We start from the raw sequence: 144,179 nt of genomic DNA, 5'->3' as shown, positions 1-144,179 counted from the left end.
CATTGTTAAAAAGGGAGAACATTGATTCAGAAGGCAGGTACATTTGAATAAATACTAATTTACAGCCTGGGGAACTGTCATGGTGATGTTTTCACATCTCCAAGCTGAGTGTACCTTCAAGTTGTATCTAGAGGAGATATCAAAAAAAACATACTCTAGATGCATATCTGAGGCATTTGATTATATATATAATTATATGGATTATATGGATGGTAAAAATTATATGAATTCTGGGCAGTGAAATCATACACAAAAAAAAGCAATACCGCATGGCTATTGCTGACCTCATCCCCTGTGTTTTGTTTATTTGTTTGTTTGTTGTTGTTTTTGTTTTTGATTGTTTCTGTCCATCATCCCAAGGAGTCAAGGATCTCAAAAAATTAACAAGGTATTTTTCTGAGTTACTGCTGCCAATGTATTTTACACTACTGAGAATGCTCCAGATGAGGACAAGAGTTCCAGCAAGCCAAAGAACTTATATCTCAAGACACCCCTGTCAAGACTCCTGTATGTTGCTGAAAAGTGCTGATACGAAAGAAGCAGTATAAATACAGAACAAGTTGCGAGGTAATATGATTTGTCATCTGCATGTTTTTTTTGTTTGTCTTTGTGTGTGTGTGTTTGTTGTTGTTGTTTTCTTTCTGAAGGCCTAGTTTTATCAAAACTGCATACTACCCAGAAAATGAAGGAAGCAATACTTCACTACAAACAACTTTCTCTCAAGCAAGTGCAAGTGTAAAGTCAAAGAGAGGAGCTGGAAGACATTGTGGAAAGAATAAGTAAAATTATGTCTGTTATCCAGTGCCTTTTGGTTGCATATGTCACAAAATCTTAAAAAATATATAGAAAATAAACAAACAAAAATCAGAAACGTTATCATACTTTTTAAATAGCATAGAAGATGACTTCATCTGTGATCACTTTCAGAATTCTTGATGATATAACTTGATGACACCAAGTTAGGTGCGTGTGTCGATCTGCTTGAGGGTAGGAAAGCTCTGCAGGAGGATCTGGATAGGCTGCACTGATGGGCTGAGGCCAACTGTATGAAGATCAACAAGGCCAAGTGCCGGGTCCTGCACCTGGGGCGCAATAACCCCAAGCAGAGCTACAGGCTGGGAGATGAGTGGTTGGAGAGCTGCCAGACAGAGAAGGACCTGGGAGTGATGGTTGATAGTCAGCTGAATATGAGCCAGCAGTGTGCTCAGGTGGCCAAGAAGGCCAACGGCATCCTGGCTTGTATCAGAAACAGTGTGACCAGCAGGGCTAGGGAGGTGATCGTCCCCCTGTACTCGGCTCTGGTGAGGCCGCACCTCGAGTACTGTGTTCAGTTTTGGGCCCCTCGCTACAAGAAGGACATCGAGGTGCTTGAGCGGGTGCAGAGAAGGGTGACGAAGCTGGTGAGGGGCCTGGAGAACAAGTCCTACGAGGAGTGGCTGTGGGAGCTGGGCTTCTACAGCCTGGAGAAGAGGAGGCTCAGGGGCGACCTTATCGCTCTCTACAAGGGAGGCTGTAGTGAGGTGGGGGTTGGTCTGTTCTCCCATGTGCCTGGTGACAGAACAAGGGGGAATGGGCTTAAGTTGAGCCAGGGGAGTTTTAGGTTAGATGTTAGGAAGAACTTCTTTACTGAAAGGGTTGTTAGGCATTGGAACAGGCTGCCCAGGGAAGTGGTGGAGTCACCATCCCTGGAAGTTTTCAAAAGACATTTAGATGTAGAGCTTAGGGATATGGTTTAGTGGGGACTGTTAGTGTTAGGTCAGAGGTTGGACTCGATGATCTTGATGTCTCTTCCATCCTAGAAATTCTGTGATTCTGTGATTCAACTAACTTTGTAAAGACTTAACTCCATAAAGATTCTGAGGACTGAACTGACAGGCACTATTGAGAAAAATAAGTCTTCTAAGAATATACAACGTCACAATTTTTTATAGGTTGGGTCTTTTTGTTTTGTTTTGTTCTTTTTTTGTCAAATGGTGACAGATAAGAAAAGACTTTTGTTACCAAAACATCTTACAGCATGAAGCTGATATTCAATTTTAAATTAGCATTTAAATTAGCATAACTATGGTGTGTGTGTGGGTGTAACCTTGATAAATATATTTAAAGTATCTTCTAAACAAAGCAGTGATAGTAGAATTCAATTCTGCAAAATAAAGTGATAAAAGACTGGCTATATTTCTATTTAATATCAGTAATATTAACAATAATACTAATAAGACTCTGAATACATATAACTTTAGGGAGGTATAAAATAAATCTGCAATTTCCACATTTTATGTTTTCAACATCCTGGAATATACTGGAGGTCAAATAGATTTCCACCTTAGAGAAGAACTGGGTCAGTTTTAGAGTACTGGGGTTGTATACAGCTAATTTATTTATTTTTTCCTGAAGTATTGTGCACATGAGGTGAAAAGTGTAAACATCTTAAAAAGATACAGTAAAGTTCACAAATATAATACTAAAAATGAATCTTAAATATTTAGTGCATTCTAACCAAAATTTTTAGAACTTTTAGGATCTGAGTGGCTGGAGGAATAATAATATCAAAAAAGAATGGTTAGTTGTGAAATTTAGAAAAAGCGCATGTGCTTGTTTTTATCTTGCTATGAGGGGGGGGAAGGTATAAAACTGTAATTTTCTGGAATAATCGGAAAACACATTGCAAGAATAATACTTAGCTGTGGATGCTACCCTCTGTAATTGAAGCTATTCCTGATATACAAGGAAAGATTTAGGGTCTGGCAGACAGGAAAGTAAAAGTACAATTTTTCATTATTAGAAGTGTTATATATTTAATCTTCCTTCCCCAAAAATAGCTATAAAAGGAAACTGAAAAATGTTAGATGAAACCATTTTACTTCTCTAGGGAGCAAGATGTGCACCGACAGAGATAGAACATTTTATACCAAGCAGCAAACAAGGATAGCATTACACTTTCCTCGTTTTGAAAAGCTTAGATGGGACTATTGTGGCTAGCACTGACTTACACAACATATTCTCAACACTTCCTGTCCTTTCAGTTCTCCTTTCTGGTGTAGAGCAGAGAGATGTTTGCTTTCTTGATCAAAGGTGGCTGAAAGTTTCTCAAAAACTGTGCTGTTGCTTTGAAATTCTGGATATTATTTTGTACAAGAGAGTGTGTGCTTGAAGGGGGGGGGGGGGGGGGGGTTGAGGGAAGGGAAGAGGGAGGACATTGTTTTTTGATTCTTTTGTATACTTGTTGCCTGTGAGCTATATAATAACCTGAATATAAACTAAATTACCTTCCATGCTTATGTAGAAATGATGGCTTAATGAATAGGGAAGCTGGATCAGAACTTTTCCTCCCATGCTACTGGAAGAGTTACCTTTCTGATTTCTAGAAACATCATTATAATTCTAGTAGTATCTGTTGTTAAAGTTGCTAGGAGCTGTCATCAGTTGTGCTGTCTGTGAATAAAACTGGCTTCAGTTGTCTGACTTAATTGGGAATGAATTTAACAACATTGCTAATTAAAGTTGAATTTCAAATCAAAGAATAAAAATTAAAACCATGTTATTTTGCCAATAATTTTAATTTTAAATAGCTAATTTTGGAGCACTATCCCCTCTTCAGTGCAACTGTGAACATAGTGTTAGAAGAATATGCGGGGGGTACTTTGTGTTTTTGTCCAGCAATGGATAAGGTGGACTTTTTTTTTTTTTTTTTTTTTTAATGGAATTGCAATCCTTTAAACTGCCTTATAACTTCTGAGTATGTACAGCTTTTGAGAAAGTGTTTGAATTTTGATAAGGGAATCAAAGGAAGTGAGAAAACAGAAAATGCCACCCATTGTTATTTTCAGTGAATATTGACATGAATATTACCATGAACCTTCTTTTTCTTATTCACCACAACTTGTACTGATTCTGCTATTTTTAACATTAGGTACATTTGCTTATTTATATATTTAACCATGATGTTTTCTTAAAATGACTATTTCTTTCCATTATCTGCAAACTAATCTGAATTTTTCAACTGTCTCTACCCGTCTTGTCTGAAAAGCTTTGGCTGAAGTGCGTCCAATTACGTATTAGAGCTACTCTATGCTCTATTAATGTCCTAGAGCTAAAAACATCAGAAGAACTGATGTTTTCCCTATAATTTTAGCTTAGGTTACTAATACAAACAGAGATTTTTATGTAGTTGAAAAAAATATCTTGGTCTATGAACTGCAACATCTAAGTCTTATTGGAATTCTGCTCTGAAACAATATATTATTCAGAAACTAGTTGTGATGAATGATTTTTAAAATACATGGATGACCAAAAGAGAATGCCGGTGGTTGATTATATACTGTAGACACAAATGTAACAGCTATTGTAAACCCCTAAGTGTTCTGATATAAAATAGAAATATCAGACATCCTGTGAATCTTATTATTTTACTTTCAATTACCTACATCACATAATAGACTTAGAAAGCTGGCAAATAGATTTTTTTTTTTGAATGGAAATGTTTTCTAATAATATTTCCTCAATGCCCTTTACACACAACCATTATTCATCTCTGTGAATTGCTCTTTTGGGAGATAAAAGAAATTTCACTGTGTACACCATTATTTCATCTCAATGCTTTAAATAGATTTTGTTTTTCTTGTTCCTTTTCAAATGTTGCTTAAACATATGCAGAAGAACTATTTGATCACTGTATTTCTTAGATATATATGCAAGTTCAATTCTCAGGAGCATTTCCTATCTAGAGTAATAGAAGAAGCTACCGACAAAATTTCCTATCTTAAAAAAAAAAAAAAAAAAGTGCTGTCTGTAAAATCCTTTCATTATGTGTCTCATGTCTTTGGTTTTAATTGAAAAGTCACTAAAAAGAAGCCCTGTTTGTACTGGAAGAGACCTAACACTACTTGTCAAAGCACTTCTCCAGCTAGTGACTTTAAATAATGAGTTAATGCTGTGCTTTTACAGTGCTCTAGCTTCATTGTATGAGGAGAGAAAAATAAATATATATATATATACTTCTATTCAGTACATAAGAGTAAATCAAAACATCATTTTAAAATGGATATATAAATACTAACATACTGGAAAAATTCCCTACTTTGCCTAACATCAGCTCTCTGTTATTAATATGAGAGATTTATCAGTTAGTAAAGTATCACACTATAAAGTTTATCATTTGAATTTATGAACTGTGAATCCTAAAGGTATAAAATTTAGGAAAAGAAGAAAAAATATCTGCAGTACAAAAACAAACAAACAAACAAACAAAAAAGCTTTATATATTACTTCCTTAAGTAATGAATTCTCCTTCATCAAGACTTCTTGATCTTTAAAGAGAGAATGAGAACACCTCAGTTTTAAAATGCGGTAAGCTTTGCTGGAAAGTATATTTACACCTAGTAGAAAAATCTGTTTAATAGCAGAAAATTGGCAAGGCAAATTAACTACTTTTACACTACTGTTCTTAAGAGAAAGATTACGTTGAATTTTACACAACATTTTCAAAAGTCACAGAGTCAGAGTCAACTCTTCACAAGAGCATGCATGTATCTTTAGAGATTTTTCTGATTCAGTGCAATGCTCTGCCACCTTTGCTCCCTCTCACCCCTGTCTGATAGAACCTGTGCTGTCTCTGGAACAGCAGTCGCCATACACTTTTAAAGCATTTTAGTTATTTTCTTATTTTATTTTATTTTATTTTATTTTATTTTATTTTATTTTATTTTATTTTATTTTATTTTATTTTATTTTATTTTATTTTATTTTATTTTATTTTATTTTATTTTATTTTATTATTTTATTTTATTTTATTCCATTTCATTCCATTTCATTCCATTTCATTCCATTTCATTATTTTATTTTATTTTCCCAGAAGGAGTCACAATATCTACAGCTTGTATCAAGCCTGAAACTTTTCTGCCTGCATAATTTCCTTTATACTAATGTTTTCCTCTTTGTGCGATACCAAATAATTTAGACTTGCTTTAGAGGAAGAGCTCTGTGTAATTCCGTGTTAAATAATAGTATTGAGATGGTAATGGTTTAATTTTTGTTTTCAGGTAGGAATCATACTTTTGGAAACAATAAAATGCACACACATGACAACTATACCATCTTACTTACCCAGTGAAAAACACATTTAAAAAAAAAAAAAAATGTTGTTATGAATTAATGTTTGGGCTGACATAAATATTTCATGATCTCATTTTGTTAGTTAGATCAGATTTCTATGTGTGATTGCTGTTTTCAAATCATGCTTTTATTTATTTATTTATTTATTTATTTATCATGCTTTTATAATAGTAATGGAGCACTTTCTAGATATAATGTCTCATTTCCTGAAGGCAGGTTTTATGTAATGTTACTAGAAGAATGGAAAAGGTGACATGGATTTACAGTTTAAATCCATGTGTCATTTGTCCCAATCCAAGAACAAATGCTTTCTAATTAAAAAAAAAAAAAAAAAAAAAAAAAAAAAAAAAAAAAAACTTTACTGGTTCTTGGTCACAATCTTCATTGTGCTGACAGCTTTTCTTGGAAGTGTAAGAAGAAAAAAGTTCATGAGGTTGATATTGTCCTTAGAAACTTAGTCACATATGGCCCATTCATTAATGTGTATCTTTCACTTAAACACTGCTGCATGGATCCGTAGATGTCAATGAAGATGTTCTGAATGACTGTGTTGGGTCTTCAGCACAAAACGTTTCTAGAGATAATAAGTGTGACAGTCAAGCAGACATAAGTATCGGTTATTAAACTGGGAGAGGAAAAAGAAAAGGAAAAAAAAAACAAAACAGATCCTCACCATAAAGCTTATTATACAAATTCTTTGGCCTCTAGATGACACTGTGTACCTAATACTGCAATAAGTCTCTAACCTAGAAAGCCCAGTCCACCTCCTACTTCCCTTCTCTTAAAGAAGTTGCTGTTGCACAAAATAGTTACATATATATGTATGTATATATATACACACACACAAAGGGACAAATGGGTAGGAATGAAAGGTAAAAGCTAAGAGTATTTGATCATTGATTTTAGAATGCATGTTTACAGCTTTCTCAGCAAACTTGGGATTGCAGCAGTTCATGATTTGGTTGATATTTCCTCACTATGTCTGGGATTGTGCTTGGAGAGAAGACTCTCTAGTATTTCTCTATTTGAATGCATATTTATAACTTGGCTTTAAAAGATTACTTTGAGAGAGAAGCTGGCATTCAGGAGCATATGTATGTATGCAGGAGTGTATGTATAAATATTCAAAACTCATTGAAAACAGATGAGTTTGGGGAGATTTTGCTTTTGGTTTCATTTTTTTTTTTTTTTTTCCTAATCTACTGATTAGGAAATAGTTTTAAAAAAATCTCAAAGAGATTTATATATATATATATATATATATATATATTTGTGTGTGTGTGTGATTTTTGTGTTTCTATTTCACAGTTATTCAGTAATTGTTGTTTCCCTACTAAATTAAAGAGGTAGGCCTATGCAGTAATAGGAATGCTACTTTGTATTTTATTTGTTTATATCTGACAGAGATGGATTGCAGAGGGCAGCATTTGGGACTTTCATTAAAATATGGTATAAATAGGATAAATGCCTACACCTGCACATTTCAATGATATCACAAACAGTAAGGCAAGTACTCTTGTCCTTTGTGTTAATCCCCATTGGAACTTGCTGTAAAGAACAAAACACCAAAAAATGAAAGAGTGCTATCACCAAAGGTGAAAAAAAAATCATGGATTAATATGTAGTATGGGTTTGACTCATGTAGGGTAAATTTACAATATCTCTCTTCTGTGATAGTGACTTTAAGTTTTCAAAAAAAAAAAAAAAAAAAAAAGAAATCTTAAGCACTCATTAAGTCTAAGTTACATCAGCTGCAGTCTTATCAGGATAAGTAACAAGTTTCATATTTCTCCTTTTTAAACTAGATGGAATAATAGACATGTTTCTGGACTTATGATACTAGGAAAATCATACAATTGCAGCCTCTTAATCATGTATCCTGAAGTTGTGTGATAGCAAAATTTATAACTGATTTATACTTTTGTGTGTGAGGGAGAATATAATCTAGTAGATACCACTTTGTTGGCGTTTGGGAATGTGAAGCTAAGCACCTTGTTAGATCTCATTTGGGGTTCTACGGATTTGCATGAGAAGGCTTTATAATACCTGGCTTGGATATAGGCTCAAATGTAAGACTGTCTCAGCCTTCATAATGACCTCTGAATCAGAAATAATTTGGTGACTGATAAGCCAGATAACAACTCTAGTCTTAAAATGACCAAACCTCTGATTTTTTTTTTTTTTCCTTTTCTTTTCTTTTTTAATCTTTAATGTTGAGTAAAGGGAGATAATTAAATGGGTTGTAGACAGGTAGGATGAAGTACAAAAACCTATTGGGGAAAAAATGGTTAACAGATAAGGAAAGATCTGGAAGATCTTGAAAGTTTAAACACATTCAAATCATCAGATCTGGATGACGTAGATTTTATGACAGTAAGGGAAACAGATAATGAGTGTGCAAACTACTGTGAAGCATATTCAACAAGTCACAGAGGAACAGAGTATCTTAAGGAGTGAAATAGAGATCAAAAATGGAAATAATGGGATATTCAAATAAAGAATGAGACTGAGATATATGACCAATATTTTTCTCTTAATTCTTTTAACAGATAAAGGAAAAAATATGAAAAAATAAAATTAAAAATCAGCGATCAACTCTAGAGCAAATGTTTCACAAAACCTAAATTAACCTTAATAATATATAATTAATATAATGCAGTTTCATTGCTTATTTAGCTTTTTGGATGAGAGTAACAAATTTTTTATAAAGGGGGAAACACAAGCTCCTTTGAGCTTGTACTGAGAAAAATTCTGCACCTGCAAAAGACAACTCCAATGTGTTCATTATCATGATTCTGTCCATGGACGTGGTGTTTTCCACAGGTATGCTGCTGCACAATGTGGAGAGGCTGCAACTATGAGGATGCATTGTTACACACATGGGTGACAGAGAAAAGTATTTGTAGGTGGGGAAAGAGTCTTTTTTTCCTTTTCAGTAAAATGTTAATGTGTTTTAGAGCATTTTTTTTTCAGCCTACTATTTTTTCAGAATTATTCACAAGTTTGTAAAAGGATGAATTTTTATGTTGAGCTTGTTAAAATTCTTTTATTGGCTGTCAGCAGAAAAATATTACCACTGTGAGGAAAAGCTATGGCCTTTTCAAGTTCCTATTCTCACAAACTGTAAGTTGTGTTCTACATAAAGGCATAGAGGCAGTGTCATTTTATACAAAGATGGGGGAAATTGATAGCTTTTTCTTATATTGTATAATGTGAAGCCAAATGTGTTGTAAAACTGTTCTGATAACCAGCCATTAAAATTGAAAAATATTAAGAATGAGAATAAGTTTAAGAGTTGTGTACCTTATTTCTTCAAGGTTTCAATTTCTTGTACCTTATTTCTTCTTTCTTGGCCATGTGTAAACAAAAACACACACACACACAAGTAAAAAACTATGTAGGGTAGGTAACGCCACAAGATAGTTCTTGACTTTCAGCTTTTGTATGATATGGATTTCCTCTAAGCATGTGTAAGTCATAAAATGAAACAGCTTTCTCACTAAATTTAGTATAAAAAGAGTGTGGAGAGTGATTAAGACCTCTAATTTTAGGTTCTGGCTAGTTTGGCTGTTTTTTTAGATTTTTAGGTTTTGGCTAGTTTTAGTGAGGGAGGCTTGTTTTAAACTTTGCAAATGGGTACTACCACTGACAAAATGTTATTTTTTATTTTTTAATTATTTTTTGGAACAAGAGAAATTAATTTTGTCTTTAAGAAAAAAAAATGCTAAAACTTTTCTTTAAATAAATAAATAAATAAATAAATATTATTAAACAAATTAGTGTTATCTCCAGAGCTTGACATAAACAGTTTCTGGTAAGATATCTGAATACTGTTCAGAAAATATTCAACAAATACAGTTGAAAATATTCAGCTAAGAATATTTTACACAAACTATAGTTACCTACATTGTCAATATGTCACGTCCCCCTCTTCTTATTTTGAATTATTTCTTATTATTTGAAAATATTATTATTTTGAAATTGTTTTTGAATTTGTTTAATTTTGTGATATTATCAGTAATCACAAATCTAAACTTCATTCAAACCACATTGTTTTATGAAAATTCTTTTCACAGATGATAATGCTTTCTTTCTCTTTTCATATTCCAAAACAAGAAAAAAAAAAATCCATGCTAATTATTTCCTAACAAAATACTGAATTTGTAATGAGGTGATTCTGCTGTTAAGAAAAATGTGACATATAGCTGTAATATCATACCTCTTTACAAAATGTGTTATTCATATATACTAAATATGTTTGTCTTCTTTTGCAATTCTTTTTTATTTTATTTTATTTTTTGGTCTGATCTTCCCTATTTTTTCTGAATATCTGGTTGGGCAACTTTAGCATATCTTCAATGTATGATTTGTATCTTCTTGGTCTTTATTCTCCATTCTTTTTAATAAGAACAATCGTTACAAGTAGAATATAATTTATAAACAGAGTGAATTTCAGCAAATGATCCACGTTTAGTCTTTGCTAATCTTTGTATTCCTTGTGGAGATGTATATGTACTAATAGATATGGCAGATAGCTGTAGTAAGTTGTCATCTCTGTAAAGGTGAACTATACATCTACTCAGATGAATCATTCATTTTGCAAGGAAATATGAAGTAAGAATGTTGTGAGTTGAGATTCACAGGTTTTACTCCCTGTTTGCTGGGAACTGTTTTTTAATAGTAAAATATTTCTCTATCTCCATCTCTTATTCATTGCTCAGTGGTGAGAACAGTGTCCACACCAAATTCACATCAACTGCACATTACAGTTTCCCTATATATTGTTATATAATAACAATATTTATAACATATATATAACAATAATATAAAAAATAAATACATATAAAATATATAATAATGATAAAAGTATACATATATATCAATATTTATAATATATTGTTATATAATAACAATATTTACAATTATTAGTCATAGTATATTAATGTACAGTGTTTACATTATCTTGTCTATGACAACCTGTCTCCTCACAGTCTTCACTCGTGTCATTGTCTCTCAGAATCCTATTTCTATTATTTTCCCATTGTCAGGATACAAAACACCTCTTTTCTTAGTTCTGATCTCACTGCAAGAGATTAAGTATGTGGGGAAATCAACTGTTAGGACTATATGCCTAATGCATATAGTAGCTACCCCTCCAAGGGAGACTGTGATGGATAATATTTATTTTTCTATAAATGTTCACTACTATGTTATGTAACTTTAAGAGAAGAGAGACCACATTGCACTGAAATGCCTGGAGGGAAGGAGATTGCACAGTGTCGCCTGCCTCTTAGGGGGCTCTGTGCTCCCCATGTGGAATCTGGCCCCTGTTTCTACCTCTGTGCAGTGATTCCCCTCGTCTCTTTTTCTCATTGCTTTTCTTGTTACACCTTCTGGTTTTGGAAGCTTTTTACCCTGCAACATTCTTGGCTGCTCCACAGAAAATGAGCCACTTTTCCAGGTTTTTTTTTTTTTTTTTTTTTTTTTTTTTTTTTTTAGGAAATCACAGACTTTACTGAAATAAAGCTTAGAAACAAGTGCCCAGGTGCAAAGACATAATGGCCTCAGAGAGAACTAATTCTAAACCTACTTCACTTGCACAAGCTCTCTCTGACCTGTTGCCTTGAATTTTCTCTTTTTAAAACCTAACCTGTCAGTCTTACTGTCTTCTAGCAAAACCTGAATTCTACTAGAATTTTGTCATTGAGGAAATCATTGTAAAAAGTAGAACTAGGTAGGCTTACTTTGTACCTGTGACTGACTTAGGGCCTCATTACACTGTGCATTGGAAATATTTTCAGTGTTTGGTAGCTTGAATAGGCTTTTTGTAGGATCGTGTATCTCTTTGGGAGAACATGTGTCCATGTTAAAATTAAACTTCCTTTCAAAACTATGAAGTGCCCACACTTAGCAAACTAGTCTGAGAGCTGTACAAGTTAAATGTGTTTGCATTTGGACCATCTTTTGCAATGCACTATAGTGTGACCCAGTGAAACTGGAGACTGAGGGACTGTTTTGACAATGATGTCTCTTCTTTTCTTCTCCCTTCTATATAGTTCTATATAGTTCTTCTCTGTGGAATGGAAATCAAGGCCTTGAGATAGGAATAAAAATCAGCACTTTGCTGGATTTCATACCATAAAGCATATCAAGTGTTGTAGATCAGATAATTCTTAATGTAATATATACACACACATTAGGGATATGGTTTAGTGGGGACTGTTAGTGTTAGGTCAGAGGTTGGACTCGACAATCTTGAAGTCTCTTCCAACCTAGAAATTCTGTGATTCTGTGATTAATTTTAGAGGAATAAGTACTGACTGGTCATAAGAAAATAATACAAATTGATACTAATGTCTTCATATTGCTTCTTCAAATCCAGATGTACTGAGGCATTACTGTGAGACTGCAGGTCAAGTTCTGGACAATCAAAGTCAGTTGAAGAACTTTCCACTGATGCTACCAGGGGCAATATTTCTATCAGTATGTTTAATTTATCTAGAATAAATTACTTGGCAATTTAGTCATGGTAATATGTATATATTAATAATTTAAATAATCATCCCTAACCAGAATGATTTCTTGCTAATGGAAGATTTTCTAATATGGTGCAGCTTTGAAAGCTGCATAGGCATGGCCTTAATAGGCTGTTACTACATTATATGGAGAACCAATTCACTTTAAATAAAACCACTGCATATTATAGTACAAATTCACCTATTATAAATCACCTAAATTTATATTAGGTAATTGAGGTACAGATATGTATCTGCATATGTCTGAGAATTTAGGACTAGGTTTATCTTTCCTCTCTCTTCCTACTTCCACTCCAGTTTTATAGAATTTTTTTACAGAAATTAAAATATTGAATGTTACAAAGCAGCCAAACAGTAATGAGTTAAATGATGAAGAAATGTGTGATCTCTGTAGCAGAATGAATAGAAGATGCAAACTTTTTCTGTGTATAATTAATCTAGTACAGAAACAAAAACTTTTTATACATAAAATCCTAGGTTTAGTTGTGATCTGTGACTTCCAACACAGTCTACATTTTGCTTTTGTGTTATACCTTTTTATATTCTGCAAGTTCAGCTAATAAAGTCTATAAAATTTCAATTGGAAATCCTCCCAAAAAATACAGAGCTACAATGTATAGGTTCATTATAATTGTTTTGGGTTTCCTGGCTTTTACTTACAGAAGGAATGTAAAAGAAATGGTCTTGATGTGCTTGTTATTGATGCCCTCTCTTCTGGGACTTCTGGTTACTTAGAGTTATTGAAGATACTGAAAAGATGCAGGAACCTTGGTATCAGCTACCAAGCTTATTAGACTTTAGCTAGCCACTGCATACAACAACAGTTGTTCTCATCCAAGGGGAAATTAAAGCAGTTTCCTGGGACACCACAGGACAGACTCTGGGGATCTAAGCACTATTCTCACCCATTTGTCTGGTGTGACATCTTTGTGAAAAGTTGACCTGAGTATCTCCTGAATGTGTGTATGGGGTGGTTTTGATTATTATTATTTTCTCCGGTATGACTAAGTGGAATGAAAACCTCTGCAGGGCAGGAAAAATATTTTTCCCTATATTTATATAGCCCTTAGCACACAGAGGGCTTACACAACAGTGGTATTGATAGATGTACATACTTGCTATTACTCTAACAAGTAAAGCAAGTTATATGAATGCCAAAACTAATGAAGTCTGATTACTGCTTAGTCTGAGCATCATATGGCTGAACTTTCTGATATTCTTTGAAGGGTAAGCTCTGAGATGTTATTGCTCTTGAAACATTCATGTCACTTTTTTTCCATGGTGTCCCAGAAAGATGGTCTTTTCTTTCAATGGTGGAACTGTTAACGGGTTTTCTTGCCTTGTTTTGTAAAACCTAAAGGAACTTCATATCTTTGTGACTTCAGCTGCTTGTATGATAGGAATTAAATTTTCTAACAATCTCCAAAGTGGTAAGACAGACAGCAACATTCAAGTGTGTGCATACACGTGTGCAGAGAGGGTTTGAGAAGTGACCGTTGATGAAGTAAACCAGATTTATAAATAAGCAAACACTGGTATATCCCTTGTTCAAAATTCAGAACCTGAGACAACATAGTTTTGAATTTTTTGTATCTCAGAAATGTTGATTTCACATTCACCACCATTCTTCTAAGGAACTACCAAAGAATTTCTGGGTAAAATATCTGTGGTAAATCAGAATTACTGTTTCATGTTTTCTGCATATTGAAACTGTATTATCGCCTACCGTTTCTTCAACAGGGATTCTAGGATATAGACTCAGCTGTTTTTTTTGTTTTTGTTTTTGTTTGTTTGTTTTTTTTTAGGAGAGAAACTGTCACTTTGAAGTGCTATGACTTTTCCACATCAAAAAGGCTTAAAAGCAATATATTTAGACTAGTTCATGGTTGCTATCTTACAGTACTTTTTAGACGTAAAATCAGACCACAGACTTCACTAGCAGACCATTGTAACTGTGCCTCTCAGGGCATGGAGAAAATTGCTGTTCATCTGATCAGTCTGAGTCTAGATGACAGGTAGTTCCCACCTTTTAATGAAATCTTTCTTCATCAATGGCATCTGCTGAAGATGTGATTAGAGACACTGTATAAAGAAAGGAAGGATGAACAAATGGATAAAAAAGAGGGGGAAAAGGCAAAACAAACAAACAAACAAAACCCTCTTCCTAGCCAGTTTTCCTTCATCTGAAGACCAAGAGAAAAACATTTTGAAAGTACAGTTCCTAAGAGCACAAACAACACATTTATTTGCTTTGTGACATTTAGATAAAAGGGTGGACTTCTTCAATTTATTTATTTATTTATTTATTTTTCAGAAAAATATCTCAATAAGGTTATAAGGTCACAGAAGAAATAGTTAAAAAGGTAAAATTCTCAGTGAATTTTAAATGTAAGTAATTGAAAATCCTTTGTAGGATGCTGTGATCTTCATATTAGGATTATAGGCATATCAAAGGGAAACAAGGCAGGAGCACTGTGTTGGAAGAATCCAGTCAAGAAAATGTCTGGAGACCACATGTAGGAGACACAAATATTATGTTTCTGGAAAAGGTGCCACCCTACCTGCAGGATCTTGTTCTGACAAAGCTCTGAGAGATATGTCTGTTGCTACCAATGACTCTAGATGCAATAAAGATAATAAATAAAACCCAAGTCATATTCTGGCTTCCCATCCCAAGAAGCTCAAAACCAATCAACCAAACAAACAATAAAGCTAAATAGAGGTCTGAGGAGAGAGAAAAATAAATCCCAGGTAACAATGTGCTTACAAGAATATTTAGAAAGAATATTAGCTTCTCCTCTGATAAAATGGGTAAAGATGAGATAATTGTACAAGGTCAAGATTCACTGTGCTTTATGGTATTACCATGTGTTCTGCAATGTGTAGAAAGAATGACAACCTGCTGAAATTTGAAAGGCACACCCTTCTTTAGTCTGTAAACAGCTTGCATTCATTCACACATTAATGCACACAGAAAGGCAAGAACTGGGAGACAATCTATGGAAAGGGAAGACAAAACAAAACAAAAAAAACTTCGATTCACAATTTAGTCCAGACGTTACTTACTGCACAAAAACTGTTTTATATTGTATGAAAAGAGTTTTCTATCACTCACATAACCTATTTCTTTCTTTTTTTTTTTTTTCAAAATAGATCATTTTAGTTTTCACATATATAATTTATCTTTCTTTATTTTGCAAATTTGAAGATTAGTCACTTCCCTTGACCTTAACTGTGTTGAAAAAGAAAATATGTTATAGTCCCTGAGATTTCATGTTAGGTTGTGAAGACAACACAAGAGGCAAACAAGAGACAGCCTGAAGTTTAGTGATGACAAATCAGGTTTGCAATGCTGTCTTGAGAAGTAAGATGGTTTTATGAAACATGCAAGTGATTGAAGGCTGTACGTAAAAATACAGTGTTTCACTGCTTTTATGTAAACTTGCAGACATTTCTCTGTACATAAAATGTGAAACATTGAGGTAGTTTGAATATATATTTCTGTTTATCCAAGTCTGGGAGAAAACAGTTGAGAATTACTTGAATAACTCATTTGAGAAAGGGTTAATTACAGTAATGAGAAGTGCTTTTTTTTTTTTTTTCCACTTCATTGGCAGTACAGAAACTTCAGAGGTTGAAATTACTTCAGATGAACAGAAGCACTTTTTGAATGATATAAAAATGTTTTTCCTATCTTTTGCATGCTGAAGATGCACATAAATTTATTCTTAAAACATTCTGAAACAATAGACTGAATGTTCATTTTGAGAAATGTTATAATGAAACTTTTCCCTTCTTTCCCCTTCCCCCCAAAAACTTGAAGAGTAAGAGACTGAATGTCAGAAGTAGTGACTATATTCGTCACAGATCAATCCAGACAAGTTTCTGTCAAACCTTACCTTACCTTATCTTTTGGTGTAATTTGGTTCAAATTTCTTGAACTTTTTTTTTTTTTTTTTTTTTTTTTTATTCCCCATTTTATTGCTAGTGCTCTGGCAGACATTGAAAGAGGAATCCTTCATTGGATTAAAAGCACAATTAAATGATGAACTGAAGGCATACAAAGAAGTTCTTAGGAACATAAAGGAAAATCTGAGTTGCACTGTGATGTTGTGTATGCACAGTAGTATTAGTCCAGGAAAAGCAAATGAGACAAATTCTCTGTCACTGCTCTCTGTGCTCTAGTGGACAAATTAAGAAGGGATCAGAGACTTTCCATGTATATAGGTCATGAGAAGAGACATGATCTGGAAGCATTTTTCAGAGTACTAATTAAGAAATATCAACTGTTAAAATCTATGTAGTATATGTAAGTTGAAATCAAAATGCATGGGACTAGCTCTGTGTCTGAACAAATTGTATTGAAGCATATCTCTTCAGTAACCCTCCTGTGTACAGGACTTCCTCCAGCTTTGTGAGATAACATAGTGTTAGACAGTAATTGGTCTTGGGAAAAATTAGACTGAAAGAGAAGCAAAGAGTGAGGTAAATTTTCTAGGGAGTAGTGGGTGAAGAGAAGATAACATTGGAGATGTTACTAGGTTTGATTACAGTACAACTGTTCTGGTTAAGGTAGTGGGGCTGGAGAGAGGTTTACTGTGGTTATGAGCAGGATTAGGGTCACAGGAGTCCTGGTGTTAAAACAATGTGGAAAATAAAAGAAATTATGTTTTGGTATTTGGCAAGAATTAACATCAAAAACAGTCTTTAATGTAATGTGCTAAGAGTATCTTCTACAGCCAAGTTTGCTAGAATACATGAAAGAGTTAAACACTCATTTGTCTTGTTGTGCTATCATGTCTCTGTCATGGAAAGAATGGAGGCTTCTGCAATGCTAATTTAAGAAAATAATTCTTGGTCTTGAAAAATTAATGAATCAAGGAAAATTAAGTTTCCAGAAATAGGTTCTGTTTTGGGCACAGTATGCAACATGAACATGATCATGGTGTGCTTTAGGGGACCTTATCACAGAAATGTACTTGACATCTTGGCATGTCAGAACACCACAGAGAAAATTATGTCATTAATAGCTCAGATTACAATGACTTGCTGTTACAGACAATGATAGAGGAGGAATAGAGACTATAACATAGCTGCATAGTGAAAAGAAACAAGTCAACTATCTTTTAAAAGCAGAAGTTAGATGGTAGGTGACGAATATTGCTGTAGGTGCTAAACAATGTTGCTAATGTATTTTTATAGTCTTGTGCCAGATCACAGAATCACAGAATCACAGAATTGTCCAGGTTGGAAGAGACCTCAAGATTATTGAGTCCAACCTCTGACCTAACACTAACAAGTCCTCCACTAAACCGTATCACTAAGTTCAACATCTAAATGTCTTTTAGAGACCTCCAGGGATGGTGACTCAACCACTTCCCTGGGCAGCCCATTCCAATGCCTCACAACCCTCTCAGTAAAGAAGTTCTTCCTAATATCCAACCAAAAACACCCCTGGCACAACTTTAGCCCATTCCCCCTCATCCTGTCACCAGAACATGGGAGAACAGACCAACAACCACCTCTCTACAGCCTCCTTTAATGTACTTATAAAGAGCGATAAGGTCATCCCTGAGCCTCCTCTTCTCCAGGCTGAACAAACCCAGCTCCCTCAGCCGCTCCTCATAAGACTTGTTCTCCAATGGAGAACATAGATGGAGTTGTTCTAGTATTAACGTGAGATGTGTTGATGTTTGAACTAGATTTCTGTGATCTATATCATTTTGATGTCATACAGATGACATAAATTTTTTACTACATATATATTTTTACTACATACATATTTTTAACTCACAGAATATACAGTATTGTTTGTTTGACCCATTTGGTAGTGTAGAAGATTAAAATTGAAAAGGGAAAGTTCAGTAGAGTGAATAGAGCTGGGCTTCTATTCTAGATGATAAGCCAGTACTAATCAGGCTAATCTAAGATTTTCAAGACTTGGTTTAGTTTCCTGACACACCAGTTACGCGTATAAACAAACATGTTCCCTACATAAAAAAAAATGCTATGGGTGATGTACCATACAGAAATAAACAGTGCAACCAGGGTGCTTAGAACAGCTAATGAACCCTGTCAGAGTGCGGTACTAATGAAGTTTATCTGACCTATTGTAATAAGCTAGCTGCTGTGCTTTATTTGTAAATTCCCTCTCCATTCAGCCCACCCTTTCCAACTAGCTAGTCCATGGAGAGTGAAGTACAAGTGGTGATTTCTCTTTCTGTCTCTTCTCAGTTGGTGACCTTACCTTTCTCAAACTATCTGTCTTTTCCTCTCTCCTCAAAACCCTTTGTCATGTTGGCCTCTGTGTGACTCATTAACCTGTGCTGTGCATACCTACTCTTTACTCATCTCATTACTCTGCCTCTTCATTTATGTATGCTGTTGTGTTAGGAAAAAAACAAACAAACAAAAACACCACCAGCACCACCAACAAAAACATATTTTGTATCATATTTTCTGCTTAGTCCTGCATTGTTTCCTAAAGAGAATATCTACTCCACTGAGAGTCATTTATCTGCTGTGGTGATCATTGGGGCAGGCACAAGATAGGTATATTTAGGAAGGACTCAGTTGGTATGAGTTGAGCTCTTCAGATATATACAGACAGATCTTGATGCATCTTGTGAGTGATCTTTATTCTCAGACTCCCATTGCCAAGACCCTTCTTGGTACGCTCAGAAAAAAAGGCAGTACTACAAACACCATATGCCAGTGGATTTTATATGCTTAGAGAAGAATTTTCTCAATTTCACTATTAAATACATAAAATTAAATTAAAATTAATAAAATAAATTACTCCAAATTCCTGCTTTTAGGTTGGACATCTTTGATCCATCCTTGTCTGACTGTGAAAATAAGTGTTATATCACAAGGGTGCTAAGTAAACAAATTATTTTGTTGTAATACACAGTTCTTTGCATTATCTTGGGAAGGTAAACCTATTTGAAAAGTATGTGTTGTTTTTTGTTTGTTTGTTTTTTTTTGTTTTCTAAATTTGTAACTTCTCTGTTGCTCAAATCTAGTTTATTTTGTTATATGTACCCTCTATTTCAGATTTTAAAAGAAAGAAAAATCAGTATATTGTTTTTTACTAACAGGTGCTATACAGGTGGCTGCTGCACCTACAGTTAATGCTTTTCTATGTAAGGAAGTTAGACTCTCTGAAACATTGAAGTACTGTTTGACCTCAAAATGTCTTTGAATTAGCTTAGTCTTTTTTCAAAGACATTTTCTCATAAGACATTTTTTCTTGAAATTTTTTTCTTATTTATCATAAGAAAAAAATCTCTCCACCTGTTATGTTTTTCTCTCACTCCTAGAGCAAATTAAAGATATTATGAAGTTTTCTGGCAAGATATCTTTCCTGTTTCATGTCTGAGCACATTTTCTCTTCCTTCCTATATTTCTTATTGTACTGGGTCTGGCTGGAATGTTAACTTTCCCGGCAGCAGCCCATTCAGTGCCGTACTCTGTACTTGTAGCTGGAACAGCAGTGTTATCACACCAGTGTTGTGTCTACTGCTGAGCAGCAGTGGCACAGCATTGGGCCTTTCTCTAACCCTCCTAGGGGGTGGGCAAAAAAGTGAGGAGAGAAACATCACTAGGGCAGCTGACCTAAACCAATCAAAGGGATATTCCATACCATGTGGTGTCACACTCAGCAATAAAAGGTGGAAACAGGAAGAAGAGGGGAGGGGTGGGCTCTTGTTGAGAAGACGTCGGTCCTCCTCTCGAACACCGGCTGCGTGTGTTGAGGCCTTGCTTCAAGGACGTGGTCAATCATCGCTCATTTGTGGGAAGTAGAGAATAATTTCTTTCCTCTGCACTTCCATATAGCTTTCATTTATTTTGTTTGTTTGTTTTCCTCCCTTTTTCCCCTTTCCCTTTTATTTCCCCTTAGTTAAATTGTTTAGTTCATGGTAGTCTTTATTTAATTATTATAATTATTTCCCTTTAATTAAATTATCCTTATCTCAACCCGTGAGTTGTTCTTTGCTTTACTTCTCCCCCTCCTTATCTAAAGGAGGGGGAGTGAGAGAGCGGTTGTGGGGTTTAGCTGCCCAGCACGGTAAAACCACCACAGTCCTTTTTGGCGCCCAACGTGGGGCTCGAAGGGTTGAGATAACAATAGAATTGATTAAACGCATACAACTAACACACTTGCTTGCTAGTAACCATGTTCCTTGCCCTGTTAATAATAATGGCTTTGTTCATATGTCATGCCGTGTCATATTCTCCTTTCTCCTATATATCCGATCCGACAAAGTGCTACAATCTGTGTTCACTTTTTTTAATTCGTTGTGCTGCCAAGCACTGACCTTGGTTTTACTCTGGAATTCAGGCTCTGCGCTGTTATCATTTGGGTCCCATGGAAACTACCTTTCAGAGAATATTCAGAACTACACTGCCTTGCTTTTCTCATCGGGACACCAGTTTATTAATAATATCAGGAATGGTACCTTTCCCTTCTTTCACAGTGGGCTAATTACAACAGTTTGGGAGTATTTTGAAGATCCATCTGTAACCCATGTATTGCTATTTCTAATTCTGAATAACAGGTTTCATTTTCTCTCTAAGATTAGTCGATTGTTTAGAAAACTTATTTGGGAATCTGTCCCGAAACAGTCTCGTGGTGAGTGGCACGGTGTGTGGGATGATGTTAGCAGATACCTGTCACGAGTGTCTCCTCCAATAGTTTTGAACTTCACCCCTGAGCAAGTGCTAAATCCTAAAAACTTGGTAGAATGTTTGAGAGTTGTATGTCCTGATCCTGATAATGCCGGAGAACAACAGCTTGCAGCATTGTGCTGGGTCCTGGTTTATTCCTATCAAACACTGTTTAACATCATCCAGCAACCTGAAGAGAGGGAGGAAGTCTCTGAATCTGATGACCAAGTAACACATGCTGTGGCTGACCCAGAGAACCAACCAACTATTGTATCAGTCGCCCCCATAGTCAAGTCAAAACAATGGAAACGGAGGTCAGCCCGTTTAGTAAGGGAAGAAAATAATCCAAATTCTCCTGAAAGCTGGTTTTGCCATTAAAAAAAGCAAGGTCAAGGGGCCTACACAGGAAATCCAGTTCCTGGGGGTAAAATGGCAGGATGGACGTCGCCATATTCCAATGGATGTGATCAATAAAATAACAGCAATGTCTCCGCCAACTAGCAAAAAGGAAACGCAAGCTTTCCTAGGCCTCGTGGGATTCTGGAGAATGCATGTGCCAGGCTGTAGTCAGCTTGTGAGTCCTCTATATCGAGTGACTCGAAAGAGAAACTATTTTGAGTGGGGCCCTGAGCAACAACAGGCATTTGAACAAATCAAACAAGAAATAGCTCGTGCAGTAGCCCTTGGGCCTGTCCGTACTGGACCAGCTGTGCAAAATATACTGTACACTGCAGCTGGGGAGCATGGGCTCACCTGGAGCCTTTGGCAGAAAACCCCAGAAGAAACTCGAGGTCGACCTCTGGGCTTCTGGAGTCGGGGCTATCGAGGATCAGAAGCCAATTACACCCCAACTGAAAAGGAAATACTCACAGCATATGAGGGTGTTCGAGCTGCTTCAGAAGTTGTGGGTACAGAGGCACAGCTCCTCTTGGCACTGCGGCTACCTGTGTTACATTGGATGTTCAAAGAGAAAATTCCCACTACACACCATGCAACTGATGCTACATGGAGTAAGTGGATAGCGTTAATTACACAGCGGGCTCGAATGGGAAAACCCAATCGCCCAGGAATCCTGGAAGAGATTATGGACTGGCCGGAAGGCAGAGATTTCGGAGTGCCAACAGAAGAGGTAACCCGTGCTGAAGAGGCACCACCATACAATGAGTTGCCAGAAGACAGAAAGCAGTATGCGTTGTTTACTGACGGATCCTGCCGTGTGATAGGGAGCCATCGGAAATGGAAAGCTGCTGTGTGGAATCCCATACGACGAGTTGTGGAAGCCATGGAAGGGGAAGGTGAGTCGAGTCAGTATGCAGAAGTAAAAGCCATACAACTAGCCCTAGATATCGCCGAAAGAGAAAATTGGCCAGTATTGTATCTTTATACTGACTCATGGATGGTGGCAAATGCTCTGTGGGGGTGGCTGCAGCAATGGAAAGAGAGCAACTGGCAGCGCAGAGGTAAGCCTATCTGGGCTGCTACCCTGTGGCAAGATATTGCTGCCCGGGTAGAAAACCTGGATGTTAAAGTACGTCATGTAGATGCCCACATGCCCAAGAGTCGCACTACTGAAGAACATCAGAACAACAAAGAAGTGGATCGAGCTTCGAAAATTGAAGTGGCTCAGGTGGACCTAGACTGGGAACGTAAGGGTGAGCTGTTTGTAGCTCGATGGGCCCATGAAACATCAGGACATCTGGGGAGAGATGCCACTTACAGATGGGCTCGTGATCGAGGGGTGGACTTGACCATTGAGGCCATCACACAGGTTACCCATGAGTGTGAGACCTGTGCTGCAATCAAGAAAGCCATGAAGGTAAAATCTCCCTGGAACAGGGGGAGATGGTTAGGGTTTCAATACGGTGAGGCCTGGCAAATCGACTATATCGGACCACTCCCAAAAACTCGCCAAGGCAAACGGTACATACTCACCATGGTAGAAGCAACTACTGGGTGGCTGGAAACATACCCTGTAAACCATGCCACAGCCCGAAACACTATCTTGGGCCTGGAAAGACAAGTATTGTGGCGTCATGGTACACCAGAGAGAATTGAGTCTGACAATGGGAGTCATTTCCGAAACAATCTTGTTACCTCCTGGGCAAAGAGGCATGGTATTGAGTGGGTGTACCACATCCCTTACCACCCACAAGCCTCTGGGAAGGTTGAGAGGTACAATGGACTGTTAAAGACTATGTTACGAGCATTAGGTGCTGGGACGTGGAAACAATGGGACACAAATCTACCAGAAGCCACTTGGCTAGTTAACAATAGGGGGTCTGACAGCCGTGCTGGTCCTGCCGAAACAAAACCCCTACACACTGTGAAAGGAGCTAAGGTTCCCGTAGTGCATATAGGAAGGTGGATGGGGAAGGCAGTGTGGGTTGCTCCTGCCTCGGGAAAAGGCAAACCCACTCATGGGATTGTCTTCGCCCAAGGACCAGGGTATACCTGGTGGGTCATGCAAAAGAATGGGGATATCAAGTGTGTGCCTCAAGGAGATTTGACATTGAGAGAAAACTAATCTATAATCTAAGTTATATGTTGTAGGAAGATGCTGTAGGATCAACGACAGGTCAACTTTGCAAGGAGCCGGGCAGTGCAACAAGGACTTGAGCTAAGCTGATGCTGGTGTCCAGACATCCAACTCCGCCTGCCTTGAGTGGCCACTTTGGCAGATGAAGACCTAATCATCAACAGTTCTTATGAACATTTTCCAAGAAAGACCTATGGAATGAAAAGATACATCTGCCTATTAATCCTGTCCTGTTAAATCCTTGTCCTGTTAAAGGACAAGGGATAATGATGAGAATGCTTGTATGCTAAAGTATGGGGATCTGAGTGTGACACAAATGTTATGGAATAAGGGGTGGAGGTTGTACTGGGTCTGGCTGGAATGTTAACTTTCCCGGCAGCAGCCCATTCAGTGCCGTACTCTGTACTTGTAGCTGGAACAGCAGTGTTATCACACCAGTGTTGTGTCTACTGCTGAGCAGCAGTGGCACAGCATTGGGCCTTTCTCTAACCCTCCTAGGGGGTGGGCAAAAAGTGAGGAGAGAAACATCACTAGGGCAGCTGACCTAAACCAATCAAAGGGATATTCCATACCATGTGGTGTCACACTCAGCAATAAAAGGTGGAAACAGGAAGAAGAGGGGAGGGGTGGGCTCTCGTTGAGAAGACGTCGGTCCTCCTCTCGAACACCGGCTGCGTGCGTTGAGGCCTTGCTTCAAGGACGTGGTCAATCATCGCTCATTTGTGGGAAGTAGAGAATAATTTCTTTCCTCTGCACTTCCATATCGCTTTCATTTATTTTGTTTGTTTGTTTTCCTCCCTTTTTCCCCTTTCCCTTTTATTTCCCCTTAGTTAAATTGTTTAGTTCATGGTAGTCTTTTATTTAATTATTATAATTATTTCCCTTTAATTAAATTATCCTTATCTCAACCCGTGAGTTGTTCTTTGCTTTACTTCTCCCCCTCCTTATCTAAAGGAGGGGGAGTGAGAGAGCGGTTGTGGGGTTTAGCTGCCCAGCACAGTAAAACCACCACACTTATATCTTCTTGTTTACTTCCGCAGATCTCACATTCAACTATTTTATCAGTTATATAGTGTCCTGGTTTCAGTTAGAACAGAGTTAATTTTCTTCCTAGTAGCTGGTAGAATGCTATGTTTTGGCTTAGGATGAGAAGAGTGCTGATAACACCCCGATGTTTTCATTGTTGCAGAGCAGTGCTTATACTAAGCCAAGGACGTCTCAGCTTCTTGCTCTGTCCTGCCAACAGGCAGGCTGGGGGTGCAGTAAGAGCTGGGAGGGGACAGACCCAGGACAGGTGACCCAAACTAGCCAAAGGGGTATTCCATACCATCTGACGTCATGCTGAACAATATATAGGGGTGGCTAGCCGGGGGAGGGGGCTGGACTGCTCGGGGTTAGGCTGGGCATCGGTCAGCGGGTGGTGAGCAATTGCATTGTGCATCACTTATTTGTACATATTATTAGTAGTAGTACTATTATCATCACTGTATTATTATCATCATTATCATTATCATTATTATTATTATTATTATTATTATTATTATTATTATTATTATTATTTTCCTGTCTTATTAAACTGTCTTTATCTCAACTCACGGGCTTCACTTTCCATTTCTCTCCCCCGTCCCAGAGAGGGAGGGGGAGGGTGAGCGAACGGCTGCGTGGTGTTTAGCTGCCGGCCGGGTTAAACCACGACATATAGACATTACACTTACCTTTTAAGAAATGTCCCAGGGTAGCATTCATTTTTTTCCTTGTGATCTTCTTTTTCCTGTACATGTAGAAATGGGATCTAGCCAATATTTTAAAGCCACAGAGGGGCTGCCAGGAGCTAAGTATGGAATTTAACTCCCTTAAGTTCATTATTATTTAGCTATGGAATTTTGCTCAGGACCATCTATCTACTCAAGAGATATTTTTTTTTTCCCTGCACAGTGTCAGTAGAACGGTCAGTACAATTGCACTGTTGTGAAGCTTCCTAAAGGGAAAACAAAGCCTATAAAAGGATATCCTGTTTATCTTTTACATTTTATACTTAATTTTCTCTTAAAGCTTTCTGCTATTTTTTTTGCTTGTTTGTTTATATTTTATATCAAATGTAGTTTTTAAATTTCATATTAAATTTCATTCTGGAAATTTTGTTTTGTTTGTTTTTTTAGGACAGGTATCCTGGTATAGCTACACAGCATAGTCATCTCATGCTACATTATAAATCCTTGAGCTGATGCTGAGCAATTAAGTAAACTCTCTTTGGAGCATCACAACACTCAGATGAGATGCTTGCTCAGTCATAAATTTCTATACAGACTGTACGGTCACATTAATTTGAGGGCTGCACTTTTGAGGTGCAGGGTTAATTACGTGCAGTGTATACTTGCTGTGATTCGTGCATGTAATTCTTCACATTTAGCTCCACAGAAGTTACTGGAGTTACTTCAAGTAATGCTTCTCTGTGCACTACACACCAACTGAGGAGTTTTTGGTTAATTCAGGAGATTTTTTATTTTTTATTTTTTGCATATTAAAAAAGCTAATAAATATAATTTGTGCTTAGTTGTTTCATTATTATATTGCACCAAAGACATGTCTAATTTATTCTGCACTTCCAATACTGGATCTTTTTCATTAGAGGTATCACCACAGAATACGCGCAGTAGACCTGAGGGCCTTTGAGAATTAGAATAAGAGAAATGATTCCTGTTGATGTTATGAATCTGGATATTACGTGTTAAAGATTTGCTACTCTTAGAGATGCCAGTTTATTACATTTCTTCAATCATTCTTAACCAAGTACTCCTGTTTGCTTGATAGTGATAAGAAACAATACTTAATTCATTGGAATCTGCAATTGGACCTCAAGTTGCACATAGGTCTTATTTTAGTCTTTGTAAAAGAGAATCACACAAAATTTGCTATATTGTATATCTGTTTGCATTAATTTTGTTTCAATTGAAAGAATTAATAACCAGAATATGTCATAAGCTGAGAGTACCATGTAGCATGACTGAATCTTTCCAAAGCAAATTGTCTTATTTCATATTTCTCATCTGAAAGATCTTAAAACATATTAACACTGATTTCTAGGCTTGGTCCAGGGTCGCAGCTTGGAGATCTTTGTGTTGCTATGTTAGTGCACATAGGTGAGAATCAGAAACTTACTGTATGTAGGAAGTCCAGACAGTCTTCAAGTAGCATATATGTAGTTATGCATAGTGCAGACATTGTAGTAGCTAGCATTAAAGTATGTTGTGGTATATATCAGGCTATTGCAGTTACATAAGAACTGATTGATTTTTTCTTAGCTAGTTAGCAGTGACCACCTATCCTATCTTTGTAAACACTTTTAGACTGTTTTACTATTAAGTTGATGGCATAAAACTTAATAATGAGTTTCAAACCTCTTCAAATAGAGAGTTTGTCTAACCTTTTTAACCTAAACTAAATTTAAATAACTAGGAGTGTGCATGCAGTCAGTTACGGTACCTCAGCAGGGTGGTAGTAATTCACAGCCAAGAAAAGGCTAACTTCTTAATTAATTGCTTAGACATAACTGACCTGTGAACATAATCCATTTCAGTGAAGCTGATAGAATGCATAGATTCTAATTCAGCATATATTTGTTTTATAGTACTAAAACTATATATGTGGAGCCTTTTTTTTTTTTTTTTGTGTTATTGATTTACATGCTACCTACCAATGATTAAATATAACTATAAAAAACAAACAAAACCAAAACAAACAAACAACAAAAAAGCATTTGTCACAAATTATTTAAGGTATAGTAATTCAATAATGTAAGGGTAGTACTTCAAAGACTCTTTAAGCTGTAGGCCAAATGCAGACTCCTTAATTTTCTTGGACTCGAATAAAAGTAAAAATTGTGCACAGTCATCATACAGTAATTTCTCAGAGGGTGACTATGAGAAAAATGGTATGGTGTATAATACTCTAGTTTATAGTATATGTAAGAAGGATTAGGAGAAAAGTGGAGAAAGACAGAATAACCTGGGAATGAAAATTATGGGAAAGGTTTTTTATACTAATGTAAATTTTTCCAGTGATTATTCAAAGTTGTCAAGATTTATTTATTTATTTATTTATTTTTAGGATTTCACCTATTAAATGTTTTGTTACTTATTTTACTGATATCATGAATAGTTTTAATACAATGCTAAGTCTGAACTTTCCCTAGCTGGAATAAATAAATAAACAGATAAATAAACAATAAAAGCAATTTAGCTATGTTTCAGGCTTTTAGATGATGGTTTAGACAGATGTCTGTAGCAGCAGCATGAAATTACATTAGTCAAAGTAAATGATACTAGCAAAAGCAGATTTTCTTTTATTGCCCAATTAATCTTAATTTCTTTTATTTCTCTCTCTTTTTTTTTTTTTTCCCACACTTCAAGAGGATTGAAGGGAGGTGGGGTGTTAGTTGTTTGAGAGTAGTTGAGAGTAGTCTAAATTAAGAGAGGAGAACATAATTTTTGCTTATGTACCAATAACATGATAAGATTAATAATGATCATACCCATGAAAATTACTGCATGAGAGAGTTGCTTTCTTTCTCATCTCAGACGGTGGGACTTCAACTTGCATGTTCCAGAGTATTAGAAATGTTGTTTTGCTGAGAAAGGTAACTTTGGGATGAAAAACTAAAATATTTGGAAGTTATACAATAGCTTATGTGGAGCTGTCAGCTTCTCTACTTATCCCTATCTTTCTCTCTCTATATAAGGAAAGATATAAGGATATGGATTTTTTTTTTTTTTTTTAAGGATATGGATAAGGACTTCTTATCCTCTGTATCCAGGCTGTTGATGAGTGGTGTCCCTCAGGGCTCTGTCCTGGATATGTATTGTTTAATATCTTTATCAACAACGTAGACAATAAGATAGAGTGCACCCTCAGCAAGGTTGCAGATGATACTGAAGTGAGTGGTGCAGTGGTGCAGCAAAAAGAAGGGATGCCATTCAGAGGGACCTGGACAAGCTTGAGAAGTGGGCCCATGTGAACCTAATGAGGTTCAACAAGTCCAAGTACAAGGTGCTACACATGGGTTGGGGCAATATCACACAGGAGTACAGACTGGGAGAAGAACTCACCGAGAACAACCCTGCAGAGAAGAACTTGGGGATTCTGGTGGACGAAAAGTTTGACATGAGCCACCAGTGTGCATTTGCAGCTGAGAAGGCCAACTGCATCCTGGGCTGCATCAAAAGGAGTGGCCAGCAGGTCAAGGGGGGTGATTATCCCCCTCTCCTCTGTCCTTGGGAGTACTTAGTACTTATCCCCCTCTCCTCTGCACTTGGAGTACTACATCCAGGTCTGGGGCCCTCAGCACAGGAAGGATGTTGACCTGTTAGAACGAGACCAGAGGAGGTCCACAAAGTTGATCAGAGTGCTGAAGCACCTCTCCTACAAAGAAAGACTAAGGGAGCTGGGGCTGTTCAGCCTGAAAAAGAGAAGGCTCTGGGGTGACCTTATTGCAACTTTTCAGTACTTAAGGGGAACTTACAAAATAGATGGAGAGCAATTTTTTGTTCAATGAGATAATGACAGATTGAGGAGCAATGGCTTTAAAGTAAAAGCAGGGAGATTTAGGGAGATTTAGATTAGAAGTTTGGAGGAAATTCTTCACTCAGAGGGTGGTGAGGCACTGGAACAGGTTGCCCAGAGAAGTTGTGAGTACCCCATCCCTGGAGGTGCTTAGGACCAGGCTGGATGAGGCCGTGGGCAATCTGATCTAGTGGGTGGCATCCTTGTCCATGGTAGGGGAGTTAGAACTAGATGAAATTTAAGGTACCTTCCAACCAAAGCCATTCTATGACAGTCACTGATCAATACAAAATTATATCATGGGGTTGCCAGTATAGGAAATATCTTCTGACCCTCCTAATGCCAGGCTATTACCACAATATAGAGAAGCAATGATTTCAAATAATGGATTTTTTTTTTTTTTTGTAAGGTAGATTGAATTTCTACTATTTTTTCTCATTGCTTATCTACTACAGGCATAAGATTCCATTTTTATCTAGAAGTCTCTCTCATACATCTGTGTGCACCCACACGCTCACATGCACACAGATCTGAGAATACTTTAAAATTATTAGCACTACCATCAAGCTACAAGACTTTAAATTGCAACCTGCTATCCTTTTCATGCCAAAGACGGCACTTAAGATAAAAGAGCTATCTATTGATTTTCCTCTTTCAACTTCTGAAATGAACTGCCAGTCTCTTGGATAGGTGTCCTGTTTGCAGGGCTGTTCTGTGAAGTGAACAGCAGTGCACCAAAACTCAGTATGCAGTGCAATAGTCTCACTTTTAGTGATGGTGAAATCTCTAATACAGGATGCTTAACATCTGACCTGAGAATATTCAGATAAACTCACGGAAGTTTTTCACAAAACTCCTCTCCAAAAGGAAAGAAGAAAACAAATAAAAAATAAACAAACAAGCAACAACAACAAAAACTCTTTCCACCTCCATTTCCCCTCCAAGAAAAGCACAAGACTGAAAGGAATTAAATCAGCTAATATGTATCAATGAAATCAGTTTCCTCAGGTGCAATATATTTAAAGTAAATTAAACTTTTCTGCAGTTTTGGGTTTGATAAAATCTTAGAATATAAATAATTTTTGAGATTCATAACTGAGTTCCACATTTATGGATGGCTTAATATTTAGTCTGGGAAAAATACAGAAACAAAAATCTGTGGTTTAGTTTGTCATAACAGAAGCAGTTGAAATTCTACTATTATGCTGGTAACAGAATATAGGTAAGTTATGGAGTTACTACAGATTTTTGACTTTGTAATTAAATGGCAAATTTAGTTGTCATATAATTGGGAAAGTAGTGAGACTACATAGACTGAATGAAGTATAGATGACAGATCCTAGTGAAACCACTCTACTTTGGGTTTTGTAATCCAGCACAGTTCTGGCAGAGTCACAGTGTTCCTGCTCTGCTCTTTACAGCTGCAAAATCTAAAACCAATCCCCAATTCAGAAATCACTTTAAATTGTTTCCCCTTTATACCTCCTCAACATGCAGTCACCAAAAATGTGAAGTATAAGAGTTCTGACTGATCTTTTATCTTATAAAAAGTCTGTAAGTGGTGTGGTAATTTATTATATAAAATATATGTGGTTTTAATACAAATTATTTTATGCAGTCATTATTGCAACATATGTAAATTGTTTAGAAAATCTGTGATCTAAATAGGCTATTTAAATGATAAATAACCTGTTTTTACCACTTCATCCTCAACTTACTGAAAAAGTAAGATTCCTGTGAATTAGATATCCTAATTGGATTAAATCTCCTTTTCCTCAGACTGAAGAGTCTCATCACAGAGACTCAGCTCAATTCTATTAATTGTAATTGACTTTTTTTTCCCCCCTTCTTTTCCCTAGATTATACATGTATATGTATGGGAACCATAGATCTCACCTTTTCATAGACTGTGAGAGAAGGTCTTGACTGAAATGGATGGGACATGTCATCATTCTCCTTCACACTCAGGGGAAAAGACTCTCAAGGGTCTGAGTCAATGAAAGAAACATCTTAGAGTCGGACAATTGGAACTGATGTGATTTACATATGTGAATGAAAATGTTAATCTTTGGAAATTTTTCAGTAAGGTATTTGAGAATGTATAATTTAGCTAAGTATCTAGCCACTATATCTGGAAACAATTAGTTACATGTTGATGCAAAATACACTACATATTAATAAACTGACAAGGGAAAGATAAAGACTTAAGTAAAGTAGGTGGAAAGAAGCTAAATAATATATTAGAAGTAGCTGAGGGCTATCTGAGGAGCAGGGAAATTTAAATGCATGTTTTTAAGAGAATGTTTGAATAAGTAATAGGAATAAATGGTTACTGCTTGTTAGAGTAAGTTCAGGAAATATGTATGCAGAACTATAGGAGCACTTTTAGAGGTCTGGGGGAGGTCCAGTCATAGACATTTGAGGCTGATAATCACATTTTGTTGAAGATGAGTACAGTGTGGTACAAAGTGGGAATGTCTAGCAAAAAGACAAGGTATTAGTAAAAGAATTAAAAATGGCTGTAGGAGTTGCCAGGAGAAAAGTATGTGTACTTGGCCAAGTACCATGGCTACGTAGAGAACTGGGAATAACAAGTTCAATTTTTAGGATACAGGCGCACAATAAGAACTAGTGGAAGGACCTAATCAGTTTACTGTGAAGAGAAATCTGTGCCGATATTAAGCATTTCTCAACTTCTATCCCAACTACATTCATGTACAACTGCTCCACCTAGATGCTTTTTGTCTGTCAAAAGCAAAAGGGGAATAGTGAGATCTGAGCTCTCTAGCATTTTGAGAATGTCACCAGTGAAAATGTAGGCCAGTAACATATCAATTATTTTGTGCTGGACATCGTAAAGGTAGATCAGCATTTATATGTGAATGTCACAGACTCACGGAATGATTGAGGTTGGAAGCATCCCCTAGAGATCATTTAGTCCAACTTCCTTGCTGAAGCAGGGTTATCTAGAGCACATTACCTAGGATTGTGTCCAGACAGCTTTTTAAGATCTCTGGGAAAGGAGGCTTCACAACCTCCCTGGGCAATCTGTGCCAGTGCTCAGTCACCCTCACAGTAAATAAGTTTTTCTTCACCTTCAGACAGAACTTCCTGTGTTGCATTGCCACTTGTCCTATTGCTGAGCAACACTCAGAAGAGTCTGGCTCCATCCTCTTGACACTCTCTCTTCATATACTTCTTGATCAGATCTGATATATTGATCAAATCCCACGGAAGTCTTTTCTTCTCCAGCTCCCTAGCTCCCTCAGACTTTCTTCATAAGATGCTTCAGTCTTTTAATCATCTTAATCACAGAGCTATTTTCTAGCAGGTCAGCCACCAGCCGGGGCTAGTGCATTGGGTTATACCTCCCCAGGTGCAAGGCCCTGCAATTGTCTTTGTTGAATTTCAAGGTGTTATTTTCTGTCCACCTCTCCAACCTGTCAAGATCCTTCTGAATGGCAGCACAGCATTCTGGGGTATCAGTTACTCCTCCCAGTTTTGTATCATCAGCAAACTTGCTGATAATCCTTTCATCCAAATCACTGATAAATAAGTTAAATATCATCTTCCCAGGGACAGAGGTGAGGCTGACTGGTCTGTAGCTCCCTGGGTCCTCCTTCTTTTCCTTTTTGAAGACTAGGGTGATATTTGCTTTCTTCCAGTCCTCAGGCACCTCTCCCAGTTTCAAAAATGTTTGAGAGTGGACTAGCAATGATGTTTCAGCACTCATGGGTGTAACCCATCAGGGTCCATGAACTTGTGGATGTTAAATTTGCCTAAATGATCTCTAACCTGATCCTCCTCAACCAATGGAAAGTCTTTGTTTCTCCAGACTTTCTCTCTGGTCTCCTGGGTCAGGGATTCCTGAGGGCTGGTCTTGGGAGTGAAGACTAAAGCAAAGAAGGCGTTCAATATTTCTGCCTTGTCTGCATCCTCTGTCATCAGGGTATGTGTCCCATCCAGTATCAGTCCCACATTTTTCCTAGTTTTCCTTTAGTTATTGATGCATTTGGAACAACAGGTTAAGGGATCATAAGCACAAGTAGTGTTTTCCTCTATTCCTCCAGATGCAGGGAATGATAAGGGAAGAAACAGGAAGAGACAGAAGATCAATACCTGGCTCCAAGCCCAGTGTCACTGCTAGAAATTTGTGGTTTTTTTTGGATCATGAATCATTTTACTTGACACCAGGCCTGCTGGCAACAGACAGGATTCACCTCTCAAAGGCAGTAAAGGATCTTTGCTCAGGAGTTAGCAAGGCTCATTGGAAGGGCTTTAAACTAGATTTGAAGGGGGAAAGTGATAAAACAAGGCTTGATAGAGATTTAGCTTGGAGGCAGTATTACAATGTTTGTGGGAGAGTGTACTAGCAAGGACCCTCAGTCTGCCATCCTAGTAGAGGAAGGGGATGGAGACCATGCAACAGCAAATGCATGAGGGATATTGATGGATTAGAAAAAACAGGAGTTCATGAGAATGGTCACATAGGAATTAAGGCTTCTACCCCAAAAAGGTGATAGGATTGCTAACCCAGCTGGGTACATCAATACATGCAACATGGGTAACTAACAAGCAGAGATGGATGCCTTTGCCTTTGTGCAACAGGAAAACTATAACATAGTTGGCATCACAGAAACATGGTGGGATGGCTCACAGAGCTGGAGTTTTGCAATGGATGGCTATAAACTCCTCGTAAGGAATAGGCTAGGAAGGAGAGGCAGTGGGGTAGCCCTGTATGTTAGGGAGTATTTTGATTGTCTAGAGATTAATAATGGTGTCAACAGGGATGAGTGTATATGGGTAAGAATCAGGAGAATCAGGGGAAAGGCCAATGGCAGATGTCATGGTGGCAGTATATTATAGACTGCTCAGCCAGGATGAAGAGAAAGACAAAATATTCTATAAGCAGTTGGGAGAACTCTCACAATCACTAGCTCTTGTTCTCATGGGAGACTTTGACTTAGCAGATGTCTGCTGAATATACAACACAGCAGAGAGCAAACAGTCTAGGAGGTTTCTTGAGTGTGTGGAAGATAGCTTCCTGACACAGCTATTGAATGAGCCAGCTAGAGAAAGCATTCCACTGGACCTTTCGCATGTGAACAGGGAAGGACTTGTGGGACTGAAGGACCTGTTCAGCTGAACTGCTGAACAACCCCTATTTAATCTGTTTTTACTTTCCAGAGCTACAACACTACTGAGTTCATTAAAGATTTCCTAAGGAAAAAAATGCTAATGAGAAAAACTCTACTAGGAAAAATAAAGAAGCAAACTAAACCAAACAAACACCAATGAACACCACCAACACCACCACGAACAAAAATATGATCACTATTTTCTTTCTTATACACCTAAGAATAGATTCATTTTTGTAAGTGACTCTTGATTTCAAATATGAAATGCCTGCCCATTCTGGATTCCATATGTCATATCAGCATCTTTTAAACTCCCCAAAACTCTATACATCTGTACATCTTTTTCATCTTTTTTTTTTTTTTTCTTGTATGTGTGTAGTGTGCGTTTTGTTTGAGTCACCCAAAATTCCAGAATGAACAGGTTACTTATACTACAGAGGGATTTTGTCTGAGGGTTTTGTTTTGTTTTTATTTTGCTTGAGACCAAGCAACACCATCTTTTGTTCAATTTTTAATGAAATGAGCAGAAGTCCCAAACCTACTTAAGAATTGTCTTTTTCTTTTCTGTTTATCCCCAAGGTTTTCTCTGGCAACCTTGGCTTGGGGTAACACTTGGAGGTTTCTTGTTTATGTTGGAAGCTCTTTTTCAACTCTACTTTGCAGTTTTCCATAAGCATGCACACACACAATAACAACAAATCAGGACTCCAGAATTCCAGTTCTTGGACAATTTCTATGACCACATCATAAAAGTAGTTCTTGAATGGTGCTGGCATGTGCCTTGTATTTTTTAGGATGACTGTATCTATCTGTCTATAAGTTAAGAAGTTACCCCATTTTCTCTCTGCATGAAAAACAAACAAACAAACAAACAAACAAAAAAACACATTTAGCTCCGCTTTTTATTTTTTTATTTTTTTTAACATAAATATCATCCAGAGTTTTGAAAACTTGGGCACAACTCCATTTTGCTCTTTGTTTAGTAATATTTCTACCAGATATCAGCTTTGTTTTGTCATGCAGGAAACTGTGGTGCAAAAAGGAAGATTGTTTTGGCATTGTTATGACCTCTAGGTGTATTTATTAAACTTGTTAGTCATCTGGTTTTTGTATAGATGACCTAAGTTACAACCCTTTTTTATAACAGTTGAAATAAAACATAAAAATATGAGACAGTTGGAAAAGAGAGACCCTTAAAACTGCCTGACTGCCATGCAACAGCTATTCAGTGTCACCAGTAATATTGCTAAGGATTGTAAAATATCATTCCCAGAATGAAAAGCTGACCATTGTGCTCCTTAAGATCAACATGCACAACTATGACATATGTTCAGCAGCTGGAGGACAAGATTTTGATACATATTTGTTGAAAGAAATAAAGATCTAGAGATGTTTCCTTTCATTATATTAATGAACATGGAGATCTGAAACAGTTTGCAGAGAAATATCAAATTTCTACATCTTATAGTTGTTTTAATTGTAGATTTTTTTTCAGAATGAAATTATGTCATTAAAAGTTAACATTCAAACTGTAATACTTTCCAGTGCAATAATACATACAATTAAAATATAGTCTTTTATTACTTCAGAGAGTTCAGCAGGACCAAAAATAATTTTGTTTGATGCTATCAAGTGTTTAATGAAATAAAATAACAATTACATTAAAAAATAATATTAATAAAAACACTAAGCCTCAGAGTCTTCTGGGAAATATCATGAGTCAAGAAAGTGAAACATTGGCTTTGGACACAGAAAGTGTTCATATGAAATAAAGATCGATTTGGTGTCTGGAATCATTTGACCCAAAATCTTTTTTTTGAAGTGCATTAATATCTGTTTCCCTCTTATTCATAGTGAACACAGGCTAGTCAGTACCTCTTCAGTTTTTGTAAAGTGTCTCTGGATTCTACCAGTTTGTTACTGCAGGGCACTTCCGTACAACCCTATGTGGTGGTTTTACTCAGGTGGGCATCCAAGTTCCAGCACGGCTGCTCTCTCACTCCCCCTCCTCAATGAGGAACAGGGAGAAAATACAATGAAAAGGGCTCAAGGGTTGAAATAAGAACAGGGAGATCACTCAGTGATTATCGTGATGGGCAAACAGACTCAGGATAGGGAGACAGTAAGATTTATTACCTATTACTAGAAAGCTAGAGAAGTGAGAAACAAAGTAAAGAAACCAAAAATGCCTTCCCCCATCCACCCTCTTTCACCTCCTCCCCCTGAGCAGCACAGGGGAATGGGGAAATGGCGGTTGTGGTCAGTTTATAGTGCTTCGTCTCCACTGCTTCTTCTCGGTCACTCTCGTCCCCTGTGCTGTGGGGTCCTTCCCATGGGATGCAGTCCTTGCTGAACTGGTCCAGCGTGGGCTTCCCACAGGCACCAGCTCTTCAAGAACTGCTCCAGATATGGGTCCGTACCACGAGGTCCATCCCTCAGGAGCAAATTGAACCAACCTGGATCCCCGACAGGCAGAAGCTCCTGCCAGGTCACCTGCTCCTTGAGTGGGCTCCTCTGCACAGGCTACAGGTCCAGTCTGGAATCTGCTCTGGCAGGGGTCTTCCACAGGCCGCAGCCTCTGTTGGTGCAGGTCCACCTGCTCCACCATGGTCTTCTCCATGGACTGCAGAGTGGAACCCTGCTCTACCATGGTGCTCCATGGACTGCAGGGAGACAGCCTGTTTCCCCATGGTCCTCACAACAGACTGCAGGGGACTTCTGCTCAGGCACCTGGAGCACCTCTCCCCCTCCTTCTTCACTGACCTTGGTGCCTGCAACGCTCTTTCTCACTCCTCTCTCTCTCCCAGCTGCTGTGTGTGTAACAGCATTTTTTTTCCCCTGTTTCACATATGCTCTCACAGAGGTGCAAACAACATCTCTTATTGGCTTGGCTCTAGTCAGCAGCGGGGCCCTTTACCTAACGTGGGGCAGCTTCTAGATTCTTCTCACAGAAGCTACCCTTATGGCCCCCTGCTGCCAAAACCTTGTCACATGAGCCCACTACACATGGGGAAAAAATAAAATAAAATAAAATGGCTGATCAAGTAGTTTTAAATGGGTTCTCGGTGATATGAAGTCCAGTGGCTGATCACAACCTGTGGCCTCATGGGTCACTATGGGGCCACTACTGGTTTATGTCTTGTAGCCTGTGAAGAAGTGGGCTTAGGGGCATGGAAGCAATCTCCTTATCTAATTGACAAACATCAGAGAAGGAATCAGGCTCTGCACAAAGGTACACAAAATGAAAGACAGCAGACACAGTTTTGCACCTTGGGAAAAGCCAACTGAATGTTAGGAAACAAAATTTGAAGTGAAGGTGGATTAACAGTTGAACAGCTTGCACAGAGAGGTCCTGGAGTGAGAAACTTGTTCTGAAAAGTCCTGGTTTTGAACTGGGTTTTCTACTGGAAGGCCTGCAGAGGCCTCTTCCGAAGTAAACTGTTCTGTGATTCTCCACCTATGTAAAGGGAAGTTATGGTGTGGGAATATCCTTAGGTTCTTGCATAGAAAATCTCCATAAAAAGCAGATTCAGCTCTCTGTTTTGCTTTTTCTTCTTACATTTTTATTCTGGTCTCTGATATGCTCAGTGAAACCCTGGCAGTATTTATAATTTCTGTGTTACTATGAAAATGTTTAGCTCTCTGAAAAAATACTTCAAAAAGTCTCTTTCTTTTCCTTTCTTTCTTTCTTTCTTTCTTTCTTTCTTTCTTTCTTTCTTTCTTTCTTTCTTTCTTTCTTTCTTTCTTTCTTTCTTTCTTTCTTTCTTTCTTTCTTTCTTTCTTTCTTTCTTTCTTTCTTTCTTTCTTTCTTTCTTTCTTTCTTTTTCTTCCTTCCTTCCTTCCTTCCTTCCTTCCTTCCTTCCTTCCTTCCTTCCTTCCTTCCTTCCTTCCTTCCTTCCTTCCTTCCTTCCTTCCTTCCTTCCTTCCTTCCTTCCTTCCTTCCTTCCTTCCTTCCTTCCTTCTTTTTTCTTTCATTCCTCTTTTCCTTCATTCTTTCCTTCTTCCCTTCTTTCCTTCCTTCTTTCTTTCATTCTTTCCTAAAGATGCACTCCTCTCTGATCCCTAAAAATGTATGCATCCCTCACATTTTCTTTGTCTACTGAACAGTAACTGAAGCTTTCCGCTTGTACTCTTTTTGTCCTTCTAATATCCCCTGGTTTTATAGCTGGTTTTCAAAGCTGTCTCCTTCAGTCCTGTAAGAATTGACACCCTTAAATGACCGAGATGTAAAGTCAAATTTTCATTTCATTGTCTTTTCAGCATTTTGTCTTTATCATAGGTTAATTCAGAGACATATTGTTTTGTATTTTACACAGCTTAATTCCACAAATTAATGAATTAACGTTATTGAAAACAGAATTTTAAAAACTCCTACAATTTGCTTTAATGTACAGTGTTATTATGACAGCAAACACAAAACAAGTGTGCTTTGACTAACTTTGGATTTCAGAAGACAAGGTAGAAAATGAAGACTTAATATTTTCCAGTAAAATTAATTTTTAATTTACACTTTTAAACACTGACTATATACTGACTATAGGTTGTTTTAGTTGTCATCTATCAGAAGTGGTCAAGAACAGGTGAGACAATTAGAACAGTTCCACTGAATTTTTCTGATATTAATTCTGGTATACAGTCTTTGTTTGTTTGTTTGTTTGTTTGTTAATTCTTACATGTAATTTCTTCCTGCTTAAACTCAGAAATCTGGTAATTCATTTGGTTAAAGTAGAACACAAAATGAGAACAATTTCACCATCACAAATGTGAAACTTAAGTTAAATGTGAAAATTTAGTTTCTGCTGAGTTCTCAAGATGCCAGGTTTCTAGTCTGAATAGAATATATCATAAATCTGTACAAGCTTAATTTCACTAAGTTATTTTAAGAACTTAAAATTTTGTAGTGCTAAAACGGATAAAGGCTTGCAATGGGTCCATGACTCATTGGCAGAGAAAAACATAAGAGGGTTAAACAATGTACATGCCATTATGTTAACAAGTGTTGGGCATAAAGATAAGCTGATAAGCTTTAATATGTTTTATTGAATTTGCATTTAATTCACTGTGTTGTGGAAACTCCTTAATTTCCAAAGAAGTGTTCGTTATAAAGCTGGGGTGTGCATCCTGTAGGAGACTAGAAGAAAGATGGCAGGGGAAAGACGGCCTTCTCGGCTCTCATTGTTTACCAGTCCTTCATAAGTGACTAACAATTTGAAAGAGCCTCAGTAATTTTAGGAGGATGGTTGAGTAGTATTAATAGAATCTCTGCACATACTATCCCACATTAGTGCCCAAGCTTACCAATCACTTTAAGAAAAACATGTCCTTGTATTATTTCCTACAGTTTATGGCTAGAGAAATGGTAAGGACCTTCACTGCATGCAATCAAATTACAGTTTTGAGGCTATCCAAATTGCCCATCCAGTGATAGTGCAGAATATCTGTGGGCTCTTGCAAAGCTGATTTTCAGACAAGGTAAGAGACTGGAAGTGCATTGCTGCATGGCACTTGCCAGGTGAGCAGAGTACCTCTTCCATTGTACCTTTACTTGCACTTCCCCAGATGGACAGCCTGCATATTCACAGGTGCTGAGACTTGCAATGTAAGGATAAAGACATGCCTTCCTGCAATGAATACCAGGTCTTGACTCTAGTTTCAGATTTGTATCAGTTTAACTGAGATCCCATATGAAATATTGTTGGAATCGATATAATATTCAAAGAATTTCTAGCAACCTCCCACCCAAGATTTCCTGACAGGATAAATACAACACCATTCCATGTAGTTTGTACTTTGCGCTCATTTGGATAAAATAGCGGTTACAACATCCTCCTTTTTAAGACTATATTTGACCCTCACACTCACCAGACCACAGTTGCCACAGATGAATAAAAAAATGTGTGTGTGGGGGGGGAGGGGAAGAAATGAAAAAGGAAAAAGTTCACTTATAAGTACAAACTAGTTTCTGTAAAAAGATAATTTCAAACTAGGGAGACTGATTTTTGCCTCATTATTACTCCAATACCACTCTGGGTTAGATTTTTTTGAGTTCTGAAGAGCTATTATTGATTCACATACCAGCATATATGAAGAAAAGCTGGGCCCAGAGACTGTTCTTTGCCTATGTGAGATAATGTTTGAGCGCTTCCACCAACTAATAATACGTGCTCACAAAAGGGCTCAGGCTGCTGGGATAATAGATAATTACAGCCACCATTGTCCAAGTAGTGAAATATCCAAATCTCCTGTAGGAAACTGTGAATGCGTTGGGACCCATGGGTACAGAGTTAACTGCCTGGCTTCAATAAATACAAAAAAGAAAACTTCTTAAAAGTTTAGTATGTCATTAGTGTGAGATCTTTTGAAAGATTTTTTTTTTTCCTTCTACATTCTCCAAAGCACTCTTATTTAAGAGTCAGGGGACCACTGTCCCAGTGTGTGGGTACAGCTTAGAATGCAAAGGCTCCCTTAGTTTGACAATGAAAATGAAAAATAGAATTTCTGATGATATTTCAACCATGGTACTTTTTTTTTTTTTTTTTTTTTTTTTTTTTTTTTTTTTGGGAGGGGGGACAATGTGTAAAGGTGAAAATATTATTTCAGCTTTTCCTTTTTTACTTTTTAAATAGCCATGAAAAGTATAATGATGGCTTCTACTTTCAAGGTGAATCACATGCAATCTTTTTGTTTTGTATTATAGCTCAGATAGATCTTTTCATTATTTTAGTCTTCCTCAGGGTTCCCGAATTGATGCTTAATGTCATCAAAAGAAAAGCAGAAAAGAGGGACAAAAATGCAAAAAAAGGGGAAGCTTGGTTTCAGTTAGTCTGAGTAGTCAAAAGGGAAAAGTTGGCTGTAACTCTGGTGGCAAGGAAAATGGGATAGCAAAATATATCTATATAACTCTAGCTAATATCAGTCTTCAAAACCTGGCTTTCCTGTGAAATGATCTAGTTTCTGTGTTTCAGCTAGATGAAAAATTTGAGATTAGAGGGGAAAAACTAGTTCAAGCCGATTGTTTGGTTGAAATATTTTTATTTTTATTTTTATTTTTTATTTTTTATTGGAAGTACGTTGGTTACCTGGGCAGTATTTAGATTTGCTGTTAAGAATACAAATAAAATATCTGGGTATTAAAACTAAATGATGTAGAGGTTTTGATGCTACTATTAGAAAAAGGGTCAAAGATAGAAGGATTAATACTTCAACATCGTTCAGCTAAGAGTAGAACACTCTTAGAAGATATAAATGATGCTCTTTTTCTTAAAATACTTCTCTCTAGCTGGAACATGGGAAACACATCTCTGTCTCTGTTGCCTTTGTTAAGTGGGATTGAATCTGAATTTTTCAGAGCTAAGGGATTCAGCCAGTGACATCTTCAGATTTTCTCTGTGGCAATGGAAATGATCAGGGCATATGGACTTGGTGCTTAAGCTACTTTGCCTGTATCTACACACCTGAGTTACATGCTTAATTTGAAGGAGATGAAGGTGGAGCAGAAAGTTTCTGACTTGACAACTCTTAACTGAGATCACACTGTGTCCACTTCCAACTTGCTTATAAATCTCTTTTGAAGGAGTTAATCTAAATAGTTAAGATTCATCTGAACTCCTTTGAAAGCAATTTTTCAACATTTTAAAATAAATTTTGAAGGAATATATATATACACACACATATATATATATATACACTTTACCAGGAAAAAAAATGTTATTTCTTTTCAAAAGGTTTATTCAAAGTTACTCTACAGTGGCTACAGTGGCTACCAATCATTTTTATTAAGGATAAAGGAAAATTGTTGAGAGTAACATTTTCTACGTCAGATATCAAGAGCTCAATAATTGAGCTCAATACAGAGATGAAGATGCTTTTTTTTTATTTTTTTTTTCAGAAATGTACTTTACAATATCAATTTTTCTTCTCTCACAAAAATATAAAACAGAATTATATGCTGAAAACTATTCACCTAAAGTTAATTTCAAGAGCATGACATTTCTACAGTTTCTCTCTCTTTCTTTTTTTTTTTTTTTTTCTATTATGTTATTAATTTTTTATTACTATGTAGCACTAGTAACAGTGTAATAGATTATTTCCGCAACAGGCATCCTGCAATGACTACCTGGGTGAAACTGTGTGACAACACAAAATTGTCTCTGAAACAGATGCCTCTGCTAAATGCTTGGTAGTGAAGAAGCAGCATGCATCTCTGAGTGGGAGCTGCTTATGCAGAGACTGCAATAATTTTTTCGGCCTGAAGCTATTAACTGTATAAGCAGATGCAAATCCTATCTTCTCTATGACTTCCTATAACTACCTTATGTAAGAAAACAGTAGTTTCATACTGTCTTACCAGAGTTGTTTTGTGATGTGATCTCACAGACCAAGCTTAAAATTACCTTTCAAGTTTGCTCCAAGAACAATAATTGAGGTAATAGTTGAAAAAAACAAAAACAAAAACAAAGCAAAACAAACTTGTTTTTAAAGACAATTAGGAGATACTTGGACTGTGATTGGACTGTGAAAAGTGAATAGCATAAAGAATAGCATCAGTATGAATATCAGTAAATTTGATACAGCAAATGTATTTCTAAAGATATCAGAAGGTACAATAACAAAGAGATTATTGTGGGAATACATAAAGAATAAAGCAGTAAATAGAGAGAGAAAAAAAATAACTGCTTTTATATAGGATTACATACTTAATCTGATCATTAAGGTTAGGGTTCAGAGAATGACTAAGCCCAGAGTTGCACGGACACTGGAACAGTAAAATGAATGTCAAGGGAAGCACAGGACTGCCATATTTGTCACTTCTTTGGAACTGTGTTTTCTCCTTTGGACCGGTAATAGTGATGAGTTCTTCAGGCTCACCCCTACCCCATCTACATGGAGTTTTTGTCTTCTTTTTTTTTTTTTTTTTTTTTTTTCTTATCACTCTTACGACTTTTAGACATCTCACACTTTTATTCTGATAAGTATGTCCTCAAAGAAAAGAGATTCTTCTTGCCTGAACTAGGTTCCTAGTGGTTTTGTAGAAACCTATTTTATACAAAAAAAAATTGTATTGAATATACCAGGCCTGGTCTCTCTGGTCAGGCCTATATGTGATGGGACATGAACTACATGTAAGTGAAGTTGAACCAGAAGATGTACTCGGAACACTTAATGTTCTCTGTTCTCCAGTTGCTATTGGGAACCTCAGGGACAGCTTCTTCAAAGTAAGAAAAAAAGTGGAAAAAGAAAAAAAAACGTAATAAAACAAACAAACATGAAATGTGAGTACTGTAGTCATTGGTACCTCAACACAAAACATCAAAACATCACCAAATGGTTTTTTATTTGTTTGATGAAACAGAGAGTATCAAGATATATTCTGTTTTCACTTTGACTCCTTTGTCCTCCTCTTCATTTTTGCTGTACACAATAAACACACACCCTCCTGCAATCTTCATATGGATTTCAGTGTTGGTGGTATTTTTTTTCACTCAGTCTTGCCTGCTCTGGAAACCCTGACACATTAAAAGCCTGGTACTAGAAATCCTTACTCTGCAAACATGGTCACCAGTGTCCAGCAGGTTCCCAAGCTGAGGCCTGCATGTAGAGGTCACCTGGCCTGCTTCATACCCACCCCCCTCCCCCCACCCAGTCTCCCTGGCACAGTGCTACAGTACTGAAGGGGCCTTTTAAACTGGTGACACAGGCAGCCAGCTCAAAGCTATGCAGTGTTTTAGAGCTCTTCTGCATCAAGACCAGATACCAAAAATGGCAAAAATATGTATTATTTATTTATTTAAGTAGCATCCATTTCCATTTCAAATAAGGTGAAAAGGTAAGAACAATGATTTTTGTTTGTTTTTTCCTCTTTGTTGGAGAGGGGGGGAATGTGAGGTGGGATTTTGAAGATGAACCTGAGGATAAGAAGGAGGGTGTATCCCAATGTTGTCTTGTTTTTCCTGGGAGTTAAAAGTTTACCTTAACGGGCAGTAAGTTAAATTAACTGAAGTTGTGGCACTGATGTTCAGATTGACTTGGAAGCTCTAGTAACCTTGATTGGGGTGCCAAGGGTTTGTGGCCATGGTGTGGTCATAGGGTAGGAGGAGTGCATGTGCCAACAGTGCATCAACAAACAGTTATGAACAGTCCCAGGGGATGAAAAAGGCTCTGGCTGGGTGGGAAGAGGGTTGTGAACAGGTGGGCTTCCAAACTTCCTACCCCAAGAGCCCAGCTCGGGGGCTGCAGTTGGTGCTTCTGTCTTACTGTACCATCCTGTGAGGCTCCAGAGGGCTTGGGGTCACTCATCAGGTCTGAGGCAAGTCAAGAGCTTCTCTCTAGGCAATGGGCTGCTGAGGGGTATGCTCACCCATGCTCAGTTCTGGCTGGGTCCCCAGGTCCATGTGTAATCCCAGGCACCACCATCCAGAGGTGCAGAAAGGAGTCTTCAGAAAACCGGAGAGAAAACATCAGGCAGTTATATATGTGATTTTGAATCACTGTCAGGGTGAACACAGCTGTGAAACGCAGCCTCTCACTGATACCACACAACATAGCACATTAAAGTTCATAAAAGCAAAACAAACAAACAAAAAAGAAAACAACACATTGTCTTATCTTCAAAATCCTTACCTCATGGACAAGTAAAAATATAAGTCTAGCTTTTCTAGTAGTAAATTTTATTTACAATGGTACAGTGGTTGGGAATTTTCCAGCAAGACTATATATTTAAAGAAAAGAGAAAAAATAAAAAACAAAACCCACACAAACCCCTATAGTAATGCTGCCACTCAGAAAACAAAAAGCTCCACCTGTTTGGGTACTGTAGGTTGCCCAGGAGCAGAAGCAGATGTGAAATTTCATATGTTTCACTGTATGCTCCTGGGGCATGCCTTATGGAGTGCTGACCAAGTTAACCAGGTGTATGTCTTTCCTTACTCCTAACAGGAACAGATCAATAAATTCATGTATGTATCTAAGGATAGAGGACAAGAGCTTATTCAGTGTGCAGAGCTCTCCTATCCCTGCCATATGATGCCTGTTATAAGAGGAATAGCTTTGGGTTCACCATACAGAGATTTTTATACTTGCACATTAAAATATATGGGAATGTGTTAATGTGTTTTTCCTAACCCTTATTTACTTTACTAACAAAAGCATTACTAATGCTAGTAAGTTGTTAAGAATAATTTATTTTCCAAGAAATGAGAGGGATGGGGAAACTGAGATAAAACTTCATGTTTTGACTTTTATTTAGTCAACAATCATGTTTACCTCTTGTTTCTTCTTTTTAGTATTGTGAGATGACTGTTGTAAAACAGGAATGACACAAAGATCACAGAATCACAGAATCACAGAATTTCTAGGTTGGAAGAGACCTCAAGATCATCGAGTCCAACCTCTGACCTAACGCTAGCAGTCCCCACTAAACCATATCCCTAAGCTCTACATCTAAACGTCTTTTGAAGACTTCCAGGGATGGTGACTCCACCACTTCCCTGGGCAGCCCGTTCCAATGCCTAACAACCCTTTCAGTAAAGAAGTTCTTCCTAACATCTAACCTAAAACTCCCCTGGCACAACTTAAGCCCATTCCCCCTCATCCTGTCACCAGGCACGTGGGAGAACAGACCAACCCCCACCTTGCTACAGCCTCCCTTGAGGTACCTATAGAGAGCGATAAGGTCACCCCTGAGCCTCCTCTTCTCCAGGCTGAACAAGCCCAGATCCCTCAGCCGCTCCTCGTAGGACTTGTTCTCCAGGCCCCTCACCAGCTTCGTCGCCCTTCTCTGCACCCGCTCAAGCACCTCCATGTCCTTCTTGTAGCAAGGGGCCCAAAACTGAACACAGTACTCGAGGTGCGGCCTCACCAGAGCCGAGTACAGGGGGACGATCACCTCCCTAGCCCTGCTGGTCACACTGTTTCTGATACAAGCCAGGATGCCGTTGGCCTTCTTGGCCACCTGAGCACACTGCTGGCTCATATTCAGCCGACTATCCACCATCACTCCCAGGTCCTTCTCTGCCTGGCAGCTCTCCAACCATTCCTCTCCCAGCCTGTAGCTCTGCTTGGGGTTATTGCGCCCCAGGTGCAGGACCCGGCACTTGGCCTTGTTGAACTTCATGCAGTTGACCTCAGCCCATCGGTGCAGCCTATCCAGATCCTCCTGCAGAGCTTTCCTACCCTCAAGCAGATTGACACACGCACATAGCTTGGTGTCATCTGCGAACTTACTGAGGGTGCACTCAATACCCTCGTCCAGATCATCAGTGAAGATATTAAAGAGGACCGGCCCCAGCACCGAGCCCTGGGGGACACCACTAGTGACTGGCCTCCAACTGGACTTGACTCCATTCACCATGACTCTTTGGGCCCGGCTATCCAGCCAGTTTCTAACCCAACGAAGCGTGTGCCAGTCCAAGCCAAGAGCAGCCAGTTTCTTGAGGAGAATGCTGTGGGAGACGGTATGAGGATGTATGTGGGTAATGCAGATGTCTTCACTGGACTTCCCTCTCTGATAGTTGCTTATCTGTTTGGAGGTTCTGCTGAGCTTCTCATCCCTTCCTTCCCTCTTCCCCTTCCCCTTCCCCTTTCCCCTCCCTCTCCCCGCCCCCCCCCCCCCCCCCCCATTTACCCCCATTTATGTCTGAAAAATATTGTGTTTTCTCGTTACTTGTGGTATTACTTGTGGTATGTCTGCCTTCTCCTTGGGAAAGCTAGGTCTCTGAATCTCTTTTCTTTCTACTATGGGTTTCTCCAACTGGCTTTGTTAGCCTAACAATATAAAGTCAGATGTAGTAAGAAGTTTCATTAGCCACATTCTGTTCTTAAGAGTTGCAGAAGCTCTGGAGAAAAATCTTAGTATAGCGGTTACATTGTATAAATACCTGTACAGGGCCTGGCTGGGATGAAGCTCACTTTTTTTCATAACAGCCCACATGGTAATCTGTCTTGGACTTGTGAAAAAAACAGTGTTGGTAACACACTATTGTTTTGGTTATTGCTGAACTGTGCTTGCACAGTACTGAGGCCTTCTATCTCTCATTCTGCCTCACTCAATGAGTAGGCTGTGGAGCAGCAAGAAGCTGGGACACAAATTCTCCAAAGGGGTATTCACTTTGCAAAGCATGTCATGCTCTGAAGGAGAGGAAAAAAAAAAAAAAAAAAAAAGTAGAATTAGAATGAGCTGGTGTGAGCTGGTGGTTTTGTCTTTCAAGGAGGCTGTTGCTCATAGACTGACGGGACATTGTGAGAGGTGGTGAATGATTGCCTTTACATCACTTCCCTTCCACACACTTCCTTAGCTTATTTAACTGTCTCTATTTGGACCCACAAGTTTTCTCATTATGTCTTTTCCTGTTCTCTCCCCTGTACTGCAAAAAAGATTGTGTGGGTGTCTAGTTGACGGCGTTTAACCCAACACAATATTATCAAGTGTTTTTTTTTTTTTTTTTTTTTTTTTTTTTTTTTTTTTTTTTTTAGTATTATAAAAATGTGCTCTGTAGCTGACGTTATATCTAAAATTTGTCTATGACTATATCAAGGTGAAGGTAATATTCATGCCAACTATACATTCCAAGACTTTCAGGAGGTAGATTTTGACTTATTCTGCAATAGGTCCTAGCTAGTTTATTCTTAATTCCCATCAAAACTCGCTAAAGCATCTTAAATTATGAAAATAATTATTTTTAGAAAGAAGTTAACATACCTTTAATATACAAGAATTTAACATGCACATTAATAGAAACAGAATTTATAGAAATTCTTAGACTGACTGGAATAAGGAGAATTTTGTGACATCAGGGAAATAATACTTCCCTCTCCCTCTCTCTTTGTGAAATCAAATCACAAGTAATGAAGTATAGCCTTAGCAGTGCTATAGATGTCCTGTTTTAAAGAATATTTATTAAGGCAGATTTTCCAAGATACAGTCACAAAAACATTTACCTAGTTCTGTTATGAATAATTTACCTGAAAGGTTAAATTTACAAATTAATATTTCAATTTACAAATCTCTATCCAATGAAAAGTCTGCAGCTCAACAATCAACAAATAACATTTATTCCTTTATGTTCCCTTCTCTCTTGTCTTAAAAGGAACACATCAGTTAATTTCTATAAATGTCTTTTTAAAATACTGGTAAATAATATAATTATGTCTTTGAATTGGTATAAGTAGTGATATACCAATATATTTCTCTCTATATTAGATATTTCTCTATATATTAGAGAAATGTTATTTATTTTTTCCTTGTTATTCCTAGGGTGTAAATTCACTTCTTCCCCTCTCTGACTGCATTTTTGTCTGTCCAAAAGATTCTTCAATAAATAAATAAAATAAAATAAAAATATAAGTTTAAACATAGCATTCTGTATCACAGAACCTTCATATAGTCTTTTTAGGTCTATCGCACTTTTATTAATGTGTTTTTCTTCAAAATTGAAAACAGAAATCACTGAACTGTAAGCAGTGAACTGATATAACAGATAGCCTGATACTCAGTTATCTCTCAGTGATTTCTGAGTTTTATTATTATTATTATTATTATTATTATTATTATTATTATTATTATTATTATTAAACCCATGACTATTGTGTTATCTGGTGTAAATAAAGTTAAAAGATGAAATGTATTTGTTTTCTTTAAAAACTATAATTAAGTGATAATCATTCTTTTTTTTCATCCACAGTTCTAAGAAGCTTTTGCAAACATTAAGCAGCCTAGGACAGTAATTAAACATTCTATCCCCAACCCCTGACCTTGTCAATTTCTGTTGTAAGAGATGTGGAAGTCTCATTAACAAAGGAAGAAATGAACACTTATTTTATTAGATGAACACTGTTTTATTAGAAACCTTAAATAGCAAGTATATTTTAAAAAATGAAATTCCAAAGTCATCTATAAGTTTATAGAGTTCTAAGTGTTGGCTTACAAAAGTAGTATATTCACCTGAGATGAAATTCTTCTAAATTCAGTCTCCTTTTTACTTTTTTGTTGCTCATTTCTGGTCAAAACCAAATAAAAACATTATTTTTTATTTATTCTTCACAAAATAAATTACCAAAATCTAACAGAAAAGTTTTGTTCTTGACAGAGGATCTTCTGATTGTTCTTCCAGATATAGAAAAATGTTATCTCTCTCCATCCAAATTGTGTCTTATGCCCTCAAAGCAGGGTAGTTATTTCAATGATTCATGTGAAAAAAAAAAAAAAAAAAAAAAAAAAAAAAAAAAAAAACACACAAAAAAAACCCTACAAACCACAGTAAACTTTGTGGTGTTGTAGCCACATTTGGTATATTATTTCTCTATTTTAATATATTGTAAACCCTTTTTAAACCAGAGCTTTCAGCATGATCAAATGGCAATTTGATAAGCCAAAAGGAAGATGTATCCCAGCAAGCAAACTGGCACGTAGTCATATAAGAACATTTGGCAAAGTCAGTAATAAATAAAACCTGCTGTAATAAATTTGGCTTCCAAGTGTCTTTAAGGATATAACTACATGAAGACTGAGCAAGAGATACTAAGTATATATTATAGTGCCACATCTCAGTTGTTTTCACAATTAGCTTGCATTAAAGTGCATTTAGTTTGCCAGGGTTTATGCTGCAAGTGCTAAGTAGCTAGTTAAGAAACCTTCAAAAGCAGAAATTTCATTAAACTAAACTAAGAGTAATTATATAATATGATCTTCTTGACTCTTCTTTTTAGTTACTCTAGTTTTACATTGGTTTTAAGTGTGAACTCATGCAGATTTCTAAATCTCCTAATTTTGAATGTTTATACTGCAAACACAGTTTATATTAATTTCTCAGGTCACAGGCTGCAGTTGCTAACTTTAGTCACGTGAAGTGCTGAAGTGAAAGGTCTTTTGCACTGGTAATTAGAACAGAAATTTAGATCCACCTGCAGAGACTGATGAGGAGGTACTTTAGCAACCTCTCTTCTGCTGGAGGACTGTTGTGATTTAGCCCAGGGAGACAGCTTAGAACCACTCAGCCACACAGTCATTCTCCTCAGGTGCAAAGGGAGAGAGAATCGTAAAAGTAAAAGCACCATAATTTATGGGTTGAGATAAAGACAGTTTACTAGGTAAAGCAAAAGCTGAGTGAGCAAGAAAAGCAAAACAAGCAATTTATTTGTTACTTTCCATTCACAGGCAGGTGTTCAGCCACTTCCAGGAAAGCCGGGCTCATTACACATAATGGTTTCTTGGGAAGAATAATGCCATCACTCCAAACACTTCACACTTTTCCTCCTTCTTTACCCCAGCTTCAACTGCTGCGCTGATGTCACATAGTATGGAATATCCCTTTGGCCAGTCTAGGTCACCTGTCCTAGCTGTGTTCCTTCCAGACTCCTGTGCACCTCCAGCCTCCTTGTTGGCAGGACAGCACAAGAAGCAAAAAGTTCTTGGCTCTGTGTAAGCACTGCTCTGCAACAACTAAAAATATCAGTGTGTTATTGTGGTGGTTTTACCGTGCTGGGCAGCTAAACCCCACAACCGCTCTCTCACTCCCCCTCCTTTAGATAAGGAGGGGGAGAAGTAAAGCAAAGAACAACTCACGGGTTGAGATAAGGATAATTTAATTAAAGGGAAATAATTATAATAATTAAATAAAGACTACCATGAACTAAACAATTTAACTAAGGGGAAATAAAAGGGAAAGGGGAAAAAGGGAGAAAAACAAACAAACAAAATAAATGAAAGCGATATGGAAGTGCAGAGGAAAGAAATTACTCTCTACTTCCCACAAATGAGCGATGATTGACCACGTCCTTGAAGCAAGGCCTCAACGCACGCAGCCAGTGTTCGAGAGGAGGACCGACGTCTTCTCAACGAGAGCCCACCCCTCCCCTCTTCTTCCTGTTTCCACCTTTTATTGCTGAGTGTGACACCACATGGTATGGAATATCCCTTTGATTGGTTTAGGTCAGCTGCCCTAGTGATGTTTCTCTCCTCACTTTTTTGCCCACCCCCTAGGAGGGTTAGAGAAAGGCCCAATGCTGTGCCACTGCTGCTCAGCAGTAGACACAACACTGGTGTGATAACACTGCTGTTCCAGCTACAAGTACAGAGTACGGCACTGAATGGGCTGCTGCCGGGAAAGTTAACATTCCAGCCAGACCCAGTACAACCTCCACCCCTTATTCCGCGACGTCCATCCTGCCATTTTACCCCCAAGAACTGGATTTCCTGTGTAGGCCCCTTGACCTTGCTCTTTTTAATGGCAAAACCAGCTTTCAGGAGAATTTGGATTATTTTCTTCCCTTTCTCAAAAACTTCTTCTGCTGTGTTGCCCCACACGAGGATGTCGTCAATGTACTGAAGATGCTCAGGAGCTCCCCCTTGCTCCAGTGCAGACTGGATCAGTCCATGGCAAATGGTAAGGCTGTGTTTCCACCCCTGGGGCAGCCGATTCCAGGTGTATTGGATGCCCCTCCAAGTGAAAGCAAACTGCGGCCTGCATGCTGCTGCTAAAGGGATGGAGAAAAATTCATTAGCAATATCAATTGTGGCATACCACTTGGCTGCCTTTGACTCTAGTTCGTACTGAAGTTCTAGCATGTCTGGCACTGCAGCACTCAGTGGTGGCGTGACTTCATTCAGGCCTCGATAGTCCACTGTTAGCCTCCACTCGCCATTAGACTTTCGTACTGGCCATATAGGACTATTAAAGGGTGAACGAGTCTTGCTGATTACTCCCTGACTCTCCAGTCGGTGAACCAACTCATGGATGGGAATCAGGGAGTCTTGGTTGGTGCGATATTGCCGTCGGTGCACCGTTGTGGTAGCAATTGGTACCTGTTGTTCTTCAACCTTCAGCAATCCTACAACAGAAGGGTCTTCTGAAAGGCCAGGCAGGGTAGACAGCTGCCTAATCTTCTCTGTGCTCAAAGCAGCTATGCCAAAAGCCCACCGGTATCCTTTTGGATCCTTGAAGTACCCTCTCTTGAGATAGTCTATGCCAAGGATGCACGGAGCCTCTGGGCCAGTCACAATGGGATGCTTTTGCCACTCATTCCCAGTTAGACTCACTTCAGCCTCCAGTACAGATAGTTGTTGGGATCCCCCTGTCACTCCAGAGATACAGGTGAGTTCTGTCCCTTGGTAGCCTGATGGCATTATGGTACATTGTGCGCCAGTGTCCACTAAAGCTTTGTATTCCTGTGGTTCTGATGTTCCAGGCCATCGGATCCACACAGTCCAATAAATCCAGTTATCCCTCTCCTCTACCTGGCCAGAGGCAGGGCCCCTCTAGTCCTGGCTGGAGCGTCTGCCACTTAATTCTTGCAAATGCACAAATTCTGGCAAATGAGAGGTAGAGGTCCCTTCATCGTGGTCAAGAATAACATCAGCTCTTCTACTGCCTCTGGGGTACTGCCCAATAGAAACTGGAGCAGCATTTCTCTTAGGAGCCCCTCTTCTTGCTGCTGTATTTCCTTTCAGTTCACGTACCCGAGCAGCTAGGGTTGAAGTAGGTACACCATCCCATTTCCTCATATCTTCCCCATGGTCACGCAGATAAAACCACAAGGTGCCACGTGGTGTACGTCTTGGGTACTCTCTCTCTTGAGCAGGCGAATGCTGATTCTTAGTGGCTGAAGTATCACTCTGTCTAGATGAGGGGGAATATACTTTCTCCACAAGCTTGTCAAGTCCTTTAGACAATTTCTCCACAGCTGAGACACAGGACTGTAGCGGAGCAGAGAGATTGTCTTCATATTTTTGAAGTTGGCAGGAGACATCATACATTGTTGGTCCCATCCCCTCATCCCAGTGAATTGCTGCCAGGGTACTGGCATGTGCTGCTGGTGCACTCCGCACAAATTTACGCCACATGGATGTTGTGCACTGGACTTCATCGGGGTCTTGAGGTGTCTGGGCATTGTCCAAATCACTATAAATCATCTCCCGCACAGCTAATTCCCGCAGATGTTGGAGACCTTTATCCACAGTGGTCCACTTGCCTATGTGATATACAATATCTTCCTTATGGGGATATCTTTCTTTGATAGCTGCCAGGAGTCGTCTCCAGAGGCTGAGGGCCTGTGCTCCTCTCCCGATTACTTTGTCGATTACCCTTTCTCTAGAGAGGGATCCCAGCTGCTTGGCTTCATTGCCTTCTAATTGTAGGCTACTGGCCCCAGCATCCCAGCATTGGAGCAGCCAAGTGAGGATGTGTTCACCTGGGCGTCGACCATAATCCTTTCGTATTTCTCGCATCTCACTCAGGGATAAGGATCGAGTGATTTCTGATTCCTTTATGATTTCCGTCTCGTCTTCCTGCTGTTTTTGTGATGGCTCTGCTTTAGAGGTGCCTGCCAATTCCCCTTCTCCCTCCTTCTTAGGAGAGCCTTCTTCCCTTACTAAACGAGCTGACCTCCGTTTCCGTTGTTTTGACTTGACTATGGGGGCAACTGATACCATAGTTGGTTGGTCCTCTGGGTCAGCCACAGCATGTGTTACTTGGTCATCAGATTCAGAGACTTCCTCCCTCTCTTCAAGTTGCTGGATGATGTTAAACAGTGTTTGATAGGAATAAACCAGGACCCAGCACAATGCTGCAAGCTGTTGTTCTCCGGCATTATCAGGATCAGGACATACAACTCTCAAACATTCTACCAAGTTTTTAGGATTTAGCACTTGCTCAGGGGTGAAGTTCAAAACTATTGGAGGAGACACTCGTGACAGGTATCTGCTAACATCATCCCACACACCGTGCCACTCACCACGAGACTGTTTCGGGACAGATTCCCAAATAAGTTTTCTAAACAATCGACTAATCTTAGAGAGAAAATGAAACCTGTTATTCAGAATTAGAAATAGCAATACATGGGTTACAGATGGATCTTCAAAATACTCCCAAACTGTTGTAATTAGCCCACTGTGAAAGAAGGGAAAGGTACCATTCCTGATATTATTAATAAACTGGTGTCCCGATGAGAAAAGCAAGGCAGTGTAGTTCTGAATATTCTCTGAAAGGTAGTTTCCATGGGACCCAAATGATAACAGCGCAGAGCCTGAATTCCAGAGTAAAACCAAGGTCAGTGCTTGGCAGCACAACGAATTAAAAAAAGTGAACACAGATTGTAGCACTTTGTCGGATCGGATATATAGGAGAAAGGAGAATATGACACGAATTGCATGACATATGAACAAAGCCATTATTATTAACAGGGCAAGGAACATGGTTACTAGCAAGCAAGTGTGTTAGTTGTATGCATTTAATCAATTCTATTGTTATCTCAACCCTTCGAGCCCCACGTTGGGCGCCAAAAAGGACTGTGGTGGTTTTACCGTGCTGGGCAGCTAAACCCCACAACCGCTCTCTCACTCCCCCTCCTTTAGATAAGGAGGGGGAGAAGTAAAGCAAAGAACAACTCACGGGTTGAGATAAGGATAATTTAATTAAAGGGAAATAATTATAATAATTAAATAAAGACTACCATGAACTAAACAATTTAACTAAGGGGAAATAAAAGGGAAAGGGGAAAAAGGGAGGAAAACAAACAAACAAAATAAATGAAAGCGATATGGAAGTGCAGAGGAAAGAAATTACTCTCTACTTCCCACAAATGAGCGATGATTGACCACGTCCTTGAAGCAAGGCCTCAACGCACGCAGCCAGTGTTCGAGAGGAGGACCGACGTCTTCTCAACGAGAGCCCACCCCTCCCCTCTTCTTCCTGTTTCCACCTTTTATTGCTGAGTGTGACACCACATGGTATGGAATATCCCTTTGATTGGTTTAGGTCAGCTGCCCTAGTGATGTTTCTCTCCTCACTTTTTGCCCACCCCCTAGGAGGGTTAGAGAAAGGCCCAATGCTGTGCCACTGCTGCTCAGCAGTAGACACAACACTGGTGTGATAACACTGCTGTTTCAGCTACAAGTACAGAGTACGGCACTGAATGGGCTGCTGCCGGGAAAGTTAACATTCCAGCCAGACCCAGTACAGTTATCACCACTGGTTTAATCAAAAATCCAAACACAATGTTATGTGGTCCTCTGTGAAGAAATTTAACTCTTCCCAAACAAATCATGACAAGGATGCAGGATATTCAAGCCCAGAACTTTGGCTGATGACAAGACTCCACCTTTTTGGGAGTTGGATATATGGGGTAAACTGGCTGCACAAGTTCTCTTACAATAGAGAAAAAGCAACAAGCATCTCTGGAAATTCATGACAATGTGTGGAAAAAGGGAAATGGTAATCTCTACCTCTCTTAATGACCTATAGCAGAAATTTATATCAGACAGGCTAGGTGTGGTACCTGACTTGGATAACAGGTAGCTGGAGCTGTTATGCAGAGCCCTGTGTGCTCAGTCCTCTGCTACACTGTAGTGTTACAGTGAAGGACTGTGTAGAGAACTGAGCAGTGCCTGTGCATTATTTCCTTGGTCTCTTTTTAAAGAACTGTAATTTACTGGAAAATATATTCCTGAATATTACTGTAATAACCCTCTTGAGTCTCTTATATCACCGTCTGCAATCAAAAGGGCAGATCTTGAGCTATTGTAAATCATGCTAGCTCCATTGATTTCAGCAAAGCTATATTGATTTACTGCTGCAGAGGATCTGGTCTGAAATATTTCTGTAGTATTGTCTGCATTTCCAAAGGTTTTAGAAGATTTGCAGGTTTTATAATGAAACTAAGAAACCTCATTATAGCCATTCTCAATAGCCAATGCATTTCTTTATCTTAAAAAGTGTATAAACAATTAACTTTGTAGGCCCAAGTGGTGTAATGTAAGAAAATGAGTATCAGGGATAGTGCATTGATATTAGCTGCTATAGAGCATCTTAATCAATGTTAACAGGAAAATATTTATTTTAATTAATTTATTTTTTTTATGTGTAGTATACTCACATATTCAGAATACAGATCCATTCTGCAACTGTCTGGGTCTCAGAAATGGAAGGGAGAAGGTATTTCAGTGATATATCTTCTAATCAGATGTATTGTGTATATATTTTTACAGTTCACAATAACCATTTTTATTGATAGTTATCAAAGTTATTTGTGAAAACAAAACAAACAAACAAACAAACAACTAGATGCAGTTAGAGGAATGAAGCATACCGTTGATAGCTGGTTCATTAGCAATTCTAAAATGTCATTTTAAGTGCCATAATGAAAAGCTTATTTGAGTGCATCCTTCTCTCTTTCTTGGCAGATAGAAAGAGGGAGAGTTGACATTGTAGGGAATGGTAGTGCACCAGACTACTTTATCAGTACTTTAAAACAATTGGAGTGCAGATGATCAGTTGGTCAAGAAAGATGTTAGTGACAGCTGCCTGAAATTGCAAGTAGATATTTTTGTGAAAATGGCTTTATTTTATATATGTCAAATTGTTGTAATTGTTATTAGCTTTGTTTGTAAAATCAGGTCTCATTGATCTGAGTAACTTTTATATGTGTTGGTAAAACAAGAAAAGCTTAGCCAGTGTAAAACCTGACCTATAGACAAGTTAGTCCCACCGTCTAATTCACCTTCTGTTCCTGACAAAATACTCTTTTCTTTCCTTTTTTTTAATGGCTTTGGTATGCTTCTGTAATAACTAATATGCTAGTTCCCTCACTAAACTCAGAATATAGGGACTCTATGTATGCAATAATGCAAATATGATGTAAAACAAGTCAGACTATCTCTGACAGACAAGCAAAGGACTGTCGTGGTTTAACCCGGCCGGCAGCTAAACACCACGCAGCCATTCGCTCACCCTCCCCCCTCCCTCTCTGGGACGGGGGAGAGAAATGGAAAGTGAAGCCCGTGAGTTGAGATAAAGACAGTTTAATAAGACAGGAAAATAATAATAACAAAATAATAATAACAATAATAATAATACAATGGTGATAATAAGAAAGTAATAATAATATGTACAAACAAGTGATGCACAATGCAATTGCTCACCACCGACTGACCGATGCCCAGCCTAACCCCGAGCAGTCCGGCCCCCTCCCCCCGGCTAGCCACCCCTATATATTGTTCAGCATGACGTCAGATGGTATGGAATACCCCTTTGGCTAGTTTGGGTCACCTGTCCTGGGTCTGTCCTTGGCAGGACAGAGCGAAAGGCTGAGATGTCCTTGGTTTGGTATAAGCACTGCTCTGCAACAATTAAAACATCGGGGTGTTATCAGCACTCTTCTCATCCTAAGCCAAAACACAGCATTCCACCAGCTACTAGGAAGAAAATTAATTCTGTTCTAACTGAAACCAGGTCACTATCTCTGATCATAATGAGAAAACATTTAGATAGAAGCTTCTCCTCCGCTCCCAAGTGATTGCGGAGATGTGGTTTACACTGTTTCAGAAAAAAAAAAATGTTGAAGAAATAAAACATTCTAATATTAACAAAGCTAAATACCCATACCTGGGAGGGACAGACTCTTTAAGTAGCTTGTTAACTGCCACAATTCTATGAAGGAATCAAGCAGTGAATAGGTGACCATATGGGGAAGTGGCTCTTGGTGGAGACAGTAGGACTGGAACACCCGGTATTATTTTAGCTCTGAAGTGGGGATTTCAAAACAATCACAGACTTCTAGCTTTTACTTTATAGGTATGTTCTTTTAGTTAGGATTTGAGAGGTCTGGCTAAGAAGTTTATCCTAAATATTAATAACTTTACCAACACAAATTAAATATATCAATTAAAGTGAAAAACTATTTGGAAGATCTCAATTTGTTTCCAAACTTACTAACTTATTTTGTCAATGAAAAATAAAACTCTAACTGTTCTGAATAATGGTAAATTGAAGAACAGAAATAAGTTTGACAGCATGCTTCCCTTTACCTTTCCCTCTGCCCTACCTCTAAGCTATCATAAGTCTGGTGAACAGACTGATATAAAGATAACAACATGCAGAAGTTGTAAAATAGGACTTTAAACTTAAAAACAGGATTGTTCTTATATACTGAGTTACAGATTCACCTGAGGCCAAGTAAATACTATCAGGTTTATTTTTTCAGTGATTCTTTCATACTGGCTAATATTGTACCGTACCATGGAATATGCCACCCCTACAAGTCTATGGCTCCATAAAGCATGTAAGACCTAGTATTTTTACTGTAGCCTGGTTTGGTCAAGCTCCCCTTGTTTCATTGTTTGCTATTGTAGGAAGATGAAAGTGAAGGAATCTACATATGTGTCTCTGCCACAAAGTGTTTTTCTTTAAGAGCTCAAATATATAATATATAATAAATATATAATATATGATATATACACATATAAATACTATATGTTACATATAATATATTATATATAATCATATTATTGTATATATTACAATATAATTTATATATTTTTTTGAATTTGTACATGGAATTGTCATTTGATTGTGAGCTAGAGCTGGACCAGCTGTCTAGTTCACAACTCATTCTTTGAGAAGACTGTGCATCAAATTTAGCAAGTTTTTTTTTTTTTTTTTTTTTTCTTCCCCTTTTTTTCTTCAAGGAGTAAAGGAAAATATGCATATAACTTTGCATAAATATTTTGTGGTGGTGTTGGTTTTAACTTTCCAAAGTGTGAAAAGTGTTTGCATTTTTTGAGTCACTGTTAATGCACGATGAAAATGAGATTTTACACTGAACATGAACATAATTAACTATGTAAATATTGTCTCTCTACCATATAATTGTGTCCTTCACAAGCACCCTGTATGCTGAGTAAAGACTGCTGTGTATTTGGTCCTGTACTAGCTAAGGGAATGGTTGCTGTATAACTTAACAGCAATTTTTCTATCCCATTTTTTTTGTTCCTTCTTGAATTCTGCAGCTGAAAGGTGACATTTTATCATTTCAGCATGTCATATTGTTACAGTGTGTAATGATATGATGTATCAAAATGAAAGTTCCACCTAAAAATTGGAAGTTATACCACACACCCATTTTCAGTTAATAAGTTGGATGTTAGTTCATATACCAGATTTCTAAGGCAGTATGAAGAGATGAGCTTGTCTGATTACTGTTATATATTATTAGTATATCTCAAAATACACCTAGTATTTTGTTCAAAAAAAATACACCTAGTATTTTCGTTCAAAACTTCATAAGTTTTGAACTCAATGCTTCCTAGATTAATTTTGTTTATTCTTTTATATATATATAAATGTGTTTGTTTTCTTAATCTAAATAATAATAATAATAATAATAATAATAATAATAATAATAATAATAATAATAAAGTATTTTATCTTTGTTCAGAATAAATGATAATACTTTCTCCATGGTAGAATTATTCCATATTTCACAGCCTAGTAAACATGAATATGTATTGTTCCTTAATATATATTTCCTGGAGTTGCTTAATAAATGTAGAAGGTGACATTGCATGATTATGTCTCATGCAATTCTGGGTATGCTGGAAGTGAGATTTGAACAAAACAGAATTAGTGGAAGTGCTGGAAAATCTTTTCCCTGGCAGACTCCTTCATCTTTATCCCTCCTGCCCTCCTGCCCTCCTGCCCTGGCCTGCCCTTCCTTGACTTACAAGTCAAACACTAGGTAAAAAACTCCACTGAATTTTCCCTTGGTCTTTGTAAGTAACATTGCAATTCCAAAAAAAACTTTGTTTTCACTGTCTTTCTACTGCCTAAATAATATTCTCTTTTGTTGCATGTTCTTTTAACAATAGAAGCTGTAATGCTTTTTTTTTTTTTCCTCAGTGAAAATTGTTTTGATCATTTCCACAAACTTTCCACTGCTTTTTGGAGGTAGTAAGAAAGTACAGAATGGGAATGGTAAGTTCAGAGAGAAAGAACATAATACCTACTTGCCTGGGATATTTCTTAGACAGTGATGTATAATGTCATGTTGCTGAAAAATAAAACTTTTACTTATTTATTTTCATGTTTATTTATTTAAAATCATTTTTATTCCTCCATCCTGGAAGGAGTCATGCATGATGTGAGGTTAAATATACACAATATTAATATAGTTATATCCTAACGCAGACTTTTTTCTATTGTAGAGCAAAACCTGAACAGATCAGTTTAACGAACTGGCATTGTATGGTACGTTTTTTTCAAAACAATTTGTGTTATTTATATTTACAAAGGCATATCATCACAGCTAGTGAAAGCTGTGATGATATGCCTTTGATGTACAGATTCTGAACATTAGATTTGGAGAAAGATTTTGTACACGTGAGAAACCTTTTTTTTTTTTTTTTTTAATTCAATTCTCTCTCTATGCAGGGTTAGTCTGGAATTCTTTGATGGAAACTATTTTAATTCACAGATTTATTAAAACAAAACAGGAGCATACTTACAGATTATTTATTGTTTAGCAATTGTTTTACAAATCTGATCTCTGTATAAAGATATAGAATATGGAGTATTCTAAATGATTTTCTGATACCTGTATTTACACTTAATGTTATACTATTTCAAAGAAGGGTTTACTGAACTTCAGATAATCTAGGGTGTTACTCAAAATGAACAGACTATTTCTGTGCTTCTTAGTTTTTTGTAAGATCTGATGGGGACGGAGGGGGGGGGGGGGCATTGCAGTTTTACGGTTGATCCAGGTTGTGGATATTCTGGTTTGTTTTACATAGAATGAAATACCAGTAGTCTGGAATTTATGGCAAAGGTGAATTGTCCATTTTGGCCCATCCATCTGCTAAGATCTTTTTGGAGATCCGAAACACCAGATGGACACCTGAATATCCAGGGAGATGGAGAGCAAGCTCAAGCTGCTCTATCAGCAGGCTGGGCAGCCAAAAAGCAGGCCAGCAGCAAATCAAGCAGCCAGCAAAAGGACAAAGCATCTGGCCAAAGGGAGAATGGTGGAAGCTGGCGACTGGGCAGTGGATGAGGTGGACAGAAGCCAACTGTGCTCTTAGCCAGCTGGCCAGGATCCCTGTTTGTCAAATTGATATATCATCAGATGATCACTTGTTATTCTACTAAAAGTCATGAGGCCATCTTTGCAGTTCATGAAAATCGGGAGAAAACAAGTCTTATTTGGGGTTGTTTGATTTATTGTTCTAGGAAAGCTAAGTAAGGCATTTCCCAGATTTTCCTCACTAATAAATAATTTAGATGTCTGGTAACTTTTTAAAAATGACAATTAGGGATATAAAGTAAGCCTACAGCTATGACTTTGAGGAATCTTCTGTTTTTAATCTTGTACAGCTGAGCAACTAAATAAATTTAGTTTAAATAAATAAATAAATAAATAAATTTTAGTTTACAGCTGAGCAAATGAATTCCAAATAAGTTAGTGCATTTTGCAGATCTAACTGCTAAAAAACTGCAAAATACAACCACAGATAATAAGTTAAAAATACATTTCCTTTAAGTTTGTTAATTCTGAACATGTCTGAATGTAAATTTGGAAACTGTCATGAAAACTGATAATATAAACTTGTTTTAAACTTGATGCAATATTTCTATATTTCTATTATTTCCTTGGACAATTCTGCTTTCTGGAAAAAAAATCCATAAAATCACGGGTTGGGCATGTACTGGGTCTGGCTGGGATGTTAACTTTCCCTGCAGCAGCCCATACAGTGCAGTGCTCTGCACTTGTTGCTAGAACAGCAGTGGTATCACACCAGTGTTGTGTCTGCTGCTGAGAAGTGCTGGCACAGCATTGGGACTCTCTCTAACCCTCCTAGAGGATAGGCAAAACAAGTGAGAAAAGAAACATTACCAGGACAGCTGACCTAAACCAACCAAAGGGATATTCCATATCATATGATGTCACACTCAGCAATAAAAGGTGAAAACAGGAAGAGTAGGGGAAGGGTGGGCTCTTGTTGTGAAAATGTCGGTCCTCCTCCCGAACACCGGCTATGGGCGTTGAGGCTCTGCTTCAAGGATGTGGTCAAGCATCGCTCATTTGTGGGAAGTAGAGAGTAATTTCTTCCCTCTGCATTTCCACATAGCCTTTTTTTTTCCTCTTCCCCCCTTCCCATTTCCCCTTTTCATTTTTATTTTATTTTTTCCCTTTTAGTTAAATTGTTTGGTTAATAATAATCTTTCCTTAATAATTATTTTTATTATTATTGTTATTATTTTTCCCTTTAATTAAATTATCCTTATCTCAGCCTGTGAGTTGTTCTTTACTTTACTTCTTCCCCTCCTCATCTAAGAAGGGGGAGTGAGAGAGCGTTTGTGGTGTTTAGCTGCCTAGCATGGTAAAACCACCACAGGGCAATATTTGCAAGAAGTAGCGTTATTATTATTGTTATTATTAGACTAATGGATGTAGTGGGGGAGAAAGCTAAACAGAGGTGTAAAATAGATTCAGTATACTTCAAAGTTAAATACAATTTTTATATTCACTACACAGTTAAATTCAGGATAAACATTAATTGACTAATCAGCAGTCCATACTAAGCTGCTTGACAATTGTGGAGTGTGTTACCTGAAAAGCTGCAGCCTTAGATGATATGAAATCACATACATTTCATACCTGCAAAATGATTTTGGTATTATTTGGCAAATTCCATGTAGAATATTAGGTTTAAACACAACCTTGTGTCTGGAGCATACAGCTACAGTTCTACCTGAATCATATTGTGTATACAGGAAAGTTTAAAGTGAGGCAGATGGTGATTTCTTTCAAGTTTGCAACTCAAATCTTAGAGAGCTCTAATAAGTTTCATTAATCACTCTGCATTCTGCTCTGTAACTAATACTTGAAGTTTAGAAATAACTGATTCCCTTTGTCCCTGCTGCATATTGGAAAATAAAGATGTTACAACACAAGCAGTTTCGATTTTAACTCTCCACATATATTTGTTCAGTTCTCTTTAACATATGACAGTCTGAAGGACAAGTAGGTGCCAGACATTACAGAGTGTAGCTTTGCTGCAGTGATAGTATGAACTTAATATCATTGTGGTACTTATCATCTACTTGCTGGAAAATAAATGCTTGTGTTCAATTCTATTATGGTGAAGTGTAAATTTAATAATGGGTTTTCTTGCAGCCTATTTGTGCTAGATATTTTATATTTTCATCACATGAAAGAGGAAAAAAAAAAAGGAAATATAATTTTGTTAAAATCTGGAGTGCAGATATGCAGGTTGGTCATCTGCAATTGACAATTCAAAATTGGTCTGTTGCTCCAGCATGGATGATAATAATCTTTGTGTTCAGTTTGGTAGATATGATAATCTGATCAGAGCAATCTGTCAGAATGATTGACATGAACAGTTTCTTAGGGCAGGAAAATATTCTAGCTTGCTTTGCCTCTAACAGAGCCTTGGAAAGTCAGCTTTCTTGCTGTCAGGATAGGCAGAGATATAAAGGAACAGTAGACACTATTTGACCAACAAGGGCAACATGACCCAGATATAGTTCTTCTGCATGCAAGAGCATCAGATAGGAAGAGGTTTGGCTTTTCAGGTGTTTTGTTTTGACTCAGGAATGGCATATTCCACCTTATTCCTCCTCCTTTTCTCAGTGACCTTTAGAATAGTTTTGTTCTGTTGCTTTAGGATAGTTGTGTTCTGCGTTTCCTTTTCTAAAAAGTTTTGATACGGCTATTAATTTGATCATGACAGAAACAGATAATTAACCTGTTAGATAGTTGAGTTACACTGCTGGTATACAACTCAGTTAGGCTTTGTTCATATGACTCCATTAAGACAAAAATAATCATGATGCGCTTTGACCCTTTAGGTTGATAACAGTAGTGCTCTAAGAGTTGAGAAATTACAAAGCATGATTTCTTTGTCATACATTTATTTTTACATTAAAGTAGTAAGAAATGACTTACACTATTGCAGATAGAGGGTTAGACTGGAGAACATTCTTTCAAGTCTTAGAAAACATTTGACACACCTTTCTGATTGAGAGAAGAATGTTAACTAAACTGGAAGTAGTTTGCAACTTCTTTGACTAAAGAATGCTGTCATTAACACACAAATGAAAGATATTAGCCTTCCTGTCCCTATTAACATAAAAGGTATAGTGGTTTTAGTTACCAAGAAGAGGCACAATGATGCTGAAAATATTGTAGGATGTTTTAAATGACAAGTGTAATAAAGTAAAATGAAGCATATGTAAACATAAGTAAGGATTACCAGGGTGAAATGAAATAAACCAAATGGTATTAGCAAATTCAGATGACAGGAAGGTATTTAACATCCCAAGATAGAGGTTTATGGTTGACCTATTTCTGTATTAATCTATGCCTGTGAAGTCTTTCTCCATAGTGCAGTATAGGACATAATAATAATAATAATAATAATAATAATAATAATAATAATAATAATAATAATAATAATAAAGCAAAATAAAATTTTGTGTGTTCTTGCTAACAATGTTCTATGTCATTGTTTGGGCTTTTCCTTATTTTTTTAATGATTAAAGTATAAGGAATTATAAATGCTTTTAAATAAAAAAATTGAATTAATTAAATAAATAATGATATAATCTAAGATAGTAAAACTAATATCAAGAATTATCCAGGTATATTTTACAAAGCTGGCTACAAATCTTTGGAAAGACTAATTCAGTTACAGAAATTTCTGACTGAAGTCCCCTACTGGTTCAGAATCAGCTGCATTATGTATCAGGAATCAATATTGTTTATATGTTTGTAGTTCTACAATTAAAACAAACAAACAAACAAAATATAATGACAGAGATTAAATAGCTATTACCCCAGCGCAGCACTCACAGAAGTACTCTATTGTCTATCCAGAAACCCTAACATAGAAGATAATTCCCTGCTTCCTGTTCTTTTCGAATTAAAGACTTTGAATATACCTTTAATTATGTAAAGCATTTAACACTATCCTGCATGGCATCCTTCTCGCTAAATTGAGAGATGTATATTTGAAGGATGGACCGTTCAGTGGGTAAGGAATTTGCTGGATGGTTGCACTCAGAAAAGGGCAGATTGCCCTGCCTATGTCAGAGGGATTGGAAATGGGTGACCTTTAAGGTCCCTTCCTACACAAAGTATTATATGTTCCTCTGATTCTCTGATTTTATGAATTAAAGTGACAAAACAAAGAAATAGGCTGCTTTCAGCTTTGATTTTGAACTTTTAACATGTGTATGTTTTTGCTTTATACCTGTTTTCTTGACACCTCCTTCCTTCCTTCCTTCCTTCCTTCCTTCCTTCCTTCCTTCCTTCCTTCCTTCCTTCCTTCCTTCCTTCCTTCCTTCCTTCCTTCCTTCCTTCCTTCCTCCCTTCCTTCCTCCCTTCCTTCCTCCCTTCCTTCCTTCCTTCCTTCCTTCCTCCCTTCCTCCCTTCCTCCCTTCCTCCCTTCCTCCCTTCCTCCCTTCCTCCCTTCCTCCCTTCCTCCCTTCCTCCCTTCCTCCCTTCCTCCCTTCCTTCCTCCCTTCCTCCCTTCCTCCCTTCCTCCCTTCCTCCCTTCCTCCCTTCCTCCCTTCCTCCCTTCCTCCCTTCCTCCCTTCCTCCCTTCCTCCCTTCCTCCCTTCCTCCCTTCCTCCCTTCCTCCCTTCCTCCCTTCCTTCCTCCCTTCCTCCCTTCCTCCCTTCCTCCCTTCCTCCCTTCCTCCCTTCCTCCCTTCCTCCCTTCCTCCCTTCCTCCCTTCCTCCCTTCCTCCCTTCCTCCCTTCCTCCCTTCCTCCCTTCCTCCCTTCCTCCCTTCCTCCCTTCCTCCCTTCCTCCCTTCCTCCCTTCCTTCCTTCCTTCCTTCCTTCCTTCCTTCCTTCCTTCCTTCGTTATGTTGGTTGTTAGTTGTTTTGTTTGTTTGTTTGTTTGTTTGTGTGTGTGTTTATCACACTGCAGTTCTTTTAGAATCTCTGTAAGAAAATAAATCTCACTCAAAGCTGGATAATTTAAAATAAAAGATGGAAACTATAGAAAATGTGAGAGCAATTTTTCAACCCTTCTGATGCTGGGAACCCTTGTTGAAACATCGGAGCAGGTTTTCCTCAAGTATCATGGCATGCTGTGTGGAGTTCTTGTCCCTTGCAAAAAATTCTCCTGTACTTTGTAGGGTTTTCCTGAGTAAGTCTATATAGTATTTCAAATGGTCAAGATAATTAACTTATTATAAACACTTTTATTTTAATACATCTTAAATACATGCATTTTGTTTAACTATACATTGATTAATTATTATATTGAACAGTTGTACAGTATCCATGGTACAGTGGTATGTACTTGAGTAATTATGGGTGTTCTGCAATAGCTGGTTGGTAAGTGGTCACAAGCTATTAATGGTAAAACTTATATACATTAAAGTGGAGCAAGCCTATAGATCACAAACTTCATTCAATAGTCTCCTGGTTGCACTACTATACTGATGAATGAGGAATTTGACATTATTTAGTTGGAAAGGTTAAGGATGGAAAGGAATTGCAAGATTAAAAGAACCTCAAGAAAAGTGATTTGTTGGAATTGTCCATACACATGCAACATAGTTGATTTTAGCGTGTCCTTTATTTTATTTTATTTTATTTTATTTTATTTTATTTTATTTTATTTTATTTTATTTTATTTTATTTTATTTTATTTTATTTTATTGTATTTTATTTTATTTTATTTTATTTTATTTTATTTTATTTATTTTGTTTTGTTTTGTTTTATTTTGTTTTATTTTGTTTTATTTTTTATTTTTCCTATAAAAGTGATAAAAGTGGGTGTTCTAATGGACATGCATTAAATGTACTAAATTCATGCTATCTAAGTAAACTAATTATAAACTTTGCAGCACCCATAGATATATATTATAATGGACCTCCTGCCTCCTCCCCCCCAAAAAATTTTGAATTTAACTACAGACATCGTTCTTTTGTAATATGGTGATATTTAACATGCATTAGTTCTATTGCATTAGAAAGCATAGTTGTTTTGTGTGGGATCAAAAGTATGACCTCTGCATTGTAATGCAGTTGCAAAATATATTTATTTTGTCTGGAACAATACTTTTATTTTCCTTACTCTATTATTTAAATGCAAGATGCTCTCCATTCAGAAACATAAAAATAGAAAAACAAAAAAACCACAGCCAATACATAAAGCTAAGGTCCCCAAAGATCTACGGATTCTGTGATCTTTATATCATTATTTGTTAAAGCTTTCCAATCATGAGATTATTTATGACATAATTATTGATTCGTTTTCACATGATTGATTTTAAATATATTTTCAATATGTTCTTCATGCCATTTGTAGAGTTGGATTATTCACTTGTTGGCCATGGTGACACAAGCATTAGTTTGACCAAAACATTTCTACTGACTTTCTTCTGTTCATCTGTGAATTCATTTTAGTAGTGTAATTGCCTTATTTGATAATCAGGGAGCACTACAGTAGTTTTACAGTGGTCTGATTAATTCATCAAGGACAGAGCTCCATAATGGAGACCTAATGGAGCACTGAGAACTCAGTTCTGGACAGCATATGAGCAACTTGTGTTTGACGTGAATGAAAATGATGTATATTCATCATTTCTCAATATCTGATCATTAGGGAATATCTCTTGATTTCAAGGGTATCACCTGTTCTCTTCCTGTATTTCTTTATTACCTCATTAGCCGTAATATATCATATGGATAGAATCACTGAATGATTGAATCATTAAAGTTGGAAAAGACCTCCAAGATCATCTGGTCCAACCATCACCCACAATGTCACCCACTAAACCATGTCCCTAAGCATCAAGTCCAACCTTTGCTTAAACACTCCCAGGGACAGTGACTCCTCCACCTCCCTGGGCAAACCATTCCAATGCCTGACTAGTCTTTCTGAGAAAAAATTTCTCCTAATTTCCAACTGAAACCTCCCCTGGCACAACTTGGGGCCACTCTTTCTAGTCCTATCAGTAGTTATCTATGAGAAGATGCTGACCTCCAGCTCCCCACAACTTCCTTTCAGGTAGTTGTAGAGAGCAATAAGGTCTTCCTTGAGCTTCTTCTTCTCCAGACTTCCCATTTCCCTCAACTGTTCCTCATATAATTTGTGTTCCAGGCCCTTCACCAGCTTTGTAACCCATTTCTGGACATATATCCAGGGCTTTGATGTCCTTCTTGTAGTGGCAGACCCAAAGCTGAACACAGTACTCAAGGTGTGGCCTCAACTGAGCCGAGTTCAGGGGGATGATCACGTCCCTGGTCCTGCTGGCTACACTATTCAAGATACAAGACAGGATGCCGTTGGCCTTCTTGGCCACCTGGGCACACTGTCAGGTCATGTTCAGGTGAGCATTGACCATCACTTCCAGATCCTTTTCCTCTGCACAGCTTTTGAGCCACTCTGTCCCAAGCCTGTAGTGTTGCATGGGGTTGTTGCGACCAAAGTGCAGGACCCAGCCCTTGAACCTCACCTTGTTGGCCTCTGACCGTCGACCCATTCTGTCCAGGTCCCGCTGCAGGGCTTTCCTACCCTCCGGTGAATTGACACTTCCCCTCAACTTGGTGTCATCTGCAAAATTACTGAGGTTGCACTAGATTCCCTCATCCAAATCATCAGTAGAGATATTAAAGAGGATGGGCCCCAACACTGACCCCTGGGGAACACCACTCATGGCTGCTCAACAGCTGGATTTCACTCCATTCACCACTACTCTCTAGGACCAGTCATTCAGACAGTTTTTAACCAAGCAAAGAGATAAATTACAGATAAATGTCACATCACGGGAACATGACCATATGGTAAATTATATAATGGGGTGTTACCCACACCCAGAGACTTCCTTTAGAACAAGACGTATATCCACACAAGTCTTCTCATATGGATATAAGCTGAAATGGTGTAAAGGCTTGTCACAGACCTCCTGAACCTGCAAGGTGGGAATGCCAGCCTAGCACAAGAAGAGATGCTGCACTAATGGTTCAAAGGGGGGACATGACACAAGAACCAGAGAAGGAAAAGTTATAGAGCACAGAGTCCAATTATTTTAGTTGTTCCTGGTAAGTAAGCAACAGTATGAAGTCCTCTATAAAGTAAAGTATATATATATATAATTGTATACATACATTCATGTGGAATTTGGGCTGTATACATTATATTGTAAATTCAATTTATGCCTGTACACAGAAACAATACAAGATATGTACATCACCTATAAAAATGAGTGGTACATATGTCTTTAAGTTTTTGTGTGTGTTTGTTTTGTTTGTTTTGTTTTGTTTTTAGTATATATTTATATTGAAAAACATATAAAAGGTATATAGATGGAAACTAGAATTTGACGAAGAACACAAGCCAATGATATTTCTCAAATATGATGCACTTCTGCTGTCATTTGATTTTAATGCAGATATAGTACTATCTGCAGGATTCCTAAAATTTAGATTAAGCTCCTTTCTTTCAGCTTACATACAGTATTTCTAAAAACATCTACTAGATTTAATTATGTTCATTAAAATAAGATTGAGAACTATAATTCTAAGAGAGTTTTTGTTGTTGAAAGTCTTCAACTTTTTTGCACATTTAGTTTTATGATGCAATTAAACATTGGTTGTGAAGTTTATCATCATCCCATGTCATTTTTAAACAAGTTTTTAATTAATGTGGAAATAAAGACATGAATTTGATGAGCAAAAAAATCAACATTATACCTATAAATCTGAAAGTGTTTACCATATGTAAGCATGTCTATTTATATACATATCATAATTTATATTTTTAAGATATATTGAACACAACTACTATGCAAAACAGTACCTGGAGGTTTTGTTGTTGTTTTTGTTTGTTTGTTTTTAAACAACACATATTTTCAAAGATTTAATGACTTTCATATTTTATTTTATTTTATTTTGAGATGATGGTTTGTGTGTCTGCATGCATTTATGTATTAAATGTAGAGGAAACTTTCTTTCATATTATCTTAATATTGAAATACTTGATGACTAGCTGCCTGTTTATATTTTCCCTGAAGCTAGCAAGGACTTTCAAAGCTTTGACATGACTGAGATAAAATTTGCTAACACGATTAAAAGTTAAAGCGGAAATGGCTCGCAGACTTATGGGCAGTGTGACAATGGAAACCTTAATTTTGTTTGCCTTAACATGTAGCAGAGATATTAATAGCTGCTTTCACATTTCTTGAGCTGGCACGTCAAATCCTCTTTCACTTGTGCATATACAGTTTCTCAATGTGACCATGCACGTCAGTGTGACACAGGGAAACCCTTTTACCTCCACTAAAACCACTTGTAACTCTGTAGAGATTTCTGCAGACCTGTTTTCCTATTCCTTTTCTTCAAGTACCCAGTGATTTTTTTTTTATTATTATTATTATTTTTTTTGTCTGTTGCATTCACAATTCTCACCTCATTCAGTTATTGATCTCTCCTGTGCTATGAATTCACTCAACACTGCCATTCTTGACATAAATGATTTCCATGGAGGAATCTTGAATCCATTGCTTTGAACTTAATCGACTTTTAAATTGAATTGAAGGAAGAAATAAAGTTCCATTTCTGTTCTGGCTGCTTTGGTGGTTCTGAGCTGAAAGGAAGGGAAAAAAACAAAACAACAACCTTCTGTCATCAAAACAGGCAGGCATGATTCTGAATACAGACAGATCCTGTTGTCAAGTACAGGGTTTGTATTTTACAATTTCTGCATCCTAATTTTCTATGTCCCTAACTGTTCAAAGGTACAAGTTGTTTAGGAAGTTTAGTAGTTTCTTTGTTGACTTTTCAACTACTGCTTCACAATTCTCTTCAGAAGGTCATGCTGTGTGTCTGAAGTCCCACAGTGGCATGAATAATTTCCCTCTTGGACACAGTGGGGTTTCTAAGTACAACTACCTTCTCCTGGGCTTTCCTAAAGGGAAAATACCCAGAAATGCCCTGAATACTGCAAAGGTTAAGTGAGCTGGCTTTTGGGGCACAGCAGGAAGCTTTACAGTCTATGTGTGTCTGTTACTTCTATCTAAAGGAGTCCTGCTCCTTTTTCTTGTTAGCTTCTCATTCCTTTAAGTTTGAAAGAATCGTTTATACTTCAGATGCAGATACTGCACGTTAACATGAAAGAAGGACATCTAAAATGGCTGTCCAATCAGCTGAGGTGACATTGATTATATGCTTTGTCAGTATCAGACAGTGTGAATTTAAGATCCGTACTGTAAGTTTCTGGTCATTTTGGCTATCAGCCATATCCAGCCTGGTTGTACAAAGCACCATCTGGTAATTATTTCAGCAGTCCTTCAAGTCAAGGTATTCACTTTTCCTAAAAAGGACTATAAACATAGGTCAATTTCACAAGTTACACTTCAGTTTCTGTGCAGATAGCACAATTCAGTTATAGCAAGTAATTATGGTGGCAAAACTCTATTCATGTACTGGGTACTGTATTAGGAAGCTAAAACATTTAATTCTTTTCAACATTTCATGTTACTGCATTTGGAATTTTTACAGAAGAGATACTTGAAAGAGAAAGTTCTGTAGTGGACTGTGGAAGTGCCCATAGCTTCTGTAGCAATGTCTTGCACCAAAATCTACCTAATCAACCTGTGGTACATTTATTGATCTGCTTTACCAGAGGTTAAGTCTGAGGTTTTCAGTCTTTCACTTGTAGTATCCACAAGTCTGTAGGTCATGTTCAGAGTTGTCAGTTACCTTAAATTTGCAGAAGTAGATTCCATGGATGTCTTGGAAAATACTTAGAAGTCTGTTAGCTGGAAAATATTGAAAATCATTGCTTCACAAATGCAACTCGTGATTAGAAGAGAAACTTGAGTAGAAGAGAAATGTATTTGAGTACAGAGCATTCTGATCAATCTAATTTTCTACTAATAGAATTGAACAAGTATTACTATATTCTGTATGCCATAGCACATTCCAACAGAGTTTACATATCCTAGATGGTACCTATAAACAAAAATGTAATCAATATGTTAATACTTGTATTATGATAATGAATAATCAAAGAAGAAGATTGATGTAATAAAGTGCTCTGTTCTGTTCATCTTGGCCTTTTTCTGTTCAGTTGATTGACATCTATAAGTATAGACAGAAAACTGACAATTATAGAATTTGAGTTTGGTCCCTCAGAATAAACAATTGCATTAACTGTATAATATGAGCTACAAGCAATATCAAGACCAAAATCTCTAAAGCTTATGTGGTTTTAAGGATTCTTGTCCACACCAGTGGAAAACAAAAAAGTTAAGTTTTTTTCTCCCTTACTTAGTGTGGCAAATCAGTGACAATATCAGAAAAAGTCAGCTGAGTACTTTTTTTTATTCATTATTTATGCCTGAGAGTTATTATTTACAGTGTCTGATCAGCTAGTCCAATAGTTTATATGATGACCTTGCAGTTTAAGCTAATTTTAAAGCTCACAGAAGTGATACACAGAAACACAGAATCACTCAAAATCACAGAATAGTAGGGGTTGGGAGGGACCTCAAGAGATCATTGGGTTCAAACTCCCTGCAAAAGGAAGTTCCCTAGAGCAGGTTGCCCAGGTAGGTGTCCAGACGGGCCCTGAATATCTCAGAGAAGGAGACTCCACAAGTTCCCTGGGAAGCCTGTAACAGTGCTCCGCCACCCTCACTGTGAAGTTCTTTCACATATTGATGTGGAATTTCTTGTGCTCCATTTTTTGGCCATTGCCACTTGTCCTGTCCCCACAAATCACTGAAAAGAGGTTGGAAAAATCCCTCTGCCTCCCACACTTAAGGTAGTTATAAACATTGATATGATCCCCTCTTAGTCTTCTCAAGGCTCGACAGACCCAGGTCTCTCAGCCTTTTCTCACAGGGAGATGCTCCAGGCCCCATATCGTCTTTGTGGCCCTCATCTGGACTCTTTCCAGGAGATCTCTATCTTTTTTGTAACAGGGAGCCCAGAACTGGACACAGTACTCCAGGTGAGGCTTGACCAGGGCAGAATAGAGGGGGAGGATCACCTCTCTTTACCTGCTGGCCAAGATCATTTTAATGAATGCCAGGATCCCATTGGCCCTCTTGCCAATCAGAACACCCTGCTGGCTCATGGTCAACCTGTCGTCCACCAGGACACCCAGGTCCTTCTCCGCAGAGCTCCTCTCCAGCAGGTCATCCCCCAGACAGTTCTGATACATGTGGTTGCTCCTTCCCAGGTGCAGGACTCTACACTTGCTCTTATTAAACTTCATTTGTTTTTTTCCTGTCCACCTTTCCAGCCTGTCCAGGTCTCACTGCATGGCAGCACAGCCTTGTGGTGTGTTGGCTCTCCTCCCAGCTTTGTGTCATTGGTGTACTTGCTGAGGATGGACACTATTCTCTCTTCAAGGTCGTTGATGAAGATGTTGAACAAGAATGGATCCAGCACCAACCACTGGGGAACACTGCTAGCCATAGGTCTCCAGTCAGACTCTGCACTACCGATCACCACTCTCTGAGCTTAGCCAATCAGTCAGTTCTCGACCCACCTTACTGTCCATTCATCTATCTCACACTTTCTCACTTTGCTAGGATGTCATGGGAAACAGTATCGAAAGCCTTGTTAAAATCAAGGTAGATGACATCCACTGCTCTCCCTGTGATGTCATTAAAGAAGGCAATGAGTTTGGTGATTTCCCCTTGGTGAATCCATGCTGACTACTCCTCATAACCTTCTTATCTTCCAATTGCTTGGAGATGCAACACTTCTGATGCAGCACTGAATAAGCCTTCATTTGCTCATGGCCCAGAAACCTCCAAGATTTTACTCAAATCATTCCTTTATCAGGAATCATCCCTTGATCAGGTGGCCTGTAGTAGACCCCAACCACAAGGTGTCCTTTATAGGTCCAGTCCTTAATTTTTACTTACAAGCTCTCAGACTGACCATGATTGTTTCTCCAAGGCAGCACTATACAGTCTATCAATTTCTTAACATAGCAAGCAACATTCCTGACCCTCTTTCCCTACCTATGTCTTCTGAAAAACTTGTAGCCCTCTATTCCAACGTAGTCCTCTATTCCAATGTTCCAGTTATGTGATCCATCTCACCATGATATCATTGAAGACATATTTTTCCAATTCCTCCACTGTTTCCAACTCCTTCTTTTTGTTTCCCATGCTGCATGCACTGGTGTAGAGTGTACATGTGTTGGCAAGACCATTATTTAAGAAAATGAGTATTTGCTATGACTAAAAACATAACAACTGTAAGGGCCTAAGAGCATGGCTTGTTAGGTGAGTGATCTAGTGGAAAGCTTAAGAACAACAATGTATCTAGCGAAATATTCTGAAAGCTATCATGTAACAGTTAAAGCTAGTGTTATTTCACTAGCAGCATTTGCAATCTGCAAGCATTGTCTCAGTAGAATAACTTTCTTGCTTCTCAGTATAATTGGCAATTGGTCATAAATTTTACTGTAAACTAGCACTCTAAAAGCATCTCGAAGAAAGATATTTTGACGGTTGCTGGACAACTTATTATTAAATTTAAATAACCAATGAAAAAAGAAAGGAATGATAAAGCATGTGTACTAAATGAGAATAAGAAAGATGCTGATTAAAGGTTATGGCTATCAAACCTGATAGGCTTTTCTCAGAGGCGGACACTATCTTAGTCATGTTGGAGTGAATCAGCTGAAGTAAAAAGAGTAATTTTGAATTAAAATCAGTATAAAGATTTGACTCTTCAGTGTTTAGCTATTAATACTACCACTAGTTGGTCTGTTTTCATATTGCATCCTTTTGTCCATTTTGTATGTGCAATTTTGAAAAGTTAAGAAAATCAAAAAGTGAAATTTGTTTTCTAATCCAGAAAATGTATGAGATGATAATTCTTATAATGACTTTAAAGAGATTAGATATCAGAATATGTTAATCACATTTTTAAAAGAAGTAGATGAAAATGAAAGGAGTGTGCTTAAGTGTCCATCACTGACACCTGCAGAGCCAGAATATAATATAATGCTGTCAAAATGGAGGTAGGAAGACGTGGTATTATTATCTTTTTAGAGATAATTGTAGACAGAAAAAGTTCATTTAATACAGAAGATATTATAAAAATTAAATTTTAAGTAGATTTTTTCTTAACACAGACACTTGATCTTAACACAACATTTGGAGCTTAATCATCTTTTGTATTTATTTAGAGATCAGTAGTAAAATATAATTTGTACAAATTTTACATTTCAGTATATATTATTAAAGGTAACTATATCATCATCATCATCATCATCATTAGTTTTAATGCTGGCAAAGTTTTTCCCTGAAGGATCCTTTACAGGCTTTTGGGTTCTAGTTTTAAGCTGTTAAAGGAATGACTCGGTTATCTATTTCAGAGCAGAATCCAAATATTGTCTCTAGCTTTGTGTCTGTAGGCATACATTTAATCTACAGGTTCAATGTGTTATACCCTTCCCAGTACCAGAAACCTTGTGGAGCAGTCATCTATATTCCATATCTATTATTGGTTTCAAAAGTCTCAGTGTTTGACTGGCAGTCTGGATTTGGTTTATACCAAAATTTATGGCATGGTTTATATCTGGGAATGGTATAGGAATTCAAAGGCAAACTTCACAAAGATTTGAAATCAGTTGCCATTTAATTGGGAGAAAACTCCAGAAATATAAGAACAAAATACCTATGTAAGGTATTCTTGCAGAGAAGGTATATCACACTTGACTCTTCTTTAGGTTGTGGAGGCTTCTAAAGCTCTTCCAGTACTATCTACTTTTTGGCCCCTTCTGAGAACAGCTTTTCTTCTGTATGCAACAGCTTCTGCAGTTACTTAACAACAGTTAACCATATAAATATACAAATATCAGCTTTGCTTTTGAGCCCAAGTATGGTTTGTTCTTCTGATTCCGTTGAGCATTTGTGTTCTGACACTACTATTTGATGTCTTTGCCCTGTTCTTGGGATAATTCAATTTCAACAAATCCCTGTGAAGCAGTAAGAAGAAATGGGTTTTACTCCTTATGTTGCCTTTTTGCCTCTTCTGTGTGCTAGCCAGGTAAACTCACGTATATTTTACTTGACTTCCTAACAGTATTGCCATAAACACATATTTCTGGACATATTAGTAACACTTCCTTCTCTCCTTAGTAAAAAGAGACTTAGAGAGAACAGGGCAGAAAACAGTCCTGAAAATAATAAAATTCAAAACTCAAACCAGAATATATAAAGAGGATATGCTTTGAAAGCATTTAGTACGCAATCAAGATTTAAACATCATATATCATAATTCAGTGGAATACAGCTTTCTTTCCTCATTTTCCTTCCACCATCAAGTAGAGGAACAGATTATTAGAAAGGAAGCATTTTGCCTAAAACATGATAATTTATTCAAATGCCAGTTCATGTTCTGGAAAAAAGGAATAGCCCCATGAGTATACTTACAAGTAAATTAAAATAAGAACACTGTGATTTTAACCAAGATGGTTATTTGAGATGCCCGAGCTCTGTGAAAATTGCAATAGGAGGTAGTACTGCTCCAAATTATGTCATCTTTCATTCCAAATGCGCTGTTAATTATAGAAGTACCTGTTAGACTGTACTTACTGTTATGTCAGTATTTCAAATGAGTGACCTCTATTTAAGTGAACTCCTTCTTGGATGAAAGCTATGATGTTTTACATATTTTTGACACAAAGGTTTAGGTTATTACTGTTTGATGGAACAAAATACACACTGTTTTGAACTCATTACATACTGGAAGATACAGTCCAGTATTGTGGCCTCTCACTGAAATAATTCTACACCTAACTTGTAACTTCTAGTTATGTCTTCTAAAAAAAAATCTAAAAGGCATAAAGAATTCACCTGGAGTGTAATCTAAGAGAGATCACAATCATGATTCTAAGTGATTTTTTTGCACTTTCATATGCAACAATTCCTGAAATAACTTTGTTGAATAGCAATGTAAAACACTTTTTTACTTTACTTTTTACTTCTAGCCCACATTACCTTTGTATATATCTATGACTGTAATTTTGAAAATGATGCACATATTTTGGTAGCTGTTTACCTCTTAATCTTTGGAAAAAGAAAGAATTCATTACTACTCTAAAGGTGTGAATAGAACATCTGCTTTCTTATAATAGAGATGTTTATGGAATACTACATCATTAATCACTAGCACTTTTGCCATATCTGGCCAGCCTATGTCTTTACTGAAGTAAAGATAGCAGAACTTAAAATATTTCATAGTGCTGATGAAGCAGCAGATGTTGTAAAGCAAGGTATGAAAAGTTGTAAGTAATAGAATTTTTTAGCCAGGTTTTAACTTGGGATATCATAAACTAATACAAAGTGTGATACTAAAATTAAAATTAAGAATATATATTCAAATGTTATTACATTTATATTTATTAAAATGTTTTTTTTTTTGAAACTTTAGGCTAATTTTTCTATTGTCTCAAAAAAATAAAAATAAAATTATGAAGTAGAAATATTCAAGAAACCTTCTAGAACAAGTCCAGATTATGGTTGCAACTTTAAAACTCATATGTATGTGTGTGTATATTTATATATATATATATATATTTTTTTTTTTTTTTTGAACACACCAGTTGATTGTCTAGTAAAAGTTCTATTTATCTTGGGTTATTATTAAACATTGTATCCCATCTTATGTCTGTGTATTTTTCTGGTGGGAAAATCACTGAACCTCAAATACAGAAATAAGATATTTTTGCTGTTGCTTGAGTCTATTTGATGCTGTCCTGTATTATATTATTGTCCCTAAATTTGGAAAGACATAGATTTTTGTTGGACCACTTGGTGGGTAAGCAATTGGCTGGATGGTTGCACTCAGAAAATTGGGGTCAATGGCTTGATGTTCCAGGACCAACAATGAATGGTATTCCTCAGGGGGTCGGTATTGGACCGGCACTGTTTAACGTCTTTGTCAGTGACATGGACCAGGGGATTGAGTGAATCCTCAGCAAGTTTAAGGATGATACCAAGCTGTGTGGTGTGGTCAACATGCTGAAGGGAACGGGTGCCATTCAAAGGGAACTTGACAGGCTTGAGAGGTGGGCCTGTGCAAACTTCATGAAGTTCAGCAAGGGCAAGTGCAGGGTCTTGCACCTGAGTCATGGCAATCCCAGGCACAAACTGTTCAGAGAAAGGACTGAGAACAACCCTGAGGAGAAGGACATTGGGATGTTGGTTGATGAGAAACTTAACATGAGATGTCAATGTGCACTTGCAATCCAGAAAGCCAACTATGTCCTGTGCTGCATCCAAAGAAGCATGACCAGCAGGTAGTCTGAGGGAGATGATTCTACCCACTTTACTCCACTCAAGTGAGACTCCACCTGGAGTACTGTGGGGGACCCACAACATAAGAAGGACATGAACCTGTTGGAACGAGTCCACAGGAAGACCCTTCATATGATCAGATGACATGAACACTTTTCCTATGAAGACAAGCTGAGAGAGCTGTAATTGTTCAGACTGGAGAAGAGAGGGCTCCAGGGATACCTTATAGTGGCTTTCCAGTACTTAAAGACAGCTTATAGGAAAGTTGGGATAGGACATTACCCTTGTCTTATCACTGACTCTTTATCAGGGAGCATAGTGATAGGACAAGGTGTAAAGAATTTTAATTAAAAGAGGGTAGATTTAGATTAGATGTAAGGAAGAAAATCTTCACCATGAGGGTGGTGAGGCACTGGAACAGGTTGCCTAGAGAAACTGTGGATGCCCCCTCCCTAGAAATGTTCAAGGTCAGGTTGGATGGGGTTTTGAGCAACATGATCAAACGGTAGGTGTCCCTGCTTATGTCAGAGACATTGGAACTGGGTGACCTTTAAGGTCCCTGCCAACCCAAATCATTCTATGCTTCTATTTCTGAACGCATTTTCAAGGTTATACTTATGTTTTTGATTCCCCTCCCCTCCCACGCTCTCCCCCCAGCTTTTTCAGCAATCAGCTCAACTCAAAGACTTGCATAATATGACCTTGGTCTCTCACAGAATTTTGCAGGTTCCAGCCTTTTGTTTAGCATTTATTGAGGATGATGCATATGTTTACATCTACCCAATGGCATACCAGAGGGAGTTTTCTGGAAGATCTGTATGTTATTCCAAATAAAATTGTCATGTTATGGAATTTACACTCCAGATTTATCAGCTGTGACACTGGGCAAGGACCACCCATGGGCCTTTGTACTTGTTCCTACTTGCAGGTACTCTTAAATGTTTATCAAGTCTCACACTGGGACTCAAAGAATGCAAGTAAGGTCAGAATTTCTCAATTCATTGGCACTTAATTTAGATGAGAGTATTGTGGTGGGTTTACGTGGCAAGGTTTTGGTAGCAGGGGGCCATAAGGGTGGCTTCTGTGAGAAGAATCTAGAAGCTACCCCATGTTAGGTAAGGGCCCCACTGCTGACCAGAGCCAAGCCAATAAGTGATGTTTTTACCTCTGTGAGAGTATATGTAAGACAGGGGAAAAAAAAAAAAAAAAAAAGCTGTTATACACACAGCAGCTGGGAGAGAGAGAGGAATGAGAAACAGCGTTGCAGGCACCAAGGTCAATGAAGAAGGAGGGGGAGAGGTGCTCTAGGTGCCTGAGCAGAAGTCCCCTGCAGTCTGTTGTGAGAACCATGGTGAAACAGGCTGTCTCCCTGCAGTCCATGGAGTACCACGGTGGAGCAGGGTTCCACTCTGCAGTCCGTGGAGAAGACCATGGTGGAGCAGGTGGACCTGCACCAATAGAGGCTGTGGCCTGTGGAAGACCCCTGCCAGAGCAGATTCCAAGCCAGACCTGTAGCTCGTGGAGAGGAGACCATGCAAGGAGCAGGTGACCTGGCAGGAGCTTCTGCCTGTTGGGGATCCAGGTTGGAGCAGTTTGCTCCTGAGGGATGGACCTCGTGGTACGGACCCATATCTGGAGCAGTTCTTGAAGAGCTGGTGCCTGTGGGAAGCCCACGCTGGACCAGTTCAGCAAGGACTGCATCCCATGGGAAGGACCCCACAGCACAGGGGACGAGAGTGACCGAGAAGGAGTGGCAGAGAAGAAGCGCTGTAGACTGACCATAACACCCATTCCCCTGTTCCCCTGCATCACTTGGGGGAGGAGGTGGAAAAGGGTGGATGGGGGGGTAGGTGCTTTTGGTTTCTTTCCTTTGTTTCTCACTTCTCTAACTTGTTAGTAATAGGTAATAAATCTTACTGTCTCCCTATGCTGAGTCTGTTTTGCCCATCACAATAATTACTGTGCGATCTCCTCATTCTTATCTCAACCCTTGAGCCTTTTCCATCATATTTTCTTCCCATTCCTCTTTAAGGAGGGGGAGTGAGAGAGCGATTGTGGTGGAGCTCGGCAACCCATCCGAGTAAAACCACCACAAGTATGTATGTAGTTTAAATAAAATTTAAGGGAGTAATGCTGTCTGAATGTGACTAAGTTTAAGGCAACACAAATCCATGTAGTTGCATAGCTCAAGAATTCTTTGATCAAACAATTAATTTGGCTCATGAACTTTTCATTAATACCCCCTCTCTTGAATATCTCTTGAGAAAAGGCAATCCAGTGACTTGGGTGGCAGTAGTCTGCTCCCAACTGCCATTGTAATGATAGGTATAGTATCTGTTGTTGAGTGGCTGAAGTAGCTGTGAAGCAGAGCAGCTCACAGGTTACACCTCCCTCTCATGTAGGTGCAGTAAGTCTAACATTTTTGACATGTACTCTTCTTACTGTGCTGAGATGGCTGTCAGTCATCAGACTGTGCTGTCAGTCTGGCACCCAGCCAAGCAGATATCCTGGATTCGGCTAGGATAGAGTTAGTTTTCCTTCTAGTAGCTGAGTTTGGATGCTGAGTTTGGGATTTAGTAAGAGAATAATGTTGATATCACACTGCTGTTTTAATTGTTGCAGAGCACTGCTTGCACTTAGCCAAGGACTTTTCAGCTTCTCGCTGAAAAGCCAGTGAGGAGGCTAGGGGTCCAGCCAAAGCTGGGAGGGGACAGAACCAGGACAGCTGATCCAAACTGGCCAAAGGGGTATTCCATACCATATGTCATTATGCTGAACAATTAATATGGGGTGGCTAGCCAGGGTGGGGGGACCAGCTGCTCAGGGATAGGCTGGGCATCGGTCAGCGGATGGTGAGCCATTACCTATGTGCATCACTTGTTTTGTACACATTATTACCAGTAGTACTATTATAATTATTATTTCCTTAATTTTATGCCCTAATAAACTGACTTTATCTCAACCCACAGGGTTTTATTTTATTTTATTTTTTTTCTGATTCTCTCCCCCATCACAGAGAGGGAGAAGGGAGTGTGAGCGAATGGCTGTGTGGTGCTTATCTGCTGGCTGGGTTACACCACAACTACAGGTAACTGATTCTTGGACTTTCTTGGATGTGATCACAAGTAGACAGTCACTGTACATCTCTTCCATGCAGTAACCAAGTTATGTTTCTGACCTTTCTGGAAAACTTGGATGCAAGCAATCTAGTATGACATTCCATACAAATAAGAAATGGGTGATATTTACCTAGAGTTCACCAGTACAGTGTGTCTGAAATTAAGTGAACTTATATTTAAGGATAGAACATTTCCATCATGGTGTTGTATCTTCATTTTCATCTTCCCCTCTGTTTGTTCTTATTGGTAGTCATGTGTCTTTTAATGAAGTATATCTTTCTGTTTTATTTAATTCTTCTGGATGACACTGCCAATTATTGGTCCACATTGTACTTTTCTAAGAAGCACTTTGGTACCCAAGTTTCCCCTATGAAAAGTATTACTCAAGTCTTCTGGAAGTTTTGAGGGGACTTTCTGCCATAAATTACTCAATGTACAATAAATAATTCAGATTATTTGCCCTACTTTTTCCCACGTGCTACATACATTTTATACTGTGGAACCTATTAACAGTATCAGAGTGCTAGTCTCACATGATTTTGTTCTAATGGTTCTGCTTATGTGTCATTAACTTTGTATACCACAATATTGCTCAGTGTTCAGCTCTGTTTTCAGTGGCTTTTCTGGTATAACCTCCAAGTACATTTCAGAATTATAGATTTCCAGTTCTCCTGCTCGTAAGTGTAGCCTGACTTTCTTGTTTGCAGATGAATGACTTCTGGCTTATTTGGCTTCTGGCTTCACATCCATAATTAAAATAGAAGTATATATATATATATGTATATATATATATATATATATATATATATATCAGTCTTGTAAGAAGTCTACTGAAAACTCCTGCATTTAATTATGAATGTGTGTTGCTGATTTTGTTGTGAAAAATCTATGAGTTTAATAACCTCATATATCACAGCACTTCCGAAATGGTGAAACAAAGAATGAGAGCCCCCCCTTTTTAGGTGGTATATAAGCACAAAAACACAGAAAGTTTTTCCCAAATAGCTTGTGAATAGCTTTTCCCAAATTTTCCCAAATATCAACAAATATTAATGAGAGGATATTAATTGTTACAGCCTAGTTAGGAAAGACGAGGCTGTATAGATAACAGTTTTATGGGGTCCATATAGAAGGGAGATAGATAATGTAACATTTAAAATTCTTCAAATATTTTGAAATTTACCAGAGCCTGAATATTGTAATTAAAGTTACTTTCAGTGAACTAAGTTACACTCAGTGTTTATTTTCAGACAAAGAACATATTTTCTCAAAAAAAATGGTGTCTATGTTTTTCTACAGTCAATGAGAAGAGGGTAGCTTCTTGGATAGATACAACCTTCAGGACAAAAAAAGAATCAAGATTAGCTGGTAATGTGACTGTAGAGGCTTTAATAACTCAGATAAAATGCATATACCGAGTCACTAGTGATCAGTAAATTTTCTTGACTGGGAGGATTTACATTACCTAAATTTCCTGTGTTACTCTTAAAACATCTAAGCACTGCAATGGCAAATATAGATTACAGCAAAATACTTCAGGAATTTTATTTCCTTTAGTTTCTGTTAATTATGTCTATGAGAAATTTCATATGATAGTGACATACTGCTGAGACAGAAAGAAGTAAAACTCTTTCTCATGTTGGAAAGCATAATGGCAAAATATCTGAAGGCAAACAAGTGCTTAATATGTTAATATTCAATGATAGCTATAATCTCAAACTTTATCCAAATATTGTCCAAGTGATGAAAGAATATTCCTATCTGAGTGGAGTATTCCACTATATTTTAGTCTGAGTTTTCAAAGGGTTGACATGTTTCTGGACATAATCATAAAAGTTTAGTTTAGAAGGAAACCCAATAGGTCACATACTTCTTATTTTCACTCTGAAATAAATGAATAAATAACCCACCTGCCTGGAAGCCCTCTGAAGAGATGATGATCTTTTCCTTTCTTAAAATAGATACAAAGAAGAGCATAATAATATTCTGTTATTACCAGACACTGTGTACAGAGAGTAGTAATTGGCGTGTCCTGTAGTTCTGTTGTTGCCTAGCCTGCTTCTGTTCTCTATCTCACAGGAAAAATCTAGAGGTACCTATAAGAGCAGTGTGTTACAGAAAATAATAATCTGCAAAGGAAAAGCAAGGTAATAAATAAATAAATCTGTCATAATCTAATCAACTTTCTACTTTTATGAGTAATGGGGAACCATTCACTTTTATGACCTGGGGAGGGGGGCTAGAGACTATGCTGAAATATTATTTCATTGTGCTCTGATATTTGATCCACTCCTTAATCCTCTGTTCTGTGGTACTGTGGTAGTTTTTTGTTTGTTTGTTTGTTTTCTAAAATCTTCTAGTAAAATCTTGGGGGGGGGGGGGGGGGGGGGGGGGGGGGAACGTTCTTCTTTATAAAGATGGTGAGATATGAACAAGTTTAAGGAAACTGTTTTCTTTCTAATCCAGAATTTGGACTGTTATTTCAATAGTCATGTGTATATCACAGCAACATTTGTTATTCATATTATTATTTTAATAATTGGTGTCTCAAAAAGTAGTTCAAAGCAGCTAAAATGAAAACGAGAAATTCCATCATATCCCCAAATCTGTCATCTTTATATTAGATCCTAAATTTTGTCGTGATATGATAACGTTTCCCATATAATACCACCGAGATCAGAATGCCTCTCTCTAATCTTTTAAAAGACCTGGCTTTTAAAAGGTGGTTCTTGAAAAGTGAGCAACTCCCATGGACCTCTAAACCCTCTAGAACCGATTCCCAATGGACTCTGATAAATAGTTCTCTGAGGAACACTTTTTTTTTTTTTTCTCTCTTATAGTCCAGGGTGGCAACTCTGCTAACTTTTGTTGCCCTTACACCATAGACTGATATTCCCAGTCTATGTCTGGGAAGTTGAAATATCCCATAAGAACAAGGGCAACTGAACCAGAGATTTCCCATAATTGTTTATAGCATAGTTTACCCATGCTATTGTCCTGTGTGGGGCTGATATTAAACACCTGAGACAACATCTTAATCTCCTTAATCTTCACTCATAGGATCTCTATCACATCATCCCTAATGGCAAGGGCTGTACAGTCTAATCTCTCCTTTAAATGTTTTTTTAAATGTTACTATGTAAATCTCCACCTCAGCTGTCCTGCCTATCCCTTCTGAAAAACCACTAGCCCCCCATTCCAGCACTCCAGTCATGGGACTCATATCAAGTCTCATTAAAACCAATGGTTTCATAACTCTGGGAAAGGACCAAATTTACCAGTTTATCCTGCTTTTTCCTCATACTACATGTGAACACATTATACAAGCATTTCAGATATGCTCTGGATCCCACAGTGTTCCCTGGAGAGGCATAGATGCTCTAGCTAGCCTTGACACAGTCAGATGGTGCCTTTAGCTTAACCTCAGTGATCCTAATGGTATCCCCAAAATTAATTTACATGAAATTATGTGATACTTATAAATATTATACTTATAAATACAATACTTATAAATATTTAATAATAAATACAATACTTATAATCTTTTTTTTTTTTTTTACAAAAAGAAAATTACAAATCTATTTTTAATATGAATGTTTCATCAACATATATCGTTCCTCTTTCCACAATAAATAAGAAAGTTTTTTATGTTTTGAATGTTCCTTTGTTTGTTTGTTTGTTTGCTTTTATTTTTAGGGGGTAGAATTCCATTTGCAAAACAAGAATAAAGTATTTCCCACCCTACATATAGCCTGTGAATAACAAAGTACATAAAGCAAATCATAATGTTCCTTCCAAAGGACACTCCCCCACAACCCACACTGGTTCATTCAAAATTATTTTTACTACTGGTTATCTAGAATTAACTTACTTACTGTATTGTTATTTTGTTTCTAATAATTTTCCAAAAATGTTGGTAGCAAAGAACATGAAATTTTCTTTTTAAATGGCTTCTCCTTTACAGCTTCACCTTAATTAGAGAAATTCATACAGTAACAAAAACTGCAACTTTTTTTTTTTTGTTGTTATGACATTAACCAAGATAAGTAAAAGAACAAACCTATACCTTAGGTTTACACTTATATCCTTATTATTTCCTCTCAAATTAAAACAAAACAAACAAACAAACAAACAAACAAAAAAAAACAGAAAAAAAAAAGTTTCATTTTAAGTAGAATAGTGGGAAAGAAATTAGTCATTTCATAGTAGAAAAGTGTGATCAGAGGGTCTAAAAATGTATGTTATGTATGTTATAAATGTATGTTGTAATATGTAATATATTTATGTATGTAATATATTTATATAATATATATATGTAATATATGTAAATATGTGTCACAATAGGTAGGTTTCATTTGTATTACAAGAGGTACATGCTGGGCTGATTTCCCAAACAATTAAAATTCTTGCCCCCATCTCATGTTTATCATATAATGTGAAAGCTATGCCTTTGTTAATTTTCCTCAGGCATGTAACACTAATAATATTTAATTATCACCTCTATTTTCAACTTTTATATATATATATATATTAGTTCACAAATTACTACATTTCCTTTGAGTTATAGCTATGTGAATAATGTATTTATATATATATATATATATTTTTTTTTTTTTTTTCCCTAGGCCCTTTAGCACACTCAGTTCTCCTTATCTTCTCTTCTGTAGGTGAACAGACGACTTCAAAAAATACCCTGGACTGGAGTCAACGAGTCAACATGTCTTCTAATGAATAACACTTTGATCTTGCAAAGTCTTACTCTTGTGCTTAAAGACACTGAGCTCAGTGTGGCAACAGATGTGTTTGAAAGAAGGTATGTGAAAAAGCTTCTGCAGCAGTAAAGTATGAAGCCATGATAGAGCACTGAAACCAAAGGAGTAAAGAGGATGGCATTTGTGTTCTCATTTTATTTCAAGGAAGAAAATAACCAATCTTTTCTTCTCCAGATTAATAACTGTATAAAAACCAGTTCCACTATTGGTCTCTGTGTATGTCTTTGTATAGTGCACTTTCATCATTATCATGGTACATCCTAATAAATTGTGGAAATTGCTCATTCTGTTAACATATGCAGCTTTGCAAACTAATTTTGGAATAACAGTTTGACAATAAATAAATAAATAACTCCTAATGCTGTTTGTTTGGAATATGCTGTTGAATGCTTGAGAACCCTTTATAGCTATCAAAAATTACAATGACACTCACTAGGGAGGGTTTATAAAAGGTGATCATCTAAGATAATTTTTACACAGGGAAATACTAAAAGAAGTTTATAAAAATGAGCAACAGACCGCAGTATGTAATTCTCTTAAGCAATAATAAATTGCCCATATAGAATTAATGATCTCTAGACATTTCTTTTAAAGGACTTGAAAAGAACTAATTAATGTAGCACATTTCAAGCTAAGCAAATTGCAATGATAAATGGGATTACTGGAAGCTATAAATGCAATTCGTAACTGAAGGAAAAGAGCAAAACATCATTCAGAACATTAAGGAATGCAATTAAGCAAAACATTTGGAAGTACTTAATTACATCTGCAGAGGATAGTTAAGTGAGATCTGATGCCTTGCATGAGGAGCAATATCAAATCTTCAGAAGATTGCTTAAGCATAAAGTAGACCATTTGCTGTCTGATTTGACATGCAAGCAAAATAGTCCTTTATTGATAACTTGTGCAAACAACTGAAAAATAAATTGTCAACTAGGTAATAAATACAAGTTTTCTTTTTGGTCCCAAAGTCTTTTGGTATAATGAATGTATGCTGAAATAAATAATATGTAAGAAAATGGTTTCACTGTAAATCAACTGGACCTTGACTCCACAAATTGCAAAACAATATGGTCCCAATTAAGCAAAAGCTTTTACACTTACAAGATTTCATCAATTTCAGTTCACTTGCTATAACATTCTTCACTGAAGTTTGATCCTAGAACATCAATCTAACAGCTGCAACTTCTGAAGGCAGGTGTTAAATCATGCACACTCTGTGTCATATAAGCATAAACTGTTTTTGTGAAAGCACCAGAAAGTGAACAAGCCTTGGGTCTTGTTGGTATGGACTGGTTTGTTTTTGTGGTTTTCAGGATAAGCTTCCTCTAGAACAGAAAATCCATATTGAGTCTACATTTCAACTGGGAGAGTGAAGGTTTCATTTACAACTTTACTACTTGTAAGGATTAGGACATGGAAAGATCCGTTAGTTCAACCATATCTCTGCTTCTACCTGAGAAGAGAGATTTTGATCTCCTTATATGGCAGCTCAGGAATAAAGTAGCTTGTATCTGAAGGGCAAAGCAAGCTCACAGTGGGGTTAGATTCTGATTGCCTTTCTTCAATGTATTCCTAAACATTAGGCTGTCTGTAGAATCACGTTCCAGGTTCCAATTTTCCTGTTTTTCTTTAGCTATTTTCTGGTAGATGTTATGACTTGAGCAAGGTGAGTGTTTGTCCTTGGAGATATCATGATTGTAGTATTGCCAGGAGTATATGGAATCACAAAATTAGATTAACTGTTTAGAATGTGGATTATCAAATAGAAAGGCAAAAAAAAACCATGAATCCCACCCCTTTGACTTTCTAAAATAATAAAGTAACACTTAAATGTATGTCAATTTGAAACTTTGCTGACATATTTTACATCTCAGATATCTGTGTTCTATAGCTATCATTAGCTTAGTAATGATATGAGTGGAATATTAAAAAAATATTATTAAAAAAAAAAAAAAAAAGGATGTTGTCTACTTCCCTTGCAAGCCAAATTAACCCACATTTAATTTTTACTTCACTACAAAGCAAGTTGGACAGTTACAAGGGAGTGTTTTAATATATACTGTTTATATCTCCATAGCTTTCACTGTGTAACTGTTTAATGTCTTTTGGTGAGTATCTAACATAACTGTTTTTATGGGTCCTATTTGTTCCATTGTTGTAGTTTAACCTGGCTGGCAGTTAGGCACCACACAGTCATTCATTTGCCCTCAACCATCACTCTCTGTGATGGGGGAGAGAATCAGAAAAAAATAAAAACCTGTAGGTTGAGATAAAGCCGGTTTATTAGGACAGAAAATTAAGGAAAATAATAATAACGATAATAGTACTACCGGTAATAATGTGTACAAAACAAGTGATGCACATAGTAATGGCTCACCGTCCGCTGACCGATGCCCAGCCTATCCCTGAGCAGCTGGTCCCCCAACCCTGGCTAGCCACCCCATATTAATTGTTCAGCATAATGCCATATGGTATGGCATATGACCCCTTTGGTCAGTTTGGGTCAGTTGTCCCGGTTCTGTCTCCTCCCAGCTTTGGCTGGACCCCTAGCCTCCTCACTGGCAAGACAATGTGAGAAGCTGAAAAGTCCTTGGCTAAGTGCAAGCAGTGCTCTGCAACAATTAAAACAGCAGTGTGATATCAACATTATTCTCATCCTAAATCCCAAACACAGCACCATAGAAACTACTAGGAGGAAAAGTAACTCTATCCTAGCCAAAACCATGGCATCTATTGATCACATGAATAACATTACCATGTTATTGTTAGTCTTGTGACAAAGCATTTCTCAATAAGTGATGAATTCTAAGTTTAATATGATATATAAATGTGTTTCTATTTAATTTTAATTCCTCTTTGTGGAAACTGTTTTAACCAGTGCTCATATTGCATTTTATACTCCACTGTAAATGCTAAAAATAAGAAAATAAAGTAAAAGGGAAGCTAATTGGAAAAGTAGGGATATCTCAGAAGTACAACTGATGAAACAGCACTGTAGAACTAAAAGTATTTAAAAGAGTAATAACTATTTCAAAAAATCAAAGATTATATGAACAGAGAAAACATTTTTTTGAGAATATTATTATCTTATCAAAACAGTTCAGGGAGTGAAAAAGTCTTCTATATTTATTATCTGTATACATATACATATATATATATATATATTTGCTGTTCTCACCTCAAAGATAACTTCCACAGGAGGAGTTCATTAGGAATGACTAATGTTATGGAAAAAATGGCTTTATATTATTGTGATACAGCAGTCTAATGAAGAGTTTGAATGAGATTTAATTTAGAAAGATGTGTTCAGTCTTAGAGGTGAGGGCTTTAAATATTGCCACACCTTGTGACATTGCCTGTTCTTTCTCTAATGCTTCAATATTTCATTTCTACTATACTGGATAACTGAAGCACACAAAATGAAAAGACCCCTCCCACCCACTCCCACATTTTTATTTTATTTTTTTTCCTGTCTTGCTTTTAAGCCTGTCCAATTCCCCACTTTAGCTGGCAGCACAGCAGTCTAGTATATCAGGATGGGAGAGAAACAGCCACGCCTTACAGCACCACTTGAACTGTTTAATGGCTTTGCCATTAAACATGAAGAACCCCTTGGGTTCTTTCCTATATAAAGAAGAACCATGTTTTTCTTTATAGGAGAGCTTGTGATAAGGTCACCAAGAAGAATCTTTTTCAGTTTGTCCACCATGTCTGGCCATTAAAGAACCCTTCGCACAGCTACAGGGATTGATATAAGACTCTATATTGGTATCAATGAAATGGTATTTTCTACTCCAGCAAAAAAAGGGGAAGAGGTATTGGTTTCCGTATCTCTTTCTGGTTAGATTGGAAGGAAAATGTGATTTTGTATAGAAATTTCCTCTGCTAGAATATGTTAAAATACAGTACTCTTCATGCTAGAAACATAGTGAAGGTGGTCTAATAGTAGAGGAATATTCCTTACTTTTGTTGGAAAGTGACAGATTTAGAGAAGGGCAAAAATAAAAGCTGTCAAAAGTGTAAACTGCTCACTATCAAGACTTCCAAATGTTACAGTATCTATCTAGAAATTAAGTTTCTTATATATAGAATTTACAAACAGTTTTTCTGAAAAGGGGTGAAAATCACAAATGGATCTTCTCTGTTTTCTAGTGTTTACATCTTCAGGTATGACTGTAAACTTACGCAAAACAATGGGCATGCAAGGAGAGTTTCCAGAAGAATTGCAAGTCCTCAGAGTTGTTTTTTGCTTTAAGATTACGTATCCTAATTTCCTGGGAAATTCTGAATGTAGTGTGTGGGATCAAAATGAGGCAAGACTACACAGTATAATGTAAAAATATTTAGGTGTTCTTGACATAATTGACAAGTGGTATCTTTGTAAACAAACAAGTGTAACTCTGATGTTAAGTGCAGCAATATTTTTCTATTGATTAGCTCTGCCCCAAAGTATTTATATCACAACCTTTGTTTTACTCTGCTGTAATGAGTTAGCTTTTCTTTACTCTTCATACTTTAGTGCATTTGTATATTTATACTTTTTTTTTTTTGTTTGTTTGTTTTTGGGGGGGGGGGGGGAAGGGGGGGATGGGAGGGAGTAGGAGGAGAGGAGTGGGGCTTTTTAAAGAGTCCTGAAAAAATATTGTGTAAACCTTCATGGACTTCTGACATATACTGTTCAGACCAAATAATCAGGGCTTTTCCTGGGGCTATGTAGGTAGGTTAGGTTCAAAATGTTACTGTGTGACTACTGCTACAGCAGATATTATGGAAAATAAAACACTTGAATGAGTATGAATGCATTTCATAGGGCCCACAAAGTGCTAAATGTGCATCAGTAACTATTTATAAAAATTATGCATTTTTTTTGTCTGACCCAATATATGGGTCAGACATATATTTGTCAGACATATATATTTGGACTTATTTGGAACCAGAGAAAAATGGTCATCAGATCTTCACTTTTTATTTCAATCCATGTAATGTAGGCAGATTGGAGTCAGATTGATCATTCATTTTTAATGACTTAGTTTGCTAATTTTTCCCAGTTTTTGTTTTCCACTTAAATTTCTTTCATGGTCTGAAGAACCTGAAAGCATATTCCCTTTATTCAATAAAGAGTACAGTAAGTAGTAGTTTGGTCAGCCTGGTATTTCTTTGAATTTCTTTAATTTCAGCTATCATTAGCAGAGAATTCATTTTCTCCTGCAGTCACATTTATAGAGCTGGAGTTTAGATGTCTTCTTTGTCTAATTGGTATTATAATTCACAGCCAGTCAGCTTCTTAGTATTTCATTTTCCCATTTTCAAATTGTGGAAAAACACACATAACAATAATGGGCTGAAATTTTTATGTTTCAAAAATTGTATGTTATAGTGCTTAACTAACAATGATTATTCTCTCAAAAGAATTTTTCCTCATTTACTGGGGAAGAAATTGCTAATATTAAGCTAACTATTTTTTTACATAGGAAAAGAAGCTCTGAAATTTATTCACAAATTGATGTCCTATTTCTCTCTCCTTTGTGGACATCCCTTTCTTTCCCACTATGTTCTGGTTTAGTCTTCTCCTTTCACCCAAATAAAGATTAGCCTATAGTCTTAACTTCCTTCAGTTTTCCCTCCTCCTATACATTTCTGCTATGCCTATTCACTGTGTAGTCCAAGTTTCTGCTTCTCAATCCATGTCTATGTAACTATGCACCAAACTCTATCTCCACTTTGATACATACTCTAATTTCCTTGTTCTATATTTGTACTTGCTCCTGCACCTCCTATTCTTTTTCTTCACTGAGTATAAGTAGTAATTTTTCTTGAGAAGGTGGTGTTAAATATGCTGGCATACTTGACTCCAGCCTGATTTTGAATAAAATACTGAAGTCTTCCCTATTGAACAAGACATTCCAATATACTATCCAGTCTGTGTAAAGATTATTATTTTTTTAAATTTTATTTTATTTTAGTCTGTCTTCATCACAGTTTTTGTTATATCTTCATCATTCAGATTTAAAACTCCTTAAGAAAGGAACCTCTTCTTGAGACCTCTTGCTCAGAGTTGTGTTGTGTACATTTACATTGTTCTATAAATGAATGTGTATATAACATGAGGCTTATCTTTCTAGGATTAAGTAAGTATTGCCAAAGGTTGTACATAAAATGTACAGTATGAAAACACATGTTTCAAGATGCAATAAGACTAATCATTAAGTGAAAAAAAAAAAATATATATATGTTTGAGCAATTGTTAACCTGTGCAGATAATGGTAATGAATTTGAGTACACATTTGTATTTAATTTAAAAAACAAATGCAAGGAAATTTGTCAAGATGAATTCTGTGAATAACTATTACTATAACTATTATTTTATTCATTTATATAACTATTATTTTATTCATTTAGGGTTTTATTTATTTCGATTTTTTTTTTTTTTTTTTTTTTTTTTAGTATATGTGAAAAGTATCAGATTGACAAATGGAAAATGAATTTACTATCTATGTATTTTGTCTGGCAGAAGCAGATGGTTAATTCTACTTTGTCAAGTATAAGTTGTTGGCTATTAGTTCTCTATTCCCCATGCTAAGAAGGATAACATTTTAACAGTGATGTATCTGCCTACTCAGCTGGAAATTTAAGGCAACCATATTGTCACTAGTTGTTAAATCACTAAACCGTTTTGGTTTTAAACATGAAGGTGTGATACAGAACCACTTCTACATGCTTAACTGACATGACAAAGTGGTAATCAATACATATTTTTCCACCTAGAAATTATAACACATCTGCTAGCAATTTGTCTTGATGTCCAGTGATGTATTCAGTCATAAACCTTTCCTGATACTGTCATGAAGAGTATGAAGGTCATTTCAGCATGTTGTGGGAGACTTTACATTTTTTCATACATGTGTCATCTTAAAAGGGAATCATAATGAAATGGAAAAAAAAAAAAAAAAGGCTTTTGACACTGTTTCCCACAGCATTCTCCTCAAGAAACTGGCTGCTCTTGGCTTGGACTGGCATATGCTCTGTTGGGTTAGAAACTGGCTGGGTAGCTGGGCCCAAAGAGTCATGGTGAATGGAGTTAAATCCGGTTGGAGGCTGGTCACTAGTGGAGTCCCCAAGGGCTCAGTACTGGGGCCAGTCCTCTTTAATATTTTTATCGATGATCTGGATGAGGGGATCGAGCGTACCCTCAGTAAGTTTGCAGACAACACCAAGTGCTTGTATTGATCTGCTTGGGGGTAGGAAGGCTCTGCAGGAGGATCTGGATAGGCTGGACTGATGCGCTGAGGTCAACTGTATGAAGTTCAACCAGTCCAAATGCTGGGTCCTGCACCTGGGGCACAACAATTCCAAGCTGGGAGATGAGTGGTTAGAAAGCTGCCTGGTAGAGAAAGACCTGGGAATATTGGTTGAGAGTCAGCTGAATATGAGCCATGGGTGTGCTCAGGTGGCCAAGAAGGCCAACAGCATCCTGGCTTGTATAAGAAGCAGCGTGGCCAGCAGGTCTAGGGAAGTGATCGTTTCCCCCTGTACTCAGCTCTGGTGAGGCCACACCTTGAGTACTGTTTTTGGCCCCTCACTACAGGAAGGACATGAAGGTGCTTGAGTGAGTCCAGAGAAGGGCAACAAAGCTGGTTAGGGGTCTGGAGAACAGGTCTTACGAGGAGCAGCTGAGGGAGCTGGGTTTGTTCAGCCTGGAGAAAAGAAGGCTCAGGGGCGACCTTATCGTTCTTTATAAGTACATTAAAGGAGGCTGTAGTGAGGTGGGGGTTGGTCTAGACTCCCACATGCCTAGTGACAGGACAAGGGGGAACAGGCTAAAGTTGCACCAGTGGAGGTTTACATGTAGGTTGGATATTAGGAAAAACTTTGTTAAGCATTGGAATAAGCTTCCAACCTAGATGATTCTGTGAAAGGGCAAGATAAATTTTTTCTGTCATTGTTGTGTGTTTTCATCACTTTAAAGAATATCTTTTGTCTCTTTTGAATGAGAATAACAATTACTTTTTTGGTTTAGAATTTCGTTTCAGGAGCTCTGCTTGAAAAAACAGCTTTTAATGAAAGTTAAAACACGTAATAAGGATGTTATTAATATAACTGGTTGTCATAAACTTTTATTTATTTATTTTACATGATAGTAGTCAGATCTTTCTCATTATTACTCTGTTAACCTGAAATAGAAAATGGATCTTATATCCTCTCACTCTATAGCAACTGTGAATGAATGTTTCACTGGGCTATGTTGCAAATCTAATTTGTTTTGTCTGATGCTATTTTTCTTTTTTCAGTACTAAAGAGACCTTCTTGATATTTTTTATGCATTATTCTCTCCCTTCCTTCCTCCATTCCTTTTACCACTTTATTGGAAAAAAAAAAAAAAAAAAAAAAAAAAACTTGTGTAAAGTCCCTTAGGAATCTTTACCTTTATAATGGTCTCTTTATACTGCTTTCATTAAAGCCACTGGAAAGGCAGCAATTTCAGAAGTGCAGAGTGTGAAGTTGATGCTGAATTTGTTCTGAAGGTTTTTTGACTCTTTGTCTGCTACCTCCAGGGCTGAGTCTATATAAAGACTCAAGCATTTTTGTTGTTGGCTTTCAGTCCATAATGTTAGTGTCTTACAACTCACACACAACTCATACTCTAAGAGTAGAAGTAACTAATTGCTGAAGTGCCTTGGACTCCATTGGATCATGCTACCATTCTAATCACAGCAAATATCAACTGGAAAAGTAAAATCAAGTAAAAGGCAGTCAAGCAATACCAAACAAATGGGAGATGGTACACCTAAATGTACTTTTTTGTTTGTTTGTTTGTTTGTTTTCGGCTGAGAGGTTGCACTGAGAGTTCTGCTCTGAAATTTTGAGCTTCAGGATTAAGAAGTGTTTCTCTGATGTGTGTAGTTACTTCAGCGATTCTGGCAAATAGCTTTTTCAGCAACACAGAGATGAAGTCTGCTTTCAGAATATTCTGAGATTTTCTTTATTTCACGTATATGGTCCGAAGTCAGAAAATATATAGTTAATTTTTATAACTTGTAAAATCCTGTTTTTGTTTTCTGTTTAGTAAATATTTATTTTCCTGTGCAGGATTTATCAGATCATCAGTACTTCCAGATTCACAACAAACTTGACACTCATATTTCTCTTGGCATTTTAGACTCAAGTTAGTTAACATTTTTATAGGCAAAATTATTACCACTTTATGAGCTGAATTTCCTCATCCCTTGAACCTATTTTAGCTTCACTTCATACTGGAAAATATAAGTGGATAAGGTTGCAAAATGAAAACATTCAATTTGTTTTTAAGGGCAAAATGAAATTCATAAATACTGTTGAATTGCAGTATTAACACAGAGCTCCATTTGAAGGAAAATATGTGGCAGAAAGCCCTTAGGACCACTTCAAGATGCTAAATTACACTGAATAATAATTATTCTATAAATGTTACTGTGTGTGTTGTTATGCTGGCTAATGTTGTCTTAGTGATACGGCAATCCCTCAACTATCTGTATCTGTGTGTTGTGTTATATTTAAATTGTAAGCAAACAGGGTCAGGTCTCTGTGGTGTGGTGACATTCCTAGCAAAATAGGGGTTGGTTGGAGTAAGGTGCTGAAGTGCTACCCCAATTCAGATGTTATTTGTAATAAATGATCTACCAGATCATTGAGAAGATGCCTAGGGAATGCCTTGACTAGGTTAGTTGCTCTTAGTAGTCCTCCAAAGTCTAATCTCTTTCTGTCTTCAAAAGCATTTCAGACAACTGCAGACATCAGAACCCAGATTGCCAACAATAACAGCAGAAAGTATATTACTGTCTTTACATCTTACATTATACAGAAAATGTAATAAAATTGTTATCTGTTATATTTGGTTCAGTTTCTCCAGTGTCTGTACTTTACTAAGGTGTTTTACCATATCCCAATTGTTAAAAATAACAATTTTTGTCATTCATTCTACATGTATTATTAAAGAATGATGCTGAGGATATAACCAAGATGAAAGACCATTTTTTTTTGGTATTAAAATATAGGAGAAGTGAAACAAATTTCAAAATACATCTAAGCTATATTCTTAATGTTTTTATCACCCAAATAGCATATCCTTTAAGATTTCAGTTCACGGAGATGTATACTCTTGGTTATTTTCTCTTAAATGTTCTTTATCTATAATGTTCCTGTGCCAGTTCTTTCAGTCCCCTGAATCTTTGATTTGTGATGATGTACGTGTTGTGCAATATATCTTTTCTTGCCCCACTTGAGAGAAGTATCTCATTAAGGAAAAATCTTTTTTTTTTTTTTTCACTTTTTAAAATTTAAATATAGTATAAATCAAGGTAAATTCTTGCAGAATTAAGGAAAAAAAAAAAAAAAAAAAAAACTGTTCAAGGTTTAAATTCTTCCTTTTATATTTTGTGGGAATCTTAGAAAAATGCTGGATATTTGCTCAGCTACACTGAGTTTTGCAGCAAATATCTCCTGTAATCTGTTTTACCTGTCTTCTGATTCTGTTTCAGGTAGCAGGTAGCCTATGTCTGTAGAAAGATTCACAAATTTTAGCATAATAGAAAACACTGTTATCTCTATTATAACTGAAGAGTTCATGTAGAATGGAGTTTTTTGTCATTTAATGTGCATAGCTGCACTCTCTTGACTCCAGATGGCTAGGACAAATACTTTCTTTTACAGTCCCCTTACCTAAGAAACCCCAAGGGGTCAGATGGGACAAAAATAAGACAAATCAGATATGTAACTTTGTTTCTGGTTGAAATGTTTTGGAATGAAAATCAAAATTGTCTCTGCAGGTTTACTTCGTATTCAAACTTCAGATAACTGGTTGGCTTAAAGAAAAATCTAAGTAATAGATAGGTACTGAGGCAACATGCTGATTCACAAACATTAAATATCTTGGCTTTTGAAATTTTCAGTTGATTATTAATCTACTTCACCCAAGTAGTAATAACATCTTAAAATGTGTCTTTTTAATGTTACACCTTTGGCAGACAGTATAATGTCAGAAGTAAACACATCAATGCCAATAATGCAAAACAACATTCATTTTGGAAAAAAGATCAAAAATAACACAGTGGTCTGATGTGGTCTAATGAATTTCCTAGATGGATATTTTCAATCTAGAAGAACAATCTTCATGTTATAACTTCACATTTTGGTTTACAATATTATTTGCTGACAAGATTTTTTTTTATTATTTTATTTTTTTTGTAATTTTCACGTGACAGAAAAGTGACCTACAGTTATTTATGTAGGTTGAAGTTAACAACACATCTATTCCAAGACCTAGAATTGTAAAAGAAGCAATTAAAAAGTTACACAATACATACTTGTTGCAGGAAGAACGACCGAAAACACGACAGACACTAGTATGGTCAGATCACGCTCTCCCTTTATTACCCGAATAGCCTGACTTTTAAAGTGAACTTAACAGGGGCGGATAGTGTCTCACACAAGATTATTGGTCAAAAGCACTCAGACAAACAACTGCATGAAAACAACCCCACCTGCAAGAAAACAACACCCTTGTGATTAGCAGTCACGTAGACCTTGTCCTTGAAGCCAGCTGCTGGCAACAATATTTTTCTAAATTCCTCAATTGGGCGATGTGGGAACACTGTCATGGGAACTTCTCATAGTTGTCCTGGTAGCTTGGTTTGCTCAGCTGCAGCAAGCCATGGGATCTTTGCTGTTTCAAAAATCCCTCAACATATACTTTTTTTTGAATTAATTTTGTAGCACTATTGTAATGTCTAGCATTAAGTTACCATACAAGAATAATAATAAAAAGAAATCAATTTACTCATTATTAACAGGAGCCTATAACATTATTTATAGGCTCCCTCTTGGAAAGTAACGCTACTCTCAGGAGTATAAACACTGGTAACTAAGATGGCCTAAATGGCCACTGCCATTAAAGTTGTTCACACTCTGCCAGTTACATTCTCTTCCTCTTCCCCATCTCCTATGTTAGAATTTTTCTCAGTAGTGCAGAACGGCAGTCTTGTAATTTTTCTTATTGTACAATGAATTAAATGCAAATGACAGCTTTTCAGCTGTTGAAAAATCATTAATAATATCTTTTAATTTCCTAGAGAAATTATATCCACTGGATGAAGTCTATTTTCTGTCAAGTTTATTCATGTGATTTCTCGTCTTTCTGAATTGATCAAGAATATTGTCACTCCATGTTTTCAGAGAACCACAGAAACCATGTTTGGAAGGGTGCTCTGGAAGTCATCTGGTCAAAACGCTATTTTACTACAGTAGATCAGCTCAGCTGTGGCTGCACCATTCAGAGTCTTAAATTTCCAAGAATGGACATTCTTAACTTCTGCACCTGGTCTAGTTCTACGTGATTCTCCTAGTAAAGAAGTTATTTACTAATGTTCAGGCTTAATGTACCAAGTTATCTTTTGTGGCCAAAGTTACTTGGATATTGAGCTGGGCCAGAAATCTGTCCTGAGAACAAATGGGGTGAATGAATTTTCAGTGGTGCATATCAACTGAGAATCTTTTCCTTAGATCAGGAGGGAAGCTTGCTGAATATGATGTTAAATGCTGTAGAGATCAGCAAGAATATAATCTGTATGATTAGTAGTGGATTTCATAGAGCTGTATAATTACTTACATTGGAAAATACCTCCAAGATCATCGAAGACAGACATCAAGCTGATGTACCAAGTTCCAGCAGTAAACCAGGTTTCTTAATGCGTTAGTGTTATTTCACAGAGTCATAGAATTATTTGAATTAAAAGGCACTTTAAAAATCATTTAATTCCCCCCCACCCCATGAGTAGTGACTTGTCCAACAGGGTCATGTCCTTCTTATGTTGGGGGTCCCCCACAGTACTCCAGGTGGAGTCTCACTTGAGTGGAGTAAAGTGGGTAGAATCATCTCCCTCAGACTACCTGCTGGTCATGCTTCTTTGGATGCAGCACAGGACATAGTTGGCTTTCTGGATTGCAAGTGCACATTGACATCTCATGTTGAGTTTCTCATCAACCAACATCCCAATGTCCTTCTCCTCAGGGTTGTTCTCAGTCCTTTCTCTGAACAGTTTGTGCCTGGGATTGCCATGACTCAGGTGCAAGACCCTGCACTTGCCCTTGCTGAACTTCATGAAGTTTGCACAGGCCCACCTCTCAAGCCTGTCAAGTTCCCTTTGAATGGCACCCGTTCCCTTCAGCATGTTGACCACACCACACAGCTTGGTATCATCCTTAAACTTGCTGAGGATTCACTCAATCCCCTGGTCCATGTCACTGACAAAGACGTTAAACAGTGCCGGTCCAATACCAACCCTCTGAGGAACACTATTTTTCACTGGTCTCCACCTGGATATCGAGCCATTGACCTTAATTTTCTGAGTGCAACCATCCAGCCAATTCCTTACTCACTGAATGGTCCATACATTAAGTCTATATCTTTCCAAGATAAAGAGGAGGATATTGTGGGCGATACTGTCAAATTCTTTGCATGAGTCCAGGTAAATGATGCCATTTCCTCCTCCACCAATGTTGTAACCCCATATTTCCTTAGAATGTGCCTTATTGGACCAATTGCTATTTACAGAATTAAGTGTAAAAATCAGATAGGAAAACAATTTTCTTCTTAACTAGAGAATACATCATGAATTTCCGTCAAGCCATATTTTCATATCTCTAATGCACCAACTCTTAAACTTAAAGGAAGAAAGCAAAATACAAAAACAATGTGAATACATAAATGGGACTTAGAATAAGTGATATAGTTACATCTTTACACAGAGAAATTTAGACAGCATTCATAGGGATCAGTTTGAAGTGTCTTGTATGACACTAGTCATGTGTTTCATAAGACTAATGCTCAAAACATTCCTTGAATCAATGGGGATCCTATGTATTTGTTCATGTTCTAAATTTCTATAATTGTCATATGATTATTTTATGAGGTAAAACTTAGTTTAGCTAGTATAAAGCTATGTTTACTTTGGAAAAAAAAAAGTATTATTTTTAAGCATATGTAAACATGCATGTACATGTGCACATACGGAGCAAGAAGTTATCATTAAATAAGCTTCATTTCCTAGATTTATTGTACATACCTGGTGTTTACATAAGAAAATATATATTTGTATATTTACATTGTGTTTGTGTGTGTAGAGAGAGATTGTGTGTGTAGAGACAGTATGTGTGTGTGAGTAAATATAGTCTTTCTTCATATATGCATCTGTTCACCTATCCATCTATCATTATCATTGTAATATTCTGTCATTTGCTAAGACTATCCAGTACTATCCATGTTTTTTTCTTCTTCCCCATGGTAAAACTATAAATTGAATACCCTTTAATCTAACAACTACTTGTAAAATTTAAATGAGAAATTACGTTACCTTTGTTTAATAGATCTATTTTTGGCTATGTCCTGGACTTAGTATTGTTCTAAATGGAGCGTTGCCCAGTAACCGCATGTTTATTGGTTGGATATTATCTCAGCAGCTAAGGAAGTTTTCCCTTTTCTCCCTTTATGGGAGTTAAACCAATACCAGAAACATTTTTTCTCAGTTCATTTAAATCTAGGTACACCTGAATGATTTTTAAAGCCATGTCCCTAGTAATAGTAATAATACTACAGTGCATTTTATACCTTGCTGCTGGTTAACTTTAGAATGGACCTTGTGATGTTCATAAAGTCATAGAATATTTGAGTTGGAAGGGACCCAAAAGGATCATTGAGTCCAACTTCTGTCTCCCCAAAAGACCACCAAAAAAATAAAAAATAAAAAAATAAGTTCATGTGTCTAAGAGCATAGTCCAAATGCTTCTTGAATTTCACTGGGCTCAGTGTTGTGACCACTTCCCTGGGGAGCCTGTTCAGTGCCCGACCACCCTCTTGGTGAAAAACCTTTTTCAGATATCTAGCCTGAATCTCTCCTGTCACAGTCTCAAGCCATTCCCTTGTGTCCTGTCTCTGGTTACCAGAGAGAAGAGATCAGTGCCTGACTCTCTGCTCCCCCTCTTGAGAAGTAATAGATCTTAATGAGGTCTCCCCTTCAGTCTCCTCTTCTCCAGGTTAAACAATCCAAGGGACTTCAGCCACTCCTCATATATCTTCCCCTCTAGACTTTTTACCATCTTTGTTGCCCTCCTTTGGACACTCTAACAGTTTTCAACAATCTTTCTTATACTGTGTTACCCAAAACTGTACACAGTAATCAAGGTGAAGCCACACCAGTGCAGAGTAGAGTGGGGCAATCATTTCTCTTGACCAGCTAGCAATGCTGTTCTTGACGCATCCCAGGACATAGCTGGTCCTCCTGGCTGCCAAGGAACATTGCTGTCTCATGTTCAGTTTGCTGTTAATTAAAACCCCAAGTTCTCTTTCTGCAGGGTTGCTTTCCAGCATCTTATCCCCCAGTCTGTACTTATAACCAGGGTTGCCCCTCCACAGATGCAGAATTCAGCACTTGCTCTTATTAAACTTCATATTTTTGGTGATTGCCCAGCTCTCTAATTTGTCCACATCTCTCTGCAAGTCCTCACCACCTTTGGCAGAGCCAACTGCTCCACCCAATTTGATATCATCCATAAACTTGCTCAAAAAACCCTCAAGTCCTTCATTCAAATCATTTATGTAAACATTGAAGAGGACTGGCCCTAAAATGGAGCACTGGGGAAACCCACTAGTGACAGGTTGCCAGACTGATGTAACTTCATTTACATCAGTCCCTTTAACCTGCCAGCCAATTGTTTGCTACTTAGAGAGATAGTAACAAATGCTTTTCTGAAATCCAGAAAGATTACATTGATAGATTCCTTTAGTCAAGTAGTTGGGTGATCTTGTCGTAAAATAAATTAAGTTTGTTAGACATGAACCTAGTGAACCATTGTCAGCTCTGAACAATGACTGTGTTGTCCTTTAGGTGTTTTTCAATAGCTCCCAGGATAATCTTCTCCATAATTTTACCAGTCACTGAAATGAGACTTATAGGCCTGTAATTTCCAAGATCTTCTTTCTTGCCTTTCTTGAAAATTGTGACCACGTTTGCACACTTCCAGTCAACTGCTACTGCTCTGGTTTCCCAAGACAAATAATTGAGAGAGGTCCTGCAATGAGATCAGACGGTTCTCTCAGTGCTATAGGATGAATCTCATCAGGCCCCGTGGCCTTGTATGCATCCATGTGGAGCAACAAATCCCACACAAGTTTGGGGTTAACCGGGAATTTATCATTCCCACAGACACAGTCCTCCAACTGAGGGCATCTGGGGTCCCAGAGCTGGTTTTGAAGACAAAGGTGAAAAATTAATTAAATGTCTCTGCTATGTCTATGTTCCTGTTTGTTAGGTGACCATTCTCATCAAGTGTCGGATGGATGTTTGCCCTGGTCCTCCTTTTCCTGTTAAAAACTGTTTAAAAACTTTTTTATTGCCTTCCATGCGCTGGCCAGCTTCAACTCTAAATAAGCTTTGGCTGCACAGATTCTTTCTGTAGAAAGGTGAGCAGCATCCCTGTAGTCCTCCCGTGTTGCCTGACCTTGCTTCCAGTGTCCATACACTTTTTCAGCTTAAGCTCTTGAAGATCCTTGCTCAGCCAAGCCAATCTTCTGCTCCTTCTGATTGACTTCTGACATTTTAGAATGGCCTGTTCCTGTCCTCTTAGAAGACGGTGCATAAAAACTGACCAGCACTGACCCTAATATTAGTTCTGTCTACAAATACATTTCTACAAAATTTTCTGGTAGTTTTAGTTTTTAGATGAATTCCCTGATCAAATTAAATAATTTGTAGTAAATAATGTCAGTAAATAATCCTCAAAAACAGATCAGCCTACTTGCAATAATGTGTTTTGCAGATTTCTTTTTCTTGTTTTCTTCCCTGGAAAAGCAATGGAGAGAGATCATATTGCCTTTGCTGAAACTATACTCATTTACCAAGGAATAATATTAGTAGGAAAAAGTATTAATTTACTTTTTGATATATAAGAAGAAAATGGAGATATTAGCTCTTTTTATTTTTTCAGACAAAAAAAAATAATGCAATACTTTTTCCTCTGCTCTTTATCTATGTTGATGCCTCAAAATGACAGAGGAACAGAGACAACATAATTGAAAAAAAAAAAAATCAAACAACAAATAAACAAACACACACACACACACACACACACACACACACACACACACACACTTTCTTTAGAACTTCTTCATTAGTTAACCATTGTTGTACTCTGTACTTCTGACTGACCAGTTGTGGAAAGCCCATTGTCCTTTCCATCCTCTGGAAAGGGTAGACTGAGGTGTAAAGTAATTCAGGCCCAGCTCAGACTGAAACAAATCTAGCCCAAGGGATTATTAGGGTAGGGCTGGGAAAAACTGAGTTGGAAAAAAAAAAAAAAAGGCTCTAAATTGACTGCTTGATTGATTAGCAGTGGGGAAGAGGTGAGGTCCCTGTATCTCAGCAGGATATAGGCTGGACCTCTAGCTTCTTCAACGGCTGCTTATCAGGCTGTCACAATTGTGAGGCACTGCTCCAGGTCATACTGATCAAGCAAACCTGCCTTTTTATGCAGTTGATATGAGCTGCTTCTCCGTTTGTGATCAGCTATCCAAGAACCCTGACGTTTATCCTCTCAGTCTTAGGAACAATGAATCCTCAAAAAACATTTTAGTGATTTAAAAACAAACAAACAAAACCCATCAACTCAAATCCTCAAGAGAACACTAGCTCTTGCTTTTCCTCTTATCCTACTGTATTTTTTTCTTATTTGCTGGGCAGTACAATTTGTATACCACTTTCCAATGATAGCAGCATATATATATTTTTTTTAATGCAAAACCAATATTACAGTACCATTAAACTACTAAGATTTAAAAAATCAATGGAACTCATGCATATAAATTCCTGGGTTTTGCACAGGAAAAAGCAAAACAAAACAACAACAACAAAAAACCTCTTAACAACAGTTGTTCTACATGCTCTCTGTTGGTGTAAGTTGATGGCTATTACTAATGTTTATGAAAAAAATATTAGAAGATTTCTGAGTATGGCTTTGAAACTACAAAAATTTAAGTAAGTTAAATATTCAAATTTAAATAAACAATTTTTTAAAAAAATATTAGTAGATACCAGTGCTATGCATATGTCTGATCTACAAAGCTTTCTGTATAGAGATATAGTTAACATGCTGTTATCTACTGCTGTTTGACAATGTAGTGTTCACATTTCCTGTTCTAACTTCATGTTTTAATTCACTATTTGTAATTTACTTACCATTAAAGATGTTTCACATAGGTGCAGCACAGAACAGAATATCTGCTGCTGTGAAACACAATCTTTGATACTGTCAATCAAATAATTTCTGCATAGTAACTTTTTAATGATATCTGAGAAATTATTTTAACTCGCTACTTCTGTGAATGCCAAATCACATATAACTAGAATATGTAATTAGTCACATATAACTAGAATATGTAATTAGTCACATATAACTAAAATATGTAATTGTTCTGAAAATCAGAACTTTGATTCTCATAAGCTGTGAGGAAACTAGCTATGACTGTTATGAGATTCTGATGAAAAAAATCTCTTCTGAAACTTTAGGTATTGTCTTGCTTGATCTTAATTGATCGAGTTGGGAATTACCAGAGGGCTTTCTAATAGTCCAGTCCTTGATCAGAACAGCAGCTCACCAAAATAAAGACCATTTACTACCAATAAATCACGTTTAATAGGACGTTGTCTCAAGCCTAGGATGGTGTTTTAATAGAGGAAAGAGTGAAGCAGCACAGTGGAAGTGAACAATCACCTCAGAGGGATTACCTGTCTCTAACTGTTTTCTAACAGGAGTCATTTTCTTCTACACCAGCTGGTTCCCAAGTAAGCATTTGCTACTCCAGGCTTGGTCTATTTGTTTTTAACCAACTTGGATTAAAAGCCCTTTTTTGTTGTTGTTGTTATTGTTTATTTTTCTAAAGAGGTTTATATATAGACTGCAGTACAATGAGCAATGAGCTGATGAGGTTAAACCAGATACCACAGGTATCTTTAACCAGATACCTCTTTTCTTTCACTGGTCTGTGTGTGCATATCCACCTTTTTTTTTTTTTTTTTTTTTTTTTTTTTTTTTTTTTTAAGAAATATTAATATTTTATTCTTTTAAAAATCTCTCATTTTTCATGTAGTATCACAGGGATCAGGTTGTTCTTTTATTTATTTATTTATTTATTTATTTGTCCAAAAAGATGTTAATTTGAACACAGTTGTATCTAATAAGTCTAGTTTTCAAATATAACCTTGGGGGAAGGTTTCAATCAATAAGAAAAACTTTCTTTATCCTTATATTATGACACACCGTTAAAAATGTATAAAGAGATTCAGACTAAAATCTGCTTTTGCCACTCCAGACCCATTTATATAGAAATTACTAGTAATAAAATATCTATTAAGAGGGAGTTCTTAATATTTCTTTTTTATGCCCTTTATATGTGTAGGCAGTTTCATTATACTATCTGAGAATACAATAAATATCCATAATTTACTCTGTGATCTTTTCCTCTTTTATGTATTATTTCTTCTTAAATTATGTCTAGAGTGATAATAATAATGTAAAAAAATAAAAATCATAGAGTCATAGAAAAGCTATACCCCAAAATACTAAGTGCTGCCTGAATAGGACAAAGATAGTTTTTTTTTTTTTTTTTCCTGTACCATGAAGATCATAGTATATTTCAGGCAAACGTAAAAGGCTGTCACTCCTTAAAACAGAGTTTTAGCAGAAGATTGGTGGGAAAGTTCCCTAAAGATTTCTGCCTGGATCCTGCAAATTGTGTTGTCTGTAAATCAATCTCTTATGTTAGTCCAGAGGTGATGTGACCATGATACATCTTTATGCAGTTCCCCCTCTTCTTCAAATGCCCAGGAAAATCTAGAGAAAATCTTGGTTGCCTGACCCGCCTGGTCTTAGTCCCTGCAGAAAGGTCACAATCATGACTGTAACAGTTTAATGCAACTGAGGCATTGCACTGTTGCTAAAAGTGATCATTATCCAAGAACCACAGAGGAGGGTATAAAAAATCCCAGGTACAAAAATATGGAGCAACACAGGAACCTGGTGTTTCTCATCTTGTTGTTTGAAAAGAAAGATATGATCCTTTGAACTCTGAACTCATTTTTTTTGTAAGAGTTCTAATGATCTTTTTTTTTTTTTTTTTTTTTTTTCTTTTTTTTCCTCTGTATCCTTCTAAGCTTTTACATAACTTCTACATTTGCTTCTTTTCAGCTGCAGGTAATATATTATTTTACATGTAAATGTATTTCTTGTAATTCAAGCAAAGAGTCATGCATCAGCTGGTCCTTAAAGTATGCCTTAGCTTTATGCATTCTGTAGTCATCAGCAAAGAATGATTTCACTACTTTTTAAACAACAACACTGGCCAGCAATTTTAAATATATTTTCAATCTGCATTGCTTACCATGACTTGGAAAAAATTAATCTTTTGCCATCTATATTGCTGTAGTGTATTTAAATTTTTTTTTTTCCTCTATAACCCTTGTTGTGTTGAAAAAATGTGCTTGACAATTAATATTATATAAAATACAAATGTATAAGCAATGCTTACAGTATATTGTAGTTTTCTTGCTGAGAGAGGCTAGCTTTTTATTTTTTATTTTATTTTTTTTTTATAATTGCTACAAAAGACTCCATTATAATTGGATTTGTTTTCAATAAATGATCATTCTACTTATTATATATTTTGCTGCACCTTAAGTACTCTAATTATCCTTTTCTGCTAATAGAAGTGGTTTCTTTTCTTGTTTTATGCTATTTCATCAAACTTACCTTTTCATTACTTTTGAACAAACTATAGCACACAGCCTACCATCTGTTATGATATTTTTCTTAGACACAACCTCCCCCCTCCTTTTTTTTTTTTTCCTTTAACATTAGGTAATTGCACATGCTTTCTGCTAGGGTTCTTGCATGATTTAATGTATCTGCTTCAAGTCTAAGAAAAAGGGCTCAGTTTGATACTCCCTCCCTCCAGTTCTCTCCTCCTTCCTCTCTCTCTTCCTCTTTCTCCTCATCTCTCTACTTGCGTATGTGTGCAGAAAATGCCCTCCTTTTCACCTATTCAAATGATATGTTCTTTGCCATGTTTCCAACCTTCTGGGCATCTAATGGGCAGAAGTATTATATTCTTATAGCCTTATAAAAAGTATTTATCATACTTTTAATGATACAACATTCAAAGTTTGTAACAACAACAACAAACACACAGAGAAACAAAAGACATTTCTAAGACAAAAACTTTGAGTGGCAAATGTAGTTGTTTCAAATACCACAGTTCTTTTCCCAGCATCTACACTCATATGTTGAGATTTTTTTTGATATTTTCAAACATATATATATATATATATGTATAACAGTTACACAAATTTTCTAGAGTAAAAGGTAATCCTTCTGTTAGAAGTCACAGATCAAGGTTATATAATCATCATGCCTCTCATGATCCCCTAAGCATAGTTCTCACAAAATGATTCACGTTAACTTCAAATATGGCATGTATTTGCCCATTTTTTTATGATAACGTTAAACACAATTTATTTTTTTTTTATGCTGTTAGGCTAAGTTCTTTCATAAAATAATATAGGACTGCACTCCATAGATAAATAAATATGCTGAGGGCTATGAGTGACCAATGCCTGCAATACTCTATTAAAGGCTTACAAAACTCTCTTTCTCTACAAACTGGGGAGTTAAGCAGCTTAGAAACTATGAATCTTTGTGGTTTCTAGAGGGAGAGGCCATTATATTTCTCAGCCTTTCGCAGCTTTCAGGGCAGTTCTGTTTGTAAGAGACATGGGAAGTTGTAACTAACAAACGTACACAAATGTGTCTGGATACGAGATGCAGCCACTGAAAGCAGTTTGCAGTATAAATTTAGAGTTATTCACAGTTTACCAGAAGCTTATAAATGACAGAGAATGAGAAATTTGGTCATTTTTGTTGCTGATAATCTAACTGCTACTGACAACTAATGCCAGTTTTATTATTCTTTATTGCATATTCCAGCAGATCATGTTATGCACTTAGATGCCAGTGAACTATGTGTTAACTCCCATATCTGTTTTGCAAAGTATAATTTATCATCTTCTTTTTACAGATGGGAAAATTGAAGCATGGAGAGCAGATGACAAATGATCCCCTCACTACCAAGAAAAGAACCAACAACATTTCAAGTCATGACTGTGTTTCCACCTTGACATACAGTGATGGGTATGTCACGTTCCTGTCACTGATTTAGGTGACAACACAGCTGTGAATATCTGGTGCAGTGGGGCTGAGTGTCTTTGTGCTTACTATTTAGCTGCTTCTTTGAAATATTACCAGAGACACAAAAATACTCATGGTTGTTGCTAAGAAAACAAAAGCCACTGATATTTTAATTCATGTTGTGGGAATATTCACAGCTGTCTAACCTTTTTGAGCCTTCCTGTGAAATATTTAAGTTTGGTTTGCTTCTGAGCATTTGCCACTATGATTATCAAACATTTTGTCACTTAAAGTTGATCGATGGGGCAGTCATTTCCTAGAGCATGCCACTTTGCAGAGATTGGGGCTGTAACACCACTCTCTCTTTACCCCTGTTCTCTGTTTACATGGGGTGTTCTCCATGAAGGCAAAGCTCTGGTGAGCAAATTATATTTCACTGTGCAAGCACTAGGTGGCATGAGTCATTTTATGGACACTTCAGTATTTCAGCTACCTCCATCTGTTCAGTAAGCTAATTACAAATGCAGCTACAAACACAGTTTAGAGCTGCATGATAAAGTTAGCTGGAAGTGATTTGTATCCATGTATACTGTATGTTCTTTAATTTGGACACCATGCAGTTGCTACATTTGCTGATTGTTCCAGACTCAAACTGGGGCAAAACAGTGATATTCCTGAGACTGTTTATTGTGATATGTGCCATTAGCTATACATAGATATGAAATCTCCATATCTGAGGAACTGTTTGAAGCACAGAACAGAAGAAGGGAATGCCTTTAATATTAGCTTGGAAACATCCAAGGCCTAGATCATTCTGCACAAACATATCTAAAAATCTTGTATCTTCTACTCCCCACGGTTTGGGGAATGATTTGTTTTATCATTATTAAATGTTTAAATTAGGTAAATTAAAAACTGTGGGTTTATTATTATTATTATTATTATTTATTTATTTATTTATTTATTTATTTTTCCCCTCCATATTAAGGATTACAATGCTTAATGAAGACAGAGGTATTACTTGCAATTTGTAGACAGACACAGGTACACAGGTCTGACCAAAGCAGCAGACAGTATTCATTCCTTCCTCAAGAATTACTTCATGGAAACACAGAAGCAATTCCTTGAATAGGGCTCATAATTCATATCTTCAACTCATACCACTCCTAGAAAATTTTCTTCAACAGTAGATAGGAGAATTTTCTTCTTTCTATCCATCCCACTCTACCACTGGGATCTGCCTCGCCTCACCTCGCCTTGCATCACTATTTTAAGTTCATAGTGTCACTGCAAATAATTTTAATTATAGATTTAATCATATATTTGGGATATTATGTGAACATTTTTCTTCCAGTCTACAGGTTGGTTCATTACATTGCCATCAAAGTGTGTAATAAACACATATCATTGTAAGAAATTAACCTTTATCTCAGAAGGAAAAAAAGTAGTTATTTGAATTACTGTATCTGGATGAGCTGAATTACTTAATAGAAGAGTCCCAAAAGTTAAAAAATATTTTTATATCAAATGAGAAATATTATCTTGGAAATCTCCAAAATTCAATTTTTCATTTAATCTTTTTTTTTTTTTTAATTATTATTATTATTATTTAAAATAAGCTCTGTGACAACTCCCATCAATTTAACTTTGACCATAAATATTTATCTTGAATTATGTTTATGTTCTGCAAAATGCAGAACAGGAGGGAAAAAAAAAAAGAAAAGAAAAAAAAAAAAAAGATTGATGTAGATTGATGTAGAAACAAGCTGAGTAATGTTCCCCGGGGACTTGGTCATGACAACAAACCTGTTGGAATTCAAGAAGCATTTAAACAATGCTCTCAGACATTAAGTTTGATTTTGGGGTGGTTCTATGTGAAGCCAGGAGTGGGACTTGATGATTCTTGTAGGTTCCTTCCAACTTGGGATATTCTATGATTCTAATGCCTCCTTATGTTTGTAAAGTTTGTCATAGTTTAAGAGAAAACATAAATTAATGAAAAGAATGCAAGATGAAACAGGGCTGACCAAAAAAAAAAAAAAAAAAAACCTAAAAATTATATACTAGAACTAAATAAAAGCTCCTAATGACAAAATTTTGTGTTTTCTGCACTTGTACTTTTAGGAATTCTGTTTTCTGAATGTCTAAAGAGCCTGGCAGCTTCTTTGAAAGCGAGAGTGTCTAGCGTTATTTAAATTAATGTGAAGAGGACACACCTGTAACTATTCTTCTCTAATCCTTTTGCAAACTGTAGCTTTCAGATGCCTTCATATTGGAGGTTTTTATAAAATTTATCTACCGTCACACTCTCAAAAATATCAAATGGGGAAATTCCAAGTGGCAAAAAGGGAAGAAAAAAAAAATAATAAAAAACTTTCAGAGGAAGCAAGTTTTGCTTCATTTCTACTATTTTCAAAATCATTCAGCAAGTCAGTCTGTTTTAAAGGAATAGAACTCATTTTGCTTTTGTAAGTTCTAAACATTATATCTTATATTCGCAGCTTAAAGATGTTGCATCAAAGGACAAATAGATACCATGGAATGGAACAGATACAATAAAAAGAAATATAGGAAGGATGAATGCAAAAAAAAAAAAAAAAAAAGTGCAGAAATTATTCCTGCAGATGTTGAAATGGTTGCATGGAACATTTGTTTGTTTGTTTCACACAATAAAATTAGAAAACTTTTTTTTGTTTGTTTTTACTTTAAAATAATAAACAGAAATGGATCATGGATGCATTGGAATGGTCTTGCAGGTTCACAGCTCAGACACATTATAAGAATTTACTAGAACCTACAGTTTTGGAACTCTCTATCTATAAAGACCCTTGTAATGAACTCCCATCACCATGTTTGGTCGCCATGTTTGGGCAGTCACTGACCAAACTGTTGGAGATTCAATTCCACGTGTAAATGTCATCCAATACAAAAGATCTCAACAAATTTGTGATTTTGGTATTGATTTTGTTTTTAAAATACAGTCTGTTTGCAAATGCCTGTGTCCCTCACCTCCTTTCAAGTCCATGCTGGGTCAAAACACCACCATGTACCTTTTCTTTTTCCTTTGTTTTGGTTTCTGTGGGAGAAAACCTGAACAAAAGGGTAGAAGGAAGTCAAGAAGCTCAAGTGAATAATCGTGTGGATAACCAAAGAACAGGATGCTAAGGTGTGCAGGAGAGCATAACTGACTCGCAATATCAATTCTCTCTAAAGGTGAGAGATAAGGTACACAGAAAGAGAGAGATATCTACACAGGGTGGATAAGATAAAAAGTTATAATTCACTAAGATCAGCTTAAAACAGCTCCTGCTGCTAAGGGAATAGTCAATATATTTAGGATGGTGGAGGGAGGGGATTTTTTTTTTTTTTTTTGCAGCAGATGGAAAAGACAAAAGAAAATTGACTATCTACCTGAGTCAGCAAAATTAATTTCTTTACCATTTTTTTTTTTTCCCTCCAGTTTAACAGGGAGCATGAAGTCTCTGAATCAAATTTCCTCATCAAAATAACAGAAATATTGTGAGTTAATTAACAACTTACATAATTTAAGATCATATCCTATCCTGGTCTAACAGACACTTGCTTTCCTTGCAACCTACCAATTGGTTTGCAGGGAAACCTGAAGAGTCCCTGCCTAAATGAGACAAGAGGATGGAAGAAATATTCAATCTCCATACAAGAACTTTTTATTTATTTTTTTATTTATTTATTATTTATTCACAGAAAAGAGATGATCAAATTAGGATATCAAATTAGGATAAGGACTTTGCAAAGCACTTTCTCAAGGAAAAGCACAAATAATTTTTTTTTTTTTTAAATAAACTGCTTCAGACTTATTAAAATCTTCCGTGAATCCAAACTGAAAATAAGTCTGGAACAAACAGTAACCTAATAAGAAACTCATTTTGAGATGTGTTTGTATGTTCTTGGTTTAATTTGTCAGTACACATCATCATATTTTCAAACATTTCAGATATTCAAGAAAGGAGAAAAAACAACATCATATGACCAACAGAAGTCAAGAGTGAACTGTCAAAGTTGATGTTTCATAGACAATTAAAATGTGGTATTAATAAAATATTGGTATTTATATTAATAATATGTGTATATATCCATAGAAGTCAGAAATGATTTATTTATTTGCAAACAGAAGATAAGAGTAACATTTACACTATTCACACAGAATAGATGGACTAATTCTAATATAAACACTGATTTTTATTTTATTTTTTTTTTTTTTTGAGGGGGGGATTTACAGTGGAAAAAAAATGAAAAGAAAAGGCCTTTTAGAATGAAGGAATTTCTTGTTGGTTAAAGAAGAGTAAGATTTATGGTTAAAAGTTGTGCTAATGCCCAGTCTGGCCCTAATACCATAATTATAATAATCAGACACTATTTATTTATACTATGTCTCTTTTGTACTAGTCTCATGCATGCTAAATATTTATAACTCAATCTACATTTTATAGCTTTATATTGGAAGCAGCTTTTTAAAATATTTAATAAACTACTCCATTTAGAAGCTTATATACCATTTGGGAATAATGCAACAGAATTGCTGGCAAGATATAACACTTCCTAGGGTGCTTCATTCCAGAACAAACTTGACTTCATTCAGTTGTTATTGCAATTTGTTTAACAATCTTGCATGACATCTGAGATCACACTGAACAATTTTTTAGCATTTCTATTTTTACACATAGCAGAGTGTACCAGGTTTGAGACCCTTATTCTGATATACTTGTTAATGTTAAGGAAATTGACTCTTCAGTCTGATTCATGATTGCTGTTGTTTTTCTTAAATAAATTTGGACCATGTATTTATTAAAAGTGATAAGACCCACCATTCCAGATGATCTGTATCTCTAAAATAGTATTCAGCAATATTTCAGTCTATACTCTCTTGAGCCTTATGCAGAACTTTGAAAAATTTAGAGACATTTATAATTGAGCAATTACAGTAATAAGTTTTAACCAGAAGAAAACACTATATTTTTGAATCACATTAAATCACTCACTCTTAATCATTTCTTTTATAAGGTTTCAACATGGACTGAGATATGCTCAATCCAATATTTAATAAAGGGACACAACATCATATGTAGTAATCTAAAGGCATAAAGACTTCATCTTCCTTGTAGTTGGGAGCAGATGAGTTTTAAGTCTAGAAAATAATCCAGTTTTCAGTACTTGCATATCGTCTGATCACTTAGCTACTGGTTCACAGGAAAAAAAAAAAAATACACAGAAAAGGCATGTGCAAATCAGCTGCAGCCTTTAATTTACTGCCAGTAGAAATTATAATGCTTCTGCAGTATCAGCCCTACAGTATTCTAACCAAGCTTTTGCAGCTGTGAATTGCTTTTGCCTTGAAACCAGTTCAAAATGCAATGTTTGCTTTGGAAAAGGCCAAATCACTGCAGAAATCTTGGTCCTCTGCCTGCTTCAGAGGGGAAGAGGTGAGGGTACAGATAATTTGTGCTTACCAGGCTGAATAGAGGAAAGAGTCTTGGCATGTAGAAAAACAATAATGAAAAGCAGAATCATAGACTTCAATAAAGTAAACGGGCTTAATTTAGTCATTCTTACACATGTTGAAGTGTTTAATATTATTTATTTATTTTTTCCCATCTGAAAGATTATTTTGCCACTGGCTCTTTTTAATGAGTCATGTTGAATATTTAATTTTGTTTCTTAAAAATGTCTATATTAACTAACTATGACCCCTTATCGAGGGCAAAAAAAGAGAACACTTTCATTAATGACATAGTGCCTGCGGAACCCTATTTTCTTTAAAGGACAGAACAAGTAAGGACATTTATAGATCTAGTGGGATATAATAAAAAATGCCAAATTTGCACTTAACAGGAGCCTTCTTTGGACCTTTAAAAAAAACAGGTCCCTGGTTGTCAAATAATGGGAGTGCACATCAGTTATTTCATGTTATTTATTAAAAAAATAAATAAAAATTGAATCTTCACAAGCAAATTTTCACTTAGCTGAAACATTTCCTGAATCTATAAAATGACCAATAATTTGTCTACAGAGTAGTTTAAGATAACTCCTGTTCTGAGAGGGTAGGTGGCATGGTTAATTGCTACCGCCTTTCATAGCAGGTTTAAACTCCAAGGTTCATTCTTCATGAAAATAAATAAATAGATAAAATAAATAAATAAAAAATGGGGGATAATGGCAGTCTGGCCTTTCATGAGGGCACCTTTCCTCTCACCTTGTATTCCTCCCTCTTACCCTCTTAGGTACTGCATGAAGAGGTCCAAGCTAGAAGCTTGGCTGCTTTGTGCTTATAATGTGTTTTCCCTGGAAAAACAGAGAGGCACCTTAAAGGACAGTAGGACCCACTGATGAGTTTTATCATCCTTCATGGATAACTGTCAATGCTTTAATAACAGAGGACTTTGTTGCAGCGATGGCTATGAGGATAACACTTCAGTATATCATGTGGGATGATTGTAGGTCTGCAGTGTCTTTCATAGAATGAAAAAGGTTGAATGAAAAGAATCATAGAATGAAAAGGGTTGGAAGGGACTTTTAAGATCATCTAGTTCCACCTCCCCTGCCACAGACAGAGATTTCACCCACTATATCAGGTTGCCCAGGGCCTCACCCAATCTGGTCTTGAACAACTCTAGGGATGGAGCATCCACAACCTCTCTTGGCAACATGTTCCAGTGCCTCACCACTCTTTGAGTGAAGAATTTTCTCTTAACCATTACTCTAAATCTCCCTAAATAGCTCCTCTTTAAGTTTAAAAACTTGCTGAAGGTGCACTCAATCCCATTGTCTATGTCATTGATGAAGATATTAAACCATAACGGTCCCAGAACAGAAACCCGAGAGACACCACTTGTCACCATCTTCCACCTGAACATGGAACCATTGACCACTGCTCTCTGGATGTGACCTTCAAGCCAATTCCTTATCCACTGAATGGTCCGCCCATCAAATCCATATCTTTCCAATTTGAAGATCAAAATATTTTGAGGGACGGTGTCAAATGCCTTACAGAAGTCCAGGTAGATGACATTAGTTAGTCTTCCCTTGTCAACTAATGCAGTCACTCCATCACAGAAGGCCACCAGGTTGCTCAGACATGATATGTCCTTGGTGAAGCCATGCTGGCTGTCTTGGATCACCTCCTTTTCCTGCATGTGCCTTGACATTACTTTTAAGAGTATCTTCTCCATGATGGGACCCCCAGCAAAGGAAAGATGTGGACATGTTAGAGCTAGTCCCGAGGAGGGTTACAAAGATTATGAGGGGGCTGAAGTACCTCTCATAGGAAGAAAGGCTGAAAGAGCTGGGGCTGTTCAGCTTAAAGAAGGGAAGGCTCTGGGGTGACCTTATTGCAACTTTTCAGTACTTATAATAAAGATGGAGAAGGACTCTTTACTCAGGCAGATAATGATAGAACAAGGGGGAATGTTCTAAAACTAAAAGAGGAAAGATTTAGACTAGACTTTAGGGGGAAATTCTTCACTGTAAGGGTAGTGAGGCACTGGAACAGGTTTCCAAGAGAAGTTGTGGATGCCCCATACCTGGAGGTGTTCAAGGCCAGGATGGATGGAGTCTTGACCAGCCTTATCTAGTAGGTGACATCCCTGCCTATGGCAGGGAGGTTGGAGTTGATCTTTAAGGTCCCTTCTAACCTGAGCCATTCTATGATACTATGATACATTCTATGATCTTCCCAGGCACAGAGGTGAGGCTCACCTGTCTGTAGTTCCCTAGGTCCTCCTTTCTACCTTTTTAAAAAATGGGAGTGATGTTTCCCTTTTTCCAGTCTCCAGGGACTTCACCTGACTGCCACAACTTTTCATATATGATGGAGAGAATCTTGGCAACTACATTAGACCATTCCTTAAGGATCCTGGGATACATGTCATCTCACCCTGTAGTCTTGTACATATTTAGTTACATCAGGTGGTCTTGAACCTGCTCTTCATTTACAGTTGGAGGGCCTTTGCTCCCCCAGCCCTCATCTGCAAGTTCAGGGAAACAAGACATGGGAAGCCTGACTGGCAATGAAGTGTGAGGCAAAGAAGTTGTTGAGTACCTCAACCTTCTTCATAGTTCACCCTTCTCATCCATCAGAGAGGTCATACTTTCCTTGGCCTTTCTTTTCTGACCAAGGTACCTATAGAGTCCCTTCCTGTTATTCTTTGCATCCCTTGCCAAGCTCAGTTCATCCATGTCTTGGCTTTTCTGATCGTTGAGACATCATCCCTGTACTCTTCCCAGGCCACATGTCCCTGCTTGCACTCCATGTTCATTTTCTTCTTGCACCTCAGTTTGACCAGCAGGTCCTTGCTTAGACATCCCAGTCATCTGCCTTTCTTGCCCACTTTCTTACACAAGGGGGTGGAGAGTTCTTGCACTCTAAGAAGACCTTTCTTAAAGAGTTGCTGGTTCTAATCAGTTCCTCTGTCCCTACAGACAGTGTTCCAGGGGATCTCATCCACTAGGTCTTTGAATAGCTTGAAGTTCACTCTTCATAAATTCAGGGTCCTGACTTTGTTCTTTGCCAAACCCATATTCCTCAAGATCACTGCAGCTCAGACTGCCTCCAGTCTTGATCTCTTTAATGAGCTCTTCTACATTGGTGAGCATCAGGTCTAGTAATACTTCTCCTCTTGTTGTTTTTTCTGATATCTGGACCAGGAAGTTATCCTCAACACACAGTAGGAATTTCCTGGATTGCTTACAGCCTACTGTGTATTTTTCCTAGCAGACATATGGGTGGTTGAAGACTCTCATGAGGATGAGAGCATGTGAGTGTGATGCTTCTTGTAGTTGAAGCAGGAATGCCTCATACAGAGGCTCAACTTGGTCAGGCAGCTTGTAATAGACCCCAACGACAAGATGTTCTTTATTGGTGTGGTCTTTAAAGTTTACCCACAAGCTCTCAACCTATCCATGGCCATTTCTCAGAGTTATCACTGCAGTCAAATCCTTCTTGAATAACAATAGAAAGTAGGAACAATGACTGACTCATCTTCCTGGTGACGTTTTTGTTTTGTTTTGTATTTTCAGAGCCATTTTTACAGGTAAAAGCAAGAGTTTAATGGAAACTTTCCTTTAAAACAATACTATCACTTTTCTGCTTCTTGCTAGAAAACACTGAATAAAACTAAAGTTATTATTTGGCTGAAACGCTGGAAAAAATAACATTTTATGTATTTTTTTTTTTTTTTCCCAAAGAATACCTACTTCCTTCTCTGTTTATGCTTTCTGAAGCTTGATGGTTTTAAACAATTGTGAGTGGAAAGATTTTGAAGACATTTACATTCAAACTTTTAAAAATTTTCTTTCTTTTTACTATCTTTTGTTAAACTTAATTATTCAAGTTTGATATCTTTCGAGATTGAAGTGTACTTATTCAGAAAGTCCAGTGTGAAACTTGTGAAACTTTTGAAAGGCATCAGTACCATACAAAATGTTCAGAAGCAAAAATAAAAGCAAGATCATTTGAACTGTCTCATAATAAAGTTTTTGATGAAGAGCAGCAAGAAACATACATAAAACAGTCTGGGGATTTCTCTTCATGTTTATGAAGCTGGCAAGGTCTACAAATCCATTAATACAAAGTTCAACAGTCTCTTTTGGTTACAATACATTGAATGGCAATTTAGCCTGGCATCATCCTTTCATTAAGATATAAAATATATATGTTTTTATTTTATATATATATATATCTTATTTATATTATATATATATATTTTATATATATATATATTTTATATATATATATATATATATATATATATATATAATCATAGAATATCCTGAGTTGGAAGGGACCCTTAAGGATCATCAAGTCCAACTCTTGACACCACACAGGTCTACCCAAAAGTTCAGACCATGTGACTAAGTGCACAGTCCAATCTCTTCTTAAATTCAGACAGGCTCGGTGCAGTGACCACTTCCCTGGGGAGCCTGTTCCAGTGTGCAACCACCCTCTCTGTGAAGAACCCCCTCCTGATGTCAAGCCTAAATTTCCCCTGCCTCAGCTTAACCCCGTTCTCGCGGGTCCTGTCACTGGTGTTAATGGAGAAAAGGTCTCCTGCCTCTCGACACCCCCTTACGAGGAAGTTGTAGACTGTGATGAGGTCTCCCCTCAGCCTCCTCTTCTCCAGGCTGAACAGGCCCAGTGACCTCAGCCGTTCTTCGTACGTCTTCCCCTCCAGGCCTTTCACCATCTTCGTAGCTCTCCTCTGGACACTCTCCAACAGTTTCATGTCCTTTTTATACTGTGGTGCCCAGAACTGCACACTGTACTTGAGGTGAGGCCGCACCAGCGCAGAGTAGAGCGGGACAATCACTTCCCTTGACCTACTAGCGATGCCGTGCTTGATGCACCCCAGGATACGGTTGGCCCTCCTGGCTGCCAGGGCACACTGCTGGCTCATATTCAACTTGCTGTCTACCATGACCCCCAGATCCCTCTCTTCTAGGCTGCTCTCCAGCGTCTCATCACCCAGTCTGTACGTGCAGCCAGGGTTTCCCCGTCCCAGGTGCAGGACCAGTCACTTGCTCTTATTGAACTTCATGCGGTTGGTGATCGCCCAGCTCTCCAACCTATCCAGATCCCTCTGCAAGGCCTTTCCACCCTCATTCGAGTCCACAACTCCTCCAAGTTTGGTGTCATCAGCAAACTTGCTCAAAATACCTACATCCAGATCGTTTATAAAAATATTGAAAAGTACCGGCCCTAAAATGGAGCCTTGAGGGACCCCACTGGTGACCACCCGCCAGCCTGACGCAGCCCCATTTACCATAACCCTTTGGGCCCTGCCCGTTAGCCAATTGCTCACCCATCGTATGATGTTTGTATTTAGCTGTATGGTGGACATTTTGTCCAGTAGGATCCTATGAGAAACCGTGTCAAAAGCCTTGCTGAAGTCCAAAAAAATCACATCAGCTGCTTTCCCTTGGTCCACCATATGGGTGATCTTATCATAAAAGGAAATCAGGTTAGTTAGGCAGGACCTACCCTTCACAAACCCATGCTGGCTGGGACCAATGACTGCTTTGTCCCCCAGGTGCGCCTCAATAAGTTCGAGAACCACCTTCTCCATGATTTTACCAGGCACTGACGTGAGACTGACAGGCCTGTAATTGCTAGGGTCTTCTTTCTGACCCTTCTTGAAAATCGGCACAACATTTGCCAGCTTCCAGTCTACCGGGACCTCTCCAAATTCCCAGGATCGTTGAAAATTAATTGAGAGAGGTTCCGCGATGACATCCGCCAGCTCTTTCAGCACCCGGGGATGAATCCCATCTGGACCCATGGACTTGTAGGGATCCAGGTGGAGTAGGAAATCCCGCACACGTTCAGGGTCGGTTGGGAGTTTGTCATCCCCACCGTCCCGGTCCTCCAGCTCAGGGCACCCTGGGTCCCGAAGCCCATCATCAGCATTGAAGACAGAGGCAAAGAAGGCGTTAAGCGTCTCTGCTTTGCCTATGTCATTGTCTGTGAGAAGACCTTTCCTATCAAGGAGCGGCCCTATGTATTCTTTAGTTCCCCTTTTTCCATTCACATATCTAAAAAAACCCTTTTTATTTTCTCTCACAGACACAGCCAGCTTCAACTCTAGGTGTGCTTTGGCCACACAAACTTTCTCCCTACAAACACGAACAGCATCCCTGTATTCTTTCCATGACACCTGGCCCTCCTTCCAGTAGCGAAACACTCTCTGTTTCCGCCTAATCTCCATTAGAATGTTCCTGGTCAGCCACGCCGGCCTCCTGCCCCGCCTGCCTGACTTGTGATATTTAGGAATTGCCTGATCTTGTGCTTCTAGGAGGCATCGCTTAAAGAATGACCAGCACTGGTGGACATTGAGGCCTTCAAGAGCAGTTTCCCAGGGGACCTTGCTGACTAGTTCCCTGAGCAGCCTGAAGTCTGCTTTCCCCATATCTAGGGATGAGGTTTTGGTGGCACTTTTCCTTCTGTCACCGTAAATTTTGAACTCAACCACTTCATGGTTGCTATGACCAAGGCGGCCACCAATCACCACATCTCCCACCAGACCCTCTCTGTTTTCTAGCAACAGGTCTAGGAGGGCACCTTTCCTAGTTGGCTCCGTTAGCACCTGCACCAAGAAGTTATCATCTAGGTGCTTCATGAACCTCCTGGACTTGCTCGTGTCAGCCGTGTGGCACTCCCAGTTAACGTCTGGCAAGTTGAAGTCCCCCATAAGGACAAGGGGAGTTAATCTCGAGGCCTCTCTTAGTTCTGTAAAGAATAATTTATCGGCGCTATCGTCCTGGCCAGGCGGTCTGTAATAGACTCCCACAACGACATCCCCTTTATTCGTTCGTCCCTTGATCCTTACCCAGAGGCTCTCAACTTTGCCATTGCCGACCTGAAGTTCCCCACAGTCCAGCCCCTGCTTCACATACATCGCCACCCCACCACCTCGCCTACCCTGCCTGTCCCTCCTGAAGAGCCTGTAACCATCTATCGCAACACCCAAGTCACAGGACTCATCCCACCAGGTTTCACTTATGCCGATGATGTCGTAGTTGCGGGACTGGGCCAGGACTTCTAGCTCATCCATTTTATTCCTCATACTGCGTGCGTTCGTGTAGAAGCACTTCAGGTGCGTCTCCTTACACTCAGCACCTTGTGGATCTGACTGAAGGACCTCACTGGCACACAGCCCCTCTGATTCTAGTGTACCATCCCTTAGGTCTTCACCGGCGTGCCTGGTTTTAGCCCCTTTCCCCTTCGACTCTAGTTTAAAGCCCTATCTATCAGCCCTGCCAACTCCTGACCAAAGATCCTTACCCCTCTCCGAGAGCGGCGCATCCCATCCGGTGCCATCAGGCCTGGTGTAGCATAGACCTTCCCTTGATCAAAGAACCCAAAGTTCTGCCGGTCACACCAGTCTCGAAGCCACAAGTTTATGTGAACAGCACGCCTTTCAGCTTCGATCCCCCCTATCAGAAGGACAGAAGCAAACACAACCTGTGCCCCTGATCCTCTAAGTAGTCGCCCCAAATCCCTAAAGTCTCTTTTGATCGCCTTCGGACTTCTCGTTGCTACTTCATTGCTACCAGCCTGAAAGACCAGTAGCGAGTAGTAGTCAGTGGTGCCTTACCAGGCGCTTGACTTTCTTGGCAAAGTCTCTCACCCAAGCCCCAGGGAGGCAACAGACTTCACTGCGGGTTGGGTCCGGTCAGCATATCGGTCCCTCTGTCCCTTTCAGAAGGGAGCCCCCCATAACAATAGCCCTTCTTTCTTTTTTGAAGGATGATGTGGCAATGCGATGTGTAGGTCGCCTTGTCTTAGGTACCCCCTCCAACTGGGACGGGTTTTTATCTACTTTGTCATTCAGATTGTCTTGTTTTAGTCCTTCATATCGATTATTTAAGGGTAGATGAGAAGGTGAGGTGGGCAGAGAGAGGGCTCGCCTACCACCCCGAATAGGCACCTGCCTCCATTCCCCCCCTTGATCTAGGTCTCCTCCCGCTGCCTGGCAGGAAGAGGGAAACTCCGTCTTCTGCATAACAGGAGACGCCTGTGCTGTGGCAGGCTCGTGAGCCTGCCTCAGAGAGGGTAGAGTGCACCTCCACCAGTCAATTTCCCTCTCTGATTCCCTGATGCTCCTGAGCCTGTTCACCTCCTCCCGGAGCTCTGCTACCTGGCTGATCAGTTTCTTCAACCTGGGCACACCTCCCACAGGCATACCCACCACTGCTGTCGGAGACCGACAGAAGGCTGGGGCACACTCTGCAGCCCAGGACCTGGACGGCTGCGTGTTTCCCCGAGCCCTCTGTCTGAGTAGCCACACTGGTGACCGTGGCTGGAGATGCCGCACGAGATGCGGAGGCCACGGTTTTCTGCCTGGTTGATACCATGGTCAGGTTCTACGCAAGCAGGTTACAAGCACCGAAGGGAGAGGCAGCTGCAACAGAGTGACGATGGGCCCCCCGCTTGCCCTGCCCGCGCAAACTGCCGCGCAAACTGCCACGCCATGCCCTTTGACGCACCACGCCCTGTTTGCCCGTCCTGTTCGCCGCGCTCCTGGTCGCTCGTGCTCCCTAGGGGCAACTTTTAAACAGCCTGGGAAGGGGCACTGCTGGCTCCGCCCGCGCCTCGTCAGCCTGCCTCGTGAGGACTTCTGGGTCCTGGCGGCTCCCCCGAGTGGCCTCGATGCTGGACAAAAAGCCCTGCCCGCCTCGGTCCCCTGCTCCACTGCAGAACACGTCTGCCCCGGAGCCGATTGCCTCAGCGATCGGAATATATTTTTTTTTTTCTTGAAACAACAGATGTTTTCAGGCAGGAACAGAAAGTTGAGTTTCATTAGAGACCCATACAACAACTAAGCTGTTTCAAATAAGTAATTCTTAAGCAAATTAACTGTGTGTCTCTTGTCTTGGCAATGAAAAAGAAAAAAAAAAAAAAAACAAAAAAAACCACACACACACACACACCTTTAGATTTTTTTTTTTTTTAATTATTATTATTATTATTTTTTGTCAGGACAATTACTCCCTTATTAATAGTACATTTTCAGTCAGGTACCGGTCCACTTTTCTGACCATACTCAAGTGATTGACTTCAGCTTTTAAACACACACACACACACCACACACCCTCTCTAACACACACACAGACATTTGATATATATACATTGTCCAAATTTGTCATATATATTGCGTTTCGACCACTCTCTGGTGTTCAGAATCAGAGTTATACTTAACACTTTAATGCTATGTGTTTGAATGAGTTCATAAATGTAACATGGTACTTGGATTTTATTTTCATCATATAAATTGTCTTACACTTACTCAAAACATAGCTGTTCATAATATTGGCTAGTATCTATGGAACTTAGTATTCCTTCTAATAATGTCTGTTTGTTTTTTCAAGCTTCCTTTCTGCCCTTTTCCCACTTGTTTATATTCCTTTGAAGAGAACTTGAATGAAACGATGTATGCAACTTGAATGATACAAAATAGCAAAACCTGTAAGAGAAGTTCTGTTGAGTCAGACCAACAACTCATTCAATTTCTTTGGTTTCTTATCTCTGAAAGTGGCCATAATTGGATGCCTATGAAAGATGGATGCTTATGGATTCCTATGCCCTATTAATTAGAGGGAAAGTCATGGTTTTCTAAATGCTTTTGCAGTCTCCATCTCTGTGTTTCAAGATTAACATGTCTTTAATAAACTTGAATGAAGGTCACTTTTCTGAATGCACATCTCTCTGCTACCCATGTCAATTTTTAGCTACTCCTATAAGTGTGGCAAAAGAGTAGTAAATTTATTTCACATTGTTAGAAATGTTTTGCGAGGTGGATTGTGTGTTCAGCCCTTACCAATAGGCAGTCTCTACAGTTTTTTCTCAAGAGCAACAGGATAGCATTTTGAAAATTTTAATATTATTTATATATTCAACATACCTTTAAAAAACAGCCCAAGTCAAATTCAGAGATTATATTAAGAAATTCAGAGAAAATCAAGAGCTGTTTATGTGGTTGATTGATTGGTTGTTTTTGTTTGATTTCATTTGTTTTGTTTTGTTTTTTTTTTTTTTTTTGTGAAATACATTGATTTTTAAAATTTTATCTGTTTTTATGCATTAGTACAACTTACAGATTCAGTTAATAACTTTTTGCTCATATAGATGCCTTAAGCATAATTTCATCCATCCATTTAAAAATATTTTTTATATGTATATATGTGAGTTGCCAATACACTAAGTTGCTAGATACACTATATACTATTAAACTTGATAATGTAATCATGTCTTGTACCTATTCTTTTTTTTTATTTTATTTTATTTTTCTTTTTTTCTTTTTTTTTTTTTTTTTTTTTTTTTGTATCTCCATGTCCCTTTACCTACTCTTCTTTTCATCTTAAAAATTAAACACATTTTTACTCTTTATCACATTTGTATACAGGATCAAGTTAAAGAGTGATATGTAACATATTGATAAATTGATGAAAATGAGAGGAAAAATGTGTAGGATTGCTTGGGGAAATCTAAAGATAGTAAAAAACGGAGTTTAGAATAGTGTAATGTGCATATTAATGAGTCAGAAGAAAGTACCAATTTATATCATTCCAATGTCTTCAATCTATTTCTAAATTTTGTCCCTAGTGAAGAAGCTTAATTTAAAAAAGCTTTATAGATGCTCTCCAAGTTCCTAAACGTAAAGAGAATGTAATTAACATCTGTTGCCAAGCTCATTGCTTATTTAAAGAGCGTAGGCAGAAAGTACTCTGAATCCAAGGTGAAACCACACTAGAAAGTATCCCATCCATTGTCCTTTGTCACTGCTCAGCCTTAGAAGGTCAGCATGCAACAGTTCTTCTTGGTAAACTATGAAACACATAAAATATTTATTTATATGTAAAATATGAAAAAGCAGCATTAATACTTTCATTCAAACGCATATTTCTCACACCAAAATCTTCCATAGACCCTATTGTCATTGTAAAATTATGACCTCCATTATAGCCAGCGTTATTGCCATTGTTATTTTCTAGGCTGAGGATAAGTGAAAAGGTCGTGTCCCTGGTTTAAGATAACTACTGGCAAATGCTCACTTTATAATACTGACTTCTATCCCTACAATATCAAGATTTTACATTTAAATTAGATTGCCTTGTACCAGGAAACGGAGTGGATTAAGTTTTTCTTCTAGTCTTCTTCTAGTCTTCTAGAATTTCTTATTCCAGTTTCAACCCAATTCTTAGTCTTATTGATGAAAAGTTGGTTTGTGCTTAGATTTAAATGTTCTGTATAAAGAATAAATAAGTAAAATGTTTTATCTCATTTAGAACTAGGGAAAATATTTTAAAACCTTTTTATTAATATTATTTTATTCACTTTTATTTATTTATTTATTTATTTATTTATTTTATTTTGAATATACGTCCCAGAAGATTTTGCTAGCTTGAATTGATGGAGATCAGTTTCTATTTCAGAACCCATTTTTGAACATGAAGCTAAAAGCAGATCAGAAAAAGTATTTATATAAATATTTTATATAAATAATACATATATATAAATAATACATACATAAACATATATAAACAATATACAATTATTTAAATATAATATAAATGTAATTTATGTAATGTAATGTATTTTATATGTAATTATTTAAATATAAATGTAAACTATATATAAATAATATATAAAGATATTTTTTCAGAAAAGGTATTTATATTCTATTATCCATGGAGTTTCCCTGGATTTTCCCTAAGATTTCAGTCATCCTGTATAGCAGCAGAAATAATGCTCTGATTCAGGCAGTTACTTATCTAACATTTGGATAATCTGCAGTAAGTGTAGCCATTCACCATGCATGTAATTTCTCCCTGAAAGCTCTTCAGCTTTCTTTACATGAGGGGAATGACATATTCAATTTTAACAGTGACACCAACTCAAGGTAAAGGTAAGATATGAGCTAGCTGTTGATGGTTGTCCCTATAAAATAGACAGATATCTGTATAGACCAACATTTGTTCATCCTAACCATTTTATTACAGTCACCGATGAAATGAGTGGTTTGTAATGTTTACACAATACAAATTTTATTTGCCTTAAGTGTTTGAAAAGTCATGCTTAATAATTGCAAGGAAGTTAATATATGTTGCAGGATAATTTGCACAGATGAGATTAAATTGAATTGGTTGAATTGCTGACTATACTATAACATAAAGCTTCTGCACTTCTCCAGCAATATCATCAGAAATAACAACCAATAATCTCAGAATGAAGGTCAGTATGAGTATATATTAAAGTTTACCCCCACACTCTGTAGCAGTGATTCCTTTTTGTTAGGCTTAATGCATACTGGAGGATTTAATGAGTTTGCAGAGTATCCCTTATTTTATTTTATATTATTTTTACTTTGTTTACAACCTGTGTCATGTCTAAGGTTAGATAATTCTTCCTGTCCTCTTCCCTTTACACTTAAAAATTTACTTCTCTCATGTACTTTGTTTATATGACAAAAATATTTATAAACATCAATTCATCAAACATGTTTGCTTCTTATTTCTTTTTTCCCATAACCTGACTACTTTTTAACCAGATAGTTTGAGTTAATGACTTTGAAACAAAGCACAGCCACAAAATGTAAAAATTTGTCTGTCACCCCAAAGTGCTTAATACTAGTGGAATGAAACGAAATGAAGCTCAGCGACATCTCTGCTGGTAAATACAAGTATATACTTCCTTTTCTGTGTGTGTGTGCTTGTTTGTTTGTTTATTTTTTATTGTTTTGACTTTTTTTTTTTTCATAGAAGAAATCTGAATTCAATTCAGTTCAAAACAGTTCATATAGCAGTCATATTGCAAGCTGAAAGTAATCGAGAGATCAAAGATTGTAGGGATAAGCCTTCCTCAGCCTGAGATAGCTTAAATTGTTTGTAACTTGGTGAGCAAGAGATAACAGCTTGCTTTGTGAGGAGTCGGTGAAGCCTGGTTTGCACTATTTTTGTCTTTTATACACTCCCTGATTTTTAATACAGAATAAGCAATTTAGCTTTTCCTTTACTGTGGGCACTAAGTAGATATGCCCTCAAAGTGACTAGCAGTTTTTACAAAACTCTTATATTGATTTTGTCCCTTCTATATGAAAAGGAGTTGTGCTGAACTCTGGACTATCTGATGGGCTCTGGAATACTAGGGGAGGAGGGAATAGGATAGGACAAAATTGTGGTAGCTATAGTTAGTATGTGTGAATCAAATTCACCATGGCAAATAGGCCTCAATTGATTGTGACATCATTTAAAAGACAGTGATCAGATTAAGACTCAAAAATTTATGATCGTTGGTAAGATTTGATGCATTCACAGAAAAAGGGTTCTGACTGGAAATGTAATATCACAATCATAGAATCATAGAAGCATGAAGGTTGGAAAAGACCTCCAAGATCATCTGGTCCAACCATCACCCTACTACCAATGTCACCCACTAAACCATGTCCCTAAGCACCATGTCCAACCTTTTCTTAAACATTTCAAGGAATGGTGATTCCACCACTTCCTCCCTGACCAACTTTTCCAATGTATGACTACTCTTTCTGAGAAGAAATGTCTCCTAATTTCCAACCTGAAACTTCCCTGGTGCAACTTGGGGCCATTCCCTTTAGTCCTATGACAAGTTATACATGAGAAAAGGCCCACCTTATTATTTATTCTTATTTCTTCTTATACTTAACCATAGTGGCCAAGTTGAGCTCATGCTGGGCTTTGGCCTTCCTGACTTTTTCTCTGCACATTTTGGCAACTTCCTTGTACCCTCCCCAAGTTGCCTGCCCCTTCTTCCACCAGACATAAACTCTCTCTTTCTCCCAGACACTCAGCAAATATTCCTTGTTTAGCCATTCCAGTCATCCCCAAAGGCTCATCTTATGGCACATGGGGACAACCTGCTCCTGCACTTTAAGAATTCCTTCTTGAGGAGCATCCAGCATTTCTGGACCTCTCTGTCCTTCAGGACTGACTCCCGAGACTCCCTCCCTACCAGTGTCCTGAACAATTCAAAGTCAGCCCTCTGGAAGTCCAAGATAATGTTTTTACTGACCTTCCCCTCTTGACTTCACTAAGAATAGTGAACTCTACCATTTCATGGTCACTCTGCCCAAGATAACTCCCTACCACCACCAGTGCTTCCCACCAGTCCTCTGTTTGTGCTGTTTGTGAAAAATAGGTCTAGCGAGGCACCTTCCCTGGTGAGCTCACTAACCATCTGTGTCAGGAAGCTATCTTCCACATATTCCAGAAACCTCCTAGACTGCTTCCTCAGGGCTGCATTGTATTTCCAGCATCTGTCCGGGAAATAGAACTAAATATTTCAGTTGGATGATTTTTTTTTTTCTATGCTTAAAGGAAAACAAAAATCAATGGAGATTGGCCGTAAACATCAATTATTAATATGCTTTAGTCAGTAGCATATGCTATAGCTATATTACTAGAAACACATATCTTTAGACTGTATTTAGAGTCATGGAATTACATTTTCAAAAGGAGAACACTAAATTTTAGATTTTTAATACAGAATTTGTCAGATAAATGAGGATTTCTATTCTAAAAAATTGTTGAAACTTTAGAGTTTTTCATTTGTATTTTCACAAATACAGAAGTTACTTTCCTTTATAGGTTTTCTGTATGCCTTGAAAACACTGCTGTGTATCTTTCCAAACATAAGGCAAGCTTACCGTCCAAATGCCAATCCTGTTTTCCTGCTGTAGTTTTATGCCCAACATTATTAAAATCCTATTCTTAATTGGATTAGACTATTGTAAATGGAATTATGTAAATACTTTTACATAATAATTTACTGCCTTAAAAATATATTCTTCTTTTACACCATGCCTGTCTCCTCAACATTTTGGCACATATCTGTAATTGTAAGAAGATTCTAATAAATAATAATAATAAGGAAAAAAAAAAGTAATATGTTGCCTTCTTAAGGAACTCTGTCAGGGTTCTATTCAGCTTCTATATTCTTCATTCGTATTGTTTGCTTTTGGCAAACCTTGAAGTCAGATAGCTCAGATTTCTTGCCTAAGTGTCAGATGGTGTTGTATTCTATGTCACAAAATGAAATGAATAGGAAAAAGATGAAAACAACATTTACTATAGCTTTTCACTAACAGAGATCTTTTCTGCTTAGGGCCAAAGACATGACACAGTGTGGACTGTTGTGGCTTCTCCCAAGCTTTTGTGGCACACTTCTTCAAGTTCAGCTGGCAGATGAAACAAAGAGTGTAGTGAACAAAGTTTGCACCAACCAGGTTGCAGAGCAGCTCTGGCACTGGCTGACACTGGCAACTGAAGTGTGTTCACCTCAGAGGACTGCAAAGTCAGAGGTTATGTGATGCTCAACTTGTGAAGCTAGACAGTGCTCCCTGGTTTGTCTTGAACTACAAGTCTTCATTTGGAAAACAAGGTGATGTTCTCTTGTAGTGCAGCACTAGAGAGATGAAATGTTACCATGGTTAAAATCTGGTTTCAGATGAGAATTCCTCTTAGGCATTTTTCTGCCTCTTCTTGTTCATTTTCAGAGCAAGGAACAAGTAGGTATTGTTTGTCTGAATTTAAATTAATATAACAATAAGTTGTCAAAAAAATGAAGACATTTAGAATTTGGTTCTTTCATTATGAAATGCACACACACTGCAAAGCTGTTTTGAGAAGCTTCTGATAAGAAGTTGTAGTAGCACAGAGGTGGAAGTATGATTTAAAGCATGACAGACAAGGTTCATAGCGCTCAAGGGAATGATTATTTTGATGGCTAAGCTTAAAAACAGCACAATAATAATTCTTCTGTCAGTAACTCTCAGTGAAAATTAATTCAGTTCTTATTTGGACTGAGTGCTCTGAAAAAAGAAGTCTGAGTTTGATGGTGATACTGCAGTGCCATGTAGCTATACCCAAATGTGCTTTTGATAAGGAAGCTCAGGTCTTTGAAAAAATATAACTGTGTTAGGGTAACTCTCCCTGAGGTGTTCAGTACTGCAGAGAAGTGGAGTTTATTAGCATGGACAGAGCGTGGTGACTGCTTCCAAAACCTTACTTTATTTCCTTCAGCTGCATGTCAAATTCGCCAAATAAATCTAGCTATCCAACTATACAAGAAAACTGAACCTGTACTTAAGAGGTAATTTTATATGTATTTACTGTGTAATTCATTGTTGAACAGTAACCCAAAATATGTGTGTGTTAACCAGAGTTGTTTGGATATAATGCTGGGTTTCATTTTGAAAATATTGATTATCAAATAGATCTGTTTAGGGGCAAGGGAGTGGAGAGTATGCATATAGTTTTCTCAGTTACACTGGGAACTTGTTTCCTACATCTCTGCATTTTGGAAGTTCTGTTGCCATTGATCCCTGCCAAGCTTTCAAACAGCTTTATCACCACATCAATACTGGGAACTCAGGTCCAAGGTTTCCTGTGTTTATCATTCCTCTAGGGGACTGGGAATTTTAAGTATCGACAATACAAAAACTTGAAGTCCTGGAAGAAAGAGCTGTCATAGCTGAATTGAGTGCCTCAGACCTTAGGTTCAGTTAAGTAGGGTTGTTGGATATCTGTGCAAGGGATGAGAAGAAAAATATAATCGATTACATTACAGGGCATTCCCAAATATGTGCAAAGATATTGTACCTTCTTTACTTGTGCCTAATTTACAAGTATTCTGAGAACCCAATAGACCATTACTATGTGAAGATTATTTCTTCTGTACATCAGCATTTTTCTAGCTTACCAAGATAACTGGCTAGCACGAGCTCAGTCCAATAGTTCAACATCACAGGATTTTCACACAAACTACCTAATAGCCCACAATGTACATCATCTACCTAAAAGAACAAAATTATGTGTACATACCTATATGAACAGGTGACAAACATACACATTAAAGTTATACCGTATCTATCCTCTCCTCACAGAACATCTTACCCGAATCCAACAAATGCCCCAAAAAAGCAAGATGTAAGAAGGGAATTGTACAGAACTCTGCAGGTCAGGTCTGTCAGGCAGAAAAGTAATTGCACATAGAAAACTTTTTAGGACTTCACAGAAACATGTAAAGAAACATTTGGAAAATAAGTATCTCTTTTTTTTTCTTTTTATTACTTCAGACAATTTACAGATTAACCAACATCATCTTATGCCACCCACACTGTAATTTACATCATATAATAGTAGTATAATATATCACAAAAAGTTTAGCCCAGGCTTTCTGTTCAGCAATGATTACCTCTTGAGTATAGCACTATAAGATTATTGTATTGCTGTATTGTATTATTATTAAAATTATTTTAAACAAGTATAATTTTTTAGGTTCTTGATGCAAACCAGGGTCCTTAAACATACCATCCAAGAACTGACCAACATAATGTGCTATGTAATCAGCAGAGCTCTCAAATGACCAGCATTGACCAAATATTGCAATAAAATCAGAGAACCAGAAGGGTCTTTAAACAGATATGCTAAACTTAGGTAAAAATTAATAACTGAAAACTGTTACAACTTCTTGTGTTTTGGTGAAACCACAATTTATTACTGCACACTGTTTCTAAAAAATGAAGATACTACAGGGTGAATCTCCTTCAAATACATTGTAGCCTGTACAACTGAATAAAGAACTGACATACTCATGATCTGTTGGGAAACCAATTTTCCTTTTATCTCTGTTATATTTGGATAATTCAGATCTCATGTCTTAAATGAAGAAAAGGCTGCATAGACAATGTAGGATGTGGACCACAAAGTATTTAGTCACTTAATCCCATAAAATATCAGAGGTGTTTTTCAGGCTAATTGTCATTTGTTTAATGAATTCAAGTAAATGTTTAGGCTCACAGAATACCCAAATCCTGAGCCTAAAGGAGACTTATAAAGTCCGCTTGACAATAGATGTCTGAGTCCTGTAGCTGTCTCCTGCATAAGACACAGGCACAGCCAGTATACAGGGAACTCCAGAGAGTAAAGGTAGGCAGAACTGCTGCAGCCACTGTGCAGATGGATTTCTTGTCTTTACCAAGAGAGATTAAACTATTTATTTTGGGTTTCTGGCAGACAAATTACAAAATGTTACTAACCTTCTGGCAAGAGCTTTTGATGATACACTCAAACAAGGTTTGTTTTAATGAGGTGTTGGCCAAGAGGAGGCAGCAGAATTTAATCTTAAGACTTATATCCTCTTGAACATATGGTGCTAAATAGCGCCTTTCACAGCCCAACTAGTAATGAAAAATAATCTGTATTGGGCTAGCAATAATCTGCAACCAACCACATAGAAGAATCATATTTCCTATTATCAGTGAAAAGTTAATCACATTTTAGAAATTTAAAATACCTTACTTTATTGATGTAGAAAATAATTTTAAGAAGTGGATATTAACCAATGAAATGTAATGTCTGCACTGTATTATAAAAACAAGAAAGATACAGGAAGGTTCAACAAGTAGAAGGATTTGGAATAATAAACATTAATATAATGTTTTTGTTTATCAAACACCTCACGTGCTCATCTGCAGCATAATCAAATATCTGCTTCTAATACATTCTGTAAGCTCTTACAACCTTTATACCTTGCATATAACCTCACTTGGTAAGACTCAAATGTAAAGTCTGAATTAAATGAAATTGGCTAATACCATAGTACTTGGATACATATTTAAAACTTAAACATGGTAGGTAGGAAGGAAGGAAGGAAGGAAGGAAGGAAGGAAGGAAGGAAGGAAGGAAGGAAGGAAGGAAGGGAGAAATAACAGTATATGTTATTTATATGTTATTAGTAGTATAACATATATTAATAGTATATGTTATTACTATAGCAGAGCAAATTCCACACCCTCCAAGATGTTACAACAAAATAGGAGTCCCTGACACATTACGTTGCACGGATGCTTGTCAAATATTGCTCAAACAGAAGATGTGGAATATATCCAGAAAATATATTCTGAAGGACTGGAAAATTAAAGAAAGCCGTCCTGACATTAAGTCAAATATGTTGTAGAGAGTCAGTGTTAAATAGTAAATATTTGCATGGATCATGTGCCTGATCGTTTTGTTGCAGTTGCAGACTAGGTGTGGTATTGCTTTCTGCACTGACAGCAAACACCAGCTAAGTGCTGCTGAGAGTCTTACTCTAAAATATTTTACCGTGGGGTTTATGAAGAATGGAAATATTTCTGCTATGATTTGATTACAAGAATACCATAGAACAGAAAGAGGATAATACTCATATAAGCATATAGTGACATTCAAGACGTTGGAAAGGCAGGTATCTACTGTATCAAGGAAGGGGAAGATATATATGTATATACATACATTTTATGTATATATGTGTAAAACCTTTTGGATCCAGACAAGTTTCAGTATTTGTAAAAATTCTACCTTTTTACTTGAAATTAAATACATTCTAGATGAATTTGTGGGTAAAATCAGACTTCTTTGTAGCATTTATCTATTCACAACTTTTACATAGTTTCAGAAAAGATCAGGACATAGTGATTATCCCCATTTACTCAGCTCTGATGAGGCTTCACCTCAAGTAGTGTGTTCAGTTTTGGACCCCTTGCTACAAGAAGGACATTGAGGTGCTCAAGTGAGTCCATAGAAGGGCAACGAAGCTGGTGAGGGGTCTGGAGAACAAGTCTTATAAGGAGCGGCTGAGGGAGCTGGGATTGTTCAGTCTGGAAAAGAAGAGGCTCAGGGGTGACCTTATTGCACTCTACAGGTACCATAAAGGAGGTTGTAGCAAGGTGGGGGTTGGTCTATTCTCCCACGTACCTGGTGACAGGACGAGGGGGAAGGGGCTAAAGTTGCACCAGGGGCAGTTTAGGCTGGATATTAGGACGAACTTTACCAAAAGGGTTGTTAGGCATTGGAATGGGCTTCCCAGGGAAGTGGTGGAGTCACCATCCCTGGAGGTGTTTAAAAGACATTTAGATGTAGAGTTGAGTGATATGGTTTAGTGGAGGACTTGTTATTTCTAGGTCAGAGGTTGGACTAGGTGATCTTGGAGGTCTCTTCCAAGCTAGATGATTCTGTGATTCTGAGATACATTTTCTATATTTGCATGGTAAAACAAAGTGAAAAACATTCCTAACAAATTCCTTTCTAAAATGCAAGTCCAACTTAATATTGTTGATAGATGTCATATCAAAATCAAAAGGATGAAAGAGAAAGGGATGAACTAGATGTATATTATTATCATATTATCCCTTTCTCTTCAAAAATTTTATGTGCTTACTGTTTAAAATACATATACTAATTTTATGTCAAATATTGCCCATCCAGCTACTTAAACACTATAGCATTTAGGTAACCCAAATTTCTTATATATCTTGTACTTTTTTACTGTCTGGTTTGGAATCTTTAAGTCTACTTGGCCAACAGAAAACATTACACTTAAAAAGGTTAAGTAGAATGTTTTTCAAGGCATGTTATTCTTACTGATGTAAGTAGATGAACCAGACCCATAGTGCTTAAATAATAAAATCCATTCAGTAAGAAATTCATAAGCACAGGAGATATACAAAGCAGTTTTCTACTACACTATTTTGGCTCTCCAACTTTATCTATTTCAAGTTAATTTCTGTTTTGAAAGTTACATAAAAACACACATAAGGCTTGTGAAGTTGTCTCATTGCTTCATACATAAATGAAGGGAAGGAAATTAAGATGCATGTATGCATGCATTTATAAATAATACATTTTCTTTTAGTGTTAAAAGTATGTTGAAATACAGTTCAGCACTAAGCAATATTATCTTGTCCCAGTAAGATGCCCTATGACCTTATCCAAATAGCACAAGGCTGGTTGTCCCTTGATGGATTCTTATGCTCTTATGCTTTTTTTTTTTTTTTTTTTTTTTTTTTCCAAAACAAACAACAAACAAACAAACAAAAAACAATATTTTAATTTGGATACATTCCAGAGAAACAATTAAAGACCTACATAACTTTTGGTGTATTTTTATTTGTTTTTCAAAACAACACTTGCTGATGTGGGCTAATCAGCTTTTATGTGCCAGTGAAAGCACAGAACATGATGACAGATGGTAAGCCAGTTCTCCTAGCTAAATACCCCCTATCATTGTTAACCTAGAGTGACAACTTAGTACCAGAAACATCAAAGAAAAAATGCACTTTAAATTCACATACCTACATAAAAACAGAATTTAATGCAACTGCACATGCTGTAATTTAAGATCCCTGCATTACAAAGAAAATGTTAATCTAATAAAAAAAATTCACTTTTTTTTTTTAAAGGACTGTTTTTATTGTGGTGGTTTTTTTTTGTTTGTTTGCTTGTTGTAGTTTTTTTTGTTTGTTTGTTTATAGATATCTATATATCTATATATATATAATATATATTTTTCATATAAACAATGGGAAAACATTGATTTATTACTATTTTCAGGAAAGAACATTAGAATTTAAGGTAGGAGGGTGGGAGAGAGAAATGCAGCATGATTTCAAAACAAAACCAGTCTGGACACCCATCTTCCATTCAGACTACCAGAGTTATATTCCAAACTCAGATACTTGTTGCCCAAACACATTTAAGCAAATTTGAGACACTGAAAATGTCTGACAGTACTTTCTGGTAACTCTGATCATAATGTTTTTGTTTGGTTGTTTGTTTCCTTTTTTTGTTTAATGGTGAACTTTTAGGGAAACCTTTGCAAAGGTAAATATTTGAAAGGGGAGTGCAATGAATCCCTTAGTATTACTCTGTGTTGTGATTTATTATTATTATTATTATTAAATATTTGATCTTTTTGGAGCTTTTCTAAACAGCTCTTATTCTCAGGCACTCATTTCCCAAATCTTTCCCTAATTCAAATCCCAAAAGAAGTTCTTTAGAGAAATAACATATCTACTGAACAAGTTAAATACATGAACAGTTTAGTTTGTCATTGTTATGAGGTGGAAAATTCCAATGAAAAAAAAAATACTCAGGCATGTTTGAAATAAAAATAAAGTTTGCTACATAAAACATTTATTTAGTACATATTGAGGAAAACAGAATGCAGACAATAGCTTGATGTTCATGCCTTATTCTATTCTACTGTTTTTGCATCAATGAAAGTAGGAGCAAGAACAACAGCAGCAGCAATCCTGTGTCATTAATCCCAGGTGGTTTTTTGATTTCCTCATTGACTGAATAATGTGCAGTAGGCTACAGGCAGTATACTTTATATGTTGGTTGTAATTGCAGAATTGATGATAAATGGCAAAAAGAATTTGTTGCAAGCTGTACATATAAACTGTGCTTCTCCAGCATAAGTCTTCAAAATCAGATGTCCATCATTTTCACATATGAAATATCTTAATACACTCTTCATGGATATACTCTTAACTTTTTTAGTATGGCTTGGATTCTTTCATCACTTTCTTAAGGCAACCTCTATATTCAACAACTTAATGCCAGAAAAAGTCCTGGCTGGAGGACTTCCATCATTTGCATGCTGTACTAAGAATTCAGATATTCGCTGCCATCTAGGTTATACTATGTCTCTTTATTGAGCTGCAGCCGAGCAATGTATTTCTGTATGTTCAGCCATTTCTGAAAAACATATTGGCAACCCAAATTCTCTGATGGGTACTGATGGGTTACCATAGCACCTTTTATGTTTTGATTAATGCATGTTCTGTTTTCCTGTTTGTTTTTAAGTAAGTGCAGTTGCCTGGAGAGTTTTGTTTGTTTGTTTGTTTGTTTGTTTTTGTTTTGTTTTGTTTTGTTTTCCTGCAGTTAACAGGTTCACTAACAGTTCACAGTGCAGCCAGCCAACTGTAAAAAGAGACAAGCTTCAAGATACCAGGTAATTGCAAAGCAAAATCTTACAAAGATTTCAAAAAAAAATTAAACAGATTATCTGAAAAGGTATAATACTCTATAATATATAAAAAGCTCACACAAAATACTACTTTTTCAGGAAAGAGAAGGTATACAAAAAAATGTACAAAAGTCACACCGAACAATTTCATTCTATCACTTTAAGTCCAGGCAAGGGAAAGGAATCCCCAGCATTTGCAAACACAGAAGATTACATGGGGTTAGAAATGAAGCTCAGTTTTTCTCAAAGCTGACAGTTTTGAAACAAAATACTGAAGCTTAAGAGACACTTTGACTTTAGGCCTTTAATTCCCCAGTAAATCAACCTTTATGGTTTCTTTTTAATGAAGGCAGGTCAGGTTTGTATGAAGGAGAAATTCCAACAAAAAGAGCAAAGGTATCTGTGATGAGCACAGATGGAATGAAATAAAAGCAGCAGAGAGGAAATAGAGATTATGGATTGCAAGAGAATACATTATTATCATTATTATTATTATTATTGTTATTGTTATTGTTATTATTATTATTATTTTAAATAAGATCTAGAGCTGCACGTTTTTTTCATGTCTGGCCTGGTGGCATGTTTATCTTCATGCTATTTTCTGAGAGGTATCTTATGCAGTCTTGTAGCTTGCCTATCTGATATTTATTAGCCTCTTCCCTGTTCACTTGGGCTGCCAGCCCAATAGCATTGTCAGTAGCCTTTTTGAAAAGTTAGGTAACATGATACTGGATGAGTATGGATATTTGATCTTAATGAACCTGGAATTTTGTTACATGAGATTATCTTACTGATTTTTTCTGGCTTCTCAGCAAGGTTCTAGGTTGTGCTCTAGTTCCATGACTCCATTTGCCTGATCCTGACTTTGTATCCTGATCCCTACCTCTGTGTCCTGATCCTTAGTTCTGCCTCCCACACACCTCAATTAACTGACTTTATCTCCTTTTCACAGTTTAGGGTTATTTACCATCAACACAACCCTAATTTCATTCTTGCTCTGATTTTGCATCTAATATAATCCACAAATTCTCCACTTTCATCCCAAACTATGATTATGATCTGCAGTCTTCACTCTCCACATTTCTCCCTCTCAATTTACATTCTGCAGTCTATTACAGAGCACATCTCTGAAAAACTGTTGTGCTGACATCAGACAGAAAGTGAAAGATTTGTAATAAGTTAATGCTTCCAAGGTTTGAAATTTGCAATACTTTTTCAAGGAAATAATGAAATAATATGTTTTCATTTAAGAAATTTCTGTTGTTTTCCTCACAAATGATTTTAGAATTTCATAACTCTAAGAGTCAAAAGGCGATACCATTTAAAGAAGTTACAATATATAACAATATATATTACAATATAGAACTAACTAACTAACTAAATAAAACAGCTGTTCTGGTCAAAATTATAAAGTAGTTCTATGCTAGTTTAGAGGATTAATCAAATTCTGTTCATCACAAAAACAGAGAAAAAGGTTATGTTGTTTAGCTTCATCCTGAAGGTAATAATCTTCTGGATACTTCTATGTCAACTCTGCTCTAGGGTGATGTTTGAAAAGAAGAACCACAAGGCACAAGAACATTATCCTGGAGGTGACTTTCTGAATCATCTTGTACAATTCCCTTGCTATTTCAAACTAACACAAAATAGTTCAGTATGAAAGTGCAAGAACAATGGTAAGACATTTTTGTCCCTGTGATTACTGAGAATTCATTTTCCCCTCCATATTAAAAGGAATAAGAGACAAGTGAGCATACCACAGGAATATCAGAAACTTCAAAACTAATAGTATATATAAAGAAACACTTATTAAATTATTATTATTATTATTATTATTATTATTATTATTATATATTATATTATTATATTATATTATATATATTATATTATATATTATATATTATATTATTATTATTGTTATTATCATTGTTAATAATAATAATAATAATAATAATAAAAATTTGGATATATGGATAGAACATGGAGATACTATATCCATAAAAATGAAAAGTAGCAGTCAGTTGTCTTTTGTTCTATGTAAACAAGTAACTTTGTCAGGGAATGCAGTGATAGGACAAGGAGTAATGAATGCATTTTGTATAGCCCAGGAAAATGAAAATGTGTTTTATCAACTACAAGCATTTTAGCTTTTAAATAAAAGGAACAAGAATAGTGGTTTCTGAAGGAATAAAATGTTTTCCTCTTAATCATCCAAAAATAGCAATTGAGATTGAAGACATGAAAGCATTTAACTCAGGCCTTTTTTCTTCCTTATGACTTTTTGTTTTTACAGGTTACTTAATCTACTACAACCTGAAAAATCAATATATTTATATTCTACTTTAGCTACACAGTACTGTCTTCTATATATCTTCCTGTCAAATAAAAGTCTGAAAAGGTGATAAAGAATCTTGAACTTGGATTAGAAGAAATGTAGAATTTACATTTCACAATGTAGATGTGATATAAAAAACATGAGACACTGGGCCAATCAATCTCTTTCTGAGTAATGAACTGGATTTAATTTTGAATTTGTCAAGATCTTCAGCTGATCAGAACCTAGACTATTTTTACATTTTTGTACTGGACTGACAACAAATGAAAAAATATGAGAAGATGATGTTTAATGAACTTCATTAAAACTAGATTTATATTTTAGATAATTGAACATAGATTCCAAAGTAATGGTAAAATAATGATCACAGTACATAATCTGGCCCATGTGATTGTGTAGGAATTCCAAATTGTGCTCTATAGAGCAGCTCAGCAGAAAGGTATCTAGGAGTGGAGGTTGATGGTAGGCTCACCATGAGTTCACAGTGTGCCCTGGCAGCCAAAAGGGCAAACCACATTTCGGGGTGCATTAAACACAGCAGAGGCAGCCAGTCAAAACAGGTGATTCTCATGCTATATGTAGTGTTGGTCTGGCCCATCTCGAATATTGTATACAGTTCTGGGCTCCACAATAGGAAAAGGATGTTAAGGTCCTTGAAAGCATCCAGAGGAGGGCAACAAAGATGGTAAAAGGGCTGGAGGGTGTGTCCTGTGAGGGGACGCTGAGGACACTTGTGTTGTTTAGTCTGGAGGAAAGAAACATAAGAGGTGACTTCAATTTCCAAACGAGGGGAAATGAAGAGGGAGGCACCTATTTCTTCTCCCTGATAACCAATGATAAGACACATGGGAACAACACAAATCTGCACCAGGTGAAGTTAGACTGGATATTAAGAACGAATTCTTTACTGTGAGGGTGGTCAAACGCAGAAATCGGCTTCCTAGAGAGGTGGTTGATGCCTGAAGCCTGTCAGAGGCATTTGGAAAATGCCCTCATTTCCTTTAACTTTTGGTGAGCCCAGACTGTTGGACTTGAGGGCAGTTGGACTCAATGATCTTTGCAAGTCCCTTTCAACTGAGCTACTCGATTCCATTAATACTGGTTCAGCCTATAGTAGTTATATGATTCATTAATACATATGTAAATAAAACTGAAGACAACATCTATATTGATTAAATACCGCTGATATATAAGAACTCTTAAAGGGAAATTTCTGGAATATCCATTGGGGAAAAGGTCTTAACAAAATAGCTATTTCAAGAGAAATACCTTTGTCTCTGTGATCCCATAGTCCTATTAATTAAGGCACAGATTTAAGAATCATTCGCTCTTAAGACATAACTACCCTCATTTTATTTTGACTTACCTACATCTTCCTTAAGGCATCTTCTGAAAGAATTAGCATGCATCTGGAAAATAAGTAGTCTGATAATAGCTTCCTTGGATTTTATTGCACCATCTGTGTTGCCAATTTCATTACCTACCTCCACCTTGTGTCATAACAGGATGACAAATGGAATAGCAGGACTAATCCAAAGGTCAAAAAGTTTAAAGTTTTAATTTGTCTTAACAATTTGTATAATTTAAGAAGTCACTTCTGTGGTCCTCATTGATCTTACATTTAAATTTAATCCAAATGTTATATATAAATAACTAATAATATAAATATTTAATTTTAAAAAATAATATTAAAGCTTAACAGGGTTGTGTACATGTGTGTTTCGTAAAGTGAAGCACAAAGACAATAAAAAAAGCAATAATAGTACTTCACATTATCACTAAATAGTAGTATTCTGTATTCATAATGACAGATAAACATTAAAGATGTTGTAAACTAGAGACAAAATATCAAAATAGATTTAGTAGATTATTTAGTGTAACTACTAAATGTTATTTCATTAAAAAAAAAAAAAAAACACAGCCTTTTTTCTTTTTTCCTCTGTCCCTTTTTACTTTTCTGGCATCTTTTTTTTTTTTTTTATATATTTATTTTTTTTATATTTATAAAATCTATACTCATTAATTACTGCAGGAGAGCTCAGGAAAATGTTTACTTTTTTTTCAATACCCTCTTTTTATTTTTTATTTTTTTTCAGTTCCCTCGTAGTAACCGCCTACAGCCAAAGGACAATCTATTCCATTTTCTTCAAACTGAGCCAGTAACAAGTCTTACAAAACCCACCAATATTCCTAGCTGTCAATCAAAAACAAACAAACAACAACAACAACGAACAGATATGACTGGTAACTAGGTCGTGGTAACTAGGGTCACCATTAAAGGTAGCTGCAGGTATTCTGACTTTGGTTAAACGATCATAATTAGGTTGCTTATTCACATTGAGGATATACATAACTGAACAGGTAAACTCAAAAAATACTTTTTTGTCACTGGCCCCATTCAAGCCTTCCTTCCATTAAAAGACTAAGAGTTTATCTTCCTGTTAGTGCTACTAGAATATCAAAACTAACTAGACCACAAACAGGGCACTCTAGGCAGTACTTTCAAAGATAAACTCCTTCAGAACATGATCTGCTATCCACCATTAGGTTCTCAGAACCCATTTCAATTTCTTTTAAGTTCTTCCCAAGCCTTTTTACAGCAGAAGCAGCAGGAATTTAGATTTGGAAATTCTTAGACTACTGCAAATTACAAATAATGACCTTTGCAAGGGGTGGAAAGACTGGCAGTCAACAAATAAAGAAAAAGGAATCACTTCATTCTCCTTCATTTTAATATGTACCACTGTAAGTACTTTATACATTCTATACAAATTTATATTTATACATATATTTATATATTTATATTTATATATATTTATACATTCTATACAAATTCAATAGCAACTACTTTCAGTCAAGCCTGGATCAGATCCAAACATGTTACTTTAGTTCTGGGAGTGCACTTAACTCCCAAAAGTCAGGTCCTGGCAAAAGTTCAAATATTTTATGGGTAAATACAAAAAAAGGATTCCTTTGTTTTTGTACTGACCAGTGTATTCCTTCAAAACATGGCATTTAATGTTTCTTATCCAAGCATCCTTTGAAAGGTACCAAAAAGTTCTCTAGAATCAGCTGTCTCCCCATCTTATATGAGCATTCTGCTATAGTACAGACAAGTAAAACAATAGATCCAAAGAGTTTTTATTTCATCTTGGCTGTGAATACCATAACAATAAAAAAATATATATACAAAACTGAGTATATCGATTAAACCAAGAGCCGAACATCTATGTATATTTTTGGCATGCTTTATTAAAATTTGTTTACTCATAATTATACTGTGTTATTAAAAAGGATGTGTATATTATTTAATAAATCACTTACATTTTAATGACAATACATATATTTTTACAGTCTGTTTAAGTTTATATTTGGTATTTACTGTCTGGAAACTTAGCCACAACAAACAAGAGAATTTCCTTGTCTCCTATGAGACTTAGTAGCATTGCATTTTACAGTCCATATTTCTCAGTTATTTCCAGGACTAACTTCCATTTTGGGAAGATTATGGAGGTATAACATCCTCAGATGGTGTTGAGACTATAAACTGTATCATTTACAACTCTTACACATCACAAAAATGTGGAACACACCTCTGATAAATAATAATTCAGAGCTAGGTTGTTAGTTTACAATGTATTGTATAGCAAAGGGAATGACATACTGCCAAGGCGTTCCTCCAGTCCTAAGCAGGGAGTAACCTCTGACTCTGGCTGTGTGTATCTAATGTGTCAGGGCAGCTAAACCAGGATACCTAAAGTGAGTTATCTAGCCATGGCTTTATCTTCTCCTGTCCATTTGTACAAAGGACAAATCTGGCAATCATATTAAAAAACTATATTTTTTTTTCTTACCGCTATAAGTGTGGTGCACACCACACCAACAATTAAGGCAAAAGAAATACCCTTTGACCTCTCATGCCTCTGGTGATAGAGGGGAGATGGGCCAGGAATTGATCTCTAGTGATTACGCGAAGGTCATTACATGAACTAACTCTGAGTGTTTTTTATGTAGTCCTGTGTTACAGCTGAAAAATCTGCTCAGTTGTTTTAATGTAAATGGTAACTGGATCAGTACTTTGTTGCAAATCTGAGTAGAGTTTATGCCATTCACATTGTTCTATGACTTTCTTATGTTTGGATTCAAATATAATTCACCTTGGGAAGCAACCGGCCTGTGAATCCTTTTTTTTTTTTTTTTTTTTTTTTTTTTTCTTCTTCTTATCAGTTACTGTTTAATTGTATTTAATTTATCCTTCTTTGATTCCTTTCACTAGCAATTCTGTTATATAAGAAAATGACCAAATTTTTTTTCTAATTGTGTTACCAGGTTTCTAGGAAGAAAAAGAAAAACTTTGACAAGATTAATTAGTAGAAAGTGATATGCTTTTTTTATAGACTTCATTTAGATGGGAAGAATAATTTCTTATTTATAAATTCTAAATGTAACTTAAAAAAAAAAAAAGTAACATTTATCAAATCAATTATTTGGATCCTCCTTGATTCTCCTTCCAACAAGAGTTGTTAAAAATGACACTTCTATCAATTTAATTGAAAGAGATTATTGAAATTAGGCATTATATCATATATTTCCTATCTTTCTCTAATTTCATACAGAAGACTTTATTATTATTATTATTATTAATTATTATTTTCTTTCTCCTGTTCAAAAACCTGTATCAGAGTTTTTGTGAAAGATGGAACAGGA

The 144,179-nt window shown here is 37.0% G+C and overlaps 1 long non-coding RNA gene across 2 annotated transcripts; it reads left to right on the top strand.

The window, feature by feature from the left end:
* The first annotated feature begins 81,604 nt into the window (after window positions 1-81,604).
* On the top strand, window positions 81,605-108,788 carry LOC311432218. Of its 2 annotated transcripts, XR_014689904.1 has the most exons (4): window positions 81,605-81,717; window positions 83,828-83,895; window positions 86,416-86,561; window positions 108,677-108,788. It is a non-coding gene; the product is annotated as an uncharacterized lncRNA (long non-coding RNA). The 2 variants fall into 2 exon arrangements; XR_014689905.1 differs by lacking the exon at window positions 108,677-108,788 and having other exon boundaries at window positions 86,416-86,768.
* The last annotated feature ends 35,391 nt before the right edge of the window (window positions 108,789-144,179 follow it).

This window comes from Aythya ferina, assembly GCF_964211825.1.
Source record: "Aythya ferina genome assembly, chromosome: 2".
Classification (NCBI taxonomy): domain Eukaryota; kingdom Metazoa; phylum Chordata; class Aves; order Anseriformes; family Anatidae; genus Aythya; species Aythya ferina.
This window is presented reverse-complemented; position numbering and strand designations above follow the sequence as displayed.